The sequence below is a fragment of the Vulpes lagopus genome, chromosome 3, assembly GCF_018345385.1.
Source record: "Vulpes lagopus strain Blue_001 chromosome 3, ASM1834538v1, whole genome shotgun sequence".
Classification (NCBI taxonomy): Eukaryota; Metazoa; Chordata; class Mammalia; order Carnivora; family Canidae; genus Vulpes; species Vulpes lagopus.
In genome coordinates, this window is record NC_054826.1 from 122,437,872 (window position 1) to 122,580,185 (window position 142,314).

Below are 142,314 nucleotides of genomic sequence, written 5' to 3' on the forward strand. Positions count from 1 at the left end.
ATCATTCTTTGGAGCCGTATGCGACACACTGTGTGTCCTGCCACCTGGTAACTGTGCAGGTTTCTCGTGCCCTGGGTCCTTCATCAGGGAAGCAGCGATGGCCACGCCCCCCCCCCCAGGGTGCCTGGGAGGACCGCCTGACTTCTGGGGACACACTTAGAATCACGCTTGGTCCAGGGTAGCACTTGCTGAGTCCTAGCGCGAGCCTCACTAGCAGCGACCTCATTTGGCAGAGGAGGTTCAGAGGGGTGAAGTGACTTGCTGGGGGTCACCCAGCTAGAAAGCAGCTGAGTCAGGTCATTCCCCTGCAGCGCCCTCCCTCCCTGGCAGGGAAGCAGAACAGTAAGTAGAAAACAGAGTCTGCTTCTAACCTTGACGTTTTGATGCCTTCCACCACCCGCCTTAGGTAAGGGGCGCCTGGGGGGCTCGGGTGGTGAAGCGTCTGCCTTCGGCTCAGGTCATGGTCCTGGGGTCCTGGGACCGAGCCCCAAGTCACAGGCTCCCTGTTCCTTGGGGAGCCCACTTCTCCCTCTCCCTGTGCCCCTCATCCCCACTCATGCTTGCTCCCTCTCTCTGTCAAATAAATAAATAAAATCTTTAAACAAAGAAGAAGAAAAAGGAAGGTACGTTAGGAGCTCACAGCAACACTGACCGGTTCAGATTGACTTTCCAAGGCTGGTGGCCGGGCTGGCAGCTAGGCTGGCCGAGACGAAGGTCCTGGAGTGCGAGACAGTGCCTCTCCTCACCCGATCCCAAGGCGGCCACACACATTTGTTTAACTAATATACCATCCTTCATACATACATCTCTGTTTCAAATCCTGGCTTCCAAGCTGTGTGATTTGGGGCAGTTCCCCCAACCTCTCTGAGCTTGTTTCCTCATCTTAGAAACAAGCATACAAGTACATAGCTGGTACGTTTGTCATGAAAATTATAAAGCCCCCACAGAATACTCTGGCACAGAGCAGATGCTCACCAAATGATAACTCCCGTTACTCTATATGATTATTTGAAAAATATGTTTGATGGTAAATCTTGCCTTCGAGATAATTCCTTTATAGACGTGCTGAGTGTCCGGGGTGGGGGAGGAACCTGCAAAACCACATGATCCACACCATGCATTTTACAGGTGAGAAGAGTCAGAGCCACCCACGGTCGCTGACGCAGCGTGGGGGACACCGGTGAGGCAGGAGCCCATGACCCCGCTTCCAGGTCGGGCCGCCACGTCACCTTGACTGTCGTCGCTTCCTGACTGGCCTCCCTGTCCTTCACAGGAGTGCTCAGCGTGTTGGGTGACCCCCTGCTCCGAACCTGCAGCTCCTGCACCAGAGCGTGGGAACGCCAGGCCTCTCGGCAGGGCGCAGAAGGCCTTTGGGGCCGAGTCCTGCCTGTTTCTTCGGTCTGGTCTCTGGCTCTTGTGGTCTCTCTGTGATGACACCATTGAGTGCCCTGCCCTCACCCTGCCTTTGTGCCTCCGGTTAGCTTTGCTCTTGGTCTGCACTGCCTTCCATCCCTCCTCAGAGTCTCTCACAGTTCCCGCTCGACCCTGGAGATGGAACTTCCACTCCGACCTGGGGCCTACCCTTGGTGCCTCCACAGCATCCGGGGTCCGCCTGTACTCCGGTCCCTGTGGGGTGCTGTGACCTCTGCCCCGCCAGAGGATGAACTGAGCCCAGGGACCACGCCTCGTTCACCCCTGGGCCCCTGCCACATGGTAAGTCCTCAACGAGCTCCGGTGAAATTTGTGGCCTCACGGTGCTTCCTGAGCCCGAGGCAGGCTTGTGCAGGCCGACGAATCCCCCAGGACATCCCTCAGAGGTCTGTAATAGGTAGTGAATACGTACTTGCCAGACAATCACTTAAGGAAACGGTTTCCAACCCCAAAGAGGCCACATTCGTGCAGATGTTTCCATTATAAATTTTTTTTTTAATTTAAGAATACCGATTAACACAGGAAACAGATTTAATTCACGGAATTGTGCGTATGGTCATCAGTTACATTGTGACATGTTAATTTCTTTATCATGTATTGGCACTGTCACCAGAATACTGTAAACAAGTTCACTTTGAATGCGTAAGTCGGCGGTACTCCCTAGCTGTGGTTCTCTACCATGAGCTGATGTGTGTGTGTGTGTGTGTGTGTGTGTGTATAGAGATAGGTACAGATATACAGGTATATTAATGTGCACAATTTTGCATGGTTACTGAGTGTCAGTAAAAATTATAAAAAAACACCCATTTATAATAAAAGTGAGGATGTGCTAAGACTTGCTATTACAGGACCTTGTTTTCTGGAAAAGTGACAAGACTCGCTAGAGATAGTTACTGAAGTCTATGGCACGGATGGAGATGGATTCCGTTCCCAGACCGTCGGCCACAGAAGCTCTCCGCGGGCCCCGCCCCAGGTGGCAAGCTGTTGGCTGGGCTCCCCGCCTCACCCACCTCTCCCCCTACAGGCTTGAGCCCCACCGAGAGTTCTTTGCCTTGAAGTTCTTCCAGCTTGACCCCCACCCCCCAAGAGAGGATGCCTCGGGAACTCCTGTTATGCCCTGAGCCAACGAGAGCGTGTTGGTAAATGGCTTAAAAAGTTTCACGAGAAGTAACTTCCCTTGGTAAGAAGTAAGTCTGGAAATGACTTTCCAGGTGAAACGATGTCATTCCTCTACGCTGGCCCCGTGGGAGAGAACAAAATATGTATAGCCCACTCCCTCCACCGAAGAGAGCGGAGTTTCTGGTTGCGGCCGGGCTTGCAAACCTGTCAGACTCTGGGAACCTTTAACCGAGCGTCTGCATCCAGCGCTAGGGTTCTCCAGAGAAAGCATACTTATGCCAATAAATGAATTATGGTTTGGTTTGCATCTGGCTTGTTTGTTGAATAAGGCCTTGGAATCTTGGGATATTGCCTGTGGGATCTGGAACCCCAGTGAAAGGTGGGAGACCGTGGACTGATGTGTCTGTGAACGTGCTGTTCCTGTCTCTGCGACACTCCTCCGCCTCCTCCTTGCCTCGTCTGCTTGGAGAACTCTTGCTCGTTCTACAAAAAAGCCTGCTCAAGTGCTACTGTCTCCCCGAAGCCCCCTGACCCTGACTGGCACTCCGTCTGATTTCCCCGTCTTCCCCCGCGTCTGTTACAGCACTTGCTGCTCGGCTTTGATTGCTGGCTTAAGGGTCTGTCGTCCCCAGTGACACAGGAGTCTCTTGAGAGCAGGGACTATGCTGCGTTTCCCCTTGTACTCCTAGTACTTAGCCCTGGGCCCAGGGTGGAGCAGGGGCTTGATGAAAGTTCCCTGAAGGAGTGAGAGTAAACGGATGGGTATACGAACCAGCGACACCGTGCACAGAGAGGGGGACAGCGCGCCCGGACAGCCTTGCCCAAGACCAGAGTCCTTCTTAACAGCAACGGCTAGCGTGGACTGCGAGATGCACAGCGCACACAGCCCGTGGCTCTGACCGTGCCTGTTAGACGTGCCGGTGCCTTTCATTCTCTACAGAAATAGGTCAATGACCGAGTCTGCTGGAGGGTGGAAGCAGAAAAGAAAGAGAGACAACGAGACAACCACCACCAGCTTGAGGTCTTTGGATGATTAGTTATTAGGAGAGCAAAGTACTGGACTGAAAACCTTGGTATGTCCACCCCTGAGGCGGCCGGCCACGCACCTGGAGATGGAGCGCTTCCTATCGGGCGGGGAGGGCCAGGCTTCCCGAGTCCGCCCACCGAACACCAGACCGTTGCTGTGGGACAACCAGATGCTCTTTTTAGGAGCGTCTGGGGTCACCTCGGTTCCAGGAATGTCTTGCCTCCACAAGAGGCCCCTTAGCCTCAGCACCAGTCCAACTAAGCACGTAGCCCTCATCTGCCTGGTAATCTACGTACCCTTTACGTCGGGAAGACCTCTCACCCGGGGTGGCAAGTACAAGGAGACCACCTTGGACCAACAGGCGATCTTTATTCTACGTGGAGCTCTGGCGCCTGCACGCACAGTGCTTCCCTCGAGAAGAAATCTAGTTCAGAGGCGGATTCCCTGCGATGGAGGAGCTGCGCACAGCTTTGCCATCCTGCGGGGCTGCTCACAGGTGGAGCAGAGGTGGAGGAGAAGTTAGAGACAGAGCCCCCGGGCGTGGGGTCCACAAGTCAGACCCCAGATGCCCGGGGATGCAGGAGGAGGTGGCCCTGCTGCCCCAGGCCCTGGGCTTCCACTCCGGGCGACTGGCTTGTGCTTCCGACCTTTTGGCTCCTGCGTGTCCCTGTGGATGCTCAGGCTGTGCCCTCCACCCTGAGGCCTGGGATGACAGGTCAGAGGGGACAGAGTTTGGGGACAGGAGGGTGGTAAGAAGTGCCGCCGATGGCACCCGGAGATGCTCCGAGGCAAAGCCCCGCCCAGGACAGAATTCACAGTTTAGAGGATCCCCAGCTGCATGGAGCAGAGTGGCCCGTCGTAGGGAGGCCACAGGGCCCCTCCCCACACTGCAAGCTCAAGCCTGCTGTCCTTGCTGTCCTGCCTGCGTGCCATCTGACCTGTCCTTCACTGAACTGTGCATGGGACCTGCTCAGGGCTCCAAGGCTGGGCAGGCAGGGGACAGCACATCTGTCTGCATAGGGTGAGGGGGGCCAGCATCCTCCATCACAGAATATGGCACTTGAGGGGGACCGGAACCCACAGGTCCCAGCCCCCAGTCCCAGGAGCAGCTGTCATTCCCTTGCCTGGCTTCCAAAGAAACCGTGGGGGGTCAAGGCCGGCAGATCCATGGCCACAGGACCCTCACGGCCCCTGCCTAAGACGACGTCCAGGGCTCACGCAAGAATTTCTGGGCTTAGACCAATGTGCATCATTGGCTCTGCAGGGAGGAAAATCAAAACCATCCCCTCCCGCCCGCCCCCACCCCCCCCAAGCCACCACGAACATCCCCTTCCCACGAAGAACCCTTCAGTTTACACATTCGCCTCTGATACTTTAAGTGAAGACATGAATTAGGCAAACTAATCAATTTGACAACAGTTGAGATCAGGGCTTTCTCATTGCGTAGTGGAAATGGCTTCTTTACTTGAAGTCTGCTAAGATGTCGCTGAAAATATTGAGGAACAGGTGTGCGTGGTGATCCCTGAAGACCAGAGTGGGGCGGAATCGAATGGATTTGTCCCCGCAGCCTCCCAACACCACGCCTGAAAGCAGAGGCAGGAGGGGGTCAGCGGGGGGGGGGGGGGGGGGGGGGGCACAGAGCCGCACTCCCTCCACCCGCCTGCCCAGCAGGCTCTCTCTCTCTCCCTCCCGCCTCCCACCTCACATGCCTGTGCTGCTGCCCCCGCTGCTGCCCCCAGCCAGGCCCACTGAGACCCAAGTCCCAAGGCAAAGTCCTCGCCTTCCAGAACCTCGTGGTGGGGTTGGGAAGGAAAGAAGCAAACAGGGAAAGGACAGAAGGGCAGGCAGGCAGGCAGCAGGTGCGGGGGCCGGGCTGTCCCCAGGGGGGCCGGGTCTGCTGATTTGGGGTCCCGCAGCTTCTGCACTGACTGGCTGGGTGCCCTGGTCGAGGCCTCACAGCACCTGCAAAACCCACTTCCTCACTTTAAGGACGAGGCAGGTTAGCCCTGCCCCTCGGGGATCCTGAGATGCAAAGGGCCCGTCTGGGCCTGACCCACCTCGGGCCCTCTGCCCGCACACTCCGACCCCACTGAGCCTCCCCGCGGCTCCCCCCAGCCCAGGGAGGAGCCCAGCCTCTTGGACGGGCTCCACAGGCCACAGTGATGTGCACCCGGCAACCCCTCCTCACCCTCTGTTCTAGAGGCTTCTTGGCCTCCAGGGGCTCTGTCGGGCCTCAGACAACTGCACACGCCTCTGCCTCCTCCTCAAGGAAGCCTCTCCTGATTTCCTGGCTTTGAGCTTGCCCCCCCCGCCCCCCGCCCCGATTCTCCATCCTACCCCGTCCTCCTTGCTGGGACCTGCAGCCAGTGGTTTAGGGACGCTGTCTCCCCTGTCCCCGCCTGCTAGGCCAGAAGCTCCTTGAAGGAAGGGCCCTGATGGTCTAGTTCACTCCCGTCTCAGTTCTCTCCCGTGTTGCTGCAACTCACCGGCTCCGTGAATAGCTACGGAGTGAGTGTGTAAGGACATCCCGGCGGCCTCTTTCCCTTCTTTTGAGAAAGAGCACCCGAACTGTTTTCAGCTCCAGGCACCCCCTGCTGGCCTGTGCCCCAAGGCACCCCGAGCAGCACTGTCACCAGGTGACCTGGGACCCTGGTGAAGCTTGGCTCCCGGTCCTGTTCGCTTACCTTTGTTTCTGGCCATTAGAATGAGTTTATTCCGAATGGTTTCATCGGGAGTGTCGAAGGAGCAGAAGGTGCCTCGTCCTCTCACTCTGCTGATGAACTGGGGGTACCGGGCCTGCAATGGGGGGAAAAGGCGGCGTCAAAGCCTGTCACCTGTGTGGTGCTCCCCCGGGTCTGGCAGGATGGTGGTGGGGTTATGGGCTCTGGCTGGGGACACCTCCAGTCCCGAGTCCCAAATCTGCTCTGCCTCTTTCTCCTGATGCACACTTGGGCCAGTCACGCAAGTGGCCTGTGCCTCAGTTTCCTCTTCTGTAAGCTGAAGCTTCTGTCGTCTCCCAATGGGCCATGGTGGGAATTCAGCGACACAAGATCTCTGTGTCAAGCGCCGGGCCTGGCCCCTGGCAGGGGCTCAGAGGATGTTCGCCATCTTTATCTGCGCTTCCTCTAGAGAAGCTGTGGTTCTGGCAGGAGAGGAAGCTCATCCTCACTCCAGGCTCTGAGACGGGGTGCTGGCTTGAATGGTGCTCCCTCCCCGAGGTCATGCCCACCTGGAACCTGTGAATGTGGCCCTACTTTGAAGTAGAGTCTTTGCTGATGGAATTAGGTTGGGGGGAGGCCACACTGGATAGGAGTGGCCCTAACACCAAGGACTGGTGTCCTTATAGGAGGGAGGTCTGGACAGAGACACGGGCATGCAGAGGCTGGACTGGGTTCCCACAGGCGGAGGCTGCCGAGGATGGTTGGCAACCTCTAGAAGCCGGGCAGGGCGTGGGATGGGTTCTCCCTCTGAGCCTCCAGAATCAGTGCCTATGCTGCTACCTCGGCTTCGGACTCTGGTCTCCAGAACGGCAAGAGAATGAATTCTTGTTTTAAATGACCCAGCTGGTCATTTGCCCAGCAGCCTGAGGAAGTTAGCTTCCCAGCTACGGCCACTGGGTGTGGGAGATCTTGCTCCTTCCCCACTCCAGTGTCCATGCGAAGGCATGACCCAAACTAATCTCAGGGCAGGGGTGCTTGGTGGCTCAGTCGGGGAAGCATCTGATTCTTTTTTTTTTTTTTTTTTGAAGCATCTGATTCTTGATTTGGGCTCAGGTCCTCATCTTGGGGTTGTGGGATCGATTCTCTCTCTGCCCCCCTAAAATAAATAAATCTTAAAAAACAAAAACAAAAACCTCAGGACAGTGAGGGCAGAGCTGAGGGGCAAGTGTCATCTCATTGCAGTCCCTCGGTGGAGAGTGGAGATGATGCCACTTTCTGGTGGTGGTAAGGGCCCATGTGTGTGCCAGGCGCTGTGCTAGGCACTTACAAGCAGGGTCTTGAATCCTTGATCCACCAGCAGAGGAGGGCCCCTTTGGTCTCCACAGGTGGGGAAACTGAGGCTTGGCAGTCACTCCAGCACTTTCTCTGCTCGTTTGGGCACCTGCCTATTGGCTGGGAGGCAGCGCTTCAAATATATTCCCCCCTCCTCTATTTTTAAAGGTTTCAACTATTTATTTGAGAGAGAGAGAGAGAGAGAGAGAGAGAGAATGAAAGAGTAAGCGAGCACAAGCAGGGGGAAGGACAGAGGCAGAGGGAGAAGCAGGCTCCCCGCTGAGCAGGGAGCCCGACCCGGGGCTCCATCCCAGGACCCTGGGATCATGACCTGAGCTGAAGGCAGACACTTCACGGACCGAGCCACCCACAAGTCCCATATTCTTTTTTTAAAAAAATATTTTATTTATTTATTCATAGAGATGCAGAGAGAGAGAGAGAGAGGCAGAGAGAGAAGCAGGCTCCACGCAGAGAGCCCGACGTGGGACTCGATCCAGGGTCTCCAGATCACGCCCTGGGCTGCAGGCGGCGCTAAACTGCTGCGCCACCGGGGCTGCCCAAGTCCCATATTCTTGTTGTCTCTGGGGACATGGTCTCATCTACACACACATGCACACGTGTGCTGAGTGTCCGCTGACCTGATTAATCAGTGCAGGACGTGGAGCTCCCTCCCAACCCCTCCTCATGGCAGGGCCTCAACTATTGTTCCATATCCACAGGCATCCTTTTGTTTCACCCATTTGTCTGGCTCATCGTTTTGGGGTGTTCTGTAACTCCTTCTTGCCTAAAGCTTTGTAGGGTCCTGACAGGGCCCTCTCCCCTTCCATCCCTTTAGATGAGCCTCTGGGGCCCCCCAAAGTGAGCGGCCAGTGTTGGCTCCGGGAGGTTTCCACAGAACCCTCATCTGGGGAGGCAGGGAGGAGGGAGGGAGGAAGGAAGGGCACAACTCTTGCAAAGGCTTTTCCTAGACCCACCTCTACCCAACTCCAGTTAAAATGCAAATCCAGCCCAGGAGGAGAGAAAGAAAAAGAAATTCTACACAGAGCCCACCCACTGCACCTGCTGGAGGGTCTCAGCTGTTCCAAGAGCCACACTTTACCCATTCAGAGTACGCAGTCAGGCGGGACTGGGGTTAAAGCCTGGCCTCCTTGCTGCTCACCTCCCCAGGCCTCCCATTTCTCACCCAGAAAATGAGCATCATTATGTTTTCCTAAGTTCAAATTGTTCTGAGCTAGGGGTGCCTGAAAAAAAAAATGCGGGATGACCTAGTTAAATCTGAATTTCAGATCAACAACTTAGTATAAGTATGTCCCAAATGGTACATGAGATATACTCACGCCAGAAAGAAATTAGTTGCTATTTTCCAAATTTAACTGGTGGTGTTGTATTATGATTTGTTAAATCTGGTATCCCTACCTTGGGATGTTGTGGGGGGAGGGTGTCTGGAGCTCCTGCCACTGCCCCGTGTCTGGAGCCAAGTCCTGTGCCTGCCCCCTGGGCCTCAGACTACTGGAATTTAAATTTAATGGGGGTGGGCTGGCTTTTAACGGAAATAACAATTATCATTAGGTCCTTGATCACATCAGAGAGGTAAACACCGGCAGAGACATGACTTTTTTTTAAAGTAGGCTCGGTGCCCAGCGTGTCCAGCTCACGACCCTGAGATCAAGACCTGAGCTGAGGGCAGCCCCGGTGGCTCAGTGGTTTACGCTGCCTACGGCTCAGGGGGTGGTGCTGGAGACCCGGGATCAAGTCCCACGTCGGGCTCCCTGCATGGAGCCTGCTTCTCCCTCTGCCTCTCTCTCTCTTTCTCCTCTCTGTGTATTCTCAGGAATAAATAAATAAAATCTTTAAAAAAAAAAAAAAACAACCTGAGCTGAGATCAAGGGTCAGATGCTTAACCACCTGAGCCACCCAGGCGCCTGCAGAACTCGGCCTTTGAAGTCCACCAGAATCAGCTTCCAAGCCCATGGGTGCCACAGGGAAGCTGCGTCACTCTGGACAAGCTACTAGCCCTCCATGCCTCAGTTTCCTCTTCTGTAAAATTGGGATAGTAATGGTGGCTCCACTCACTGTATTGGTACTGGACTTAACTCCACCGGCGTACGAGAGCCCCTGTTCCAGTCTGGGCATGCAGCGGGCACTCAATAAATGGAAGCTGTTACCAGCACCAACTGACCCCCGCCTCACCACCACCACCACCACGGCCATCACCCCTTGGTGGTTCCGCTCAGATCCCAGCAGAAGGGCTCTCTGACCAGTGCGCTGGAGAGTCATCTCTCCTCCAGCTCCTGGGCTGGACTGGGCCCCCAACGGCCCCCGCCCCGTCTGGGAGAGTCACATGTGTGTGTGTGCACATGCCTGTGCATACGTGTGTTGGGTGGGGGCAAGTGGCAGGTGGCAGGCAGGGAGCATGAAGTAACAAAGACAAGCGTGCGTAACCGGGAGCTGTGCTGTCCCGCGCGGTGGCCACACGTGGCCTGAAACGCGACAAGTCCAAGGGGAGCTGTGCCAGGGTGTCAGGGTGAAGGATGGGCTGGATGGCGAAGTCTTGGTACACGGAAGGCAACGCAAAATGCCCCCTTCGGTATTTTCTGTGCTGACGGTAGGCTCAAGTCAGGGTGTAATGGGTCAGGAAACTGTCATTACTAACTTTGCCTCCTTCCCTTTTACTGTTTGGTTACTAGAACGTTTAAAATGGCTTCTGGGGCTTCCCATGTCTCCTGTTGACGGCGCTGCTGCGGGGTGGCGTGTAAGAGGAGGGACGAGGCGACACGCTGCGGGGAATGTGAGTGGGGCGATGGATGCTTACACTTGGCATCAAAGGGAACCAGGAACTGGGAGTGGGGGAGGGATGGAGCCCCTAGGAATGGGAGATGGTGGCGGGGGTGGGGGGAGCCGCGGCCGGGGTCGGGGGTACCTGCAGGTCCAGCAGCCCCGTTAGCAGGGCCTTCCCGGCATGGGCTGCGTTATTCAGCAGGTCCTCCCGCTTGATGATGTTGATGACCTCGGCCAGCAGCAGGTTCTTGGACGGGTCCCCGAGCCAGGTGTTAAAGATCCGGTAGGGCTGGAACGGGGCGTCAGAGGGGCTCACACACAGGCAGATCCTGGAGGGCCCCCCGCTTCCCTCAGACACACCCGTCCCTCCTTTAGGAGAGAAACGAGCCCGGCGAGCATCGACCAAGCTCAGGGAGGGCAACACACGGCATCTCCCTGGGTACTTTCCTACAGCTAGGGGCTGCTGCTGGGGAGGCCAAGCTGGCCCATGCCCCGGACAGTCCCTCGGTCCTGGGGAAGCCACGACAGTCAGCCCGTAACTACGGTGACCTCACTTTATACAAAGGAGCCAAGTCTGAGAAGGTACGGGATTTGTCCCAGAAAATATGGTGGTGGAGTCAGGAGAGGCTCGATGGCCACTTTATTCCTCCATGAAGTATGCAGGTGTCAGGGGAGACACCGAAAACACACTTCCCAGCCTCCCCTGCAGACAGGAGTGGCCGCGTGACCAGATCTCAGTCAAAGTGTTAGAAACAGAAATATTGTGGGATTTCTGGGAAGGCTGCTTTCTAAAGACAAGACGGGGGCCACTTTGTCCTTCCCTCCTTTTTTTTTTTCCTTCTGCTTGGAATTGGTATGTGATGGCTGGAGCTCCAGCAGTGATTTTGGATCATGAGGCAACCTTGAGTGTGGAAGGCACAGGCAGGAATGGTGGAGGAAAGGGTCCTGAGCCCCTGATAACTGTGTGCCTGTACGTATGAGCATCCCCGTGGATACCTGGCAGTACAGTGCAGTGGTTTAGAGCGTGGGCTCCATGTTTGAATCCTGGCTTTGTCACTTCATAGGCTATGTGACCTTGGACAACTTACTTAAGCTCTCTGCACCTGATTCCTCATTAGTAAAGTAGGAGAGAAAAATAACACCTACTTGCTTAGATTGCTGGGAGAATTAAAAGTACTGGGCCGGCCACAGAGCACGTGCTCAGTTCACGGCAGCAGCTACCAACACTATGGTATGGGCACGTGGGGAGCAGGGGACTGACGGTGGCTGCAAGGAAATCGCCCTGCACAGAGCTGGGTGAGCATAACCACCGGCTAATTACATGGGTCAGGAGTGGTGTGACCCGGCCGGGGTCCCCTCTGCTCCTGGTCTGGAGGAAGAGCCAGGGGTGGTGAGCCAAGGGAGGGCAGGCGGCTACTCACGGCATTGGGCCTGAACTCCTCCTTGTGGAAGAAGCCCCCGGTCATCATCTTCTTGCTGAAGGTCATCACATCCGCTGGGTCAGCCAAGCCCCAGTGCTCATGGGCCCAGAACTTGCCGGTGCAGCCGCCTCCTGTCTGGACCTCATCCACCAAGAAGGCACAGCCGTGCTGGTCAGGATGGGAGACAAGGGGCACATCAGCACCCACCACCAAGGACCAGCCCTGGACCAGCCTGGGACCCCGCGTCCACCCAGAGGCACACTGCCTTCTGGCCTGTGGACCAAGCCCCCGCTCCTGGGCCTGCAGAGCAGCTCTGCCGCAGTGGGGTCTGAACCTGTCCTCAGACTGCTGAGCTGGGATAGGACCGTCACTTTAGGACGTCCTGAATGGAAGCGTGGCAGCGCTGCATTGGGCTTCAGGCCCCGCAGGGTCTTCTTCCTCCAGCAGAGTGGCCGACGCCTGCCTCCCAGGCTCCAGCTGGCCTGTGGCCAGTTCTGCTCACCACCCCGACTACTACTTGCTGAGAATCTGTGTTTAGAGCAACTCATCTTACTGGTTAGATGTGCCAGTTGCACATGTAAACACGTGGTATTAACCTAGAGTCTGCTCATTTGGTGTCTGTTGAGTGTGGACCACACTGGGCTGCAAGAGGAGATGGGTCTAGAGAGAGACAAGGAGGAGACCGAGGCCTTCCCTTGATGGGGAACGTCCCTGACTAGCTGGCAGGTGGAGGCTGAGTCTGCAGTGAGGTTTTACGGAGAAACTCCCTCCCTTGTTCCTGCCTCCAATGCCGTGAGGCCACCAGGAAGCCTCTGACCTTCTGGACATGGGCAAGGATCCCAGGGCTAACCCTTTGCTCTGAAAAAACCCACTGAAGAGGGCCCATGGCCCCAACAGGCCCTGTGCCCTGTGCACTGACCTTCCTGGAGATGTCTCTCAGCTTCCGGAAGAAGTCGTCGGACGCGTGGTTGTCTCCGCCCTCAGACTGGATGGGCTCCACGATGATCCCGGCCACTGTCTTCTTCTTTTTCCGATATTTCACGATCAGATCCTCCACCTGTGTTCCCAGGGGACAAGTAACAACAGTTGGCGGGAACCCCAGAGCAGCATCTGCGGGTGGGCAGGTGGGTTCCACCCCCTACCCCTGAAGCGATGCTAAACGTGTGTTCGTCACATCCATTCAGAGCCGCTCGTGTGGGTGGGAATGTGCCCGACTTGGGCCTGGTGCTAGCACCTGGGGGAGAAACTCAGGGTGCTGGCCCGGGGGTGGGGGGACTGAATGAGACCACTCAGCACAGGGTCGGGTGTAAAGAAGGGGTGACTGCTGCCACCGCTGTTGCTACAGGGTCATTAGTGTGAGACCATTACTGATAAGAGAGTCCCTTCTGTGCAGATTCTCGGATACGTATTTGTTAAAAAAACTGTGATTTCTAGAAAAACTGCAATGACGTGTAGCTAAATATTTCTATTGGACAGGGCTACAGTGGCCTCCATTGTCTTGTCTCTTTTATTTGCCACAAGTACCCAGCACCCAGCACCTTGCTTCCCACCCAGGATGTGTTAATTATTAACTGAAAAGGATGACAAGTCTAAGAGGCTGACCAGCCTCAAATCAGCCTCTTTTGAGCTCAAATTCCAAACCTGAAGAGTTTCCAGCTTCTTTTCCCCAGTGAAGACTCTGTCCAGTGCCTAACATGGAACCCCAGTATGTGGAACAGATTAAAGGATGGCTGCTGGTTGCGGCGCTGCCCGTCCCCAGTCCCTGGCCTGCCCCTGCTGCAACCCCAAAGCAGCCCCAGCACTTGGGAGAAGGCTGGAAAGCGGTGGGCTCCAGGGTCCTAGGCATCCACTTTTCCTATGGGCTGCGCCACAGCCTCATAAAGTCTGTCTTTTTCTGGAGTCAGCGAAGCCTGCCCCCAAAGAAGCTTAAATGATAAGGTATCAGTACCCGAAACAGGGAGATGGATGCCAGGAGGCAAAATCAAGGTGTCTCATTACTTTTCCTGATGTGGAACGTTTGGGACACAAGGCATTTGTCTCTGCGTCCCCCCCAGAGACTGCCACGAGGGTCCCGGGTGAACTCTGTGCTCCTCCTCCCGGGGGGTAAGGAGACAGGGCGGGAGAATGTGCACGGTCCCAGGTTACCTCTTCCAGGCAGCGGGCTTCTTCTTGCTGGTTCTCTTTCACAAACTCTTCCAGAGGGTATTTCAGCCGTGGGAACGGAGCGATGGGCCAGTCGAAGGAAGGGATGTCGATCTTATGAATAGCTTTGGAGTGTGTGGTCGCTAAACATCCTAGGCCAGCAAAACAGAACGTGGTTGGCTTGGGGACGTAGGAGGAACAGTCTTTGAAAAGGAGATGACGGGCAGTGCAGGCCACGTCTTCCAACACCCAGGGAGGCCTGCTGCCTGCAGTTCTGGTGACACCCCTAAGCTAAAGCAGAACCCGTGGGCCCGTGTGTGCGTGTGCATGTGTGCGTGTGTGCATGCGTGTATGTGCATATGCACGTGCTCTACTTTCTGAATCATCACAGATGAAGCCCAGGCTTTGGAGGCACAGAGCCAGGGTTTAAGTCCTGGCTCTGCCACTGGATGGCCTTGGGATGTTCCTTCTTTGCGGAGTCTTGGTTTCCACGTCTGTGAAGCGGGAATGACAATCCCCAACCCCCCCCCTCTGCAGAGAAAGGCGTGGAGTCAGTGAGATACTACGTGAAAACTGTCAGGGTGGGAGCTACAGCAAGCGTCACTACGGTTGCTGCTGTCACTCGTACCCTAACTGCCACCGGGGGATCACGCCGGGTCCTCCTTACCCATGGTCCTCCCGTGGAACGCGCCCATGAAGGAGAGGATGCTGTACTCGGGGCAGCCGGGGGCCTAGGACCAAAAAACGGTGGTTGTCAGTCACTGCGGTAGGGATGGGGGCTGTACTGTTGGCCCTGCACACCTAGCGGAACACACGTGCATCGGAAGAACTGCGCTCCCTTCTCAGGACCAGGTTACAGACTGAGCCCGCAGGTCTGGCATCCAGCCCACAGGCGTTTTGTTTTGCCCATGAAGTCAAGTAAAAAATTCTTTAATCGAGAGATTTCATATAAGTATCTAAACTTCTGGCTTCTCACACGCTCTGCATCATCTGGGCTCCTCCCGTGGCGAGAGCAGGTGGCCGAGCACAAAGGCTGGGTGAGCAAGCTGCCCCGGGCCCAATGCTGCCTTATGCCCCGATGTCCCCTGCTGGGCTGCGGGGGCTTTGGAGTTTTGAACTCCTCGTGCCAGTGGACTACTCTGGCTTCCACTGCTCCAGGGGGGCTGGGTGCCTCCTGGGACACGGGGCTGGACCAGGCATCTCACCAGAAGTGCTCTGGGCCCTTGGAAGGGGTCTGCAGGGCTGTGGCCTCCTCCTACAGCGGCTGCCCTGGGCTTGGGAGGGACGCAGGAACTCCCTGCCGATGGCACAGCAGCCTTGTTTCCCAACCCCCTAACCTGGCCAGACCTGTTTCCAGTGGCTTCAGGCCGACTCTGGGCTGCAGAAGTAACCCTGGGACCCAGGGTTACTGCTGGGAGGCGCACACAGTGTTTTCTCAGGCTGGCTCATCTCCGGGTCCCTGAGACTTCCAGGAAAGCACCCCCCTGCCTCCACACAAACTCTGGAATACACTCCTGTCATTTTCCTTGTTTGCCCGGATGCAGCCACTAAATGTGAGCAACGGGATCTAAAAACATTGATGGAACAAGATGCCTGTGGGTGTCGGATGAGACTGAGGGTCGGCACAATCCACTGCTTTCAAAGATGGCCAGAAGGAAAAAGAAAACGCTTAAGTTTGTGCAGGTTTGTATGAACACAGAGAAAGGGGTAGATTAGGAAAAAAAAAAAAAATAAGGAAGCATGCAAAGAAACCAAAAACAACCTTACCACCCAGAGCAGCTCACTGTAAAAGTATTAGCAGGATTTCTTCCAGTAATCTCTCGTGTATTTATTTACATGGTTGACAGCACAGTGTCTGTGCGATTTACCTCCACTGTTTTCACTGAATTACAGCACGTGTGTCTCCAGGCCAAGAGAAACCCTTTGTGACTATTTTTGCTGTGGGTATGTGCAGGGGGTCACTGAGTATAGTGGCTCTTGATTTTTTTTTTTTTTCAGCAGACACTTCTGTCTAAATCACTGAATGAGGGAGGACAGGCCTGGTCTGGTTGAAGCTGGCCGGGGAGGTTGGCACCCACCCACCCGGTTCTCCCTGTACCCCCACCGCCAGCCCCCGCCTCCTACACCGGCTTCTTTGGCGCCTCTTTGGACTGCTGGGGTTCCATTTGGAACCCCTACACTCTGTCCCCCATCCCCCGTAACTGGATATACAAGTGGTTCCCAATCTTTCCTAGTTATCACGACTATAAGCGCCAATGGGGAGAATGCCCCTGTACGTGCCTCTGTGCTGACATTTTGGATGATTCTAGAAAATATATTAAAGGCTCCTCAGTCAAATTCAGGCAGCTGTCCTGGGAAACTGATGAGTGCTGGCCAGGAAGGGCCCCACTCAGCCCTGATGCCAGGGGGATGAACCAGGGAGTGGGAATGCTTGGGGATCCCTCGGTAGGGACACAATGTCTGTGCGCCTCCCAGATATCTGTGTGGAAGCCTTCACCCTCACTGTGATGGTGTCTGGAGGAGGGGCCTTTGGGAGGTGGTTAGGGATGGGGGTGGTTCTGGTGGTGGCATCAGGGCGCCTGCACATGAGGCACTTGGGTACATGAGGACACGGTGAGAAGGCACCATCTATGAGCCATGCAGAGAGCCTGTCCCAGGGAACTGAACTGAGCTGGCCCTAGGACTCCAGCCTCCTGAACTGGGAGAAAATACATCTCTGTTGTGGAAGCTGCCCAGCCTGAGCTCCCCGAGAGCCCGGGGTCCATCAGCCAGCACCAGCTGGAGGGGCTGTGGCAGCTGTCCCATGGCCTGGGCGGAAGGGCCCGCCGTGCTTACCTGGTTGATCATGCACGTCTCCAGCTCCTCTTTGGAGAAACCCGTTTGACCCCTTTCCTTGTTCTGACAAAACACAACAGACGAAATCTCAGACTCTCCGGGGGGAGGAGGGGCTTCCACTTTGTATGCAAACCCACGTTCAGTTTGGATTCCTAGCGAGTGCTTTCTCGGGGCTGATCCTATACACTGCCTGGTGCACCTATGCACCAAAGCACGAGAGGGTTCATTGTGCTCACAGCAGAGTAAGTAGAGGAACACACAGGTGCATTATTCTTCCATCGGAACAACTAAGAGCTGCTGAGGTGTGTTATGCCAAGGAAACCAGTGTAATTACACTGGGTAACTCAGCTCCTTGCGCCACCCACCGTGGGATGTTTGGGAAGCCCCATCCAGGCAGTGGCCCTCTCTGGGTTTTAACCATGGTCACTGCTGTTCCGTACTCCGGCCAGGTAGGATGCACAGCTGGACAAGGGGCGAGTGTGCGGCTGGGGGTGGGGAGCCCGTGTGTATGTGTGTGTGTGCGCGCGCACATGCTCATGCCCCAAATCTCACCCGGTACCACATGAAGATCGTCTTAAAGGCATTTTCATTGGAGCAGGAGCCGCAGGACATGGTGATGAGCTGGGACATCCCTTTGGGAGCCACCTGCAGGGAGAGACAGCTGTGGGCTGGCTCTGTTTTGACTTCCACCTGGCCCTTGCTGGCGCTGAACCTCTGCAGAGGTGTACACTGGGCACCGGAGGCTGTGGGGAGCTGGGAGGGATCCAGGAAGGTCCCCGAGAGCAGGACTAGGAGAGCGGACTTGGGCTCTTCCAGGGGGGTGGTGAAAAGCCCAGGAAGGCCCTGAGGCTGGAGGGCAAGGAGGACAAAACCACGAAGAGCAGCCCAGACTGTCCTGCCTGGCACCACAGCCATCCCCTGAAACACCCACATTTTACGGGTGGGAAGTTGAGGTTCAGAATGACCTTAATTGTTGCAACCACGAAAACCGAAATGTTGGGAAGGGTTGAATAACACGCAAAGCTCCGATCAAGCAATAGATATCAATCCCCCCTGGTTCCTTTTTCCTGTGCACAAGGAATCCCTTCTTCTCTTTAAGAGGAAAATTAAAAATGCCCTTCATGAAAGAACCAGCACAAGAGCAAGACTAACACCCCCATCCTCAAAGGAGTGGGTCTGGAGCCTCTCCTCCCTCTGAGAGCACCCCCTCCCAGAGACCGGAAGGGCCTCCCTGCGGGTTCCAGCAGGTTGTCCTCCCACCCGCCCCACCCCTGAACTCACAGAGAGCAAAGACTCCCGCAGCTTCTCCACGAAGTTCTCTGGAGGAAGGATGCCCAGGGCAGGTCTGTTGATGAACGTGCTCTGCAAAAAGGCAGGAGACCCACAGTGACTTCTCAGCCCTGACCTGGCTCCCTGCTGGCCAGAGACCAACCGAGCTATTCACAGCGGGTGTGTTCAGGTGGGCAGACGGTGTTCGCTAGGTGCTGGCAGCGGCTGGCTTCCCTGCACCGTCAGAGAAATCCGCTAGGATCGCTCCAGGTGTAAGAAGTACTGTGATATTTCCTGGTTGCGGTATCGCACTGTAGTTCCGGAAGATGCTACCACCGGGGGAAGCAAAAGTTGCAAAAGTACTATTTTTGCAACTTCCTGTGAATTATGATTAAGTCACAATTTTATGATCATAATTTTGTAATTCTAATTTTATACACTGTAATTATGATCTAAAAAATCCACCATCCTAATGGCTCAAAAACAAAGAGTGGACACTAACACGTGCTGGCGACGGTGCAGAGCACCCACCACCCTCATTCACAGCTGGTGGGAACAAACTGGGAAGCGGCGTGGCGGTTTCTTACAATGTTGAACATGTGCCCTTGCACACGCACGTGTGCGCACACACACGCCCCATCACTCGCCAATTCCACTCCTAGGCATTTACCTAAGTGAAATGAACACACAAGGACGTGATCACCTGTGAATGTTTATGGTGGGTTTTATTTTTATTTGCCCCAAACTGGAAATGACCCGCACGTCCCCGCATTGAGGAAGGATAAGGGAATGGGTATCTGCACACCACAGAATATCCCTCAACAATAAAAGGAACCATCTACTGACACACGTGGGGGAACACAGGGGCAGCTCAGTCACGATGCTGAAAGAGCCTGGAGTCAGAGAGGCACACGCCCCACTGTCCCCTTCTTAGGACATTCTGGAAAAGGCAAGACTAGCAAGAGAGACAGCAGTGCACGGTTGCCAGGGGCTGGCCTGGGTTGGGGGAATGTCTGGGTGCTGAACTGTGCTGTGTCTGGATTTTTAAAAATTGTGGTTAAAAAAACAACAGGTGACATAAAACGTACCCATGTAACCATTTCGAAGGGTACAGTCCAGCGGTGTTAGGTATGTTGTCACGCACCCATCCATCCATCTGCAGAACTTTCTCATCTTACAAAACTAGGACTCTGTCCCCATTAACCACCGACTCCCCATCCCTCCTCCCCCCAGTCCCGCAACCATCACCGATGTTTCTGTCGCTAGGACTCTGACGACGACTCTAGGTCCCTCGTCTAAGTGGACTCATACACTGGCTTTGGACACTGGCTGCTTTCACTGAGCATCATGTCCTCGGAGTTCATCTGTGGTGCAGGGTGGCTCAGGATTCCTTGGTGAGGCTGAATAATATCTCGTCGTATGGGGAGACCACACTGTGCTATCCATTGATGGACACTCGGGGTGCGTCCAGGCCTGGCGTCTGGCACGGTGCTATGAATGTGGGTGCATGAAGGTGCCTGGATTTGGGCAGCGACTACATGACTGTGTGTTTGGTGAAACCCACAGAGTTACAGAGCACAAAGGATGGGTTTTACTACATGTAAATTATACTTTGATCCAAAAAAAAAAAAAAAAAAGGGTGGGGGAAAGGCATTAAGAGGCAGTGTTGGCCCTGGAATTTCCACACCGAGCCGGGCTTAGGAGAGCCATCTGATCAAGATGCAGGCTGCAGCTCTTCAGAAGTGGGATGGGAGGAGCATGAGAGAACCAGTGTTAGAAAAATTACCTGACTCCGTATATATGTCGGTGTCTTATTCTAATTTTGATAGATGTGGGTCCAGAGGAGTATTTCCCTCTGCAAGGGAGTCGACAGTGCAAACCTGATTCCAAATGGGCACTCGCTTCTGATAATTCGAAAACAAGGGGGCATGGTGGCCTCGGAGGTGAACCTGCCTGGCCCTAGCGTCGGTCAGCTCTGCCCTGTGACTTTGAAGCAGGATTGCAGGCAGAGGGAGCCAGCACCTCCAAATTTCAAAAGAAGAGGGAAATGTAGATTTCAATGGGAAGTCACCCCACTATAAAATGCTGGCCAGAATTCTCTGGCCAAGGGACAGTCCCACACTCAGGTAGCTGCATTCTTGAAGAAAACCAGCCCCTCCCTGCCTGATGGCTTCAAAACACAGGCGTGGCCACTAGCTGCCCAGATGACGACAAGTTGGAGGCACATGCCAGGCCAAGGGCCCCAAGGCTTGTGGGGCTGCAGAGATGTGCTTTAAAGTGAGGATAAAGGAGAACATTTAATTCTGGAAAGATGCAGACCCCGTGGGGTGAGTCTGTGGGCTCAGATGGAATAAGGCCAGAGGCCCCCCTCCCCTGGAGATCCTGAGTGCCCCAGGCTGGGGTTGGGAAGGGTCCAGGGAGGCTCTGCACAATGTGTAAACAGCGAGGTTCCCAGGAGTGGATCTGGGTTTTAAAAAGGGATTGTGCTGAATGCATCCTGGACTGGATCCCGGGAGCAGGAAATGGACACTATTGGGGAAAGTGGGGAAATCTGAACGAGGTCTGCACTACACAACGTGCTAATTTCTTAGTTTCGACAAGGTGCTGTGGGGAGAGATTCTTGGCTAGAGATGCACTCGGCAGCGATTATGGGACTTTGCCCATCGAGGACAGGTTCCTGCCAGGTCATTGAAGTCCTACGAAGGGGCTAATCTGGGGAGAGAGGTGTCGGCACCGGCGAACTGGGTGAAAGGCAGGTGGGCACCGGCCCCACCTTGTCTGTGCACCTGAAGCTAGTCTACGGTCGCATCACCTCGTTAAATGCACAGGTAATGACCCAGCCTGGGGGCTGCTCAGGTTTCTCTCTGTCCGATGTAACCAGTGCAGTCATCTTAGGGCAAATCCAGGTAGCGCTCGCTGGACAGGGAGGCCCCAGATGCGCCCTCCTGGTGGCTCTGGAATTGGGCTCGGACGGCTAGAAATCGGGGCGGATTCATACTCTTATTATTTTCTGTTTTGTGACCACCGGGGTGAGTCTAGGGTAAGTGGCTGGGGATGTTAACCCTCCTCACTGTAGAGCTGGGAAGACCAAGGACCAGAGAGGTCAAGCAACCTGCCCCAGGTCAACAGCAGGTTGGGGCAGAATCAAGACTCCGAGCAGGCTCGCTGACTTCAGAGCCACTCCTTTGCCAGGCACGGCAGGCAGCCTCTGCCTGAGAACGTTAATGCAGGATACGAGTCAGCCCAGTGCAACCCAGAGAGACCTTGGCTGGCCTGGAGGGGCCTGGAGGGGCATCTCCTTTTGGCTCCGAGCTGTTAGTGGGGCTCCAAGGAAACCAAGCGCATCGTGAGGTCAGGGTCAAGGCGAACTGCTGTCACAGGCAGTGTGGGGAGCGGCTCACGGAGGGGAGGGCCATGCTGGCTGGTAGCCTGACTGCCTTTCTGGGCCCAGGGAAGATGTGGGGGTGGTGTTCTTGTTCAACAAAGCATGACATTAAGAACAGACGGTATCTGGGACATTGGGTAGCAGAATCAAATGAGGACAGGTTTCTAGAACCCTTGCTGTCAGGCTCAGCAGTCCTAAAGTACAGTGTGAAGAGAATGGGCTTTGGTTTAAGAGGCTGTGCAACCTGGGGCATAGGGTGACCTCTCTGGTCTTCAGAGTCTTTATCTTCCAAAAGGGGGACGTCTCCCTTGCTGCCTGTACGGAGCCAGTGAGACGTCAAAGTGCAAGATGAGGCAGCAGCTCAGTCTAGATGGATAGCAGACAGGCCAGGAGGTGACGGTGGTGGCAGGTATCTGACTGGACCAGGTCAGCAGTCCCAGGTGTCAGGCTGCACTCATCACTCAGCGCAATGACTGTGCACTGATCATTCAGGAACTATGGGCACTGTAACGAGTGGCCCTGGTGACACAAGAAACTGGAACTGGGGCAGGAACCCAGAAATTGGATCCAGGGGCCACTGCTTCATTTTTTGCAGCCACATGAAGTAATTACATTGGAGTTTGAGGGTGATGTGGTTGGGGTACAAAAGGGTTGATTAGCCCCTTCGTAGGACTTCAATGACCTGGCAGGAACCTGTCCTCGATGGGCAAAGTTCCATAATCGCTGCCGAGTGCATCTCTAGCCAAGAATCTGGAAGACCCACCATGTCAGCCAATGGTCCACCAGCCTGGTGCCCCAGGTGTACCCCCCTGAGCTTAGGGCAGCTCCCACTTCTCTGAGACTGTGCCCAGGGGCTCCTTTCACTTGGCCGAACCCAGACTTCTGCAGGAGAACACTGTCAGCACAGGCCCTGACCTCGCCAGCACCCAGAACAGTGCCCAGCACGCAGGAAGTGTTCAATCAATAATCGATGACTGAACAAATGTCAAGAAATGAGGCTGAAGAAGCAGGAGCCAAACCACCAAGGGCTTTGCACCTGAAGTGGGGGAGATGGGGTGCATCCTGGAGGCAGTGGGTAGGAGAAGGAATTCCAGGCAAGGCGCAGCTCGGGGGCGGTGAGCACGGGCCCTCCGGGGTGGGGGTGCTGGTGGAGGGGGGCTGCTGGAGACACACACAAAGCCAGGGCCGGCTGGACAGGGTGAGGGGTGAGAGGCAAGAAGGTGAGGGGACACAAATCCTGGCAGAGAAGGGTGGGGGCAGGGCATCCCCTGGAATCAGAATCCCTGGGCCCCGAAGTCACGTGTTTTCGGGGATGATTCTGCCTCCGGATGCAGCTGACACCGCAAATGTGTGTGACATGTTTGTTGACACAGTTTTTTCAGCACCAACTGCTGAGGCATCTGGGATCTGCACAACGTTTCGAAACAAAGCCAGGCTTTGAATGTAAACATCCCCATGGAGCCTCCCAAATGGGCTCGCCAGGCACCTCTAGGGGACGCCCATTTCTGCTCCATCAGCCCCTGAACTCGGGGGCGGGGGTGGGTGGGGTGGGTGGGGTGTCAAGGGGGTGGGGGGGAGCCAGGCCCAAGCCCCTCCCAGGCAGGGCGGGGACATCCCTCAGGGGAAATGTGGTTCTCTCTGGTCACCTTCAAGTCTGACGGTTAAAAGGGGAGGGACTTCAAAACCGGGAGCCGGGTCCCCAATGCGCCTGCCCCCCACCGTCCGCCTGGCTTAGATTTCTCTTCAGGAGCCCCACTCGCTGTGTCACTCTGAGTAGGATGATGGCCCCGCAGTGACACTTGGTGCAGGCGAGGACAGGGAGGGGGCGCAGTGGGGACGGGCTGGCGGGAGCCGCTGGAGCTGCCGGAGCCACCTGCTAGCGCACACTGCCAGGCCAGCGCCAGGCCAGCAGAGCCCAGCGGCGACGCACGAACGTGGCCACCAAAACCCAGGCTCTCCAACGTTCACCAGTGTCTGCATGGGGAAGCACCCAAAGGCCCACCAGCGGTAGGACGGGCCGGTTCACTGCAGGGATGCACACACGGAGGATGCTCCAATGGCCCGGGCACGGCTGGTCTGCGGCTACACACCGGGATGAATTACACAGACAGACTCAGAGGGAAATAGGCCGGGTGCGACCACTGGCTGCAGGACTCCGCGTACGAGGCGGTAAAGCATGTTAGAGACGCACCTACGCTGTCAGACTTAAGGGGTTGGCAGCCAGGTGCGGGGCATGTTGTGGGGAGCAGGTGCCACTGATTCCTTCTCCCTGGGGGTGAAGCACCCCCCCCCCCCCGCCCCGTGACGGGGAGCGCACAGGCGGCTCTGAGGTCCGTGTCTGGCAGGGGACTTGTAGGCACTACGTTGGCCTCCAGGAAAATGCCCCACCCTCTTCCCATCCCTGACGGGATTGCCTTACATGGCAAAGGGGATTTGGGCAGATGGGATTAAAGGTCCTTGATCAGATCAGATAGGAAGATTACTCTGGATTTTCTGGGTGGGCTGAGTGCAACCACGGTAGCCCTCTGTTAAGAGCAGAAGCAGGAGGAGGGCAGAGAGGACTGGCCCGGCACTGCTGGCGTGGAAACCCCGAGAATGAGTGCCAACAGCCTGAGTGAGCGCAGAAGCAGGTTCTGCCCCAGAGCCTCCAGCTTTGTGAGACCCCAAGCAGAGTGCTCAGCTGAGCCGCCAGACTCAGGCCACGCAGCAGCAGGAAACACGGAGGCACTGAAGTTACGCCACGGCGGAAACAACTAGGAAGAGAATGTCTAGGAAGGCTCCTTATGTAAGTAATAACGAAAGCAGAGCTGAGAGACACCGGGTTATACGGGACGGGTCACCGAGCAGTGCACCTGGGGGGAAGCGCCGCTCAGCGTGTTATACTCAGTGTGCCCCCCAGGGGTGCGCATCTGGGGGCACCTCTACTTGCACTCCCCGCCCACCCCCCCGCCCCCGGGGGACGCGGCAGTGTCTGCAGGCAGGTTTGGTTCTCACAACTGAAGAGGGGACGCTGCTGGCCGCCTCTCCGAGCGTCCCCATGCCCCGAGACTGACATCCGGCCTATGTGGTCCCTACATCTGCACCCTGTCCAGTCCCTGCGGCTCCAGCTCTGGCCACATGTCCTCTTTCTCTCCTTGTCCTCACCATTGCTCTCCCTCCCACTCCCTTCTCCCTGCAGGGGCCCTGGAGGCTCCTCCTTTTCAGTCACTTCCCTGGAACCCTTCCCTGACCCCCGGCCCCCTCAATCCCTGGAAAGCCCTGCTCCTGTGGGTTTTAGTCCCAGCACCTCCTCTCGCTGTGTGACCTTGGGCAAATCCTTGACTTCTCTGTGCCTCCATGTCCTCATCTGTAGGATGGTGATGACAACGGGGCCCTGCCCCATGGACTTATCAACAATTACAGCTGCAAAGTGTTGAACACAGCATTTGGCACACATTTCACTCTCGATAGATGTCAACCTCTGCTGCCACCATCATTGTTTTGCACCAACACAGTACTGTCTGCCTCATTCTGGATGCAGATCCCTGCTCATGTGTGTGGTTAACTGACCGTGGGGCGGGGCTCTGTGGTTTTGCTCACCAAGGCATTCCAAGTCTCTAGTATATGGTATGTGCTCAATAAATATTTGTGGAATGAATGAAGGGCTGCCCAGCGATCCTCTGGATCACCATGAACACTGCATAACCCAGGACTCACCGCGTTTTGAGGCTGTTGAACCAGTTTCAGGAGAGCAGGGTGGCTGTAGCCTGGGGAGAGAGGGCTCGGTTAGAGTTCTGGTTAGAGGGTCCTTGCGCCCCTCCCCTACGGCTTGTCACCCCCTCCCAATCCCTTCATGAGGGGCCTTGTTATCCCTTGCAGACAAGACCCATTCCTGGGGCCCACCCAGACCTCTGGACTCAGGATCAACTCAGGCTGCTGCCAGAGATCTTCCCAAATTCTCTAGTTGATCCTGACGCCCAGGTCTGAGCCGTAGGGGGCTAGACACAGACAAGGCAGTGAATGCAAGGCTGAGGCCCACTTCAGGACCGAGGCGAGTGTGATGAACTGTAGATGCGGCCCTCACCTTCCTCTCCCAGGCCACTGCTGGAGTCGAATCACAACACACATTTGCTCAGGAACCGAACGAATGAATGGTGCAGCCTGTAACCTGTGACCCGCGCGTACCATCCTTCGTACATTCACTGCTTCCCAGAGTCGACTGCATCGACTGTGCAGACTGAGCCTGGGATTGCACGACAAGGCTCAGGATACATCCTTTGACTCAGCAGCTGGCCTTCTGTGCATTCGCCCTACACGCATGTACAGTGACCAGTGCACACACATCTTAACCGTGATGCTCTAGTATCTCCAGGTTTGAAAGCAACCTAACATCTACCAGGGGCCATGAGGAACAGAAAGCCTGCTGCATGGGACTCCTGGGTGGCTCAGCGGTTGAGCGTTTGCCTTGCCTCAGGGAGTGATCCTGGGATCGAGTCCCACATCGGGCTCCCTGCATGGAGCCTGCTTCTCCCTCTGCCTATGTCTCTGCCTCTGTGTGTGTGTGTGTGTGTGTGTGTGTGTGTGTGTCTCATGAATAAATAGATACAATCTTAAAAAAAAAAAAAAGAAAGAAAGAAAGCCCGCTGCACACAACAGATGCTTGGTCAGGGGAGGCATTTATCGTAAAGGAGGAGGGACACTGCACAGCACTGGGGCCAAAGCGTCCTGGGTTCCAGGGCTGTATTTTCAGCTTCTGTTTATCATTCCCAATCCTGGCAATGACTCCACTGGGAAGAGCAGGCCTGTGTGTGTCGGGGGGTGGGCACAGAGGTCAGGGGACCAGATTGGAAGACCCTCCGAGGCAGTGGCCAAGTATTGTGCTCGGTACACAGTAGCTAAGCGAACAAATGAGGTGGAGATCCAGTAACACGGGCAAGAGCCCAGAACTGTCACAAGGGAGACCAGCTGCAGGAGGCAGAGAGGGCAACTCCTGGTCTCCAGGATCACAATTTTTACCATGCATACCTTGTACCTATTTTCTTTAAACCAGTTCATTTTCAGTTTAAATAAACTTTTTTTTTTTTTAAGATTTTGTTTTTTCTTTTAAGTACCCTCTACACCCAATGCGGGGCTTGAACCTACAACCCCAAGATTGAGAGTCACATGATCCACCTACTGAGCCAGCCAGGCAGCCTTAAATGAACTACTTGGAGGGGAGACTCGTATCCCTTTGGTGAGAGGCCTGCCCAGGGCCCCGGGCCTGGGGCCTGCTCCACTCCGCCAGAGGAGCCTAGCAAGTTTAGAGGGGTGATAAGGTCCTGGCACCACCCTGGGGAAACTTTCTCCTCTGCAGCATCAAAGAGTGAATGACTTGATGAGCCTTGTGGTTTCACTCTGCCTGCTTGGAGGAGGGTGGACAGGTGTGTGTGCTGAGGCAGTGACCTGGGGGGCCCAGCAGGTAGAGCTGTGAGCAGCCTCCCTGCCCTCCTGCCCTTCTCAAGGGCATCCTAGGCCCAAGGCTGCAAGGTGCTCATTACTCAAGGAAGGAACAAGCACTCTGGGTTTTTTCCAACTGTATTTTAGCCAGAGGTCTTTCAGCTCTGGTTCTTTATCATGCTGCCTGGGTGTTTATGACTTTTCTGCCTCAGTAGATAAGCCAGTTCCAGGAAAAATCTTATTAAACCACAGATGCAGCTTGTCTTATTGATTTCAGAGGGAGAGATGAGAGCAGAGCTGGTCCCTCTGATCAGGGAAATCCATGCCTGGGCTTTTAATGCTGTGGGACCCCGCATGGCGGGGTGGGGTGCAGCAGGGCGGCCAACTGTGAGGCTGCTATCACAGAAGAAACTCTAGGAGGCAGAGGGCCTTTGGTTCAAATCCTTGGGCTCCCTGGACATGCTGGACAAATGCTGTGACCTTTTGAGACCTGGCCTCCACAGGAAAGCTGGAGATGATGTTAAAAGACCTACTGTGACAGGACGGTTGTAGGGTCTAATGGGATAGTGTGTAGGGTGCCACGCACGTGGCAAGTTCACAGCAGTTACGTTAGGAGAAATCATCTTAAAGACTCAAGATAGGGGAGAGAAGATGACCAGAGGAGAACTTTCAGAACTCCCCATGCTTTCTCAACTTCTGCTGGCCTGATCTCCCGCATCCCCCCCCCGTATTTGGCATCTGGATGGGGATGAAGACTAAGGGAGGCCCACAGGGGCTGGGGATGGGAGGACACAGAGGGAAGAGAATGGCCTGCAGCCCATGGCTGTTACAGGGTAGAGCTAGGATTTGACCCTGAGAACTCCAGAACTGGCCCTTCCACACCAATCCGGAATGCGGAGAAGGTTGTATAAATCACAGAACCCAAAATGCCTTTGGAGACCATAGTGTATCTGAATGATGAGCTTCCCAAAAGGAATGAGTCACCTTACTGTCTAATTGCATCTTAATGGGAAATAAATGGAGACTGGCATCATGCATCGAGGGACAGGCTTCACCCAACGAGATGCTCAGCCCACACACCACTGAGCGCAGCAGCTACCTGTGTGTCTGAGTCAGCCTTATCCATCCCATCTTCTGCCCTGCCCTCCTCCAGCAGCAAGTCATGCTCTGTATGGCCCAGAGGTCAGCCTGGTGGGACAGACGTTGCTGGTGCCCCCCACTGCTCACCTTGACTGGGCAGGCCACCCCCTTCCCAACTGCCTGTGTGGGGACCAGTAACAGCTCCATCCGCCTCTTTCTCTGGAAAACTGCCCTTGGTGAATGGAAGCCACTTTGCCCGAGAGATGAGCCATGTCCTTCCTGCTGGCAGCTGGAATGCACTGGAGTACAAAAAGGCCAGCCTCTTTGATACAGTCAGGGACCAACTCTGGGGTGCAGTTCATGCTCCAGAGCTCCCTGTGTGTCAGGCTATGGCTAGTCTCTGGCTGAGACCTCATCCTTCTTAGCCTTTCCTTCTTCCTTTCTGTCTCCTGAGACTGTGCCCTTAATAAGCTACTTGTACAGAACCCATGCCTCAGGCTCTTCTACAAGACCTAACCTAAGACAGTTGACATTAAAGGCTAGGGCCCCACACACCTGGGCTCACGTCCTAGCCATGCTTCCTCTGCAAGCCACGTCACCTCTCTGAGTTTTGCTTATCTGTCTACAAAATGGAGGTATTAATACATATTCACCCTGTGGGGTTTCAAGGAAGAGTAAATGAGAGAAGAGAAGCCACGTAAAGTCCCTATACTAGACCCTCTACCAATTACTTGCTCCATTTCTCTGCCCTTGAGGGAAGTGTCTGGCGGCACACAGGGATGTGCATGCTGGAAGGAACATGTAAAGTCTGGGCAGTCACGGCTAACAGAGAGGAGATACATATGAGGATGGATTTCTCAGCTCTTACCTATGGGGACAGAGGAGATCTGGGAGTAAAGGTCCAACATCCGGTTCCCATCCACGTCAACCAGGTAATTGCCTCGGCTCTCTTCATAATTGCAGAAAAAGTGCACAGCCTCTGCGTTCTTGGAGAAAGCAGAGGCTGATTCAGGGTTGCTGCAATCCCCTAGATTCTCCATCTTTCAGGATGAAGCTTGAACTGGTGAAGTAAACCATGTCCTGTCTATTCAACGGTCTCACAGAGGGTATCTGTGGGTGCTTACATGAATGGTTTGCTTTATGATAGTTTACTAAGCTGTAAGTTTGTATTTTATATATCACAAACAAAATAAATCTGAAGAAGATTCTGGTGTTAAGATAATGGTAAGCCTTGGAGCAACCATGAATAAACCAATTATGAAAGAAATGAAATCAGCACATTAGAAGATATCCACTTACTGCAAAAAAAAAAAAAAAAAAGTAAGAGAAACAAAAATATATGAGACATACAGAGAACAAACAGTAAAATGGAAGATATGAATATATCAATAATAACAAAACTGTCAGACTGGATAAAAAGATGCAACTATATGCTGTCTACACAAGGTGTACTCTCAGTTCAAGAATACAAATAAGTTGAAAGTAAAAGAATGGAAAATGATACATGATTCTTACAGCAATCCTAAGAAAGCTGAAATGGTTTATATTAATCAGACGAAATCAACTGTAAAACAAACAAAAATGTTTCTAGAGGTGAAGTCCACTAAAAAGATGTAACAATTATAAACATGTAAGCACCTGAAAACAGAGCCCCAAAATACAGGAAGCTAAAATGGGCAGAACTGAAGAAAAATATAATTATAAGAGAATAGCTAGAAGCTTTAATAGCTGGCTTTCAATAGTGGATAGAACAACAGTCAAAAGATTAACTAGGAAATAAGACTTAACACTTTAAACCAATAGATCCCACACACTTATGGAACACTCTACCCAACAGTGGTTCTCCTCAAGTGCATGTGAGACATTTTCCAGGATAGACCAAATAAAAGCCTCAGTAAATTTAAAAGGACTGAAATCACACAAAATATATTTTCCAACCACAATAGAATGAAATTGGAAATCAGTAAGAGAAAGAAATTTGGGAAGTTCACCAAAATGTGAAAAGTAAACAACACACAAATAACAAATGAGTTGAAAAAGAAATCACAAGGGAAATTAGGAGAAAAAAGGCTTAGAACAAAATCAGTTGTATTTCTTTTTCTTTTATTTTTTTAAGAGCCAGCACAGCCTAAGTGTTTGTGTCCCTAAGTTAAGTTATAATAGAGAAGCAGTGGAGAGAATGCTAGCTCATCCTCACTTACCTGAATTATATTCAGCTGTTTCATTAACTCCTGCAGGCAAGAAGAGCAAAAAGCATTATAGCAAGGACACACTCTTGCCAAAGAAGGTTCAAGTCTTTCATGTCTTTCCAAGTGTTGGGGCTTCTCCCCAGCCTTAGGCCAATAACCTCATAGGTAATTAGTCATAGGTAATTTAATAATATTACAATTATTAAAAAATTGCTTAATATAAATAGTTGGCAGGAAACTATTCCTGCCAGCTACATTACCACTGTAAACAGAAATGTAGAAACTTGGAAGGATAGCAATAAAATAAAATAAAACATTAAAAATATTTAAGCTAAAGGTGTTTATCTAGTACTCATAAAAGCATAGGTTCCCCCTCCCTTAAAAAAATTTTTTTTAAAGAGTTTTAATTTATTTATTCATGAGAGACACAGAAGGAGAGAGAGGCAGAGACACAGGCAGAGGGAGAAGCAGGCTCCATGCAGGGAGCCCAATGTGGGACTCGATCCCAGGTCTCCAGGATCATACCCTGGGCTAAAGGAGGTGCTAAACCGCTGAGCCACCAGGGCTCCCCCCCCTCTTTTTTTTAAAAGTAGGCTTCACACCCAGTGTGGAGCCCAATATGGGGCTTGAACTCACAGCCCTGAGATCAAGACCTGACTGAGCTGAGCTCAGGAGTCATATGCTTAATGGACTGAGTCACCCAGGCACCCTGGTTCCCTTTTCATTTGGGGAAAAAAGGCTTTAATGTCCTGTTATAAAAAATAAAATTAACTGAAAATATAAACTTGCACATCAAAGAACCACTTGTAATTATAGTCTAAACACTCCAAAAACCACATGAACAAGTCTATACAGAAACTGGGAATTATGTATTGGGAATTGGGAACTAGTTGCTTTACTACTATATAGACTCAATCTCTAAAAATAATTCAACATAAAATCAACTTTAGCAATTGGTGTCGTAAAATCATGTTTCCACATAAAAATAGAAATTAATGGGGATCCCTGGGTGGCTCAGTGGTTTAGCACCTGCCTTTGGCCCAGGGCCTGATCCTGGAGTCCTGGAATTGAGTCCAGCATCAAGCTGCCTGCATGGAGCCTGCTTCTCCCTCTGCCTGCGTCTCTGCCCCTCTTTCTCTCTCCCTCTCTCTGTGTCTTTCATTAATAAATAAATAAAATCTTAAAAAAATAGAAATTAATATTAATGACAAGACTATAAAACGATCATTCCAGGTATTTTCACCACAATGAAATTAAAATGCACCTCTCCTTCACAGAAATATGCATGAAAAATATCCCTTCTTTTGTTAGTAAAATGCTATCAAAATAACTACAATCACTTGCATTAATACATGAGATTTCCAGATTTATATAAACTAATTGCAATGACACAAGGGGTATCTTCTGACAGTTAAAAAAGAAAAAAAGACATTGTGGATAAAATCTGCAAATTGGCCAAGAAAAAAGCCAATTTGTATTAAAAAGGTTTACATTGTTGTTTTTTTTTGGTGCAAACATTAGAAATAGTATAGCGCATCACAAAACAGAATCAAGGTTAGTCAGCCTTCTGAAATGTGTTATATGCAGTTTTTGTAGCATCTCTGAGAGGTGCCAACCTTCCTCAGGGATCCAGAGCTACCCAATGTGTCTCATATGCTGTGTCCTGTCACCTTGCACACCTCTCCACATACTGTTCCCCTCACCTGCAACAGAATGATGCGCTCCTTTAGTGAGTTCTTCCTTTTTATCCTTCAAGGTCAAGATCAAGGGCCTTTGCTCTCCCTGTCCTGTGCCATCTGTCATGCCATGTTCTTCCATCTTGGTCAGATGTCCTGCCCCAGCCCTTCACTCTAGACTCCGAGCAAGCCATCTGACTTGCTTTGGCTAACAGAATGAGGTAGGAGTTATGGTGGACCAATGTGGAGCCTAGACCTCAGGAAACCCATTATGTGCTCTCGTCTGCCATCGCCATGAGGACGAGCCCAGCCCAGCTTGCTGGAGGATGAGAGACCCAAGACAAGCTTAGCTTAGACCAACCAGTGGCCAGTCATCCCCCAGGCATGTAGATGGGCCCAACGGAGCTGCCCTGCTAGCTCCCAGTTAACCCCAGATGCATAGGCAATCTGAACACAACTGAGGTTTTGTGATTGTTTGTTACACAGCATTACTGTGACAACAGGTAACTGCTACATCTCCTCTGAGAAGGCCTCTTTGACTTCTTGTGGCAGAACGGCCTCATTTAATGTCCTGGATCTCTAGTGGCAGGCTCTCTAAAAGCAGCTAAGAATGCAGGTCCCTATGCTTCACTGTGTTCTTACCTCCTGGACCCCTTTCACTTTGTTCTTATGAACACCACTCAAGTGTGCTCAACTCACCCGGGATTTAGGCCCTGGGACTTCTGTCTTCATCAGGGGCCCGTCATAGTCAAATTCAACATCAACTTTGGCTGCGGCCTGACTGATGTGTCTGGAGCCTGTAATAAACAAAGATGATGAGAATCCCTGGTAACAGTAGCTGTAATGAGAATTCTGCCCTAACAGGTACCCGATGTCTCCAGTGGAGACAGTTCCAGGGCCTCAACCCCATCCTAGTCAGACCATCCATGAACACAGACTCTGGCCAGACCTGGGCACCACAAAAACACTACAGATTCAAAAAACATGGGAAAGCCCAGTGCTAGCAAAGTTGTAGGCAAATAGGCATGCTCATGTCCTGCTGATGTATCAGCTAATGACACCTTTCTATTCCTTTTAACTAAGCAGTCTCATTTTAGGATTAATCTTAAGAAAATAATGGGATCAGTATGCAAAACTGTAGGTTAAAGCTATTTATAATAATACTGCCTTTCAACAAGAAAACAACTTAAATGTTCAACAGTGGAGAACAGCTAAACACGATATGACATATTCCACCATTTCATGGACATGGAAATTTTTATTCTATTTTTTATTTTTTTGAGAGAGCATGAGCAGGGAGGGGCAGAGGGAGAGGGAGAGAGAATTTTATGCAGGCTCCATACCCAGCACAGAGTGCGATGTGGGGCTCGATCTCACAACCCTGAGATCACGACCTGAGTTGGAATCAAGAGTCAGACACTTAACCGACAGAGCTACTCAGGTGCCCCTGGAAATTCTGAATTTTTATGGACGTGGGAAGATGGCCATGGTATTACCATGTGAAAGCGCAGATTATAAAAATTATCCAGATGTTGTCAAAATTTAACTTATACTCAGATATATATCCCAATATATACATAAGCCAGAGTTTCTCAGCCCTTAGCACGAATGGCATTTTGGGCCAGATAACTGTCGTGGTGGCCGTCCCGGCACTGAAGGATGGTGAGCTGCATCCCTGGCTCCACCCACCAGATGCTGGTAGCACGGCCCCTCGAGTTATGTCCCTAGTTGTGAGATTCAAAAATCACCGAGGAAGGAATAATCAAATGTCTAAATTCAGGTGGTTCCCCACTTATAGATTTTTTTTGCTGTTGTTTAAACAAAAGTTTGGGGCACAAGTCATTGGCTTGCACATTACTTTTGTACAGTAATAAATGCATGGGGGGGGGGGCTGTTCCCAGGCTTGACCCACAAAGGCTTCTGAGCTCAGCACATGGCTAAGATAAAGGGCAGCCTCGGTCCCACATCTTGAGCCCTGGTTGAAAGAGGGCTGTGGTGAACCCAAGGTCAGTGTGGGGTGACTGACCCTGGGCACACATGTGGTGGCTGGGAAATGTTCGCTCCTCTTACTTGGGTTGCATCAAACTAGGAAATCACTAGACACTTTGTGTAAGTCATCTACACCATCTCATTTCTCTTTATGCAACCCTGAGAGGCACATTGTTGCTTCTGTTTTATAGGAGAGAAAACCAAAACTCAGAGAAGCAAAGAATGTGCTAGGCCCTGTCCCTCCTTCCCTCTCTCGGACACACACACACACACACACACACACAGCTTGCCAAAGTATACAAAACCATATTAGAAAACGCAAATTCATTCTTAATTTTCCATAATTGCTTTGGATATCAAAGAGGGCTTCTGAATTAATTATGCAACAAGCTGTAGCCCTTTGAACATAAAGCCCAGTTAAAATCTAGTGGTACTCTTATTTTAAAGCATGAAGCAGCCGGCGTTTATTGTCTTCTGTTTGATCTTAAAATGAAAAGGGAATCCCTACAGAGTCTGTTCTGTTAGCAGAGAGTAAAAGGTCGTGGAACATATTGATGACTTCTTTCTTACTGGTCCAAACTGATTCCAGCTAGACCTGTATGAAACAGGGACACATGTTTGTATAAAAAACAGTTCTGGACTGATGTGGATCCGCTTTGTTTTCAGTAAAGAGGAAAAGTGAAAAATTCAAAACTGGAAGCTGTCCTCCAGTGAGGACACGCAGGTCCTCTCTTTCTTTCTCCAGAAAGTGTCTTGACACCGTGTGGCAGCAGCCAGATTTCCTGGGATCTGAAAAGTGGAGATGCCGGCACTGGAAGCAGCCCCAGTGGGAGTTGCAGCTGAAAGGGTCTTGAGAGGAACGACAGGAGTGAGTGGGGCTGTGTGGAGCTATGGGTATGAGGACGTCGAGGCTGCGAGCAGACAGGGTGGGAGGGGCAGGGGGGAGAGATGGAGAACCCGTCCCCAGGGATCAGGGATGGATGGGGCACGAGACAGGGAAGCCCAGGGCCAGGTGGCAGGCAGACAGGTCTGTTTTGGTTCCTGCCATGTGCCAAGTCTTCGTGGGTGAGGATGGAAGAGGGCCAAGGCCTCCGGGCAGAGATCCTGAAAACCATAGCCTGGTAAGTTGGCGGGCAGCTGTGCTATCGAACACGGGAAGATGGGGCAGTCGACACAGATTCAGCCCCCACTGTGTGCTAGGCAGGCCCTCCCCGGCGAGCTCCCTTCCACTGTTTTCATTTATCCACAACCCTCAGGAGAGATGGTTCTCGGGTTATAGATGAGGAGCAGAGAGGTTAAGCAACTTTCCCAAAGCCTCACAGCTAGTTAGCCGCAGAGCCAGGTTTTGAGCCCATGTCTAATACTTTTCCTTTTCCTACTCTATCTCAATTTTGACTTTTTGTAGGGGAAAATAACCAAATACCAATACAACAAATATTCTCGTAAGCATTTAAAGTAGGCTCCATGTCCAACGTCGGGCTTGAACTCACGATCCTGAGATCAAAAGCGGTGTGCTCTACAGACTGAGCCAGCCAGGCACCGCCGATCTCTTATGATGATATGTAATGTTATAAACCACAAGAGAAAGTAATAAGATTTAAATGGTCAATGGGATGGCTTACAAGTTACATGAGCAGAGATGTCCATTCATGGGGTATTTATAGTGAGCATGCCTGGCAACGTCTCACTTAAGCCTCACAACCCCCTTAGATGTTATGATTATTCCCATGTTGCAGAAGAAGACACCGAAGCTCAGAGAGGTCAAATAGTTTGCCCAAGGTCACACAGCTGGTAAACGGCTAAGCTGCAAGGCTGTCCCTCAGACCTCTCCTTTCCCAGATACTATCTCTCATCTCATCTAGTGCTGGGCTCTGAGATGAAACATTTGCAGCAAAATAACCCACTTCCTTCAAAGACAAATTCCTAGAGGCACAAAGAAAGTGTGAATTAATACTGAACCATCCAGCATTTTCGGTCATGAGCAGAGCAGCACTGTCAGGACGCAGGCGTGTGTCCTCACCCCCGAGACCCCGCACGGTGGGGTCCAGCCCAGCCCTCCGGGTCTGATGACAATGCCTGCTGCCCGCTGGGGCCTCGCCAATCCAGAGTCAATGTTTAACTCCAAACTATAAAAACAGCCATCAAATGTTTTTAATGTTCTCTTAATCTTGATAGTGAGAGTCATAAATGAGTGCCAGTTTTCCCAAACAGCAAGGGCTCTGTATGTGAACCTGGCCGAAGTCAAGGTCAAGTTCAACTGGAGTTGTTTGCTCTGCTTTTCTTTTCTTTTTAAAAAAATCTTATCTCTTCTCCCCAATTGTCCACCCTACTTATTATTATTATATATATTTTTAAGATTTTAAAAATTTATTTATTCATGAGAGGCACAGAGAAAGAGAGAGAGGCAGAGACATAGGCAGAGAGAAGCAGGCTCCATGCAGGGAACCCGATGCAGGACTCGATCCCTGAACTCCAGGATCATGCCCTGAGCTGAAGGCGGGTGCTCAACCACAGAGCCACACAGGCATCCCTTTATTATTATTTTTTAACCGATGAAGATCTATATCTTTGATAAACATCTGGAGCCTACCAGTAGCATAATTATTACATTCTACGCTGTCCCAGAGAAGCATTGTTCCCTAAAATCTGACAAAGCCTCCAGTAAGCACTTCAAGTGTAACCTTCTTCCCATAGACGTGCCCAGACTTCTGCTGCTGGCACACTCGGCTGCAAGCCACTTCCTCCTTCCCTTGCTTCTGTGCAGAAGGGAAAACTGGAGCCTCTGTGTGGGGCTGATGTGAAGTTAGTTCAATTTAAGGACCTCCCAAGATGAGAGGCAAAAAACTTGAATCAGTTTTGCTCTTATTCTCCGCACGTCGTTCTGGGTGTCCTGCAGCGTCCTGTTTGGATTCCCTCCTCGCAGTGAGAAGAGCACTGCACTTCTTGCAGCTACATTTCAGGGTCTGAAAGTTTGGGCTCGTGCAGTCAGCGAGCAGATGTTGTTCTGAACAAGCTACAAAGGCCAAACGTCAGAGAGCAACCGTGCCACGAGAGCGGTAAGTCTGCGTCGGATGTAGCCTGGTGGCCTGAATCCTGTCATGATGTCAGCCAGTATGAGTCTTACTCCTGTGGATGGTCACACACATAACCACATCTCTGTGTCCTCCAAACACCTCCCATCAACTGTGCGACTGTACCCCACAGACACGGACAAATTTCTCCAGGCAAGCAGCCACCATCACTTCTGCTAGGACGTTTGCACAGGGTATTCCCGTTGTGACTTTCACAGATCCATGCAAGGTCACCAGTACGAATGCTGTGGGCATGGGCTGAGTGGTCTGGGCAGGAGCCCCTGAACACGAGGCCATATATCACCTTCGTGCAAAGAACGGTTTGCTGGGGTCCTCTGACGCATCTAGTGGTACACGCACGAGACCCAACAACGGCCTGCTTTGGGGCCCCTTCCTAAGCTGTGGCGAGACGGCTGACGGCCCGGGGGCCACGGCATTCAAAGATCTCGAGGTCTGGTTTGTTGTTTATGTTGAAGGTGACCACAGGGCGTCCGCCAGACCCGCACAGAGGACTGGCCATCTAGTGTGGCCCTTCCAGCTGTGGCTGCTCCACACACCCTCACGTCGTGGCGCTGTAGCAGCAGACGGTGAGGCCGCTGTGGCCAGTGTGAAGGGCAAAGACTCCCCAGAGGCTTCAGGATCCAGGGGGCAGCTCACTCAGGGGTATGGCCCTCACAGACACCACGCACTTGCGACTCACCAGACAGAAGCTCGGACACTTTCCTCTGCTGAACGGGCAAGTTCTCAACCATCTGCATTGCATTCTTCACTGAGGCTGGGTGCCCCTCAGAGCTCCTTCGGGGGGCAACCCCCATCATCTCCGGGCTCTGAGGATACTTGTAAAGAGTTATTTGATCCCCTCATGGAGGAGATCACAGAGTTTGTGCCATACCTACAGGGACACCACCTTTACAGCGAGGGCCAGTCTCACTAGTAGAGCTAACTTCATCACAACCACAATGACGCGTTTCTAATGAGTTCTCTCTGTGGAGTCTCAAGTATCCTTTCTAGAATGACTATCTGGATTCTCTTGTCCAGAGTCAGAGGAATCAATGGCCACTGCCTGAAACTGAGCATTAGGAATTTCTAGGACTTCTCATCCCTGACACTTGTTTGGGGCTAGTTCTGTTGCCTTCCCAGGGTTGCCACTTTGGTTGACCTTCCTGTTTTTACGTCCCTTGCAGGGCTAGTGGTAGACACATCCTGCCCAGTGTCACTGTTTTCAGGAAGTGGGCAGCCCCCAGAGCCTTCTTCCTGAGTTTCTTTCCGAGCTGATGTCGGAGTGGACTCTGCCCATGTGCAGGCCGGCCAGCTGGAGAGTGGGCCTCCTTCTCCAAGGGTGCTTCTGATGCAAACCACAACCTTGGAAGACCCACTGTTGTCTTTGGGTGGCTCTTCACCTTTTTTAAATCTATGTTTGGTGGAGGGAGGGGTTGATTATGAAGAGGGGCGTCTCCTCTGTTCCTGGTGTTTCCTTGGTCCACGGAGAACTTCAGTTCTTGGCCAGGCTCCTGGAAATCTTCCGTGAGCCCTGAGAAGGGTGATGTTGCGGGGATGGCTGGATAAACTGGACCACTGGCACTCTTCTCCCTGTTAGCTTGCAGTAATTCCTCGGACACATTGCAAGTCACAGCCTCGTGACACAGCATTCACATTCTCATCTTGTTCAGGAGATGTGGGTTCTCCTTTAACCTGAACTGAGGCGTTGGGAACAGGAACACTGTGGCAGACTGGGAAAGCAGGAGAAGTGGCTACTTGGACAGGGACTCTTGTGGATGATGGGGACCCAGGGGTCGATCCATCCCCAGTGGCTCTTCGTTTCTTTCTGGTTCCCTGGTAGTCATTTTGCTGAGCCCTGAAGGCACAGCTACTATCTGTGTCTGCATCTGCCAAACTGGAGACCGCAGGAGCTGAGGATGAACTTGGTGATAGAGGGTCTCCTGCATTACTTGCCTGAGCGTCCTGCTTCTCTGAAGGGGCAGGGGACTCTTTGGGCTGGTCAGGTCTTTTGCCAAATGCATCAAAGGTATGGGATGGTCAGAGGGAATTGTGCACTATGTTGCCTCTGAGTTGCAAAGTTCCAGCTCTTTCTCCTGTTCTCAGGGAGATAGCATGCCACCTATTTTTTTTTTTTTTTGATAACATGGTCATTGAGAAAAATATCAATAATTTCACCACCCAGAGATAACTGCTTTGCTGTCTAGTCTCCCAGTCTCTGCACTCCATTTGCCAGTACACGATCATCAGTATTTGGGGGGATGGGGCGTGAAACAAGGCCATGTCTCAGCCATAAGCCACTGTGTCTAACAGTTTCCAAGTGATCTGACAGGTGGAGACACCACACAAACACCTAAACACAGTGGGTGTGGTGGGGGGCTGAAGCACCCTCCTGCTCTCCCTCATTCTGGGGAAGCAGGTGCCGTGTGGTGAGCTGTTCTGTGGAGATGTCCACGTGGCACCAAATCCAGCCAGAAACACGGCAGTGAGGTTGGACATGGATCCCCCAGCTCCCAGGTGAGCTTTCTGATGAGACCACAGCCCTGGCTAACAGCTTAGCTGCACCCTCATGAAAGACCTGGAACCAGAGCATCTGGCTAAGCTGCCCCCCAGATTCTTAATCCATAGGAACTGTGAGATAATAGATGCACATTACTTTAACCTGCTAAATTTGGGGCTGTCATAAGGCAATAAATAACTAATACAGTGGTTAACGCTGCAAGTTTTGGGGCCAGCCTGGCTCTCAACTCAAAGCCTAGTTCAGCCACTTGTTAATACTGAAGCTCCGGGAAGTTATATGATTTCTCTGAGTCTCCCTTTCCTCTCCCAGGGGACTAAATGGATTAAAGGTTAGCTATCATTTAAAAAGTATTTCCTTATTGCTCCTTGCCCATCAGCAGTGTATGAGTCCACATGTACCTGTATCTTTGCCAACACTATGGTTTAGTATTAAAAGACTCATATCTATCTACCTACCCATCCATCTATGACTAGTTATCTTTAATTGACAAGCTAAAAGAAAAGAAAAAAAATCTCACAGTATGGTTCTCTATATCTGGTACAAGTGTGCCAAAAAAGATTCAGCTCTGGCCAAGAAAATGCAGAGCTGATACCTCTGATTTAATCATTTCTGTCTCCTTTTTTCATTGTGTCTCCCTATCAATTCTTGTAAAATGGGAGTAAGGCCACTTCCCACCTAGCATAAGCATAAACGAAGTGCTTTTACATGAACTGTTCCTTCTGATAGAAGACATATGAAAGGAGGGAGGACACTGGGACCATCCCCACTTTCCTGATGAGAAATGGAGGCTCAGGGTCCTGCCCACTGGTCAGGCTCACTTGATGGAATGGGGCCCAGTTGTAGGAGTCTTGACCTACTGCTCTTTCCTGGCTGTTTCCCTGGGGAGGCCCAGATGGCCTTGAGAGTGACCAGCAAAAGGGAAGCCACCAGGCTGGTGTCTCACAGGCCACTCTTTCTTGTATCCTTGGCACTTGGCACAGTGCTCGGCACCCAGTAGGTATTCAACAGTACCCGCTAGGGACAATTCTCTCTTCTGCTTGGAGCACATCAAACCTGCGACATTTGAGTCAGATTTCAGTTTACTTTTAACATAATAATGGGTAAGTGTTAATGTGCTTCTCTTATAACTGAATAAGACAAAATTAAAACCCAAAACCTAATGCCTGGAGGCTATTAAGGTCAAGAACACGGGGAGGCAGAAACCTTCACAGACCATAGGAGACCACATGACAAGTAAGTGCGCTCTGGGAACTTGGGCGGGATTCTGGGATCCAAAGAGGCATCAAGGGAAAAGCTGGTAAAATCCAGAAGTCTAGAGGTTGGTTAATAGTAATGTATGAGGTCAGCCTCTTGGTTCTGACAAGGGCAGCCTGGTGATGCAGCATGGTAACTGTGGGGGACACTGGGGCACATGGGATCTCTCTGTACTATCTTGGTAATTTCTCTGTACTTGTAAGATCAACCAAAATTAAAAGATTTATTTTAAAACCAAACCTAGGGCAGCCCAGGTGGCTCAGCAGTTTAGTGCCACTTTCAGCCCAGGGTGTGATCCTAGAGAACCAGGATCGAGTCCCATGTCTAGCTCCCTGCATGGAGCCTGCTTCTCCCTCTGCCTATGTCTCTGCCTCTCTCTCTGTGTGTCTTTCATGAATAAATAAAAAAAATTAATAAAAAATTAAAACCAAACCTAATATAATACTCGTGTGTGTGTGTGTGTGAGACAGAGAGAGAGAGAGAGAGAGCGAGAACACACCTGCTTTTTATCCCACCTGGGACATAAACACCAGCATTCAACACGCCAACCAAGGCCATGGCCAGCTCTTAGTCTTCAGAAGGTAGATGAGACCAGCAAGAAAGGGACACCACGATGACAAAGCATGGGGCTCTGAGAGAATGGGACAGGCTGGGGGTGGGGTGTAGGGTTCCTCTAAGGGGCTTGCTGCTAGCCCCTCTCCCCCCAAAGCCCCAAGGAAACACAAGGAGGAGAGATCATAACCCAGTGTTTGCAGCCAGACTGACTTGCATTCAATTGGTCATGTGATTGGCTTCTCTGAGGCTCAGCTTCCTCACCTGTAAAACGGGATTCATGCGTGCCTTCCTCATGGGGCTACTGGGAGGGGTCTCATGAGAGCCTGCAAGCTGATGAGGCTGGCCTGGCTAAGCTGCCTGAACTCAGTGAGAAGAGATGTGGCAGAAGGGTGGGCGAGCCAGCTGGGTGTGTGGGGTGGAGGTGAGGGCGAGGGTGGTGGGGGCGGTGGGGGCGGCTGCCTCCTATCCAGTGCCCTTGAAGCACACCTAGCCTTTAGGTCAATCACGAGGATGCTTACAGCCTTCTTGCTTCTTGGCAGCAAGCTCAGCTATATGTTTTCCCCAACAGTCCCTATGAGGACAACCTGGACCCTCCGGCTGCTGGGGCCACCACTCAAGTCAGCAGCGTGGCTCCAGGCCCGATCAGCTTCCTGCTCGCTACAGAGCTGTTCATTCAGGCCAGGAGCTCATGGCGGGGATGGGAGATGGGGGTGGTGGTGATGGGGACAGTTTTAGTGTGCATGAGGGGAAGACAGCCCCCGAGGCACTGGCTGGCCAGTCCCTTTACCCCAACAGCTGTCTCAGCCCGTCCATCCCCAGTCTGGATTGTGTTTCCCATCAGGACCGGTTCTTGCCAAGACCCCCCACGGCTTACTGGGCACGAGCAGGCGGTAGTTGTGCTGGAAGGTGCAGGGCAGCCGCCGGCGGAGCAACATGAAGGCCATGGTCCTCTCCTGCAGGAACAGAGGCCTCCCTCACACGCTTCCACCCTGAAAGAAACCAGAAACGCACAGTCAGGCCAGCCACCAGCACCTTCCTGCCACCAAGCATCCCACTCCCTGCCACACCCCATGTAGTGGAGAAAGTTCTTCTGACATCCCGTCCTTTGCTTTCATACTGAACATACACTTGAAAAATCAAAGGCCAGGGGGACCTGGCTGGGTGTCAGAGGAGCATGTGACTGTTGCTGTCTGGGTCATGAATTCAAGACCCACGTTAATTCTAGTGGTTCTTTAAATAAAGAGCAAAGCCTGTTCACAGGTGTTTTCATTTGGCCTTGACCACACCATGGGCAGCATCCTTATACACATTTTCTAGGTGGAAAACCAGAGAAAGGGGACAGAGATCCCCCTGTAGTGAGCTGACAAGCTCAGGGCGTCATCCATCCAGGACAAGCAGGCCCAGTCTGCAAGATGGGAGGGCTCAGATGGAGGAAGATTCGGAGCAGATGTAGTGGCCACACGACATGGGAGGCTGGGCCCCCCTGCCCTGTCCCCACACAGAACACTGGTCCCCAGGGCTGTCTGGGAATCTCGGGACCCAGTGCAGTATCGGGGAGTGCATGTCTCTAGTGTGACCAGCCTTCTCGAGTTTGCTAGAGATGGAGGGGCTTCCCCTGGATGTGGGACCCTGCTCTGAAACCCAGGGAGCGAGGGTTCTGAGCTCCCATGCCCCCCGTGTTGAACCGCCCCAGACCCCTCCGAAGTCCTGCCCTCCCTGGCTAGACCTGCTAGTCACCCTTTGCTTTGTGGGCCTGGATCAACCCCTCCCCACCTGGTTTGTTTTCCTTTACACTCCCCCCTACCCCATCCCCAGGCCACCATTCAAGTGTGTTCTCCCTGCATCTTTTGGTTTGTGGGTCTTCTTGTTAAACCCCTGCTTTGGTATCTGGAGTGTGTATTTTCAGGTGTATCGTGCTGGATCTCAGAACAGCGATGGAGCCATTCACTTCTCACGACTCAGGGAGCTTGTTTCCCAAGTCCTCTCTGCATGCCGCATGCTGGGCTAAGCTCTTTGCATAGGACACTGCTGATATTCGTCTTTATTATGAGTGCTCACAACAAGGCTTTGTGGTCCCCTATTTACAGATAGGGACACTGAGGCACAGAGAGGTTAATGGTGGGTCTGAAAACAGGTCTGACCCCAGAGTCACTGAGTCCTCACACTTCACACATGTCCCTCCATTCACTCTGCAACAAAGCACGGACGAAGTGCCAACTTGAGGTGGTGGTGGGCTTAGCAGCAGGGTGAGGACACAGGGTAGGGGTGCGGTCTGGGACCAAGCTCAGGACGATGCGCAGGCAGTGCTCCTGACCCAGTACCCCCAGAGCTAATGGGACGTGGGACAATATTAGAAGCAAGGACTGAACAAAGGAGGCGGTGTTGGCACTGGCTGGAGACTCACTCATTCCATGAATATTCACAGCTCACCTACTACACGCCCCTCTACCCTTCCGGTGGGCACTGGGCACAGGGATCGGTCAGGGGCAGTGCTTGCCCTCCAAGCACAACCATGTCCTGAGCACCTAGCTGTGCTGCAGACACCACCCTGTTTCATCCGCAGAGCCCCAGGGGATGAGTGGCTCTGTCAGTGTCAACTCTTCACAGATGAGACAACTGAGGTGCTTCCTGGGAAGTGGGTGCAGGAGGTAACTTTGGGGTGTCTGTTCAGCACACCGTGCCTCCCTGCTCTCAGAAACGTCCCCCTTCTGTCTACAGGGGTGCATACCTGGCAGCCGTGTCTGTGCTGTGTGCCCCACTGGCCGCAGCCTGGACGGGGATAGGCCAGAGCCCTGGGAGTTGTGGGGTCCACCCCCTGCTTCATCTTTTTTTTTTTTTAAGATTTTATCTATTTATTTGGGAGGGGGTAGCAAGAGAGAGCACAAGTGGGAGGGAGGAGCCGGCCCCCCACTGAGCAGGGAGTCTGATGTGGGGCTCCATCCCAGGACCCTGGGGTCACGGACCGACCGACTGGAGCCAAAGGCAGACGCTTAACCCTGAGCCACCAGGGCGCCCCCTCTACCCCATGAGAGGAGCCAGCATGCAAACCGGGTGTTTCAGAACAATGTGCAGCCGAGAAGCAGCTGCAGGAGAGGACGTAGAGGGTCCTGGATGCAGAGGCTCCCTGGGTCCACCTCAAGCCTGCAGCCCTGCCTGGCCCGTGCGCACCGTGCATTGCTGGGCCTGCTGGGGCCAAGCTGAGTCCCCCTATCCCTGGGGGGAGCTGGTGCGGTGGGGGGAGGGCCAGGAGTGTCAGGCTCATAGCTGTCCCTCCAAATGAAAGGAAACATCAGGACTGTGGGAGAAGTGTTCCCATCCTCCGGGTCCAGAAGAGAGCTCCCCCCACCGTCTTTTCCTCCTCCCAACCTTTTTTTTTTTTTTTTTTTAAAGCTTGCTTGAGTATCTGGATTTCTTTTGCTTATAGAGTCCGGCTCACAGCATGGTTAGAGACTCAGACCGAGCTCCACATTTTGGGGTGCCCTGGGAGTGCCTGCCTGTGGCTCTCCTCTTCAGCACTGCAGGTGGACCTGAGCCGGCAGGGTGGCTAAGGATGAAGTCTTTCCCAGTGGCGGCCGATCTGGGATGCGGTCCAGGTGGAAGTGACTGTCATGTCAGGGCGCTGGGTATGATTCTGGAGGGCACTTTATCCCCCTCAATGTGCCGAACCATCCAGCAGGGAGGGTGTCCCCCGTTTTGGAGATGAGACCATGGAATTTCGGAAGGGTTATGATTTGGCCTTGGTTACAGGAATGCCTGGGACTGTCCGACCCCAAAGCCCTTGCTTTTGCTCATTACAACATTAATTAATTCAGCGAATAACAAAACACCTCGCCGCAGTAAGATCCTGGGGCTTGATGAATACAAATGGTCTCGTTCAGAGAGGAGATTTTGTTGCTTTTCACCAGAGAAAATGTTATTGGGGAGAGCATGGGTCTGGAACGTGTGACCATAAATTAACTGATAAACCATACTCTTTCCTTGATAACTCAATGGATTTTTTTTTTTAAATCTATTCCAGCAGCATATCCAGCTCAAAGCAAGCCTGTTAATTTAGCAGCACAGTGACTATGCAGAACAAGCGGCTGCTGTCTCTCATTTAAAGCCATTTGTCTCAAACGGGAGCACTTAAGACTCCACACAATTTAATTTCCATTAAACATGTGTTTGAAAATGCGAGAATCTCTGAGAACGCTCATATTAACATTTGAATGCTCTGCAAAAGTGAGAGTCGCACCTGCACACTTTCAATTACAAAATGTCACAATGGGAAATATATGGTGGTGACATTTCAGTGGCCTGCAGTTGAAATTGACCTTATAACAAAACCTGATCTCTATCAGACATGAATTCTCGGCACAATACGTTTCCAACAATCAGAAGAACTGATGTCATGCGCTCGCTTTCTCTAGCTCGCTAATTCAATCAACAAAAATTAATTAGGTGCCTGTTACAGGCAAGGCACTGCATCATGTAAGTATTGAGATGGGTAAAACACTCCTCTCTTCCTGAGGCTCATAATTTAGTGGCAGAGGAAGGAGGGGGAGACCATGGGAGAATTTAATGTACTAGGCTGCTTTCCCCTTCATGTCAATAAATCCTTAAAATAACCTGGTGAGATGCGTACATAAAAATTTTCCAGTTCACTGTCAACAAGTAATTCTGTACATGGTGGGATGAGATCATGACTTTTGCTGGTACAAAAAGGTGCAAGTGGGAACGCAGGGAGGCAGATTCGTTCTGGTGGGGGTTATGATGCCAGTGCGGAGTCACCGCGTTGTACCTTCAAAGGTGAGATTTTCAGAAGCCACGGAGGAGAGAGGAGGTCGAGGCTTGAGCCAGCGCTCAGGGGTGATGAGACGTGGAATGGGTAGGAGTCGGGTGCACAGGGAGGGTGTCTGGGACATCACTGAGGAGTGGAAGGGAAGGTGAGGCCCAGGGTTGGCTGGAGACCCTCTGTGTGTGTGGGGGGGGGAGCCCAGCGCTCCGGTCTCATTCAGAAGGGTCCTGGTCAGCCAGGACAGGACAAGGGGAGGGGTGCACAGAACAAGCCACAGTCAGTGAGATGCTGGGGTCACTGTGAACTGAAGAGGGGGGTTCCTGAGGCATGTCGGGGGGCACCTAGTGGGGTGAAGGTTGAGAGAGAGGAAGGAGCCAGAGACCACCTTCTAAATCCCCAGCCTGTAAGACTTCCAGGTTCCTGGAAAGTTAAACACAGGTTACCACATGGCCCAGCAATTCCACTCCTTTTTTTTTTTTTTTTTTTTTTTAAGTAGTCTCCATGCCCAGTGTGGAGCCCAGTGCAGGGCTTGAACTTATACCTGTGAGATCAAGACCTGAGCTGAGACCAAGAGTCAGACGCTCAACTGACTGAGCCACCTGGGCACCCCTAGCAATTCCCTTCCTATGTGTACACCACCAAAGAATAGAAAATAGGAGCTCAAACAGATGCATGCCCACGCACAGTAGTATCAGCGCCATTCACAATGCCAAGGGTGGAAGCCACCCGAGTGGCCATCAGCAGCCAGTTGGGGTTTGTCCACACCATGGAGCCCTTCCACACCAAAATAAGGAATGATGTGCTGACAGATGCTACAAAGTGGATGAACCTCAAAAACAGGATGCTTAGTGCAAGAATCCAGACACAAAGGGCCACACGCTGATGATTCCATCTGTATGGGATGTCTAGAACAGGTACATGCTAAGAGATGGAAAGCAGGTTAGTGGCTCCCAGAACTGGGGGGAGGGGACAGTGGCGAGGACTGTCTAGTGGGTACGGGGTTTCTGATGTGGATAATGAGAAAGTTCTGGAGCTGGTGGTGATGTCTGCCTCACTGTGAATGTGCCAAAAGGCTCTGAGGTGTTCACTTACAACGGTTAATGGGTTAATCCTGTTACGTGAATTTGACCATGATAAAAAATAAAAGGAAACGCGAGAATTATGGGAGACGACATCCCCTTTTACAGACGGGAGACGACAAGACAAGGGTGTGGAGTAAGGACACGCTGAGGTCACGCAGGCCTGCCTTTAAGTTCCTGCCTACTACAGCTTGCCGTTGACCCTGCTTGCTCGGGTCATTTGCCAAGCAGATATCGCCGCACCCCGTGATATGCCCGGCGCTGTGTGTAGGTGCTGGTGATGAATGGTGACCCAGGCCGAGAAGAAACAGAGCTGTGATAGATGAGTGATGTCTGTCGTGTGCGCTGTGACAGGCACTCCACACACGTGTGCTGTGCCCGGAGCCTGGGCTCCAGCTATAAAGCTCTACTGTCTTATGTAACTGACAGAGCAAAACTTTCGAAAGCACTCTGAGCTTCAGTGTCTTCATTTAGGGGATGCGGGGGAGCGGTGCCTCTCTTACTGGTGGTGCTGTGGATTGGGCACAAGTAACGTGTACAGCCTGAGGGATCGTAGGCGCGTCAGGCACTTGAGTTTCCTCTGTCTCTGGTTTGTCCCTCCCTTTTGTATTCTCCGCCCAATGATGCAGTGCTTGGTTCTAGAGCTCGGTGGTCTGAGGTCCGTGGAGGTTTCTGGGGTCACAGAGGAAAGGGGCCCAAGAAAAGGCAGACTCTCCCTGGGGACTGGCTCTGGGGCCTCTCAGATGCAAGGAGGTCCCAAGGGAAGGCTCCCTTTCGTCCAACGGTGACGGCAGGGAGCTTGGTGCCCAAGGGTCCTGCTAGGGGCCACGGCTGCATCGTCTCACCTGCACCCTTGGTGCTTTCTTGGCTTCCTCGCTTGTTTGCTTTCCATCAGTTTCTACTTGGTCCTCAACCTCTTTAAGGATAATTCATCTCACATCACTTTCCTGCCTGAAACACTCCAATCACACTTAGAAAAATGCAAACCCCAAGAGAGACGGGATCAGGCTTTTCTCATTCTCCACGGGACCCAGACCTCAGCGCCGTTCCCAGGTCAATTTATGCAGTGAGTGAACTCAACACATGTCTGAGCTGTGAAACGGAGACAGCAACAACTGCCTTTTAAGAAGACCTGGGCAGCCTGGGTGGCTCAGTGGTTTAGTGCCGCCTTTAGCCCAGGGCATGATCCTGGAGACCCAGAATCAAGTCCTATATCGGGCTCCCTGCATTGAGCATGCTTCTTCCTCTGCCTGTGTCTCTACCTCTCTCTCTCTCTCTCTCTGTTTCTCACGAATAAATAAATAAAATCTTAAAAAAAAAAAAAAGATGACCCATTGGAGGACTCATATGAAGATTAGTGAGCAGGTCTGAGATTTGCATTGAAACAACAACTTAACAATAATATTCCCCTCTGCCCAAGTCTGAAGTCGTTGTGTACTGTCCACCACAGCCCTTCCTTGGGTCAGGAAGACACGTGCTTCTCTTGGCTCAGTTTCCCCACATGTTGGATCACATAGTCTCCATGCTCCTGAGGACCACCTGGCAGGCATGCCCAAAGCCCCACTGCATTGCTCCTGACCCCCTGCTCCTGCCCCAGAGGCAGTGTGAGCATCTGAGCATCTATGTCCCTGCTCTGCCCACCCCCCCACGCCCTATGCGATCTGAACATCTAGAGATAGAGATCAGCTAGGTGTCAAAGGCAGGAGAGCATCACACATGATCAGAACTGAAAGGGAAATTTAAATTAACCCATAAACTGGAGAGAATAGGAACCACTCAAGTGCATGGCGAGCAATGGTGATTTTTGTTTGAGGCATGCAGGGCACCTGCAAGAAATGCTGTTTCTTACCTTGTGTCTCAGTCAGAACAAGTTGCAAACCCTGGTCTAACCAGTGAGCCCTCCAGGCCCACCCACCTCTCCCTGTCCCCCTTTCTTTAATTAAAATGCCAATTAGCTCTCTCTGCTTCCTCTTATCTGTCTCATACATTTGGAGGGTGGGATGGGATGAGGAGAGGCCAGGGTAGTGTTTAAATCAATGGGGTAAGGGGAATTCAGGGAAAGGGCAAAAAGAAAAAAAGAAAAAAAATGTTCTGGAGAAAGAATAAAATACATCAACAGCTCACTTACTATATGCAATGTACCTTCTATTTGTAATTTCAGCCAAGTGCAGGATGGCAGGCTCAGGGTACCTGAGCTCAAAGCCAGTGGTTCTTACCCTCGGCTGCCCATGAGAATCTCCAGGAGCATAACAACAATGATGGGCTTCACCCAGCACTAGACCACAGTCTCACGAGTGTGACATGGGCACTGGTGAAGCTCCCAAGGGAGGCTGAAAATTACTGCCCTAAGAGGTGGATGGTGCACCTTGCACTTGACCTGGGTCTGCGTGGTCCCCACATCCCTGGAAATGGAGGGCTTCTGACTTTAGGAGTTAAACGTCTCAAAAATCCAGGAAGAAAGAAGCCCGTGGTGGCTGTCTGGAGAAGTAGTGTGCAGGGTGCTGAATGTGAAACCAGGCTCCTCTGCTGGCTGTGTGACCTTTGGCGTGTTAAGCAACCTCTCTGTGCCCCATTTTCCCCATCTGTAAAACGGGGATAATACCACTTGAACCTAACTCATAGGCTAGCAGAGTGTGAACTGAACTGAGACGTGAGACGTGGGTCCTTGCTGTATCCTCAGCCCCAGGGCAGTGCCTAGCTGTAAACACTCCCGGAATAAATAGCAACCGCTCCATAAATGTCCTGAAGATGGTGTCTGACTCACCTTTCTGCTACGCTGCCTAGCAGGCCCGGCGAACACGAACTCTCTGCCTGCATCATTGGCTAGAAATGGACCCCAGGCCTCTTTGGGGCCCCAAAAGATGCTCTGTCTCTCATTCTCCTATCTTCTCTCGGGGCCGAGACAACAGCGCTGGCCGAGGCATGAGACGTTCCTTTCCTGTCTGCAGCCCCGGCTGTCTGTCGGCTTTTCTGCAGACTCAATGGGACACAATGACACACACAGCCAAGTGCGCCTCTGTTGTCAAGGCCAAGGGTCGCCATGGCAACCAACAAAGTGGGAGCCCTGGGCCTGTGCAGATGGCTAACAGGGCCCCATTCATGGGGCTGTAATGGATGGCGCTGGGACAGAAGGCTTTATCTCAGAGCTGGCTTCCCTCCTCCCTTGCCAGTGCCCACAGCCTCCCCTGGCTGTCTCCGCATGGGCCCCAGCCGTCCCTCCCCACAAGCATGGTGTCCTGTGCCCTGCCTCTTGCGGCATCATACAATCATCGGTGACTCGTACAAGAGGAGGGCGATACTATTCTTGGGCAGGGGCAAGTGTCGGCTCCTACCAAAGGCAGAGGTGCAGTTGAGAAAGTCACGCAAGCCAGAAATGGAGTCCAGATGTGCCATATACGAGCTTGATGACTCTGGACTGGTTGTGCAACTCACTAGGGCCTCAGGTTCCCCATCTGTGAAATGGGAAGAATGGAAGCTACCCAGAGGTCCTGAGGCACTCGGTCTGGTCAGGGCCCCCCTGAAGGAGGCACACAGGACATAGAAGACACAGCACACTATTTCCTCAGTTTCCAAAGAACCCTCTGCCTGGCAGGGAAGGTGCTCCATGGCCTGAAGTGCTGGGAAGGGCGGTTTGCTCCCTGCTACGAGCCTGACCTTCCAGGTTCCACGACAGAGAAGCTGGTCTGTCCCAACCTCTTCCATCCTCATGCTTCTGTCTCGGAGCTCACCCACCTGCCCTGCCCACCAGCTTCCATCGGGAAGAATGAGGCGAACTTAAATCACAAGCGGGGGAGGCTGAGTGCTTTGAAGCTGGAAGGCAGGTGGCCCCCAGCCTGTGAATAGGGTCAAGGGGAAAGAGAACAGACAAGGCGTCAAATCCAAGCCCTCCAAGAGGGAAAGACAGAGAGCCTTTGTTCTGGGGGTAGCAAGTATTTGGAAAGAAGCATCTGCAAACAGTTAAGTCAGTTTTGTATTTCTCGCCCTACAAGGAGGAAGGATGGAAGGAACAGAATCTGTTTGGAAAGGACGCTTGTGCCAACGGGGAAGAAGCTACCCCAGGTCAAAGCCGCAGAAGGGAGTTCTGGCCTTTAAAATCTGTTCAGTTCCACAAGTGCATATGGAGCACCGAAGCAGGGCCCCCAAGATGCCACGCTGAATGAGGACATGTCCCACTTTGTTCTCAGGGAACTTGTGTTCCCGTGGGAAAGCCAACAGCAGCAAACAAATAAGGTCGGGCGATTGGAGGAGATACATTTCCTATTCAGGGAAAATATTTCATTTTAAGGACTCCAGGACCTGCCAAGGGTACAAATACCACAGCTGATAACAAAAGGAGTCAATTTCTTCCCTCCAAGGTCTGCAGGGCCAGTGACTTGGAAATACTGTTGCTCACTTGAGTTATGAGGCATACCTGTGTTCCTACCGACCCTTGGAAAAGTCTTCCCTTTTCAGTAATTTAAAGGATTGTTCACTTCCGTGTGCACCCAGGAATCTGCTACAATTCAATGGACGGATGCCTGCTGTGTCAAGGCTCAACACACTGCCTGTTCTCTTGAAAGGTAAATGGTGCTTTTCTCATTTTCTCTGGTGGGAGAGGGGCTCAGAGGGGTTTTGCCACTTGTGCAAGGTCACACAGCTGAAGACAACAGAGCTGGGCTAGACCCAGGGCTGGGTCAGCTTGAAGGCCGAGGCCTGGCCCCATTCCCAGGGTGGCGGCTTCAGTCCTTACCTAGAAATCTCATCAGACAACTCAGGTCGATGAATCCTTTTTTTTTTTTTTTTTTTTTTACAAGAACAAAGAATTTCAAACCAACAGTTATCAGTGTCTGCAGTCTTCCCAAATATTCTCATCTTTTGGGGCAGCCCTGGTGGCTCAGCGGTTTAGCACTGCCTACAGCCCAGGGCCTGATCCTGGAGACCCAGGATTGAATCCTATGTCAGGCTCCCTGCATGGAGCCTGCTTCTCCCTCTGCCTGTGTCTCTGCCTCTCTCTCTCCTCTCTGTGTATTCTCATGAATAAATAAATAAAATCTTAAAGAAAAAAAAAGATTCTCATCTTTTGGCCACATGTTCATCAGTGGGGACCTACAATTGCCCTCACTGACAATTCCAACCTCAGGCCACACTTGGACTTTCCCCTGTGCTCCAACACTCGTCCCTGCTGTCCCTTCCAGGGTGCAGAAGCCCCAGTTCTATGAGGAACCCAATGGAATGGAAGGTCTTTTCGGTGGAAGAACTGCCATCTTTAGAGTCCTTAGTATTTAGGACAGCTCTAGGTAATGGAGAAGTAGTGCGGAGTATTTGAAACTTTAATCTGTGAAAAAGAGTTTGTCCACCCTTTCTCGTTTCCTAATTTTTCTGGCTAACCCTTAAACTATTCCAGTCACACACAGGCCCGCTCATCCCGTGCTTTTGGTGCAACCACAGTGGCTGTCAATCACATCACCCTGGCCAAACAGGCAGGCCTTTCGGATGGCCCTTGTGTGTCGACTTCAGGAGTCCTCAGGCCCAGCCCTACCTCCCCATCTGGTAGCTTGTTTTTCTGAGACAGAAAATGTAATCTGTTCATTTAGGGAGTGCTCGGAGTCTTCCCACGGGATGCCAGAGGGCAGATGGCGGGAGCTGTGAACCACATAGCTGACAGTGCCTTGTTTAGCTTATTTAGCAAAAGGAGTGGAGCACCTGGAGGACAAAGTATGGCACCAAAGAGAGAGCAAAGATATAAGCCTGGGGAAGAAGGGTTATCAACTTTTGAGGCCAGACAAGCGTCACTTTTGTCCAAAAACAAACACAACTGTGTTCCCTATATTTTGTCCACATAGAGACAAACATCCGGAGTGAAGAAAATTGTGATGGAATTCATCCTGGTTTGGCACCCTCCGTGGTAGGGAAACCCGCCCAGGTGTCCAAATATTTCCTTCCTTCCTTTTGAGAGAAATGCTCCTGTTTTATGACTTTTTTTTTTTTTTTTAAGACTTATTTGTTTGAGAAAGAGAGAGAGAGAGAAATCATGAGAGTTGGGAGAGGGACAGAGGGAGAGAGAGAATCTCAAGCAGACCTGAGCTGAGTGCACAGCACAGAGCCTGATGCGGTACTCGATCTCATGACCCTGAGGTCACGACCTGAGCTGAAATCAAGAGTCGTTGGGCGCTCCATCCACAGGAACCACCCAGAAACCCCTGTTTTATGACTTTTTGATACCTTTAGGGGAAAACAAACTTGCTAAGTAAAAAAAATGCAAATCCCTACAATGCTACTCCTTGAGTGAGATGTACAAAAACCCCGGTCATCCTCCAGGGGAAATGAGAAGTGTTGGGGAAACAGGTTGAAGGCTTGAATGAAACCATTTTACTGACTTACATAACACGGCTTCCCAGACGCTCTCTTACTTGAATACTCCCTGGTCCCCACTACCCCCGGAGTAAAGCCCAGCTGCTTGGCTGGGTGCACAGGTGCTCCTCCCTGCCCCGTGACACTGACTTGCTCACATTCTGCTCTTCCCTACCTCCAGGTCATCTATCACCCAGGTACTAATGTCTGTTGAAGTGTCCTTCCTGTATCCCCACCCTGCCTCTGCCTCCTGTTTATATTTCCTTTACCCTTGTGTAATTTTTCATAGTGCACCTCTGGCCCCCTGTACCAGGAAGCCTTCCTGATTCACCAATTCAGGGTTACATGCCACTCATCTGCATCTCTCCAGCAACCTAAGTTTATTTTTTAATGAAGACTTTCAAATACTCAGGGTCAGTCTGGCTGTAGCCACCGCCTTGTTTCAACAAGTGCTAATGTTTGCCATGTGTATGTCATCTATAAACTGATATTGCATATTCTTTTCTGGTTCACCTATAATGTCGACAGACAGAGACCATCTCTGTCTCTTCCTTTAGCCAGGGAAATTAAGACAGCAGTGTCTCTGCATTCTGTTCCAGTGGAAGGAGCAGACCATAAATAAGATGATTCCATATTGTGATGGGGGATCATCAGTGTCGCTTGCTAGTAGGTGACTGATTTCGGCTCAGCCGCCCCAGCACCTAGCACCACATCACACGGAGAAGCCTCACCAAACATGCTGCACTCCATGGAGTGGTATACTCCGACTGTGGGGTCCCACTGAGACAGCCTGTGTCCGGTGGTCACCATGGCAAGGGGACAGGCAGGGGGACCAAGATGACTGGGGATCCATCCACCTGCTCAGAACTGAGGACACCCCCCCGCCCCCAGTTGGCTCTCAGGCAGCTTTTCAAGCCTGTCAACACCTGGCCCACAACACCAAGAGCCACGAGAGAATTTACAAACACTCCCTGTCTCCGTTCTTTCTTGGTCACCCTGAGGAGTGATACCATCAAGGTGGGGAAAGAAACACAAAACAAATAAACCAAATGTGAGAGGCTGGTGCCAGCCCTCTGCTGTGGATTCCGGAAGGTCAGGGAACTTGTGTGTTTAAGGGACAGGGGCCTGTCTTGTGCCACACAGCTTGTACGCCACAGAGCCAGGCTTCAAACCCAGGTCTGTGAGACTTTGTAGCCAGTGCTGTTCTGCTTCCCTGCACAGAGAAGTTAAATACAGGGCCCAGGTTCACCGGACAAAGAAGGGGTGGTCTGGGATTTTAATTCTTGAGTTATTTCTTCTGATTCCACGTCCAGGGTTCTTTCTGCCCACCATTCTGTCTTGCAAATATATTTAGGCCACTCGACAAACTCTTTGGGTCTAAAAATCAGTATGTTGGGGCATTTCCGGAAGAAAGCAAAGAGTTAAAAAAGGCTGGCCAGCAGCGATGACCTCACTAGAGAGAGGTGCCTGGTGGATTTTGGCGGGGAGACGTGGGTCTAAGCTGGAGCACCAGGGCTGGAGTTTGGTTTAAAAAAAAAAGCCCTTGGGGGGCGATCCTTGGGTAGCTCAGTGGTTTAGCGCCTGCCTTCAGCCCAGGGCATTATCCTGGAGACCCGGGATCGAGTCCCACATCGGACTCCCTGCATGGAGCCTGCTTCTCCCTCTGCCTGTGTCTCTGCCTCTCTCTCTCTCTGTGTGTCTCTCATGAATAAATAAATAAAATCTAAAAAAAAAAAAAGCCCTTGGAAGTTGATCCACTGGGCTCTCATTTGCTGGCCTGGTTTGGTTTCAGGTCATGATGGACTAGTAGGTAATCTGGTTGAAGGCAACGCTGTCCAACAGAAATATAATGCGAGCCTCAAATGTGACCTACCTAAGTCGTTTTACACTTTCTAGTGACCATGCTAAAAAAGCTAAAACAGGGGCACCTGGCTGGCTCAGTCGGTAGAGCATGCCACTTGGGTTTGGGCCCCACATTGGGTATAGAGATTACTTAAAAATAAAAATTTTTAAAAATAAAAATAAAAACGGGTCAAATTAATATATCTTATTTAATTCGATGTATCTAAAAATCATCTCAATATGTAATCAATATGATTATTACTAAGATATTTTATATTCCTTTTTTTTCCTGTATGATGTCTTTAAAATCCAGTATAAATTTTATACCCACAACACATCTCTATTTGGATTAGCCTCACCTCAGGGTGCTTGACTGTCACACGTGGGGAGCGGCCGCTGTGCTGGATGCTGCAGGCTGACGGACTGTGTTGGGGTTGGAATGGAGCAATGTACGGGCCTGGTTGGGCCTCTCTGAGCTGTGATGAGGTGACAGGGAGTTTAGTCTAAGAGCTGCTCCCAATGGCTGTGCAGAGGGAACTGGCTGGGTGATTGTGGGACCCAGTGCAAAAATGAATATTCGAAGTCCCTTGTCAAGAATGATTAAGAATTTGAAGACAGTGACAGTAGAGTACTAAACCAAGTGTGAATGGGGTTCCATGAGCACGGGCCCTGTGTGACCATATGGGTCACAAGCCAGGGAAGCTGGTCCTGGGTGCAGATGAGAAAGACCTTTCACTTGCATCCAATCACAGGGTGCCCGGAAAATGCTAACAAGAGTAACCAGGAGCTCCTGGGTGGCTCAGTTGGTTAAGCATCTGCCTTTGGCTCAGGTCATGATCTCAGGATCCTGGGATGGAGCCCCTCATTGGGTTCCCCACTCAGCCAGAAACCTGCTTCTCCTGCTTCTCCCTCTCCCTCTGCCCTGATGCCCTGCTCATGCTCTCTCTCACTCTCTCAAATAAATAAAATCTTAAAAAAAAAAAAAAGAGTAACCAGCAACAGCAACTACATTTACCAATCGCCTACTTTGGGCCCCATGCTAAGCTCTTTACATATGATATAGCACTTTCAATTTTCCAAACAATCCCCTAAAGTAGTTACTATTATCGTTCTGTTAACCAACCAAACAAACAAAAAACAAAACAGAACAAGAGCATTCCATGTGCTCTCAGCACAAGTGATCTGAGACACAAGTATTTCAAGCTCAGGTGATTTGTCACTGACACAATGCTATTATCTAACAGCCCACGTTCAAGTTCGCCCACTTGAACCTGAAATGTCCTTTGTGTTCCAGGCGCCACTGCAGGACGGCTCTCTGCGTCTGCTCACATGGCTCTTGGTCTCCTTTAACCGGGAACCATGTCTCAGCCGTTATGCCTTTTATGACATGGATTTTTTAAGCGTCCAGGCCAGTTGCTCTGTATGTATTTCATCCTCATTGATATTTTTCTTAAAGTCCTTGTGAAACAAACTACAGCTCATGGGCACGTGGAGAAAGGTCTGCAGGGTACGTGATGCTGGAGGTACAAGGTATTTGGGGGCAGCTCTACTTGAGTGGAAGTTAAAGATTTCCTGGAGGCAAGGACGGAGGAGGTGATGAGGGCTTTGGCAGATGGACCGAGGAGATGAGGCCATGGCAGATGGAGGCCACAATAGTGCTGACCTCAAGGAGGTTCAAGTGGTAGCAGTCCTCTGAGGGTGAGGGTGTGGCACCAGGTGACTGGGGTCTGTCCCTCCCTGGCCTGCAGCCTTCCTGAGGCTGTGTCCACCTCCAGACCCATCCTCTCCCCGAGATGTTAGCATTCACTCTGAGCAGCCGGCTGCTAAGTCCCCCCGGGATTCAGGGTCAGGCAGAGCATGAAGGAGTCCCTTCCCAGGGTGGCGCAGCTGCCAGCTCTCACAGACTAACTACAAAACGGCAAGTCATCTGGATTGCCATGTCCTGCCCTGCAAGTGAAATTTTGCTTTCTAAACCTGCTTCCTTCTCGCCGCCCCTTGGGGCACGGGCTGCCGCAGTGAGAAAAACTCACAATGAACTTCTAATTGACCACAGAAGTGTGAGATGTGAGGGGAGTTGCCATCAAAGGTCTCTCCTACCTGCTCGTGGTGCATGGTACAGGCCATCCTGGCTGTCAGGCAAGAGGGTCTCCCTGCAAACTCCGCTCTCCTGGCGGGTGAAGCAGAATACCCCTGCTGGCGATCCCCTGAGCCTCCCATTCCCGAGTTTCAAAGACAAGGTGCATGTGTGTGTGCTGTTTTAGCCCTCAGGATGGAAAGGATCTATTTTAGCTCTTGAGCAAAAAGAGCTTTTCAAGGTGACCCTTACTTCATTTCCTGGGGACAGAAGGCGGATGCACGTAGAAGTGCTTTTGCAAGGCGGCTGGCAAAAGTGACTTGCTTATCTGTCATTTTAATACCACTTTTTGTTAATTTTGTTCCCACTTTAAAGGGGTTCATCCTGGAATCCCTGGGTGGCGCAGTGGTTTGGCGCTTGCCTTTGGCCCAGGGCGCGATCCTGGAGACCCGGGATCGAATCTCACATCAGGCTCCCGGTGCATGGAGCCTGCTTCTCCCTCTGCCTGTGTCTCTGCCTCTCTCTCTCTCTCTCTGTGTGACTATCATAAATAAATAAAAATTAAAAAAAAAATAAAGGGGTTCATCCCACTGTGTTCCTTCCACCGAGCATCCTTGAAAAATCTGTCATGTACAGTTGTGTGTCCTTTAGACCAAAAGCCATACACAGGCACACTTACACACATGACCATGGGTACACACATGTGCACACACACTCGCATACCCAGCACCACAGATAAGAGCAACTGACACACATTGACACATACCTCCACATACCAGTAGATATGCACAAATGCATATCTCACATGCACACACACACGCACACACACACACATGCGCGCGTGCGCACGCATGCACACACGTCTGCACTCACAGTGCCGGGTAGTCAGGGTCCTGCAGCAAGCCCAGCTCCCGCCTGCTTAAAACGCCTCCTCTATGCCATTCTGCAGAGTCCCAGGGATGAGAAAGGCTGGGTTCATCCTAAGAGGTGCCTCCAGGTACCAGCTCCCCCTCAGGAGGATGCTCCGGACTTCCAGGCAGTCCCTGAAACATGGGCTCAGGTACCAGGGGGAGGAAAGGAGCCTCAGAAGCAAAGCAAATTTGGGCCAAGGATGCTCTCAGCTGGTTCCCAGCAAATGCTAGAGGCAGGGGGATGGAGAGGGGGTGAAGGAGGAGGGAGGGAAGAGAGTGAGAGGCTGAGAGGTGGCTTCACAAAGAGGTTTCAGGCAGAAACAGAAAGGAAAAGATCCACACAGAAACAAAGACAGACAGAGACTGAAAAAAAAAAAAAAGAGATAAACACACAGAGAAAAATAGAACATGGATTTTTAAAAAAGATGTTTTAAGTACAGCTCAGTTTAAACCGGAAGGATGAGGCACCTGACCCAGGACCTTCTAAACAGGCTCTCTGCCCATCCACCCCGCCTTCTTCCAGGAGCCTCTTCCTAGATTGTTCTCTCATAGGCTCCGGACCCCTGGAGTATGAAGCAGTGATCCACGGCTTTGGATTTCTAAATGATCCCCCCCAGCCCTCCTATGGGGGCGATGCAGCAGATCCCGCCTACAGCATGGCCCCAGACCTGAGGGGGCTCTGAGGGGCACCAAGTCATCTCCAAGACCCCTGGGGGCCAGAGGGGTGGCTCTGGCTCTGACAATCCACCTAACCCCCCACTCTCCACGGAAGGTTTGGGGCATCAATTACTCTAGCCCCCCAGTATAGCCAAGCTAGGGTCAATGCCTGTCCACAAGGGGTCCAGGAGAGGAAGTGGGAATGGTTGCAGAGTGGGAATGGGGAGGGCAGAGAGAGGGAGACACAGAGCTTTTGGTCATGTGCTGCTCATCAGTTGCCATGACGACAGCAAGGGGGTGGGGGCACCCAGACTGGAGGCTGCAAGAGACATGTTGGTTCTAAATCACCGTGACAGTACTTCAGTTGAGCTATTACGCTGTTGCTGTGGCAACCAATGGGATCAAATCACAGAGGAAATCTATAATTATTACAAGCCAGATACCAACGAACTTGGCGCAGTAATCAGCTCATTAGGGCAATTCAACATTAACTCCAGGAGGGAGGAACGCCGACCCCCAGCCCCCAACTCCGGGAAGAATAAGACCAAAGAGACTGTGAGGCAGATCTGTTGATGCCACAGATGGGAACCCAGAAAGCTCTCTTGGCCAAATGAGGAATATATATTAAGTGAAACCACACGAAATTGCCAACATTTGACCACTGAAAATCATTTTCCATGAATTTACTGTGGAAATTTCCAACATAAAGATAAGTTGAATTTGACAGTGAATACCTGTATGCCGCCTCCACCCCCAGCTTCTGATGATGCCATGGTACCACGCTCGCTTTATCACATATCTACCCTGCTATCCATCCATTAATCCTCTACTTCTGATGCATTTTAAAGTAAATTGCAGATGGTATGATGTACCTTTCCCCCCTCACATACTTTAGCCTGCATCAGGTTAAGTATTTTGTCATTTGTGAACAATAAAGACAGCAATTTCATATGGTTTAGTCCAAACAGAATAAAATCTAGATTTCTGTCTGTCATTGCCTCTGCCCATCTATCCTTCCATCCATCTACCCACCCACTCATCCATCTTTTCTTCTATCCACTCACTCACCTGTTGGTCCATCTACCCATCCACTCACCTACCTGTTTGTCCATACATCTATCCATCTACCCATCTACCCCTCACTCATGCATCTACCCACCCACCTGTCTGCCTGTCCATTTATCCATCTATCCATCTACTGTCTATCCATCCACCGTTTGTCCATCCATCTATCCGTCTACCCATCCATCTGTCTGTCTATCTATCCACTCACCTACCCACCTGTCTGTCCATCCATCCACCCACCCACTCACTCATCCATCCATGCACTCCAAGAAGATCTCATGCACACTCATGATTTCCACAGAAGATTTACCATCCCCAAATCTTCCTCCCTGGGCCTGCAGACGCCACCAACAGGATGTCCTGCATATTGAGCTCGTAGGTTCTCAGCTAAAACCATTGTTTACCTTTACACACTTGTTCCCTTTTCTATGTTCAGCATCTCAGTGAACAGATCCAATTTGTTCAAGTCAGAAACCTGAGACCCATGCTTGGTTCTTCCGTCCCATTACCTTCATTCAGCACCACTGTAGGTCTAGCCTCCACCCTCCCCTCTTTTGCTCTTGTCCTGGTTCAGTACCCAGTTTCCTAGTTGGACAGTTGCCCCAGCCTCCCAGCTGCCACCTCACCCTCCCTCTGCTTTTTCCACATGGACTTCCCAACGTGAACTATCTGGCCATGTTGATGGTGTGGGGGAACTGCACCTCATACCTTGTTGGTGGGGCTACCCATTTATACGCATACTTTGGACAGCACTTAATCAAATCCACAAACTTTTAAATGCCCTAACCACTTTTTCTAAGCATCATTCTACTTGAAGGAATTTGCCTCATTGGTATATATGGAGAGCAACCTAAATGTCCATCACTGGGAACTGGCTAAATAAATTTTGGTGCATCCATAACACAGAATAACATTCATCCGATAAAAAAGAATGAGGTAGCGCTTTATGTGCTGATGAGAGGAAGTGTCTAACATATTAATTTAAAGCACATTGCAATGCAGCATGTCTGCTGTGCCCCAGAAGCTTGTACACTTGGGTACCCAGTTGGTTTGAGACATAAGGGGATGCCAGTGTGTCCAGGGCGCATGGCTTTGGGAGCTTCCCCTTCTCCACCACAAGCAACAACACTACTCTCCACCAGGCTGAGGAGCAAGAGGCCCAGGGGTGCCTTTCCTGCCTTTCAAGTCACCTCCATAATGCACAGCACCCCACCGGCTCTACCGGGTGAGGTCACTCTGCAGACTGCTGGACTGTATTAGGTGCTGGTCTTCTTTTTGGTTCAGGGGATGCCTGGGGATGCTGTCTAACTGGAGGGGAAACGACACTGAAACTTGTCCCTGGAAAACTTTGCAAGTTTCCGGAAAGCACAAGGTTGACAGGAGAACATCTGGCTTCTGCTTCCTGCTCAGACCCTAAAGGGCCCCTGTGCCTCTGTTCCTTCAGCTCCACGAGGAGCTATTGCTCCTGGGGTCGTTCTGAAGGTCAAATGTGGCAACGGGGGTGAAAACAGCATGCCACGGTTGGCTTGCTGTACCACTAAGTAGTTATGAAGGTATCCTCAGTATCTACTCTGCCCCCTTGGGATGCTAAACACACCCTGCACCTGTAACAAAGGCTATAACCTCTGTTTGTGTCTGAGCACCTGTCCTGGGCCAAGGGTGCAGCTCAGCACTTCATATACACGGTTTCACTCAAGCCTCAAAACTTGTTTGTGGTAGGGATTTTTGCTTCCACTTTGCAGATGAGAAAGGCGAGGCACACGGAGGTTAGGGGACTTCCCTAGTAGCATACAGAGCATGGTACTACCCTGATTAGCCCATAAATATTTCTTCCTTCTTTTTGAGAGAGAGTGAGAGAGAAAGAGCATAAGCAGGAGGAGGGAGATAAGGAGAGGAAAAAGCAGATTCCCCGTTGAGCAGGGAACCCAACAGACATGGGACTCGATCCCAGGACCTGAGATCATGACCTGAGCCAAAGGCAGATGCTTAACCGACTAAGCCACCCAGGTGCCCCAAGCCCCTAAATCCTTCTGTAAAGTCTATGCTTTTCCCATTTCTTAATCATTCCTGCTTCTTAAATCATGCCTTTAGATCAGTGCTGTCAAAAAGACATAGAAATGCGAGTCACAGACGGAATTTAAAATTTTCTAGTGGCCATATTACAGAAGAAAAAAAAAGAGGAACAGATGATATTAATGCTAGTTGTATGTTCTATTCAAGTTGATATATTCCCAAATCATCATTTCAGCAGATAATCAATATGAAAACTAATCAATGAGATTTTACTATTTTTGATCGTACATCTTTGAAATCTAGTGTGTGTGTTATGCCTACAGCACCTGGCAGTGCAGACCAGTTACACTTCAGAGGCTCAGGAGCCACACGTGGTGGCTTCCTGGAGAATGCAGCTTGTGCAACCAAACCTCATCACTTGTTGAGCACCTACTATATGCCTTGCCCTGTTCTAATTATTTCATATATATCGACAGCACTTATTCTCACGACTCTGGGAAGCAGGTGCTCTTATGAGCTAGAGGAGAAACATGAAGCTCAGGTAGTTTAGGTAACATGTCCAAGGTCATAGAACTAATTACCTGCCTAAGGGGCTGCAGTTTGAACTGAAGTTCATCTAGAAACCTGGCCCCAAATGTAGCCACCAATGATGCCAAATATCTTATTACAACACGCCAGTCACGTGGGTCTGTAAAAATTAAACTCCTTAGAGGAGGATTTGACTCATGGCACTTAATTTTAAACAATCTGATTAATCAATACATAAGATCATTTAAGCATTAAGCAACTTACTCTGAACTTTGTACCAGCCTGGGACCTTAAGAATCGATAATAAAGCAGACATTGGATTCCCCCACCAGTCTTGATGGGATGTGAGTTAGAGGGACCTGTCTAGTCCAGCATCTACACTCCGAGCAGCTCCCTGTTAGACACAGTGGTGGCTTCCCATTCCTTCATGAGATCACATGTGGGAGAGCCAGCTGGTTCTCGCTTGCTCCTCCCATTCAGGCCAGATCTGACCTGATCTGTGACATGCAAGAATTGGCTGTGTCTCGTTGGGGATGGGGATGGTGGTGCTCACCTTGTGACTCATTCTGGGGTGATTCTAGCCAAAGCCTGAGAGATACATGCTCTGGTGCTGCCAGCATCCCCGACTCCTGGCTGGGATGCACCAGAGCTCAGTCCAGCCAGCTTTTTGGTTCCAGGGTGTGGCTGCAGAAATGCAGTCTTCGCTCTTGCCTCTCACAAACTGGCTTAGAAGCCAACTGCTCTTTAGTGCTGACTTCTTGAACATGACCAGAATTACCTGGTCATCAGCTGGAGGATGAAACCAGAGAAAGGAGCCTAAAAGGGAACTCTGATCTGTGTCTGAAATAGGACTCGTCTCCACTACCTCCTTTAGACCACCATGGTCATCTACTGCTGGGACAGTCACCTTCCCGCTCCCTCGCCTTCAGCTGGTCACTTCTCAGCTCAATTTTGGTTCCCAGGCTTTCATGAGGCCTTTGAGATGCTGCCCAAGCAACTACTGCCTCCGATTACTGGAAAGTAAAAAGCTCTCTGGCCTCAGGGCCTTTGCATGGGCTATTCTTGCTGCCTGGACTGCTTCCCTCACTCCTGCTTGGCCAACTTCCATGCACACCTCAGATTTCAAACATCCTACATTATCTCCTCAGAGAAGCTTTTTTCTTTTCTTTCTTTTTTTTTTTTTTAAGATTTTATTTATTTATTCATGAGACACACACACACACACACACACACACACACACATACACACACACAGGCAGAGGGAGGAGCAGGCTCCATGCAGGGAGCCCGATGTGGGACTCTAGGTTTCTAGGATCACACCCTGGGCGGAAGGCAGGAGCTAAACTGCTGAGCCACCCAGGGATCCCAAGAAGCTTTTTTCTTAACCGCATAGAAGTAAAAGTATCCACTGTAATTTCTTAGAGTAGTATTGTTTCTTCCCATTCACCACCGTTTGCACATGTATATTCATTTGTGTATCACCTGAAAGTGTCCCTTTCATACCATTCGCCATTTGCCATTCCCCAGAAATGCAGTGCATCCCCAGCAGATGGCACAGTGCCTGGCACACATGACAGGCATGCTCAGTGTCTGCTGAATGAATTCTTACTATTCTCATCTTACAGATAAGAGATCTGAGGGATTGGAAGTAAAGAAACTTGACCAAAGGACACTCCTGTTTTTAAAAAACGTTATTGATATCCTACTATGTGCAAAGTCCTAACCCAAAGGGTCTGGAGGCTCTACCAAGAAATGTGGGCAAAGGCTAGTATGCAGAAATAGCATCCTTCACTATGGGCATCCTTCGCTATGGAACTACGCAGCCTGCCTCCTCTCTTAACTGCTTTGTGAAATCAAGGGTGTGTGTTAGGTGTGGAGCCAATTTCCTCTCTTTGAAATGATCCCCGGGAGGAAAAACCAACAGACCAACCAAAAGTTATGTTAATGCCTCTCTGATCTCAGGTCTGAGTGTCAGAACATCACCCCTGCCTCTCCAAACACATCCTGCTGGAGAGTCCCTGGGTGCAGCCTTTTTGGAAAATACAGCCACAAGGAATCAAGAGATACTAAATATTTTAAACCCAAATAATTCCACCTCCAGAAATTTAGCTAATGCAAGTAATCCTAAACAGAGGAACAGGTCTGTACTCAGAGATGGTCACAGCAGTGTAATTTACGAGAGCGGACAACTGAAAATAATGTAAGCAACCAGCAGTAGGGGATCGCCCCCCAAAAAAGCTGTGATACGATAGCTTATTTATTTACTGAAACTGCAGAAAAACGCAGGGAAACGATTTTCGAAGCAACGTAACGAGAGAAAGAACTGGGAAATTTTACATGCAGTCTGGCTATAATTTTGTCAAGGCAGAAAATAAAACCATAAGCCAGTACATGGGGAAGCAAGGCTCAAAAGAAAGAAATGCATTTCCTGTTCAACACTTTTATCTTTCATCTGTGGGGTGACAGTCTACTTTTCTGCATTTTCTGAATCATCGTTGTGACGTGTATTATTAGCTTATTCCAATGTTTGGAGGAAAGACGCACCTTTGGCTTTCTCAAATAATATACAGAAAGAAGGCAGAGGAGGGGTAAGTGCAACCTCAGTTCATGGCAGCCGAGTGCGTCTAGACATTTAATTATAGGAAAACAACTAATGAATAATTTGACATGGCATTAACACAGAGCCCAGAGGCACTTCAAAATCGATCCACATTCGGTATGGTTTCAGAAGGTGTGGAAAGAGGAGACGGGCTTCCAAATGGGCTCTAAAAAGGAGATTACTTTCTGGCACGGAACCAGGTCAAACTGGATTCCAATCCCCAGGTGGAAATGCTTACAAGGTTTAAGTGGGTCAATGCCAGCAGGAGTTCAGTCAACTCGAAAACAGGACACGAAACGGGGCTGCTTGGCTCACCCCGGCCCGTGGGGGAACGGGAAGCTCGGGCTTCAGCTCGGTGTTGGCAGGCCTGGGGTTCACAGAAGGTCCCCGAAGAGGATTCAGACTCTAGGCTCAGGGTCTCCAAATGCCGGCCAGCTGCCTGATTTTGCAAATAGATACTTCTGGAACACTCGATCATTTGCGGTGGCCGTGGCTGCCTTGAAGGGTGAGGCTGGCAGAGCGGAGAAGCGGGGACCGAACCCGCAGGGCACTTGCCAGCTGGCCCTTCGTGGACAGTTTGCCCACCTTCCGTCCAGGCGCTGCGGCCCAGAAGCTGCAGATCTGTCCCGTGTTCCCCACAACAAACCGATGGTCCGCATCGGCCCCTTCCACATGGAGTTGGGTTTTCCGAGAGGGCAGGAGCACCCTGCCGCTTCCCGCAGCAGTGCCTCGTTTTTCTGCCAACGTGTCGCCAGCGCCGGAGGGGCGTGCTTCTCCAGACGCGGCACCTGCAGTCCGCCTCGCTTTGCTGTGTTTGCCAGTATTCATAAGACTCTTTCCCTCCAAATGATCTCTCATTTTAACAAATACATTTAGGTGATTTCACATCGCTGTTCTGTCTGGAAAGCAGTATCGCTTGCCACAAATAGCAGGTTCCCATAGAAATGACACAATGGCAACAGAGGTGCTCAACTCAGGTGCCTGTACGAGGCTCCGGGCCACCCCATCCCTCCGGGGGCCCCCCTCCGGCACCCCATCTAACCCATCGGAAATCTGCTGGCTTTGCCTTGGAAATCAATCCAGAATCTGTCTGGTCATCCCACCTCCACCACAGCCGCTCATGCCCAAACTCCCAGGACACCCCTCACGGCCTCCTACCCAGAAGCCAGATCTAGAAGGCCGGCGTGTGGTCCACTTCCACGACAGAGAGGAGGCAGACAAATTCACAGAGGTGGAAAGTAGATTTAAGATTACTGGTTGCTGGAGCTACTGCTGACTGGTTGCAGAGTTTCTGTTTGAGGATATGAGAAGGCTTTGGCACCAGACAGCGGTAAAGGTTGCACAGCACTGTGTGTGTGTAATTCACGCCACTGAATTGTACACTGAAAAATGTCAAATTTTGTGATATATATTTAACCACAATTTGAGAACCTTAACAATGTCATGTACCCAAAACCTGCTGAATTGTATGCTTTGAAGGGGGTGAAGTGGGGATGGCTGGGTGGCTCAGTGGTTGAGTGCCTGCCTTCAGCTCAGGGCGTGATCCTGGGGTCCTGGGATCGAGTCCCACATGGGGCTCCCTGCATGGAGCCTGCTTCTCCCTCTGCCTGTATCTCTGTCTCTCTCTCTGTCTCTCATGAATAAATAAATAAAATCTTTAGAATAAAAAGAATAAAATCAATTACAGCATTAAAAAAAATAAAGGTGGTGAAGTATATGGTATGTAAATCATATCGTGATGGAGCTGTAAAAACAGAACAACATGGTGGAAGGGACGTGGTGCCAGGCCAGGCATGACCTCTATCTGCCTCCATGGAAGAAGGGACTACCTGGGACACATTTGGGCCAGGAGAAGCCCAAGTCCCAGGAGAGGTCCTGGAGGCTGACACCCACATAGAGGGAGAGGTCAGGAGCATTGCAGTGCAGGCTGGGGGGTAAAGAAGCCATCCTGGACGTCCAGCCCCATTGATGATTCCAGCTCCAGCTGCACCCAGCCCAGCACTGGATGAGACACCCCAAGCCAGAAGTGTCCAGCCGAGGCCAGCCAGGCCGCAGGGGTGGGGGACATAATGATGCAGCGCTGTCTGAAGCCACTGAGTTTCAGAGGCTCAAGCTGTGGGAGCCATCTGGTAGAGGGAGAGCCCTCCAGGGGCCACTTGCCATAGGAAGGAAAATACACCAGTTCTGCACCAAATATTGGCTCTTCTGGTCGCTACTGTTAGCTCTGGCAGGTCACTGAGAGCCAGCCTCCTTAAAACAAGGGGCTATACCTGTTTTATCAGGCAGGTCTAAGGAGAGACCTACAGCCAGGGATGTAGCCCCGCTTTGTCCACTGCTCTGGCCAACCCTGCTGGCCTGCCTGACTGCCTCCCCCACCCAGCTCTTCTCTCTCAGCAGGTTATGATGGGGCCTGGCTTTAGGGGCCACGGGCTCAGCTGCTCTGTCCTCCCTCTGGCAGCAGGAATACTCAGGCACCTGAGCCGGAGGCCTCGTGCCTTTGCGGGGAGCATGGCCCTGCTGACACCTTGACTTTGGAGTCTGGCCTCCGGCACCGTGAGAGAATAAACTCCTGCTGTTCAAGGCACCTTGTCTATGGTACTCTGTTGTCTCAAGTTTGGCAAATGTGTGCATTATCTCAACGAGTGTTTCTACCCAGTCATGTGTCACAGGCCCCGTTCTCATCACCTCTAGTCTACAAACGGTTGTGTCCTCCACTTTAACATGTGCACATGAGGGAAGGAGAGGCCCAGCTCGCAGATGTACCACTCGGGCCTGGGTCTGAACCCAGGCACTGACTGCCCCCGTCGTGGCCTGATGTCACTCCACACAATTCCAGGACATCTTCTCTTTCTGTCCCCACTCAAATCCAAGCTACCACAACTGCAAGCAGCCTCCTAAATGGTCTCCTGCTTCCACTGTGGCCCCCACGTAATCCACTTTCCGGGGCAGCCTGAAGGACGAAGCTCAATGTCTCCCAAACCTGTGCCAATACACCTGATGTGCCCCCATCTCTGAATAGCCAGTGCCTTCTTCAGCTCGGCTAACAGCTTCCCCTCCCTGAGGGAGGTGACTGCCCACCTGCGAACGTTATTGTTGTCATGGCCTGTCACTGTTTTCTCATTTGTTTATTGACTTCCTGCCCAGGATTCAGGATTGTCTTCCTGCCCTGGAATGCCAGCGCCTCATCTCTTTGGCTCTCCTCTGTTTCATAGTGGGTGCACAACATAAATTATGTGTTGAATGTTGCTATGTCCTTGGGTTGTGGACACGTCTGTGAATGGGGTGGCAGGATGACTTTGTACAAGGGAAACCTAAGATCAACAAATGATCATTCAATCTGGGCAGCTTCCCTCTGGGGAAGTAGGCGGTCTTGGGTTAGCTCAGACAGGCCTGTCTTACATCTGCCTTGCAGGGCACCCAGCTGCCGGGAACACTCCCACACCTCTCCTGCAGTGGTCCCATCAGCCGTTCAGCATCTGCAGACAAGAAGGGCTGGCTCGGACTCCAGGAACACAGTCAGATGGCTGATCCCCCAAATTCTGGAGAGCTCACAGGCCGAAGGCAACCTTCTAATCTGGGATTCCCCCTGCAAGGTCACACTGGCCCTGTGTGTGTCCAGAGGCCTGCTGAGTCCTGGGCAAAGTGGAATCCCTGAATGACAGAGGTAAGAAGGTCTAGAGGCTATGGGCATGAGCTGTGTGCTGAGATGCAGGTTTGAGCTCCAGTCATGCCTGTACTGTGGTTGTAGTCTTGGATAAATTACAAAACGAGAGAGAAATAACCAAAATGGGCAGATCTCAGGTTCACAACCAAGAAAGCTTCTTGCATTGGAATGAGTTCCTGCAGGGGCTGGACATCCCTTCCAGGATGCAGGAGAGGGGCTTCAAGCATCGGGAGGGGCTTGGTTAGGCTGGATCAGCACAGAGGTCCCTCCCAGGCCCAGATTCTGAGACTCTGTGCCTGTGTGCCTGCCCACTCTCCTGGGGCCACGGCTCTGCTCCGAGGAACGGCAGGTAACTGATGTCCGGGGGCAAACTGCTGCACTTGGTTATCACCAGTAGCTGCTTGTGCCTGTGCTCACCGTGAGTGCTCTTCGTTCGAGACTTAGTGGTGCTCTGTTGCAGGCAAGACTCGTTCCCATTCACTGCCAGGGAAACTGAGGCTCAGAGTAGTTCAGGTCAAACTCACTCCCACCCTTGCAGCAAGTAAGTGGTAGCTGGGATTTGAACCCATCAGCCTGGCTGCCTGGCTTTTCCACAATCACGAGCACGGAGCTATGGGGTGATTCTAAAAAGATGGAGGAGCGCAATCTCTACCGTCCTTTGGGTCCTGCAGGAAATGAAAACTCCGGCAAGGCACCTGCCTCTTATCACAGCCAGTGTGAACCAAACATCTGCTTCTCATTCGGTCTTTAAGCAGAAATCTCTGAGGAGTGCCCCCCTTTCTCCCACAATGCCAGATCAAGTGGGGGGGAGACGTCTTGTACACTCAGCAACTTTCCCCTAAAACCACGTGGCACTGACGTGCCACTCTGATTTCCAAAGGACGTTCCCCAGCAGAGCTAGAGGAGACTGGGAATAAAGAGCTCTGGTCACGAGCACGGATGCCAGGGGCACCAGTACCAGTGGCTCGGGCTTAAGCCTGGTATCCCTGGCCGAGCAGTGCGGGCAGCATGTGGCTTGCTGGGCCTTGTGTCCCCGTGAAGTACATTGGAACAGGAAGCACAGCCTGGGAGTGAAGAAGGGAGCGCAGAGCTATGTCCCCAAACCAGAACTCCAGTGTTAGGATGTGATGGCCCGCCACGTTTCCCTTTTCCTTCTCTGCCTGGATGCTTCTGCCTGGGTGTGGTGCATGGCCATATTTCTAAGTTACTCTGGGGGTGACTCGGCCTTCAGAGGCACCTGTCACAGCCAATTCCAATGCACCATCCCACCCAAACACGAGACCCTCTTTCAGCAAAGTGGTGGCGGCGACTGGGAATCTCAAATTTAAAACTTTGAAAGCCGGATAATCAGATCTTGTCCAACCCTCCCACTTAAAAGAGTGAAAAAACAAGGCTTGAAGAAGATGAGCAATTTGACGCCTTATCAGAGGTTCTAGGTGGCAAGGAACAGGGCTCCATTTCCAGAGGGTCAGCCATGTGTCTCAACAACCAAAATCTCACAACAAATTCTGTGAGGCGGGTCCTATCATCACGCCCATTCTCCAGGTCAACAAATAGGCTCAGAGTCACGTCACTTCCCAACACCCACTGAGTCACCCTGGGTCCTAGAGTCTAAAACCGCATCAGTATGCAGATATGGTCACCTGGGACGAAGTGCAGTGAAAAAAGCAAATTGATTTGATGTAAAGACATGATGGCAAGGGTAATGCTGGTTTCCACCGAGCAATTAACTCCGTGTCAGGCACTCTTCTGAGCGTCCCCCTGTATTACCTCACTTAATCCCCTCAACGATGACCAGGGTAGATACAATGGTTACCCCCATCTTACAGTTGAGGCACTAAGAAGTTAACTGATGAGCCTGAGGTTTTACTGCTGAGCGGGGATTCAGACCCATGGACAAGGATTTAGGTGGTACTCGGGGAGCACATGGGCTGCTTGCAGGGATTTATTAGACATCACCTTCAAGGCTCTCATGGCTGAGAGGTCACATTGCCTTTGTCTTTCCCCCTGGGGCACGTTTTAGGGGACAGCCACACCATGCCTTCAGAGGGCAGTGTCCTCCATCTCTGAGCCCAGGTAGCCGGACCTCAGGTAACCAGGCACCCACAGGGTGGCCCTACCTCACCATCCACAGCCTCTACCTCTGAAGACCCCAGCCCAAGTGCTGAGCCACCCTGGGATACTGTTACTTTCCTTGTTTTAGCTGGCACCCTTGTGAGGACAGAAATCGTTGTTGTTTGGAAACATAGAACGTGCATGTGCGCAGAACCGAAGAATTCTGAATATGATGGGTGGACGGCATCCATGCCGAGTTTCTGGTTGTGACTACACATTAGCAAGATGTTACTAGTGGGGGAAACTGAGTGAAGGGTATACAGAATCTCCCTGTATTTCTTATAATGTGTGAATATACAAGGATCTCAAAACAATGAGCTTACTGGTAAAAGGCAAGATGAAACCAAAGAAATCCCTCCAAGCATATTTGGGACCTGAATGTACACGAAACCCTGTCAAGAACTTCTCTGAAAAAGTTCATCCAAAGAACGTATTCATGTATTATTCAACAAACACTGGCCATGTGTTTATTTTATGCCAGTTCCTGGGGTGATGCTGGGGATATGGAGAGGACCTAGAAAGCCTGTGTCCTTATGGGATTCACAGCTGAATGCTAGAGAAATATGACAGAGAGTGGTAAGCTTCTGTGACAAGGAAGGCCCTGAGAAGGACCTCCCTGAAGAGAGGCAGTCACCCTGGTCTGGGGCAGCAAGAGGACTTTCCTCCATGAATGATGGGGGGCCTGCCACAAAAAAAGGCTGTGTCTCTGGGTCAGACTGTCCTTGAACTCTCAATCACTTAAGATGGAAATTTCAAAATTTGCAACCATATCATATAATCTTGGGCGAGTTACTTATGCCCTCTGTGCCTGCTTCCTTGTTAGTAAGATGATGAGAACAGGACCTACCTTGGGGGTTAAATAAGAATAACTGTAAAGCACTTGCAACAGAGGCTAGTCAGAGGGTTTCTTGTGCCCTTTTGTTCCCTGTGAAAAGCAGAGGCGAGCCTCCGCATCACCCACATAGCTAGTCCTCACGGCGAGGGCGGTGGGCTTCGTGTGCGTACATCCCTGAGCCCTGCAGCTGGCTCTGCTGGTTCACGCCAGGGGCAGGATGCACAGGGGGTCCCTGCAGCCCCCAGCTGAGCCCTGGCCGGACTTTCCTGGCAACTCCGGCACCTGGAAAGGGAACATGCCTCATTTCATAACCTTCTCCAGGTTAATGATAACCAGTCCCAGCAAAATTCAGTTACCGTCTACTATCTCCTACAACATACCTTTGGCTCCTTCAAAGGTCTAAACCAAGTGAATCTCTCCCTATCTGTACTGAGGAAAGTGTTCATCTGGTTGTGCAAGGCAGTGGAATCCCTATGCGAAGGGCAAGGGGAGGTTTGCACGTCTGCTCATCCCCTCGAGATAAACCTGTGGACAGTTCCCCTGAGCAAACGTGACCTTTGGCATGCCATGCTGAGCAGCATGGCCTGAGTTTATGAACATTCCTCATTCTCAGAAGAAGGGCAAGAATGTGACATGGCAGGTGCCCCGGGTTTCAGGTCCCCAGGGACCTGAAAAATCCCCAGGGATTTTTCTCAACTTCCTCAACAACCCAGGGGGATATGTGCACTATTGGAAGCTGCCTGGAATGCAGGATCTGGAATGTTGAGTTTTAAAATCCATGCTGAGCTCAACATCACGGGTTTGGCTGCTCCCTCCTTACTGATGTTATCAAAAGCATTTTACTGCCTCCAACCCAGAGCTCCCATCCTAGCGGGAGAACACCCAAAAACCCTGCAAGAACCCATCACCAGGGACAAGGTGCTAGAGAGAGATGTGCTCCCCAGTGGAAATGTGCTCTAATAATTCTAGAGAGGGTATGGAAAAGGCGTGCTTTTCAAGCGGGGTCTCTCGGGCTTGGCACTATGGGTTTTGTGTATCAGGTCATTCTTTGTCGTGTGTGGTGGAGGCTGCTGGATGGTTAGCAACATCCCTGGCTTTTCTACTCACTGGGTGCCAATATTGCCACCCACCCCCCACGCTGTGACAACCCAAAATACCTCCAGACCGTGACAAATGGCCTCTAGCGTGGGAGGAGGGCAGGGCACATCTGCCCCAGTAGAAATCTCCTATTCTTGAGGAACAATGGCAGGTCATCCCCCCAACCAAAGAGATATGAGGGAACCCACAGAGCAGTTCTGGTGGAGCAGTTCAAATTCTAGCTCTTGCTCTTGGCTTCTGGGGAGTTTGGTGCAAGTTTGGTCATGGCTCTTCTTCAACAAGATGGGTCTGAAATCACATCACAGGGTAGTGAGGGGGTTCCTGAGAGGGTACTTGTGGCACCCAGCACACGCACTGACTGCCAAGCACAGAACAGATGCTCAGCACACAGACTGTGCGCTCATTGAGGGAGCACGGTCCTGACAGAGGTAGGGACTCACAGAAATCTATATTCTGCTTGGTTTCTACCCCCTGACATATGCCACCAGAGAGGGGAAAGCCAATCCTTATTTCCAAACTGCACCATCTCTCCGAGCTCTGAAACCTTCCCGGAGGTCCTGGCTTCTTCGTTCTCTCAACAAATTCCTTGCCTTGAAAACTCACAAGGAACACAACAGATGCCCAGATTCATGAAAACAACATCAATCTTGTCAGCTCTGTCTGGATCTCCTGTCTCCAAACAGGGACGGACCCATTTAATAAGATTTTGAGCTCTGGTGTATAGAGAGCTCCTCCCCACTTCCCAATTCTATAAAACCCCAGCAGACATACACCTTGATTAAAACCTTCTCAGTTACTCTGCTTGGCGCAGAAAGAACCCAAACCCCAAACTACAACAGCAGTGCCAGGAGCAGGAGCAGGGCGGGGTGTGGGGGGGATGTGTCTCAGGCCTAGATACTCATCAGCTCAGGGCATGGATCTGGGGACATTTTAGAATTCTGACTCAGAACAGGGCTGTGGTGATGCTCACCAGTCTGACCCACTCCGTTCTTTAAAAAGAAAAAAGTACCATTCAAGTTTAGAAATTAAATTTGTAGAGAGCCAGCAACTGTCACATTTGTCCCTTGTAAGCTATGTGGTCTTAGACAAGTGACTTAAGCTCCCCAAGCTTCTGTTTTCTCATCCATGGAATGAGGATACCTGTGCCTCCCTGGGGTGATGAGCAAGGATGGTGATGAAGAGTGAGAGGAACAGTTCCAGCCTGCGGCACGGTGTCTGGCACCAGGCCCATCCCAGCGGAGTCCAGCAGGCAAGACATGGTTGCCAGGCTGGGGGCAGAAGGGCTCCAGACCTGACACAGTGCCGGGTAGACGCTGCTGCTGGCAGCACCCGGGCAGACCTGTGTGGAGGAGCTGTCCCTTCCACAGCTGGCAAAACCCAACTGCTCAGCTCCAGATGCTGCAGGATGATGTTAAATGAACACAGGTATCACTCCAGAGGTTGGTGCACATTTTCTCCTGCAAAGAAGCAACCCTAGGTGTGCTGAAAGGGCTCTTGGGACTGCTCTTAATCTGGAAGATTCAAGGGGACTCTTGTTATTTGCTCAGGATAATGGTTCTTGGTACAAAAACCAGACCTTGAACATGGTTCAAAGGCCTGGAGGTCTGGCCCCACTCACCGTTCTAATTCCCACATATACTCCCTTCCTCTCCCTCTGGGTCTGCCCCTTGGATCTCGTTTCTGCCTTATGTAGGCTTCTGCCTCAGAGCCCTTGCAGATGCTGTTCCCACTACCCCAAATGCTTTTCCCTTGCTTATAATTCCTTAGTTTCTTTTTTTTTAAAAAATAATTTGATGTTCACATTTTTTTAAAGATTTATTTATTTATTTATTTATTTATTTATTTATTTATTTATTTATGATGGACATAGAGAAAGAGAGGCAGAGACACAGGAGGAGGGAGAAGCAGGCTCCATGCCGGGAGCCTGACGTGGGACTCGATCCCGGGACTCCAGGATCGCGCCCTGGGCCAAAGGCAGGAGCTAATCCTCTGAGCCACCCAGGGATTCCCAATTCCTTAGTTTCTATTCAACACATGGCGCATCTCTTCTAGGAGGGCTTCCCTGACCCTGTCCCACCAGATCAGATCCTCCTCTTCACACACTCTTAAACCCACAAGGCCTCTGCCTTTTGTGTCACCATCACATTGACATGGCATCTCTGTTTCTATAGTTATTTGGTTCATGTCTGGCTGCTTAAAGACTGCAAAACTCTTTAAGCTGTGTTTATACTAAAAATCGTATTATACTGTCTGGCACCACATTGGGACCTCAATACATTTTTGTTAGATTTTAAGAAGCGTTGACTGGTAAGTCTCTTCGTTTAGTTTTATTTATTTATTTATTTATTTATTTATTTATTTATTTATTTATTTATTTGAGAGAGAGAGAGAGCACAAGCATGGGGAGGGGCAGGCAGAGAGGGAGAAGCAGACTCCTCTCTGAGCAGAGAGCCCGATGTGGGACTTGATCCCAGGACTGTGGGATCATGACCTGAGCTGAAGGCAGAAACTTAACTGACTGAGCCACCGGGTGCCCCTGGTAAGTCTCTTCAGAAGGCAATTTGGCCCTGTTCTATCATACTCTAAGGCTACTGTGGTTAAGACAACACGGTGTGGGGGCGAAGACAAACACTTAACAAGGCAACAGAACAGAGGACAGAAGAACAGACCTTTGACAAAGTGGCGGTGATACTGGGTCAGTTAGAGTATCCCTATGGAAAGAAAAACTTGTCATGATCCTCCCTAACGCCGCACATAAAAATCATCCCCGGGCGTAGTAGACATAGATCTGAAAGGTAAAATGTGAAAGCTTTTAGGAGATAAGAGGGGGCATTATGAATGACCTCGGGTTACTAAAATAGGACACAAAAAGCACTGACCATAAAAGAAAAATGAATAATGTGAGCTATACAAAAATTAAAAAATTCCAGTCACCACTGAAAATGAAAATTGCACCACAGGGTAGAAGATATTTGCAAAACATATGACTGCCAAAGGGATCACTATCAAGCATGACAAAGACTCCTACAAAGCAGAAAGAAAAACAAAAACAAAAACAGACAATTCAAAAGAAAAATGGACAAGAGATCCAAATAGGCACTTCATTAAAGAGCAAATGCAAATGGCCGAGAAACACATAGAAGGGATGATCAAAATCAGTGAGTAGGTAGGGAAATCTTAAAAACCAGTACACACTCACCAGAATGGCTAAAAGTACAAAACACAATAGCAAGTCAAGGTATTGGAGCTGGATGGGATATGGAGCAAGTGAAGTCTCATGATGGCTGGTGGAGTCTGAATTGGGCAGCCACTTTGTGCTCATGGCAGCACTATGTGTAACAGTTTGGTCTGGACTGTGTTGTTTCCTCCTTCATACATCGAAGCCTCAACCCTCAGTGTGATGGTATCTGGAGACGGGGCCTCTGGGAAATAGGTTTAGATGAGGTTGTGAGGGTGGAGCTCTCATGGTAGGATAAGTATTCTTATAAGAAGAAGAGATGTCGGAGCGCTGTCTCTGCCATGTGAGGACATCGCAGGAAGGGGATCATGTGCAAGCCAGGATGACAGCCCTTGTCAAAACTGGATCGTGCTGGCATCCTGACCTCAGACCTTCAGCTTCTGGAACTGTGGGAAATGCAGTTCTATTATTCAAGACCCCCCAGTCTCTGGTATTTTGTTTTGGCGGCTTGGGCAGACTAAAACAGACCCCTCACACTGCACACAATGCATGTGTCCACCAGCAGTGGGGTAGATGAAGAAATGATGGCCCATGCACACACCGACTACTGGCCAACAATGAAAATGAATAGACAAAGCCACAGGGCACAGCATGTATAAAATCCCAGTGGTCACAGCAACGCAGAAGAAGCTAGACACAACCCAACACAATGGAAAAAAAACAGGCAAAACTAACGTGTCATGAATGGACACATCCTTAGGTGGAACACGTGCAAGAGCACAATGCAAGAGCAAGGATGGGCTCTGGGAAAGACTGGAAGGGGTTCCATGGGTGTGGAATCGCAATTAAGAAGGGCATGAGGAGCCTGCTGTTTCCGGCTCCCAGTGGACGATCTACTTGCTGACTTGGTTGCAGTTATAGGACCGCTGGCTTCGTGAAAAAAAGACTGAGCTGTTCTTTCGCATTTTGTGTTTGTTTCCCTACGTATGCTATATTTAATAAGAAAAGGGTTTATGGAAAGGATTTGAAAAAAAAAAAACCCTACACATAACAGCTTTTGATGTAGCAATACCACTTCTAGGAATTTATCCTACAGGAATATTTGCACGTGTGTGAAATGGCCATGTGCACTGCGGCCTCCTCTGGGATGGCCAGATACTGGCAGCAAGCTGGAGCCTGTGGACGGGGGCTGGTTGGGTAAGTAAGTAAGTAAGTGCCCTACACCACGGAATACTCTGCAGCCATGAAACGGGGTAAGAAGAAGTCTCTATGATATATTAAGGATAAAAAACAAAGCGTGAGGGGCACTGGGGTGGCTCAGTCGGTTGAGTGTCCAACTCTTGATCTTAGCTCAGGTCATGATCTCAGGGTCCTGGGATCCAGCCTGGAGTTGGGCTCCGTGTTCAGCGGGGAGTCTGCTTGAGATTCTCTCTCTCCCCCTCCATCCTTCCCCCTCTAAAACAAAAAAACAACGTGCAAAACAGTGACCCTTCTTAAAATATGGAGCTGTCTCTAGGGAGAGAGGAAGAGGCCCAGGAGATGCAGATAAGGGAGGGAAATTTACTTTTCCTTCGTAGGCTGAGGTTGCACTGGCTGAGCATTTTACCAGGCATTACTTTGCCTATTCAGAAAATAAATCACCACTCAAAAACAAAGCATGTACATATAGGCCAGGCGGATAAAGGCACGGGAAGGGGAGGAGCGGGATTCTGACTCTCTGGCCCTTGGAGGTCACGTGTTTGAGGACAGGCATTGGAGCCAGGCAGGTTCCAGATCAAGTCCAGATTCTGGTCCTACCTCTGACCTTGATCAAGGGATTTAAAAAATTCTCTGGTTCTGCCTTCATCCACAAAAGAAGACCTTCCCATCTGGGTACTGAGAGAATTAAGAGATCATCCAAACAGAGCCATGGCGTCTGGCAGGTAGAAAACATTCAACCACGTTCGCCTTGACCATCCTACCCAGTAACCACCAATATGTTTAAGACGCGCTAGCATGGTTGCCATTTTACAGATGAGGAAACTGAGGTCCAGAAGTCACCATCTGCAGGGCCTTCAGCAAGCTGCAACACGGCTGCTTTCCAAACCTGTGACTTTTCCCTTGACCCCATAGGAGCATCCAGGAAACAGACCCCAGCCCACATTCACAGGGGACCCTCAAGGGTCGGGGGGATGCACATGACTGAAAGGGATCAATGGCTGCAAATGGTCCAAGTTGTTTGTGGGCAGTGGCTACTGAAGGAAGCACTTTGGACTTTCCTCTGCCTATCGCTGTTCTTGCTTGGCATTTGACTTTTTAATTCTGCTTTCTCATTTGCCACAGCAGCTGGTCAAGGGATAAGATATTATTATTCCTGTTGGCTGATTGAGAAGTAAACGGAGGTCAGACGGGGTGGGGACGATGCCCACCAACGGCATCCGTGGGGCTCAGGGTTACACCGGGGTTTCTCTGTGAACATGCTGCTGTTACTCTGAGAGCCCGGGCGAGTCTGCTATCCTCTCTGCACCTGCATTCCCCCTCTGCAACCTGACCAGTCTTTCCTCCGGGGGTGTTGTGAGCATTGACCTGAGCAAATATACATAAATCTCCCAGGATAGCCTTCGCACCCACTGAGTTCTCAGCAAATACGAGCAGCCACTATTACGGGTTGTTGTCATGAGGGTAGGTCCTCTGAGATGTTTCCTCTCCTCCCTCTGGCTTGTCGTTACTCTGACAGCCTAGCTCTGAATCCCTCCTGGACCCTGTCCCCGGGTCAGAACGCCTGTGTCCTTGTGTGTGCCCATCTCCCGTGAGATGGGCTTTCAGGCCCTGGGAGGACTGTACACTTCAGGCTGGGGCAGGTTGCCAGGCTCGCAAACCCACATGCAGGCAGTAATTTGCACAAGTGCTCCTTGGTGTGCTCATTTCCAGCCTGTCCCCAGAAGGGCGCTCAGCCTGCAAAGCCAGCAGAGAGCTATTTACAGCTCTGGGCAAGGAGAGGGGAAGCAGGCTCTGTTCCCACAGAGGAACAGCCCTCCTGAGGTGGCTTGCTCTTTTGGCTGCTTGTAAGAGGCTATATGGCCAACCTTGTCCCCAGAGGAGTTCTGAGGTCCTAAAAGCTTTTGCTGAAAGGCCAGCGATCTGCCCCAGGGGTTGTCTGGTTCCTTCAGGGAACTCGTGCTCAAAGGTAGATGGGGGAAAGTGTCCCTAGGCTCCCACCAGGAGAGCTGCCAATGGCTTCTAAAGATCCAGCTGGAGGAGGGCATACAGTAGGCCTGTCAAAACCATGGACAGCTCTAGCCACTCCACTACCACTCTAGGTAGGAGATGGACAAGCTGTGGGGGAGGGCTTGGATAGGGGGAGACATCTGGTTCACTGGCCCATTTTTTTAAATAAAGTTTTATTAGAACACACACCTGCCCATTCATTACATTGTCTCTAGCTGCCATCCTGGTACAGCTGAATAGTGATTGTTAACTGTACGGTCCCCAAAGTCTCAAGTATTTACTATCTGCCCCTTTACAGAAGAAATTTGCCAAGCCTTACTCTAGGTGATATCCCTGTCATCCCACCTTTTATCAGGCTTCTCTGACCCACCTATAGTTGCTCTCCACCCAGCTTCCAGAAGGATCTTTCTCCAGTGCTAATCAAATCAGGGTATCTGCTTGCTTAAAAACCCTTCCGTGGTTCCCTACTTGTCTCTGTGTCAAGTCTGCTCACTCTCATGGGCCACCTGGATGTCCATGATCTGGTTCTCCTGCAGCTGCTCCTGTCTTCACTCACTGACCCTGTGCTCCACCAGAGGTCTCCCTCCCCCAATCCCTGAACAGTAGTTGTACAGGGGGAAAAACTGTGTCAATTTTTCAATGGAATATTATGCATTATCTGCATACAATACAAACTTTCGGGTTATGTGATTCTAGTCCTGTTCGCTATCTTTGAGCTCTTTTTTCCAGTCCTTTGTAAATTGTAGGAAACTGATAAGACAAGCAAATTCAGTCTTGTCCAATCATTTCCCCCCTCCATTTACAATTCATTTCAGCATTCATTTCCTCCATACATAATTGTACTTTAGTTGACTTTGCCTTCAAACTGGTTCTAACATCTGTCCAGTTCCCTCATTGAGTGAACTTAATACAATCTTTTTTTTAAAAAAAGATTTTATTTATTTGACACAGAGAGCAAGAGAGCACAAGTAGGGGGAGTGATGGGCAGGTGATGGAGAAGCAGGCTTCCCTTGGAGCAAGGAGCCCAATAATGGAGCTTGATCCCAGGACCCTGGGATCATGACCTGAGCTGAAGGCAGACACTTAACTGACTGAGCTACCCAGGTGCCCCAGCATAATACAGTCTTAAACAAGTGTCTGTTTTTGTGTCTGCATAGAAGTCATGATTTTACCTTTATCTCTGAAGATTTTCTTTTAACAGTTTTCTGTGAGGTCTCTGAGCTTCTGTTCATGTTCTCTTTGTCAAGAACATTTTTCCTGCCTTTTCCTCCCACAATTTCTTCCCCAGCATCCCTAGGGTTTCTCTGAGTTCCAACCTCTATGTACCCCCAACCTCCCCAGGACGCATCTCGCTGAACAGCAGTTGTTCTGGTCTGTCTCCCCACAGCTAGCCTAGAAGATCCTCTGGTGTAGCAGTTGGGTCTCTATCTCTGCCTTATCCATACACATACTCCCCTAGTACTCTACGGGACACATGGAAACTGTGCAACAAGCAGACACATTAACGAATGAACAAATGTCAGGCAATTAGACTGCTTACCTAGACAGAAGCCACTAAGGATGAGACCATATACAAGTGCCAATGTCTGGCATCTGCTGAATACCTAATAAATACTTGTTGAATAAATGAAAGCATACCACTCACCTTCTGGTTCTTGGCTTACTTTTAAGTAATCTCCCATTTTTCTACTCTGGAAGAACAAACCCAGCAGGTTCAGAATGCCCCCTTCCCACGCCATGCTTTCCTGTGTCACCACCACAACACTTCAACCCCTCTGGGTCCTGCTCCCCTTGAGAGAATGAATGGCAATCTCCACTTTGCATCATGGTCATTTTGCGACCTTGAGCAAGGCACTGCCCCACTGAGCCTCTGTTTTCCCATGGGTCAAGCCCTCAGTTTAGACATTCCAAGAGACAAATTGCGTAAGGCAAAAATCAGAATGACCAATAATGCCCAGATGATGTTCCAGCCCAGACACCATTTACACTGTAACAAATCCTGCCAATGTAACTCAGTGGCAAAGCTAAGCCGGGGGTCTAGCTGAGTTGTGAGGGTGATAGACATGTGCTAAGACAAGGTTTCTAAACTTGAATGTGACCATGAGTCTTAAGTCCCACCCCTCCTCCCCACCCTATCCCCGCCAACCTGGGATATTGTTAAAATAAAGATTTGCATTCTGTAGGCCAGTGTAGATAGGCCTACAGTCTGGATTTCTTTCTTTCTTTCTTCTTTCTTTCTTTCTTTCTTTTCTTTCTTTCTTCTTTCTTTCTTTCTCTCTCTCTCTCTTTCTTTCTCCTTCCTTCCTTCCTTCTTTTCTTTTCTTTTCTTTTTTCTTTTGATTTCTTTATTTTAGAGGGAGGGGAAGGGGCAGAGGGAGAGAGAGTATCTCAAGCAGACTCCCTGCTGTGTATGGAGCTGACTTGGGGCTCCATCCCATGACCCCGAGGTCATGACCTGAGCCAAAACCAAGAGTCAGTTGCCTAATCGACTGAGCCACCCAGGTGCCCCCAACAGTCTGTATTTCTCCAGATGCTGAGATGTGTATCCAGATGCTGAGATGCTGCTGGGCGCTGTACCACATTTCCAGAAGCAAGGTGCTAGGACACAATGGGTCCCAGCTTTGAAGGAATTCTCAATGTGGCTAAGGGACAGATTTCCAGCATGCTGCCAATAGTCCAAGGCAATAAATGTGAGGACCTAAATGGCAGGTGTTGGTAGTTAAGCCCATAGACCTCTGAGAAACGATGGGTTGGCAAGGTGGGGGATTCTGGTTTCCATGTTCTCAAAGAACATGGAAACCAGGTTGGGAGCATTCTGCTAGGCCAGTGACTCTACTGAATCATAAAGTCTCATGGTGGGGCCCACCAATCTGTGTGTTAACAAGCCCTCTAGGGGCCTCTTATGGTCATGCATGACAGCTGCTGTGCTAGGTGGAGAAAAAGGGTAGAAAGTTCTACTTTTAAGAACAGTGTTTTGTTTTTCCATAGTAGAATTTCAGGCATATGTCTGGGCTTTATAAATTGGATTCATCTATTCATCCATTCATTAACACATTCATCCATCAACTCATCCAACCAACAAAATGGTTGTGTCCATCCATCCAACAAGTATGTCCTGAATGTCCACTGTGAACTCTCTTAGGCACAAGAAATATGACTGAAATTGCAGATATACACATCTGTCTTAGCCTCTAAATAGTGATTCTCAACTAGACAGTTTGTTGCTATGGGACATTTGGCAATGTCTGGAGACATTTTAGGTTGTCCCAACATGGGGGGGGGGTATGCTACTGGCATTTAGTGGGGTAGGGGCCAGGGATCATGCTAAACATCCTATCATACACAGGATAGCCCCTCAAAGTTAATAGTGGAGGTTGAGAAATATGTAGTAGAATATGGAGAAATATGAAATAGTGTAGGTTGAGAAATATTATATTTGTCCTAGACTGTGAGCCCCTTGTAGGCAGTAACTGTGTTGTAGTCATCTTAATATCCCAAGGTCACAGGACTGCCTGACCCATAGAAGCTGAGCAAATGTTTACATGTAGGAGGAAATGGCAACACAAATATATATTTATGTAAATAAAGAGCTCTTAAAACTCAATCATAAGGGGAGCCTGGGTGGCTCAGTCAGTTAAGCATCTGACTCTTGATTTTGGCCCTGGGCATGTCCTCAGGTTGTGGGATCGAGTCCCACAAAGGGCTCTGCACTGAAGGCAGAGTCTGCTTGAGATTCTCTCCTTCTCCCTCTGCCCCCACCTGCATGCTCTAAATAAATAAATAAATAAATAAATAAATAAATAAATAAATAAAATATACTTTAGAAAAACCTCAACCACAAAAAGACAACCCAACTAAAAAATGAGCAAGGGACTTTATTTTTTATTATTATTATTATTTTTTATGATAGCCACAGAGAGAGAGAGAGAGGCAGAGGCATAGGCAGAGGGGGAAGCAAGCTCCATACACCGGGAGCCCGATGTGGGACTCGATCCCGGGTCTCCAGGATCACGCCCTGGGCCAAAGGCAGGCGCCAAACCGCTGCGCCACCCAGGGATCCCCAAGCAAGGGACTTTAAATAGACGTTTCTCCAAAGAAAATATACAAACAGCCAAAAAACATACGAGAAGATCCTCAACATCCTTAGTCACTAGAGAACTGCAAATCAAAACCACAACGAGATACCACTTCACACCTGCTGGAATGGCGGTAATAGTAATAAGAATGATAAGTGGGAAATAACAAATGTTGGTAGAGAAGTGGAAAAATTGGAACCCTTGCACGTTGCTAGTGGGAATGTAAAATGGTGTCATTTGGCAGTTCTACAAAAGGTTAAAGAATTACCAGATGACTGATCCTATGATCAAGTGGTTCACTCCTGGGTATATAGCCAAAAGAACTAAAACCAAAATTGTCTTTAAACCAAAACTTGTACATATATGTTCATAGCAGCAGAGAAGACCAGGTGTTGGAACACAGTTTTGGTTGATCCTCTAAGGATAACCCAAGAAGGGGGTCCTACTACTGCCCCTCTTCCCACTACTTTCCTTTTTTTTTTTTTCCATTATTATCCTGTCTTCCAAGGTGGGGAAATGAGATGCTGAGAGGTATAGTGGTCACGGTGTGAAGCCATCATGCTGGTAGGAGCCCAATTCAGCTGTCATCACTTTGACCCCAGAGCCCACTGGAATTCTAAGGAGCTCTCCAACGCCAGGGCAGAAGTTCAGCCTGGGGTGGGGAAGCCTCAGATTCATGTCTCGAGGCTCCCGAACTCTCAGCAAGTGCAGAGGCCTGAGTTTCAGCCACTGGAATTGCTAGCGTGAGCACTTCCCCAGTGTGTGGTCCTCAGGCCTCACTTGTGCCCAGCACGCTGACACTGGGGACAGTGACAGGGCTCCTCCTGTGGGCTGGAGTCCCTCAGCCATACCTCTTGGCAGAGTGACCTGGAGCAAGTCTGTCAACCTCGTGTGCTGTGCTTTGCTCAATTTTAATGCATGGGAAGCTGGTTAGAGGATTCTTTTCTTTTTCTTCCCCCATGAATACATTCTTATATATATATAAGCCGCTTTCATGCCCCTTGCTTGCCTGACTAATCATTCTCATATGCATTCACATATATTTTTTTATACTATAGATATTAATTCTGCAACTTTATTGTTTTCACTAAATATCTTGGAGAACTTTCCAGGTGAGGAATGTACATTCCCCTCATTTTTCTACAGTGACCACTCATTTCCCTGTGTGAACACACGGTAATGTAGCCCCTCCCTCTGTTGATGTTGCAAAGTCCTGCAGCAGACATTCCTGTGTTCGCTGGCCTGCACGCATGAGTGCGGACTGCTATAGGAGAGTCCTAGAAGTGGGAGGGTAGTTGGAATTCTAGAAGAGACTCACAGATGACCTTCTGAAGAAGGCTCCGGAACCAGGTTATTTTTGAAACTGTTGCTGGCATGACTGTTTCCTTGACCTCTAGCAGGGAAGGGGGTTATCCCTTTAGGCAAGCCATGTAACTCTGTGAGTCTTAGTCTGCTCAGCTGTAAAATGGGGAGGCCCAGAGCAATGCACACGGAGGTGCTCTGGTGGTGGCCAAGTCCTGTTTGATGTGAAGGACGGAGATTGTGGTTAAGGCTGAGAGGCTCAGCGGCTGGACATCCCCTACCCCCATCATGCAGAAGGCAGAACAAGGAGCTGGAGGAAGGGGAAGGATGCTGTGTTGTCAAGACACATCAAGGATGTGTGTTAGGCCAGCAGTTCTCAGTGGGGGGTGTGTGTGTATGTGATTCTCCCCCCCCCCCAAATGTCTGCCAGTGCTTGGAGACAGTTTAGTTGGCATAGCTGGAGAGGCTTGTACTGGCATCTAGCAGGGAGAGGGGGAAGAATGTAGCTAAACACCCTCAGGGCACAAGACAGCCCTCGAGACAGAGAATTATTCTGACGCCAGGGTCAATACTACTGAGAATAAGACGGCCCATTCTGCAGCTCTCAACTGATGCCCACCCCTCAACAAATCTCATTCAAAGATGAGGGAGGAGGACCTTCGAGAGGGAGTAACCTGCCCAAGGATCCCCAGCCAGCAGGAGGCAGGAGTCAACTCAAGGCTCCATCTGACTTTATGGTCTGCGGTCCTAAAAGCACAAAGGTTTTATGACTTTGCACTTGAAATCAGAATCATTGCTTCTACCCGTTTGTAGGAGAAGCTAGGCACTTTATGAAGATTAACTCCTTTTATGGGATGAGGTTAATAATCTCCTCAAGAGCACACACCGAGTTGAAGATTTGGGCTCTAGACCCAGATAAGAGGGCTCCAGGGACCGATCTCTTAACCCTTATGCACTCCACTTCCCCCTCATGCTCTGAACTTTCACCTCAGCTCCTTGGACTTGGTTCCCTGTTCTAAATTGGAGCATGACAGCCAACCGTTCAGCTGGAGGCAGGGGGGAGCCCCCTCCTCAAGACCCAGCCATCTGCAGGGACCCGGTCACTGCTGCCCAGCTGGGTGGTTCTGGAGAGCCTGCTGCTGGTTTCAGCTCTGGTCCCATTCAGTGCCTCAGGAACAGAAATCATACCCTGAGCAGGGACAGGAGGGAAGGGGCCTGTCCAAAGTTCCTGGAACAAACCCAGATATCCAACTGAGGCTCCTGCAGTGGTCTCAGGCACCAGTATATTGCAACCCATCTTGTTTTTCATCCTGGGTCAATTTGGTTTTTGGCAAGCATCAGTTTGGTGGTGGGCTCAGTAAAAAGCTCCCATGGGGTGAGTGGTTAAGTGCAGACCCCCAGGAATGGATTCTTCAAGGTGGCCTGTGTGGGGTGGGGGTGAGGGTAGGGTCCCCTCAGTGCCAGCTCTGCCCCTTCCTGGCTGCGTGGCATTCTCAGAGCCTCTGCACCTCCTCTGACAAGTGGAGAGGTCAGTACCGTCAGTCCCAGTTGTAAACGTGAGGACTGGAGCTTCCGTTCCAGACGCCAGCACCCCACAATCCCTGGAGAGACTGTGACCAGCTTTGCCACCCACTGGGCTAGATGACCTTGAGCAAGTGTCTTCCCCTTTTTGTGCTCAACTGTTAAATGAAGGGGCAGGATCTTTAATCTAGAAGCCCTTTGAGGTTTGGAGACACCAGACTTACCCTCTCCCCGGGGCTGACCTCTTTGGGCATCCCGGACACACATTTCTCCATACCCCATGTCCCGAGTACAGCTCTAAAGAGCAAGGCAAAGCTCCTTGTCTTTCTCTTTCCTGTCCTCCAGCCTCGCCGGTTTCTGACCACCCCCCTCAAGTCACCAACATCCTGACCCTTAGCCCAGCAAAGCCAGCAGTACCTCCAGCCCGATGGATGGTTCCTGCAGCATCTACCTCCTCTGGCCAAGTGCCCAGGGATTCCACTGAGCAGTGCCCACTGGAGCTAAGGGGAAGGGGGCAGCCCCAGGGAGCAAGCTGGACCCTCTCTGCGTTCTGACACTCTCTTCTCCAGAGGAGAACATCTTGAACACCAGCCCTTTGTGTGGGGAGTGGGGGTGAGGGTGGGGTCCCCAGTGGTCCTGCTGCCTCAGAGGTCATCTTGCTGTCAGAGTTCAGAGGGTACTAGAAGGGTCCTTAGGCCCAGGATCCTGGCTTTAAGGGCTTCATTCTTAAACCTCCTGTGGTCTCATCTCTGGCCAGGGTGGGAGAGGGAAGGTGGGATGGGATTAGGTGGGGCAGTGAGGTGTGGGAGTATAGGCGGGGAAGGATGAGATTAGGGAGAGGCCAGCAGAGTGGGTGTAGGGTGTTAGTGAGAGGCTGTTGGCTTGAATGGGTTAGAGACATGGAGTGAGGTGGGCTACTTGGTCCAGATGGGCGGCCAGGCCAGGCCCTTGTCCTATTGCTGAGTATGAAAGCCCCTGACCTTACATCTGTTGGAGGAAGAGGGTACCTCCCCAAAATGCTTTAAGGTGGTGGTGTCTGAGGCAACCATACCTCTGTAAGGGGTGGAAGGGGGTCTTGGGCGGGGTGGGGGAGGGAGTCATTCATATCTGAAGGCAAATCCCAGAGTCCAGTTGCGAGGTGAGGTATGCAGGGAGATCCCTACTGGGTTTGAGGGTGACTTGCCGAGTCTCTGCCTTGAGATTTTCCTGTCGTAAGGACGGGCGTACCTCCCAGGACACCTGGGGGCTTTCATTTTCCATGGGAGGGAGGATACTGCTTTCTACGAGCTGAGAAGACCCTCATCATGGCGAAGCAGGGTGGGAGAAGAGACCCAAACTTAGTTTCTGAGGGAGGCGGAAGGCGCATCTCCGAAGGGATGGGGGGGCTGAATCCGTGTGGAGGCTGGACTCCTCTCTGGGAGGGCGCATTCCAGTCCAGGGGTAAACGGGGAGAGCTGGGGCCAGGAGGAAAAGCCCATTTTTGGTGGGAAAGGACGCTGTTTTGCTCTCTGGGAGGTGAGAGAGCCTCTCGTTTTGGGAAGAGAGGGCCCGATTCTGGGGGAAGACGCCCCGGTTCTGCTCCCTGGGGGCACGGCCGCAGGACTGCATCCCGCGTGGACGGCCCGCCCCACGCGCCCCGGCGCCGGGCCCTTACCTGCAGGCCGGGGCTCCGATCCGCGGGCGATGCGCGGGCTCCGGTCCGCCGGCTGCGACCCGCGGCTCCTGCGCTCCGAGCTCCGGCGCGTCCAGCCTCTGCCCCGCTTCCCCCAGCGACTCGCGGGGCTTCCTGGCTCCCCGAGCCTCGCCGGCCAATCGGCGCGGCCGGCCCCGGCCCTCGCTCGCGCCGCAGCCAATGAGCGCGCCCGCCACGGGCCACCGCCCCCGGGGGGAGGGGAGGGGAGGGGGAGGGCAGGGCGGGGGCAGAGTCCGGCCTCCGGGGGCGGAGGAGCCGGGGGCCGGGAGGAGGGAGCGCGAGGGCCGGGAGCGGGGGTTGGGGCGGCGGAGCGGGCCGAGGACCCCCGTGAGGCGGGAGGGGAGCCCGTCTGAGCGGGGGCGGAGGGCGCGTCTCTAAAAGGTTGGTTTCACCTAGACCTTAATCACCTCCTGCCCCCTTTCCCGGGTCCCGGGGGCTCCGGGTGCGCGTAGCTGCCCCACGTGCGCCCCGCGCCCTGGCTCTGGAACCCTAGATCCGGAGTCAGAGTCCCTGTAAGATGATGCCCTGCCCCTCTCCGCCCCCGGGGTGGGCGTTCACGGCTCTCGCCCTCAGCCCTCCCAGCTGCCATTCATTTAACACCGCCTGGCCCACCAGCTCTGCAAGAGAAATAGCTTGTGCACGCTGGAGGCAACGCAAAGAGCACTGGACTAGGAGTCCATGGTTCTGTGTGCATCATCTACGGCGGGTCACCCCACCTACCGATCCTCACTTTCCTTAACAGCAAATAAAGACAATAGTCATAGTACCTCCTTCGTGGGGTAAGTGAGATTGTAGGTGTGATGGAGGTGATTTTATAAAACTTAAAATGTGGTGTGAAAGCTAGTCAATACTAAAGGGTGAATGTGTGATAGCCTAGTAGCTTTCTAAAGGTATTTGGAAAGAGGACACCTTCACTCAGTGGTAGTCAGAGATGCAGAAACTGCCCATCAGAATATGAGATCACCCAGAGCTCACAATGAATGTAAATTCCAGACCCTCAAAGGCCACGAAGAACCCAGCTTGCTTTTCCTTATTCATCTTGATCAGTAATTATTTCTTTAGTCTGCTGCTATCTTGCAGAAACCTGATACCCTCCTTGCTGCTTTCCAGGAATCCAGGCTGCCCTATCTCTGTTTGGGCAAGGACTGTGGTGCTAGAAATTAAGGAATTCAGACAAATAATGAACAAGCAAAATAAGCAAAAATTTAAAAATAGTAAAAAAAAAAAAAAAAAAAAAAAAAAAAAAACCCTTACCTGCCCTCTAGTGTGACCTATGACCACAGGGACCAAAAGGAAACAATAATCATTCAAAGGAACAGATAGAAAAAGTGATTGATCCAAGATTCTGCTGAAATTAAGAGAGCTTTCCCAATCTTTGTGGTATGTTTATCCTGCCATCTTGCTTGCAGAGCTTTATGAAGCCTGGATTATAAATCTAGTAATTTTGGTCTAAGTCATACAGAGAAATGCTCTTTACTGCCTCAAACCCACCCAAAGACATGAAATGGTCAATAAATATAGGAGGGAATAAAGTTTGTCAAAGAAAGGCATGTTAAAGAGATGGAAAGAGTTCATCTACCAAAATTGCCTAATTTTTATAATCATAACTACAATTATTTGTGGGGGCTTCATGGACGTGGACAATTTCATGAATTGCTGAGAGGAGTACAAATGATCAAAGCCTTCCTGGAGAGAAACTGGGTATTCCTATTAAAAACATTTTCCAGAACAATGAATGGTGCAAAGGTTTAGTGATTAAGTTGGTTTAGTGTCATTTTGTTTATTGTATCAAAGAACTGGAAACAAATGTACAACCACAGAGACTCTAAAGGGACATCTGTTGCATGAACAGAATGCCTCTAGTAAAACATAAGTATTGAGTATTGAATGGTATGAAAATGTCATCTCAAAATATTAAGTGAACAAAGATATTCACCAAAAAAGTTTATTTGGTATCGTTCTGTATTTGTTAAATCTATGTAGATAGACCTAGATAGATCAGTGCTGTCCAACAGAACCTTGTCTGATGGCAGAAATGTTCTGTGTCTGTGCCATCCAATATGGTAGCCACTAGCCATACCTAGGCATTGAAGACTGCACGTGTGCTAGTCAACTGAGAAACTGAAACTTAAATTTTATCTGAGTTTTGTTTCAGGTCAAATAGTCATATATAGCTAGGGGCTATCACTTTGAAGGCACCAATACAGATAGATAGTGAGAGAGAGAGACAGACAGATTTAAAAAAAAAAAATGCTCACTAGTATAGTTAGAGCTGTATATTAAAATTATAGATGATTCTAGTTTTACTTTATTTATATATCACCAAGTTCTGATTATTCTATAACAAATATATATTGCTCCTATATTAAGCAAAAAAAATATTTAAAATGAAAAACAAAAAAGCAAAAGCTTAACCACATGCAGCCTACCATGTGTTTTATATGTCCTGCAAGCTATGGTAGAAAGTGGGTTTTATATTTTAAATGGTAGGAAAAAATAAAAATAAGTGATATTTTCTTTCACATGAAAATAACAATGAAATTCAAATTTCACTGTGCATAAATAAAGTTTTATTAGCACACAGGGATATCACCCCCTCACTTGTGCATTGTCTATGGCTGTCTTTGTGCTATAATGGCAGAGCTGAGTAGTTGTGGCAGAGACCACACAGCTTGCAAAGGCAAAAATATATACCACAAGGCCCCTTTTAGAAAAAGTTTCCCAAGGCCTGGTCCAAGACCATCAGGGGGAACAAACATGCACAGCACCCACTGGGAGTTAGGCCCTGGTACTGGGCATTCAAGAGTATCTACATTGCTTCTGGTTAAGGAGGGGTGAGAGACGGATATTAGCAGTCAGGTGCTTTGCAAGCTGATTCTCAAGTAGCTTCATTGTGACACTTGTGAAGAAAACTGTCAGCATGCTGGCAAGGCCTTTCTCACATTAGCTCCCCTTGCATTTTCCACAGTCCCAGTTCTCCTACGGGGCTGCTTGGGCCTGCAGGTGTCTTGCAGGGGATGCTGACAATGTTTTCCAGGGGCTGGCTTTGGCCCAGGATGGAGCTCCTTCCAGAAAAGCATTTCTGAGAAGGGAAATGAGGGCAATAGAATGTGAAGCTCTCAGGGTGCCAGCAGTCTGAGCAGGAAAGGCCCTTAGAGATGGGCCACCCATTGTACAGAGGAGGCAACAGAGGCCCAGAGATGGGGATGAGCTTGCCCAGAACCAGACTAGAATGTGTGCGCCTTATTTCTTAGGTCCATGCTTTCCATACTCCCAGCTCACAAAATAGTACATGGATACCATGGAGGGCTTTTGGGACTGGCTGGGGACTTGGTAGTGAATTGGATCCAATGATGACATTGGATGAGTCATTTATTCCCTCTCAGTCTGTATTCTCATTTTTGAACTGAACAATTAAAGTGTCCAGCACAACATCCACATGTAAAAGAATGAAGTTGGGCCCTTACCTCACACTGTACACAAAAATTAACTCATAATCAATCAAAGACCTATATATATATATATATAAGACCTAAAACCATAAAACTCTCAGAAGGAAACACAGAGATCTGTAAATCTTCATGACTTAGGATTTGGCAATGGCTTCTTAAATAGGACACCAAAGCATAAAAAAAAGAAAAAAGAAAAAAAACGGATAAATTGGAATTAATCAAACCAAAAGCTTTTGTGCATCAAAGGACATCATCAAGAGAATGAGAAGACAATCCATAGAATGGGAGAAAACATTTGCAGATCACATATCAGAAAAGAGTCTAGGATCCAGAATATATAAAGAACTCTTACAACTGAACAACCAAAAGACAGACAACCCAATTCAAAAATGAGCAAAGGACTTGAATGGATATTTCTGTAAGGAAGACATACAGATGGCCAAACAGCACATAAAAAGATGCTCATCATCATCGGTCATTAGGAACATGCCTATCAAAACCACCCCGAGATACCACCTCACACTCTCTGGCATGGTGGTAATACCAAAATGGAAAATAGTGAGTATTGGCAAGGATGTGGAGAAATTGGAACCCTCACACACTGCCAGTGGGAACATACAAATCAGCCACTGTGGAAAAGTCTGGCGGTTCCTCAAAAAGTTAAACATAAGTCACCATATGACCCAGCAATGCTACTCCTAGGTAGATATCCAAAAAAGTTGAAACCAGCTGTTTAAACAAAAACTTGTATATGAATGTTCATAGCTGCACTACTTACAGTGGCCCAGAAGTGGAAACAAGCCAAGTGTCCACCAGCTGATGAATGGACAGAGAAATTGAGGAAGGTCTGGATGGTGGAGTATTATTCAGTCATACAAGGGAACGGAGTACTGGTGCATGACATGTAGACGAACCCTGAAAACAAAAGACCATATGCTGTATGGATCCAGGATGAAATGTCCAGTATAGGTAAATCCAGAGACAGAAAGTGGATTAGTGGCTGGGGGTGGAAGAAAGGGAGGAATGGTAGTAGAAATGGGGTTTCCATTTGGGTTGATGACAGTGTTCTGGAACTAGACAGAGGTGATGGCTGCACAACACGGTGAATGTACTTAACACCACTGAACTGTTCACTGTAAAGTGGCAAATGCTGGGGTGCCTGAGTGGCTCAGTCGGTTGAGCATCCGACTTGATTTCAGCTTGGGTCATGATCTCCGGGTTGTGGGATTGAGCCCCTGTTGGGCTCTGCGCTCAGTGGGGAGTTTGTTTATCTCTTCTCTCTTTCTCTCTTTTCCTCTGCCCGTCCCCCCCTGCTCACTCTCACTCTCAAATAAATAAATAAACCTTTAAAAAATAATGAATTGGTAAATGCTGTGTTACGTGTATTTTACTAGAACAAGAAAAATGTATCTAGCAGAGTAGGTCACCGTTTGGGGCAAATGACAGGAGTTCAGCTCGGCGCCTGGTGGATGTGCACACATTGGCAGCTGTTGTTATTACCAGCTTCCCCAAGTGACCCGCCCAATTGTGTGAGGTTGCCCAGAGCTTTCTCATTCACTCATTCAGTAATTTGTCTGTTCATTCAGTCAGCCAGTCAACAAAGACACAGTTAGCATCTACTCTGTGCCAGGTGCTGAGCTGTACTAGGGTTGGGGATTTGAGGTCCCTCCTCCATGGGGCTTCCATCTTCCATAGGCCTGAGAGAGAGGATAAGAAAGGCAAACATGAACTAACGAAATGAATTTCTGACAATAAGTGCTTTGGGGGGAATGAAAAGTAGGATAATGTGCCCAGAGTCGGAGCAAGTACAACAGCCATGATGACCAGGGGGTCGCCTGGAAGGATGTGACATCTGCATGGAGGCCAGAATGCTCACAGAGAGGCAGAGTGGATTTCCCATGCTTTTGTCCCTTGTGCTGGGCTCTTCGAAGACCCAAGGGCTGCCTCTGGCTCTCCTTACCTGCACGACCCCCGTAAGGTGAATGTGCCATCCCCAGCTACTACCTCTGATATGTCACGGATGTGTCACAGCTTTGTTCCACTTCCACTGTCATTGTGATGACTGGGTCCCTCAGAGCTGCCAGCCCCCAAGAAACACAATAGTGTAGTTCTCCTTCTAGCTCGGGACATACTGAAAGTACAGGGGAACTGTGTCGTCGCCCAGCGCCATTCTCATGCCTGGGGGGCTTCCCAGGTGCAGTAAATGCATGGGCAACCCTCCACAACAGTTATCCTGCTCAAAATGTCGCTAGTGCTGAGGTGAAGAAGCCTCTTGTTAAATAACACGTATGTAGTTTCAACAATACGGAAGGAGCTTAATATGTTCTAGGTCCTTTCCTCCTGGGGCTGGAGATGCAGTTGTATTCACCCCAATTCTTCTTGCCCATACATGTGAAGGCACTGCAGATGGAGGCATGTGGCTCCCTGACTCATCTCCACTGCTGGGGAACACAGCTAAGCATTTATGTCTTATCTGAGATCTCTGAGGACTTTGTTGGCATGTCTGAGACCTATGGCATTTCTGAGATCTCTGAGGACAGTACTTGGCATGCAGCAGGTGCTCTATGAATACCGATCCATATCATTGTGTGAAAAGGACAGTGTCAAGCAGGATGCTGAGGGAGAGTGCTGACTCCTCTCATCTCTCCCTGGGGGAGCTCTTGGCCTCCAGGAGCTGTCCATCAACTCCCTGCTGAAATCTCATCAAACAGATCAAACTCTTCCCCCAGGGCCAGCAAATCCCGAAGTTCTTACTCCACTCTCCCCATCTCCTCCTTACAGACAACAGAAGACAAAAACCAGGACACAGAGCGGTAGAGCAGTTGTATCCTTAAACTCTGGAGATCTAGCTGTGACAATGAGGAATTCTAGACGATGAGGATGACGATAATAATGCCTGCATGACTCGGTTCGCTTGCGTGTCAAATGGGAGAACCACCTGCAGAGCATGTGGCAGACTGGATGGCTTGCAGGAGGTCCTCCACAAATACTGGCGATTATCATGACCATTCTCAAAATCATCACTCGTATTTTGGGTTCCTCCAGAAACAGACCCTGAGACAAGATCCTGAGGGTTTTATCTGGGAAGGGACCCAGGAGACACCAATAGGAGTAGGGTAGTGAGCCAGGATGGGAAAGGTAGGCAATAATGTGATCACAGCGGTTGACCAGGGTGGCATCCTGCTGGGAGTGCTGGGAATTGGCCCAGGGTGTCAACTCCCCAGCACTTCCAGCTTGTCCCTTTTGAGCTGGACAGGCAGAGATGGCCATAGAGAGCCCACATCAGGCTGAGTCTCAGGCAGTGACAGACTGAAGGCAAGTGAGTGTGCAAAGACATAGAGAGTGCTGGGCAGAGCATTGGCAGTGGCTGGGCCCCCCACCCTCTCTACCATCAATGGCTAAGGTATTTTTCTTACTTTTTTTTTTCCCTATCAAATGACTTTAGAGCAGTTTTAGGTTCATGGCAAAATTGAGGTAGAGAGATTTCCCATGCACCCCTGTCCCCATACATGCATGGCCTCCCCCACCAGACGGGGACGTTTGTTAGGACTTATGAACCTGCATGGACACACCAATGCCCAAAGTCCAGAGTTTCCATCAGGGTTCACTCCTGTGCATTCGCAGGTTTGGGCAGCTGTGTCATGCCGTGTATCTGTCATTACAGCGTCCCACAGGCTAACACCCTCTGTGCTCTGCCTGCCAGTGCTCTCTCTCCTTCGCCCCCGGAATCCACTGTCTTTTTACTGCCTCCATAGTTCTGCCTTTTCCAAGAATGTCACATAATTGGAATCATACAGTAGGTAGCTTTTTCAGATTGGCTTTTTCATTAAGCGATATGCATTTAAGTCTCCTCTGTGGCTTGTCACGGCTTGGTAGCTCTTTTTTTTTTTTTAAGCACGGAATAATAATATTCCATGGATGGACCACAGTTTGTTTATCCCTTCATCTAAAGAAGGACATTTCGCTGGCTTCCAAGTTTTGGCAATTATTTTTTTTTAATTTATTTATGATAGTCACACACACACACACACACACACACACACACACACACAGAGAGAGAAAGAGAGAGAGGCAGAGACACAGGCAGAGGGAGAAGCAGGCTCCATGCACCGGGAGCCCGACGTGGGACTCGATCCCGGGTCTCCAGGATCGCGCCCTGGGCCAAAGGCAGGCGCCAAACCGCTGCGCCACCCAGGGATTCCCAGTTTTGGCAATTAAGAATAGAGTTGCTATGGGGCTCCTGGCTGGCTCAGTCGGTAGAGCATATGACTCTTGATCTTGGGGTTGTGAGTTCAAGCCACACATCAGGCATAGAGATTACTTAAATAAAATCTTTATTTAAAGATATATTTATTCATTCATTCATTTCTGAATGAATGAATGAATGAATGAATGAATGACACGAGAGAGGAGCAGAAACACAGGCAGAGGGAGAAGCAGGCTTCCCGCGGGGAACCTGTTGTGGGACTTGACCTCGGGACTATGGGATCACGACCTGAGCCAAAGTCAGATGCTCAACTGCTGAGCCACCCAGGCGTCCCTAAAAATAAAATCTTAAAAAAAAAAGAAAAAGAATAGAGCTGCTATAAACATCTGTGTGCAGGGTTTTGCATGGACGCCAGCTTTCAACTTCCTTGGGTCAATACCAAGGAGTGTCATTGGTTGGTCATATGGCAGGAGTATGGGTAGTCCTGTAAGAAACCACCAGACTGTTCCAAAGTGGCTGTACCATTTTGTGTTCCCACCAGCAAAGAATGAGAGATCTTGTTGCTCTACATTCAGAACTGGGTGCTGTCAGTGTTCCAGACTTTTTTGGATTTCTTCCTCCTTCTGTCCCATCCTCATCTTTGGTCACTGCTGAGGTTTTAAAATGCCATTCTCTAGGCTCCCATAGTCTGTGCTCACCATTTCCATAGCACTTATGAGTTCATAAATTCCGTCATTCCATCACAAATTCACTAGCTGATTCCAGTCCTCATTTGCTCATGTGTGTACCTGCCCATTTATTCTCCCACTCTCACCAAAACTGCTGACCAGCTACTTACTGTGTGTCAGGCAGGCTGTTAAAGGATCTCTTTCAGGGCCATCTCCTCTGGCCAGTAAGCTCCACAGGGACAAGCCCTTGGCCTGACTCATCACCCCACGCCAGGTGCCAGGCATAGTGCCCAGCACAGAGCAGGGCTCAGTATAGGTTTAACTGAACTGACAACATATTAGAGGAAATGGCCTCCTTTACTTTTCTTTCTTTCCAAACTGAACGCCCCAGAAAGATCTGGACTTGGTGGGAACTAGACAGTTGCTTGACTGATATTTAAAAGACCTTTCCCATGGAAAAAGGTCTTCCTGAAAATGAATCCCAGGCTCCCTGGGAGTTGGCGGGCGTGAAGGGCGTGCAAATGCTCCTTCTCCTGCTGAATCCAGAGGCAATAGATGGAAGAGCTTTGCCAGAAGGTACCAGACCTCACACTGGCTCCAGGGAGCAGCTCCTGAGCTGGATTCACCAGGGTTCCAGCCCCAGACCTACCACTGCTCTGTAGCTGTGTGACTTTGGGCCTGTCACGGACACCCTGACCTAAGTTCTTTAAAGGCGGCTGGCAGCTTCTTCTTGCTGGTTTGCTCGGAGGACTGAATGTGACAGCTTGTGCACATAGCTTGGGAAATCAATCCTGGCTCCACGGAAGGCCCCCTGATGGGGACCACTGCATCAAAGCTGCGTTCCTCGAAATACCCTGTACTCGCCTCTGTAACCCCAGGGAGACCACAGCCCTCCCCCCACGCCACTTCCCTACTTGTCGCCGAGACCTGACATCTGCTGTGCTGGCCTGGCTGCCTTGGCCTGTCCCCAAGTCTGTGATACAGCACAGTAAGCTGAGCTGGTGGCATCGTGTGAGCAAGTAAGGCCCCTGGGGTCTGGAGGGCTTACAGGCTACACCGGAAAACACCCAGCCATCAGTTGAACGCCCGCCCGCGAACCTCCAGCAAGCCTGTTGGGGGCCCCTCGTCCCTCTGACTCCTGGTTTCCTTGCCCACAGACCGAGGGCAGCCCAACGGGGAGCTTGACCATTGGGTTTCAGCCTGACTTTCTGAGCACCTCCCCTGACTGGTTGCCACAACTGGGAGGAGAGAGATGCTCCTGGCAATGAGTGGAAGCCAGGGAAGGTGCTAAACTTCTACAGTGCATGGGACGGCCCCACAACAAGGATTATTTGGCCCCAAATGTCAACAGTGCTGAGGTTGAGAAACCCGCTCTAGTGCGGCTCTTGCAGTTTGACGAGTGAAACCCAGAAAGGCCCAAATCACCGAATATTTTAGCCCATTTCAATCTCTCTGAGCCTCTGCGTCTCCATCTGTAAAGTGGGGGTTAGAATGGTAGCAGGGCTGTGGAGGGGCTCAAGGGGGAGAGCCCATAAAGCGTCCTGCTCAGGGCTGTCCAAACAGCCGGCAGATTAGGAGTGGGAGGACCCCGTCCCCACCTCTGGAGTCTGGTTCTGACTCTTCCCCCAGGGGCCATCCTCCGCCTGGAACATCCAGGTGTGCGTTGTCGTGGAAACCTTTCAGGGACGGCAAGAGCCTGACTGATTTTTTTTTCCCTCTCCTCAAAATAACCCATGCTGTCAGTCAAGTAACACTCAGGCCCAGTGGTGAGGCGAGGGAGATTGTTTGGCCATCATTAACCGCTGAGCAAGGCGCCGCTTGGAGAGCTTCCGCCCCTGCCACCGGCAGTTAATAGCAATGCCACAGCGAGTAATTAATAGTCACGATGATGACCGTTACAGTGATGGCGGCCTTGCCCTACCCTGGCAGCCCTCCCCAGATGGCGACGGAGATGGCCACGGCCACCGTGCCCTGCGCCGGCCCTCCCCGGCCAGTTTATGTGCCAGGTGCTTCACGTGCTCACCAAGAACGTCCTTGAGAGTGAGGTCGGTATTGAGTCCGTTTTACAGATGAGGGTGCCGAGGCTCACAGGCGTGAGTGCTGGGGCTGGTCTGAGCCCAGTTCGGACGCCATGTGCCATGCTCTACCCGCTGAGGGCCACCGCCTCTCAGGAGCCTCCAGCGGAAGTGGGCGTCGGGAGAAGGCTCAGTTCCTTCGAACTGTGGCCCCGGCATCTAGACTGTCAGCTCCAGGCTCTTTCTTGGTGAGTTCTGAAGCGGGAGACACTACCACCCGCCCGCCCGTCTCTGAGCGCCGCCCGCCGGATCCAGACGCCCCTGGTGGCAGAAGAGCTCCTACCTGGCTCCGATGTCTGTGCTTCGTAGAGCCTGGGTGGAATTCCTGGCGCACCCGCGCCTTCCACTTCCCCCAGGACAAAGGCCCAGCACAGCCTCCAATCCACATCACTCCTCTGGCCCTCAGCAAACAGTCCCTGTTCTGGGCAGGAGGCGATAGAAAAATGCTGGCCACAGAATCCGACAGACCTGGGTGTAGACCGCACCCCCATTACCTCTAGTCCCGGCCTCACACAGCCTACGTATGCTTCCTAAGCCTCAGCCCTCCGGGCAGCTCTCAGAGCCAGCATACTACTGTGCAGCACGCAGCAGGCTACGTAGGGTGCCTCGAGAGTCCCTGGGGACCCACGCTTTGGAGCAGCTGCCAGCGACTAAGGGACTGGGGAATGCCCTGGATTCCGTGGGGCAGCTCCCGCGGTCAGTTCATGAGGCTGGTGCGCCACCTCGTGGCCAGGGTCCTCCACAGTGAAGAGCCCATGAGGCTGGCCTCCTCAAGCCTCGCAAACTTGCAACCTCAGGGAGGAAAAAATGACCTTCAGGCTGCCCGGGCACGTGAAGCCAAGAACAGTCTCCGCACCTGTCTTCACCACTGGCTGGCCCAGAGCAAGGAGCCCTGGAAGCTCCGGGATTCTGTTCATTCACTCACTCATCCTCTCATTCTCTCAGACCCTGGGCTCCTTCTCAGACTGGGCTCCTCTCTCAGCCTGCCCCTCGCCCCCCCACAACCCGGTCCCTGCCCCTCATCCACGCTCACCTACCCCTCATACATGCTCGCCTAGCCCCTCTTGGTCCTAGCCCTCATAGACCCTCATGGACCCTCACCTAGCCCCTCACGGACGCCAACTGAGCCCCTCACAGACGGTCGCTTGACCCTCACAGACACTTGCCTGGCCCCTCATGGTCCCTCGCCTGGCCCCTCACAGATGCTAGCCTGGTCCCTCACGGTCCCTCGCCTGGCCCCTCACAGATGCCCACCTGGCCCCTCACGGATGCTCACATAACCCCTCAGGGATGCTTGCCTGGCCCCTCAGGGACGTTCACCTGGCCCCTCAAGGACACTCACCTGCCCCTCACGGACGCTCACCTGGCCACTACAGTCCCTCACCTGGCCCCTCATGGGCCCTCACGTAGCTCCTCACAGATGCTCACCTGTCCCCTCACGGTCCCTCGCCTGGCCCCTCAAAGACGCTCAGCTGCCCCTCACGGACACTCGCCTGGCCCCTCATGGAGGCTCACCTGGCTCCTCACGGACGCTCACGTAGCCCCTCATGGATGCTCATGTAGCCCCTCATGGACACTCACCTGGCCCCTGACGGACGCTCACGTAGCCCCTCATAGACACTCGCCTGGCCCCTCAGGGATGCTCGCTTGGTCCCTCAGGGATGCTCACATGGCCCCTTACGGACGGACGTTCGTCTGGCTCCTTCCCAGTCCCTTGCCTGACTCCTCACGGCGCTCAAATAGCCCCTCACGGATGCTCGCCTGGCTCCTCATAGACGCTCACCTGGCCCCTCACGGAGGTTCACGTAGCCCCTAACGGATGCTCGCCTGGCCCCTTTCAGTCCCTCACCTGGCCCCTCACAGATGCTTGCCTGGCCCCTCACAGTCCCTCGCCTGGCCCCGCACAGTCCGTCACCTGGCCCCTCACAGATGCTCGCCTGGCCCCCACTGACGCTGGCCTGGCCCTTCAGCACCCTCACATAGCCCCTCACAGATGCTCGCCTGGCCCCTCACATTGCTGGCCTGGACCCTCAGGATCCTCACGTAGCCCCTCAGGGACACTCACATGGCCCCTTATGGACACTCATCTGGCCCTTTCCCAGTCCCTTGCCAAGCCCCTCACGGACACTCTCCTGGGCCCTCACGGTCCCTCTCATAGTCCCTCAAGGACACTCACGTAGCCCCTCAAGGACGCTCACCTGGCCCCTCACGGATGCTCACCTGGCCCCTCACAGTCCCTTGCCTGGCTCCTCATGGACGCTCACCTGGCCCCTCAGGGTTCCTCACCTGGCCCCTCGGGACCCTCACGTAGCCCCTCACGGATGCTCGCCTGGGCCCTCATGGACACTCCTTTGGCCCCTCACAGACACTCACCAGGCCACTCACAGTCTCTCGCTTGGCCCCTGACAGACACAGGCCTGGCCCCTCAGCACCCGCACGTAGCCCCTCATGGACTCTCACCTGGCCCCTCACGGATGCTCACCTGGCCCCTCAGAGTCCCTCGCCTGGCCCCTCACTGATGCTCGCCTGGCCCCTCACCGACACTGGCCTGGACCGGCCCCTCAGCACCCTCACATAGCCCCTCACAGACGCTTGCCTGGCCCCTGACGGACACTGGCCTCACCCCTTAGGCCCCTCACGTAGCCCCTCATGGACGCTTACATCGTCCCTCACGCAGGCTCACCTGGCCCCTCACGGACGCTCATGTAGCCCTTCACTGACACTTGCCTGACCCCTCATGGACGCTCACCTGGCCCCTGATGGACGCTGGCCTGGCTCCTCAGGACCCTCACGTAGCCCTCATGGACAATCACCTGGCCCCTCATGGATGCTCGCCTGGCCCCTCACAGTCCCCTGCCTGGCCCCTCACAGTCTCTTGCCTCCCCTCACGGACGCTCACCTGGCCCCTCACAGACGCTCATATAGCCCCTTATGGACGCTTGCCTGACCCCTCACAGATGCTGGCCTGGCCCCTCAGGACCCTCACGTAGCCCCTCACAGGCACTCACCTGGCCCCTCACGGATGCTCACCTGGCTCCTCACAGTCCCTCGCCTGGGCCCTCACAGTCCCTTGTCTGGCCCCTCACAGACGCTGGCCTGGCCCCTCAGGACCCTCATGTAGCCCCTCATGGGCACTCACATGGTCCCTCATGGAGACTCTCTGAGCCCTTCATGGATGCTCATGTCACCCCTCAGGACACTCATATAGCCCCTCAAGGATGCTCACCTGGCCCCTCAGAGTACCTCACCTGTCCCCTCAGAGTCCCTCACCTGTCCCCTCAGAGCCCCTCTTCTGGCCCCTCACAGACACTCGCCTGGCCCCTCATGGTCCCTTGCTTGGCCCCTCACAGATGCTCGAGTGGCTGCTCACGGTCTCTCGCTAGGCCCTTCAGGGTCCCTCACGTAGCCCCTCACGTAGCCCCTCACGGACGCTCGCCTGGCCCCTCAGGACCCTCACCTGGCCCCTCACAGACGCTCACATGGTCCCTCATGGAGGCTTGCCGATCGCTTCACGGACGCTCACATAGCCCATCAAGGACGCTAGCCTGGCCCCTCACAGATGCTCACAAAGCCCCTCACGGTCCCTCGCCTGGCCCCTCACGATCCCTCACGTAGCCCCTCACAGATACTCACCTGGCCCCTCATGGACGCTCACGTGGCCCCTCACGGACACTCACCTGGCCCCTCACAGTCCCTTGCCTCCCCCTCACGGACTCTCTCCTGGCCACGCACGGCTGCTCACATAGCCCCTCATGGACACTCGCCTGGCCCCTCACAGACGCTCACGTAGCCCCTCAAGGATGCTTCCCTGGCCCCTCCTGGAGGCTCATTTGTCCCCTCACGGACGCTCACGTAGCCCCTCATGAATGCTCACGTAGCCCCTCACGGACGCTCATTAGCTCCTCACGGACGCACACCTGGCCCCTCACGGACGCTCGCCTGGCCCCTCATGAACGCTCACACAGCCTTTCACAGATGCTCATCTGGCCCCTCACAGTCCCGCACATGACCCATCAAGGTCCCTCATGTAGTCCCTCACAGACACTTGCCTGGCCCCTGACAGACACTCGCCTGGTGCCTCATGGATGCCCACCTGGTCCCTCACAGACACTCACGTAGCCCCTCACAAATACTCGCCTGGCCACTGCCAGTCCCTCACCTGGCCCCTCACGGACACTCACCTGCCCCTCACGGATGCTTACTGCCACCTCACGGATGCTCATCTGGCTCCTCACGGTCCCTCACCTGGCCTCTCAGGACGCTCACGTAGCCCCTCACGGATGCTCGCTGCGCTCCTCACAGTCCTTTACCTGGTCCCTTGCCTGGTCCCTCATGAACGCTTGCCTGGCCCCTCAAGGACGCTGGCCTGGCCCCTCAGGACCCTCACATAGCCCCTCAGGGATGCTCACATGGTCCCTCACAATCCCTCGCCTGGCCCCTCATGGACACTGACCTGGCCCCTCAGGGACACTTGCCTGGCCCCTCAGAGTCCCTCGCCTGGCCCCTCATGGATGCTCGCCTAGCCGCTCACTGACGCTGGCCTGGCCCCTCAGGACCTTCACATAGCCCCTCATGGATGCTCACCTGGCCCCTCACGGATGCTTGCCTGGCCCCTCACGGACACTGGCCTCACCCCTCAGGACCCTCACCTGGCCCCTCATGGATACTGGCCTGGCCCCTCAGGACCCTCACGTAGCCCCTCATGGGCACTCACATGGTCCCTCACGGAGGCTCACCGGGCCCCTCACGGACACTCATGTCACCCCTCAGGACACTCATATAGTCCCTCAAGGACGCTCACCTGGCCCCTCAGGGACCCTCACAAAACTGTTCATGGACGCTTGCCTGCACCTCAGAGTCCCTCGCCTGGCCCCTCACAGTCCCTCTTCTGGCCCCTCACAGACACTCGCCTGGCCCCTCATGGTCCCTTGACTGGTCCCTAAGATACTTGAGTGGCCGCTCAAGGTCTCTCACCTGGCTCCTCATGGTCCCTCACGTAGCCCCTCATGGACACTCGCCTGGCCTCTCACAATCCCTCGCTTGTCCCCTCACGGATGCTGGCCTGGCCCCTCAGGACCCTCACATAGCCCCTCACAGATGCTCGCCTGGCCCCTCACGGACGTTCATGTAGCCCCTCATGAATGCTCGCCTGGCCCCTCACGGATGCTCATGTAGCCCCTCTCAGACGCTCACCTGGCCCTTCACGGTCCCTCGCCTGGCCGCTCACAGATGCTCGCCTGGCCCCTCACGGACCCTCACCTGGCCTTTTCGGATGCTCACCTAGTGCTAGATGGCTTTACCTTTCTTCATTGCCCTCATCAACCCCGTCAAGGTTGTAAGGCTCAAACCACTAAAATGTACTTTTTAAAAAATCGGTAGCACAGGTCGGTCTCGTGCAATTCACAAACGAGGGACGAAGCCGATGACCTTGAGATGTCAGATGACATCGACGATGCAGGGTGACACCTCGAGAAGCAGGGATGTTTACCATACGCAGGAAAAACCAAAGATGAAATCGCCATAGAAGACCCAAATTTGGTTAACATCTCTCAGGCCAAAACTACCGTTCCCCTTGGGGTTTTCCTCCTACTGGTCAGAAAGAAAGTCACCAGTCACATGGTTTGAGTTTTCCAGAACTGCCAGATGCTTGCACCCTGCCCAGTGGGCTCCACAAACACGCTCTGCCACGGCTGCAGTGAGCAGTCAGCCCCGGGCCATACTGCTGGTTTTCGGATCATTGTTCTGGACACGACCTGATGCACGCTATGTGTTTATGCTTTTTGCCTGTTGCCTCATCTAGTTTTGGACCCCATGAGGGCACGGATGTGAGATGTCTCGCTCCCTGCTGCCTCCCAGGCACCCAGTCAGCATCCGGCAGATGGAGAAGGGCAGACAAGTATTTGCGGAATGATGGGTTGTGTCAGGCCTGGGTTTGAATGACGCCAGTCCTGTCCCCACAGAGCTCACCATCTGTGAGTGAGGCATGCAGGGAAACAGACCTATCACACCAAGTTTTAAAAGGTCATATCAGGGATCCCTGGGTGGCTCAGCGGTTCAGCGCCTGCCTTTGGCCCAGGGCATGATCCTGGAGTCCTGGGATCGAGTCCCATGTCAGGATCCCAGCATAGAGCCTGCTTTTCCCTCTGCCTGTGTCTCTGCCTCTCTCTCTCTCTCTGTGTGTGTGTGTCTCTCATGAATAAATAAACAAAATCTTAAAAAAAAAATAAAAGGTCATATCATCGAAGGCTCAGTGGCTGTGGACACCTGGGAAAGGCTTTCTGGAAGAAGACGCAGGCGCCCAAGTCACCTGGGGCCCCTCCCCTTCCACCCTTTCTATTCATCCCTTCAGTGAGGCAATCACAGGACTGAATGCCAGTCTGGGCTGACAAGAATGAGGGTCTGTGTGGGGACAGAGATCGGGGCTGTCCCCAAGAGTCCAGGGCACTTTTTACTATGCAAGCCCACGGTCTGCGGTGACAACCCTGCCCACTACCCTCTAGAGCAGCTGGGCCCCTCGGGGTGCATCAGAGGGCTTCGGTGCACAGAACTGTCAGGTTGATGGTACCAGCCTGCTGGGAGCCAGGCTGCGACACCACCTAACAGTCCACGGATTTCCAAGCCCAGCATTCCTGGGCAGAATCACTAATCCGTGTCGGCTGAGCAGACCCTTGCTGATACCTGCTTCGGGAGGTACCTGCTTGCTGCCCTGAGCTGCCACGTGAGAAGCAGCACAATCTGGAAGGTCTCCCTGGTTTGAGCCGGGATCCAGGGTTGAAACTCCCACTCCTTCCAATGTCTGTGGCACCACTATTTGCTGGGCAGGTGCACTGGCCGAGTGGCAGAGGTGGGTTCCAACCGGCAGTCCCTCCTGAGACGCAGGAGGCTGCAACCTAACTAAGGAGAAAGTACATTCTTAGCTTTCTAGGAGCATACAGGGCAGGAAACCAGCACGCACAGGGGCGTCATCCCCTTGGGAGGACAAAGCACACGGTTTTTTCACCCTGCACCCAAGGTAGGGGCATGTATGGCTGTTGCGGCTGAGAGTGGGTCAAGGTGTGGGTCACCTTGATGCACAGACAGGGAGCTGGGTCTCCTACCCATGTTGTAGGTCAGAGTCACGTAAGGCCAAGGTCTGCTCACCAGCTTAGAGTTCTCAGAGTCCAGGCCACCCGGCACACGACGGTCTCACTGCAGACGGGCAGGCACCGTGGCCCACTTTTATCTTCACTTTATAAAGAACTTGGTCTCTGAGGTCACTTCCCCAGGAAACATGTCTCTTCCTGTCGGCAGCCCACGGGGTGTCTTGTTGGACTTGGGGTCCGCGGTGTGGATGATGGCCTGACTATTCCGAGGGCCTTTTAGGTGTCCAAAGTGATGTAATGCAGAGCCCAAACTTAAGGCAGGCCTGTTCCACATGACTTTTCACATTTGCTCTTTGCCCAGCTACTGCTGGAGGATATGGGAACAAAGATTTCTCTAGAAGGTGGTGATGTTAGGCCACAGTGTACAAGCTGAAGATGCTCTTGAACCAAAAAGTTGTATTAGGACAATACCCGCACTCTATTGAAAACTCCCCTGGTACATCTCACGTGGATTATCTAGTAATCACGTTCACAATCACTCTCAGGACAAAAGCCTAACTGCTTCACAGATGAGGAAAGCAGAGGCTCAGAGAGGCTAGGCCACTTGCCCCAGGTTGTTTGGCAGGTCTGGGGAAGAGCCAGGATCAGAATCCGGGTCTGCCCAGCCCAAGTTTCTGCTCTTAACCAGGAATGACACGGCCCAGCTGCGTGCCTCACGGTGATTGCTGGACCAGTCGTGCCAGTAAGTCCTGGTGGCTAGTCAAGTTCCAGCATGAAGCCCCACCCAGAGGGACCCGAGTCAGAATCTGCATTTTGGCAAAACCCCACGTGACTTGTGTGCACAGTAATTCGAGAAGTGATGGAGGCCACATTATCACTGTTTGCTGGTTTTATTAAATCTTTCCTGCACAGGCTTGAACAACCAAGTTCCCTCCTTGGGCCATATATTCTCCGAAAAGGTTGCACTGTATAAAAAAATAATAAAATAAGTGCAGTGGTTTATCAAGGCTAATTCCCTAGCAGAATATCCCGATGGTTTGAGGATTCTGAAATACTGCTGCCAAACGAGCACTTCTAGAGGCTCAAGCAAAGTCATAAAACACAGCAAGAAGGGTGCATTTCGACTCCGAGAAGTGAAAACCTGACAATGCTTTGAATTATAGTGGATCAAGATTAATTCTGGGCCCCACTTAGAGGACGCTTTCAGGCCAAGAGCTTTAGACATGAAAGCATTCACCCTAATGTGCCAGGTGAAAGGCGCGATGACTCTATTGCTTAGTGCCAATTACATTTATGGGCTTGTCCCCGGGAGTGCCAGGAAAATGTCAGCTAGTGCTGACACACCGCCAGCTGGGGGCTCGGCCTCGTGGGGCTCTGTTTGGAGGACTCGTTATTAATATATCCCATTATGATCTGCAACTCTGTCCAATTAGGGGAAGTCTATCGGGGATGGTTTTGTGTAGGAACCTCAGAAAATGGGAAAAGCTCAAAAGCTAGCTTCCCGAACCACTCACTGTGCACAAATCACTGGGGTCTTGTCAAAGAGCAGATTCCGAGTCAGGCTGGGGCTGGGGTGGCTGCTGCTGCTGGTGGGCCGGGAAACACTGTGGGAAAGGGGAGAGTGTGGGCTCTGAGCCCGACTCTGCCACTTGGTGGCTGTGCGATGTCCGGCAGGTGGCCCGACTGCCCTGAACTTCAGGTTTCTTGTGTGTAAGGTGGGGTTAACTTCTGCTTTCTAGGGTCTTTGGAAGATTTAGAGATGATGTGTGTGACTCTTCTTTCCACTCCTAGAGGGGAGGGTGAGACTCATTCTCTTGGGTCACCTTCTCTGCACGTTCAGCTGAGACCAGTTTTTCCTTCCTAAAGAAGCTTATGTTCTTCCTAATAGGATTCCTCAACCTCGGCACTCCTGCATGGGGCGCTGGCTGTGCATTACAGGATGCTTAAGCAGCAAGCATCCCTGGCCAGCAGCACCCATCGCCCTTTCCAAACACTGCCAAATGCCCCTGAAGGCAGCAGTGTCTGTGATGGAGCAGTCTCCCCAACACCAGCTCCTACCCATTGCTCATTCAACAGTAGGTGTTGAGTACCCACTTTGGGCTACACCGTATGGCAGGAATGTACTGATGTCTAAGACAGACAAGGCTCTGACCCATGGAGATGTTTTCCTTTTAGAGCAGTAGTCTTCAAACTGTGAAATGGGTGTAACCAGGTTGATATCCTAGCTGTTGGGAAGATGGAGGGAATTAATCTGGTGTCTGGATGGAGCTGGAGAGCGCAGGGAGCAGGGGTGGGCCAGGACCTTGGAGGAGGGCCAAGGAAGGAGGGTGGGACCAGAGCTGGGAAGGAGGAGGAGGGAGAGATGGTGGGAAAGGGTGTAAAGCGATGGGGAGGGGTCGAGGTGGGAGGGGCACAGAGAAAAAGATAAAAAGTCAGACAGAGATATGCACATGTGGTGAAGCAGGAAAGGGGCCCAAGGGGAGGAGGGGAAGCTTGGGCTCTGGGAGGGAAGGCTGTGAGGCAGATCGCGGCTCCACCCCGGGTCAGCCACACGGGACCAGGAAGAGCTGCTCTTGTGTGTGTGTTTTTAAAGATGTTATTTATTTATTCATGAGCAAGAGAGAGAGAGAGAGAGAGAGAGAGAGAGAGAGAGGCAGAGACACAGGCAGAGGGAGAAGCAGGCTCCATGCAGGGAGCCTGATGTGGGACTCGATCCTGGGATTCCAGGATCACACCCTGGGCCAAAGGCTGGTGCTAAACCACTGAGCCACCCAGGGATCCCCTCCTGTGTCTGTTCTAAGCTCACCCCGGTTTTGGTTATGAGCTAAAACAGAAAAGAAAAGCCTCTTTGCTGGCTCCTGCCACCTCCTCTGAACGGGCCCTCACTCGAGGGATGGGGACGGGGCACACACAGCCGTGGAAGGCAGTGAGGCTCCTGTATTGCATCCTGTGTAGTGTTCCTACTGTAACTGTGGCAACGATGTTAAACAGGTCTGCAAGCAGATAATCGAGGGAGCACTAGATGCTACTGGCCTGGCCCTGGATCCCCTGCCCGCCAGGGAGCTTGAAGTAATCGACTCTAGTGGAATCAAGCTGAGAACACCTGCCGGACACGGTCTCCGTTCTTGAGGTATCTTGGAACATGCAGCACAGAAAACATGCAACTAACTGGACTGGAATTCCAGCCGAGAGCAAGAACATGCTCTGGCTGCTGTTGGGAGGTAGCAACTGACTCCAGAAGACAGTCCTGGGGCATATACACTACATTTGCCCCATTTCTAAAATGATACGACCTCAAACACATTACTTTGTGAGCTTTCAATTTTATTAGAAACGTATTCTGAGAACAGTCGAGAAGTCATGCCTGTGGATGCGATGATGGGTCACATTACCGGTTCCACAAAGATCTTCCAGAGTTCCTGCAGCAAACAGAGAAAGCAGATTCCCGAGGTTTGCGAAGGAGACCTCACTATGTCAGAGGGAAGTAATTAGCAAAGGAGAAGAGTCAAACCACACGTGAACCATGGGCAGCATGCAAGCTCACGCAGGAGTGGGGAGCTGCTTCTGATTGCTGCTCTAGGCCGTTCTTTCTGCCTCACTCTGGGAGAGAAGCTGGATTTATGGGAGTTAAAGCTGGCATCAACCCAAGATGCATCAAGAATGGACCAGATAAATAAAAAAATTAAAAAAAAAAATGTTAAAAAAAATGGATCCCTGGGTGGCGCAGCGGTTTAGCGCCTGCCTTTGGCCCAGGGCGCGATCCTGGAGACCCGGGATCGAATCCCACATCAGGCTCCCAGTGCATGGAGCCTGCTTCTCCCTCTGCCTATGTCTCTGCCTCTCTCTCTCCCTCTCTCTGTGACTATCATAAATAAATAAAAAAATTAAAAAAAAAAATGTTAAAAAAAAAAAAGAATGGACCAGAAGAATGGCAGCGAATCACAATTTTTCCATTTGGGGAGATCTTAGGTGTCACTTCCTGTGACTTCTGCGTTTTATAAGGAGCTGATTTTCCTGGCCATGTGCTGCTCCTCTCGACACGGCAGGTGGAGGAGGTACAAAAACACACCAAGTTCTTAGTGGAAACCTGAGTCCTCGCTGGCAGGAGTAGACTGTTTGCCATCTACAGGGAGGCAGTCCAGGGGCGGCATAGCCATGAACAGAAGGTTGCTCCTCATGCATGGCAACCACACAAATTCAGTGCTGTGCTTGTTTGGGGAACATGACGGGGAACGTGAGAGGGACAGCCCTTGGCCACACCAGCCCTCCCCTCTCCTCAGATCTAGGACTGGTTTCCATAGACCCAGGGAAGGGGTGGTCACAGCTGAGAGGCAAAGGGAACAGGAGCCAGGCATTCCAGACCTTGGGACTTGCAGCTCCTGGTAATTATAAGGGATTTTCTTTCTTTCTTTTTTTTTTTTATATTTTTTAGTGACTTTTTAAAAAGAGATTTATTTATTTATTTATTCACGATAGACAGAGAGAGAGAGAGAGAGAGAGAGAGAGAGGCAGAGACACAGGAGGAGGGAGAAGCAGGCTCCATGCCGGGAGTCCCACGTCTGGGCCAAAGGCAGGTGCTAAACCGCTGAGCCACCTAGGGATCCCCCTATAAGGGATTTTCAAGGGTAATTTTGATTTATCAGATTTTCCCCATGAGCTGGGTTTAAAAATTCTAATAGGAAGTGACGTGGCTGTAAGATTAAGCCCCAGCTCTGCTGTTGCCTGGCAGGGTGACTTCCCGTTGTCTGGCATCCACTGAGGCAGGGGAGGGAGGAGCTTGGCCTGGGACCTGGCCCGAGGACCATTACTAGGATGATTACTCTGAGGCCTAGTTTGATGGCCCCCTGTGCCCAGTCAGAAGGGCCACTGGTCACCTGACAAGCCTGCCCAGTCTGCAAGGCCAGGGTACCTCCCACAGTGGAGATGTGGCCTCTAGCACTGTAGCTTCTGCATCAAGAACCCCACCAAGTGCCCCTCATCCTGACTTCCTGGGTCACCAACCACCTCCTGGGCTCAGCCCTGCTTCCTCTGGGGCCTGAATCGCTCAGAGAGATAGAATGTGCTGTGAAGTCCAAGGTGACAACTGCAGGCCCACCTGCAGACATGGTGACCCCTAAGGTGGAAGACCCCTAAGTGGGGAGACCCCACCACAGCCTTTGGCTGCCAGCTGATCCTCTGCCCGACAGCACCAGGGTGTGGGGCCCACATCTGGAGGACCCTGGGGTCAGCAGTGTCATGCACAGCCACAGTGGCCCGTGTGTAGAGGGGGCCGCACCTACCAGCTGCTGGATGCGCTCATACATGAGGCGCTGTGGGAAGGAGGCCTCCACCGGCTCCACCACAAAGCGCAGCTGGCCATCTGCAAGCCTCTCCAGGCGCTGCAACCACGAGCGGAAGTGGTCATAGGCTTCGCACGTGACGTCCAGGTGTCTGAGTGTGAAGTTCAGCCTGCAAACAAGCAGCCGACACACATGCCTTGCCCTCCTGCTGCCTCCCTGACCTCACTGCCCTCCAGTGGGTTTGCACGGAGCAGCTGTGTACTGAGTACTAGGTGCACTTCCTTCTTGAATCTAGAAAGCCTGGGAGGGGACACAGTAGGCGCTTCCATTTTACAGACACAGACACCAAGGCTCAGAAAGGCAAAGTCGGGTGCTGCAGATACCACTGCCTGAAAGACAGGCCCTGCCCTGAGCTACAAAGCAGAGCAGGAGGTGGATGCAGAGCACTGCCTGCTGGCCTCCCCAGCTTCCTCTGGCACAGAATCTGCACAGAGGGTGCCCACAACCATGCAGACGATGAATGAACAAAGGGCAGGGCCTGAGAGCAGCAGTGGAGAAGGGTGCTGGGAGGTGGTGGGTGGGGTCCTTCGGGACCGGTCCTCCCAGCCTGGCCACATGGCCACTTCTACACCCGAACCTGCAACATGGTTTGACCTGAAATTCAAATTCTTTGCCTCTTCCCTTTTTCTTTCCAAGGTCTCTCACTACAAGAGATTTCCAACAGTGTGATGAACTGTCCCAGCATCAACCACTGCCAGCTCCGGGCCGCTGTGGCCCCACACGTCCAGACCCGATTATTAAAAAGCTAACGCCAGCCATTATGGTGTTTCCTCTAGAAGTACAGCCACATGCATCCCGAAAAGATAAGCCCTTTTCTGCTTCTGTTTCACTTAAAACAAATTCAAGGATAATTCTTTAACATTCCAATATCCAGTCAGGGCCCAACATTTCCTGATTTCTCGAGGCTTCCCTTTGTCTATAAAATCAGCATCCAAGTGAGGTCCGTGTGCTGCCCTTGGTCACCTGTGCCTTGAAGAAGCTGCTTGACATTACCGGGATGAATAACATTGTGATGACCACACCAGGACGGTGCACACACAGACATGAGTGCTTCCAATGGGGTGGATTTCGAGATGCTGGATGCTGGGTGAGTATCGTCGGTTTCATAACTTTTTTTTTTTTTTTAAGATTTTAAGTAATCTCTATACCCAATGTGGGGCTGAACTCACAACCCCAAGATCAGGAGTGACATGCTCTACTGCCTGAGCCAGCCAAGTGCCCCAGTTTTATGGCTTTTGTTACTTATTCCAAAGTGCCTTCAGAAAAGCTGTGCCCTAGCATAAGAACTGGAGAAAACGGTGTAGCACTATGTCTACCACAAAACTGACACTCCCTCAATGGGAGCCCTAATGCTTCAGGATGTTCAAGTGCACGTGTCCCGGGGGAGCTCTGTCTGCATCAGAAGAAGACAGACAGGCCTGGGGCCCTGAGGATACAGGCAGCGTCCAGATGGGACATTCAGAGAGGCCCTCGACAGTGCCGTGGCCAAGTGTCCTGGCTCTGGGCGCTCATCCACTCACAGAGCAGCTGTGCCAGGTTCCCTGCTGCCCCTTAGCCCTCCTCTCTCCACCAGTGAGGGTGGGACGGCAGCACCCAGGCACAGGGCTGGCCGGCAGGTGGCGGGAGGCCATGTGTGAGGGGCGGCACGGAGGGCACATGGCACATGCTCAGTGAGTGACAGGACGACGCTGATGGAACACACCCAGGAGGGGGAGTTTGGCTCTTGGGGGTGCGGAGCTCACCTCTTCTCCACAGACAGAATGGCTGTGCAGGCGTTTTTCAGTTTGTGAGCGAGGCGGGAGAGTGTTTTAAACAGAGCGTCGGTGAGGTCATCGTCATAAAACACTGTGGAGAAAAGAACGGGCACGAGGGGAAAATGTAACCATTAGGGGCATGTGTCCTTCGGAGGACCCCCAGGCCCTGCACTGGGTCTCCAGGAACATGCAGCGACAGCCACGCTCAGACTGGAAAGCTCTCGGGCTGAAAACTGCAAGTGGGTTGCAGGGGCCACCTGGGAGACTGGAGAGGGCTCAGGGGAGGGCTCAGTGTGCTGATGCCCCACCATACTGGCGCTGCTGTAACCAGGAGGTCCTACCTTCAGCCGCGAGCAGGATGGTGGTGTGGCTGTACAGGTCGGAGACGTCCTCCTGAGACCAGCTGAAGGGGACCTCCGGGTCTGTGAAAGAAGAAAGGCCATTTTAGGCACGTTCCTTTCTCTGCAGGCCAGCCCTGAGGCTGAATAAAGAAGCTCCAGGAGAGGAAACAGAGCTGGGGGTAGCTTGGAATGGTGGGCATTGCCAGGTAGGTCTGAATCTTAGCGCCCCAGCCTCAAGCCACAGCTGCCTACGTGGGACCAGGGATCTGCCTCTGCCGCTGAGGGGCAGGCACTGCTGCCCCCACAAACTTGGTGTGTGGCCCTGAGAAAGGTGCTTCACCTCTCTGGGTTTCATTCTGCACCGGAATGGGTGTAGTAACGCTGCCCTCAAGGACTGCTGGGGAGTCAGAGGGCCTACGGGGCTAAGTGCGTGGCAGATGACGGATAGTCAATGAGCCATGATTTTTTCTCGCCTGCCATCTGACAGGAAAAGAAGTTTTTATACAAGGAGTGAGCATGCAGGTCCTAAACAGTGAGTGAACATGCAGGTCCTAAACAGTGAGCGAGCATGCAGGTCCAAAACAGTGAATAATAAATTCAGAAAACTCTCCCCCTCAATCGGCCCTGAAGCCACATGGAGGACTCCTTGCCATGGACAGAAGACACAGCGCTGTGTTGGGAGGCTGCCTCCCAGGCCTGGGCAGGTGTTTAACCCAGAGTGTCAGGCCTCACCTGTAACTCAGGGACTACTGGGCCTACAGTACAGGGACACTGTGAGTCTGAGTGACACAGTACGTGGAGGCTGCCAGCAGCTGTCACCCATCAGCCAAGAGAGTGGAGTGGCTGTGTACTGAGGGACCGCGGCACCAGCCAGGACCCTCTGCTCAGCCCAGGACACAGGGCTGACGGCCTCAAGGTATGACAGGGGGACAGGGAGGTACGCACCTGTGCACAGGTTGTCTTGGAGCCAGTCCAGTTCTTTGACCTTAACTACACTGCCTGCAAAAGCAAAAACAAGCAGAACTCAAAACAGGGAAAAGGGTGACGCTTCCCATTCTGTGCCAAAATCCCTCCACCTCTCCACCAACGTCCTCTCTACATCCCTCCTTTCCTTCAGCATTTCTGAGTGCCAGGTATCAGGTCTGGCACAGAACACAGGGAGTACAGAGGTTTCTGGGGTGTGTCCCTGTCTCTGGGGCCCAGCAGCAGCTGGTCAGCACGCACCAAGGCAGTGTGGTCAGGGTGTGGTTGAGGGGACGTGTCAGGGGCACAGGAGACAGGAGCTCTGTTGTCAGACTGGGGTGTCAGGGGAGGCTTCCAAGAGCGGCTGAGTCCTGTGTGCTCCTCCCCTCCAGCTCTTGTTGACAGGCATTCAGCAAATGTGACAGGGCGTCACACACACAGACCCCTGCTCCATGGAGCGTGTGGCCTAGTGGGCTGCCAGATACGTATCAACCAGTTACACAAACGTCAAAATGCAATGGTTCAAGATGAAATGAGGCTCTGGTAGAGACCCGTGACCTAGTCTGGAGGTCTGGAGGTCTGGGCGGGATGAGGAAGCAACAGGAGGCCTTGCAGCCCTCAGACAGGCTGGAGTGGCAGGAACAAAGGGGTCCTGTGAGGCAGAGGTGATAGATGGCAGGGCCAGGCCCCCACAGGCTATGGGACTGGCAGAGGAGTTCGGAGTCCACTCAGACTGCAACTGGAGACCTCTGAAGGGTCTGAAGCCCGTGGGCTGGAGTGACCTGAGCTGAGTGGGAAGGTGTCCCCCAAGCTGCTTGGAGATGCTCTGGACAGAAGTCCGGTGAGGAGCGGCTGCTGGCATCTATCACATCAACTCATTTCTGCGAGTGGTGCAGAAATCCAACAATCAGGAAGATGGGGGGTGGGGGAATGGTCTGGGCAGAGGGAAGAGCACGTGAAACGAGTGCTCGGATCACTGGACACAGGGCTGGACAATAAGGCTGTCAAGAGAAAAGGAAAAGCAGGCAGGGGTCAGACTAGGAGATTTGGGAGCCAGAGGGAGAGTTTGGACTGCACCCCTGAAGATTTTCTGTGGGGAGTAGAGGGTCTGGCTCACATTTTCAAAAGGTCACTATAGATGCTACAGGGACGATAGCCTGGCTGGATCAGACAAGGAGCTGAGAGATCGGGCGGGGGCCGCTGTGCTGTCTGGGAGGGAGAGCTGAAGCGGGATGCAATAGTGGGCATGGGGAGGAGGGGATGGCTCGAGGACAGAGTCATCGGATACAAAGCTCTGTGTAGCCAGGACCGTGCTCCCTCCATTCATGGGGGTGTCAGGGCAGTGGGCACACCCCAGCTCTCAGTGTCCCACCTGCCAAACACAGACCCCTCTCACCCAGGCAGAAGGGCCGCTGGGCCTCACCTGCAGCAGCAGTCAGGTGGCCATTGAGGGCAATGTTTCGCTGGCACATGGCCAAGAGATCTGCGCCGACATCTGAAATAACAGAAGGGCACGCCATGAAACACCAGCCATCACCACACTCGTCTCCAGGTTCGACAGCCTGACGGCAGAAGGGTGCAAAATGGAAAGTTAAGTTTCTCCATGTGCTGACAGCCAAAATTAAGTATGTTCACCTTAAGGCCCTTTCTAAGGATCTTTCCCTTAAGAGATGATGGTGCTGGTGGGGACGGACTCTGTGCAGTCCAGAGGGAAGTGGTGAGAGCTCCAGTTCTGAGTGTGTGTCAATCAGGTGTGGTGTCTGGATGTGATTCATGGAGATACACAGCAGGTTCCTGCAGGCTGGGGACATGTTCTTGGGAGCATGATTCGCTGTCTCAGCCATCTGTGTCTCCTGAGCCACTGCTGCTCTGATGAGCTGGTGCTTCCCTTCATTTCAGCAGAGCCGAGACTCTGTATACTGCATCCCTGATAAAGTGCGGGGTCTGGGCATTTTACCAAAATCTGATTTTCACTTAGGAGAATGTATGTGTGGCAGGTACAGAACGTTGTGTAAGTGACATCTGGCTGGCCTACTATAGCTGTGGATGCCCCGACCCCGTCCTGCCACCCCCTGAGGACTCTCCATTCCAGGGAACCTGTAGAGCCTGACTGGGGGCGGGGAGTTCCCTGCTCACCAAAGGGACACACCTATTCCTTTCCCAGGGCCACTGGGGAAAGAATATTGGTGGTGTGTGCCTGACAGTAGCTTGTAAGTCTTTATGGGAGTTTTTGTCCAAACAGATCTTCTGTGGGATTCTAACACATAAAACATACAAGAGAGGAGCACCTCTGGCCAAGTGGCAGTGGGAGACCAGAGCCCTGGAGCTGCCCCCAAATTATCCCTTTGCTGGCCCCTCCCTATGCTTCATGGAAAACAGTCTGAACCACGGGGGCCCTGCCCACCCATAGTGTGAGCAGCTGTGTGTATGACCTGGGGCCAGCCACCTGACCTTACTCTTACTTAGTCTGCTCATCTGGACAATGGATGGGGACAGGTGCCCTGGCTACTGCCCGGGGTCACTGTGAAGTTATGAGTGGGCACTGAAGCACGTGCAAGGCTTTGCTAACAATAATGTGCCATCTAGATCCAAGCTCCCTTCTTTGTGCCAGGAAACCTCCCTCTCAAAGATAAGACAATTTGATTCTGTGCTGCTGCTGGGCACCAGGCACAGGGTAAAGCTCTTGGGTGTTGCATGATAACATGACTCTGGGAAGTACTTGTTGACAATTTATGTGAACCTTGACATGAAGTGGAACCGGGGGCCTGCCCTGTACACTCCTGGCCAGTGGCTAATGCGGAGTATCTGGAAAGTGTGCCGGCATCATAGGTGATCCCTAGCTTCCCTTTCCTGTCTCAGAAGCAAAAGACGTGTGCCATGGGGATGGGAACTAGGAATCAAGGAAGTGCAAACCAGAGCAGCAGATGTCCCCTTTCTGCCTAGCAGACACTGAAGCTTTAAAGTGCAGGGACACTTACCTGATGAGATCCTACCCTCTTACGAACTGGTACACTCCTTGGGAAAAAGCTGAAAAAGCGCATGGGCCAGTGGGGTGTAGTTGGGAGCACTGTGTCCGCATCAAATTGCTGGTTTCATCAGTGAACTATGGTACATGAGATGCCATCACTGAGGGGAGGAGAAGAGGGGTCTATGGCACTTTCTGTACCATTTTAGCAGTTTCTATGTGTGCCTAGTACTGTTTCAAAATAAAAAACTGAGAAAGAAATCACTTGGCAATATGTATCAAAAGCTTAAAAAGGGTCACACCTGCTTCACACCTAGTCTGAGGATCATCGCACAATGGTGCACCTGACAATGTTGCAAAAAGAAAAACAAAAACTCCAAAGCACATGGGAACAACCAAAAATGCCCAAACACAGGAAAATGGTTAAACATAGAGATGAGATAGTACCTGGTCATTAAAAGTCATACTTATAAAAAATTTCTGATGACTCTGAAAAACGCTCTCAAAGAAATGTTTTTCCACGTTTTTGGCAACATACAGCAATGAATACACAATCTGATTTCAGCTACTATTTGGGAGTATACACACTCAAAGAAAAAGAGGAAAAATGATTAAAAACCGTACACAAACAGTGAAAGTAATGGTTCTAAAGTTCCTGGGGGACAGCGACTCTGTTATTCACTCCTGGATCTCTTGCATCTAGGACTGTGTTTGGCATAGAGTGGGCGCTGAATAAATTGCATACTGCTGAACAAATCTGGGGATTGTAAAAGTATGAGTCAATTTGATTTCCCATCCTACAAGTTTCCACTAAGAGCAGGCACAATTTCTTGGGGCGCCTGGGTGTCTCAGTTAAGCGACTGCCTTCAGCTTAGGTCATGATTGTGGGGTCCTGAGATCAAGTCCCACATTGGGCTCCCAGCTCAGCGGGAGCCTGCTTCTCCCTCTCCTCACCCACTCATGCTCTCTCTCACTCTTTCTCTCTCAAATAAATAAAATCTTAAAAAAAAAAAAAAAGTAGGCACGATGTCTATAACTGGGAAGAAAATGTAAGCCTGTTTTCAAGCCTATAAGAGGAGTATTCATCCTGGTTTTCTGAGCCACCCGTGCTTTCACGGGGTGTGAGAGGTGGTGTCAGCAGGACAGCGATGTCTCCTTCCGTGTAAGTGCTCCTGCACCTGCGGGCGCGCTGGGCCATCCTGCTGTTATTGAGAAAACAACACAGGAGAGAACCAGCGGAATGGGATGGCAAAATCAACCACACCCAAGGCCCAATTTCCAGCTGGTCCGCCTCACTTTCTGACACAGTCAGGACACGCCCTGTGAAGGGACTGCTCCCCTTAGCCTGGGATGGCAGCCTACCTGTACAGTAAACGGTACGTGCCACGGTGGCCGCGATGATGCTGGCCAGCCCCGTGCCCGCCCCAAGCTCCAGCACGGTGCGTCCTTGGAAGAGGTCCCGTTGGAACAAGATGTAGTCTGCCAGGAGCAGGGCACCCCGCCACACCTGGGGGCGAGATGGACAAGGAATGACAGCCGACGTGAGGCTCTGAGGAGACCCTTTGGGGCCACAGGAAGTGGATAGGACCTACCCACCTGCTTGCCAACATCTTCCAGGGGGGTGGCCATGGTGTGCTCTGGACAGGATGGAAACCAAAAGAGAAAGGGCCACCATGAAAATGGGGACAGATAGGACACAAGATAGACGAGGTACATGGCCATCTGCAAACATGGCCTGATGAGCGCTGGCCTTGGGCGTTCTGTAGGGAGGCAGGAACACGGGCCATGCAACAGTCGGGAGAGTACAGTGGGTGAGCAGCACTCCCAGGCCAGGCACGGAGGCTCGCCTGGATAACAGGGAAGCTCTGCCCCACAGCCCGAAGACCAGGGTCACTGCACGTCCTGGCCCAATCCAGCCAAACACACACACCCCGCCCTCCACCCTACTATGTCCCGTGACTGGGCACTATAGTCCCAGCGTATTTGTGCTGTCTGGGTCGGCTCTATGTTGACAAGACTCACAGTGCATTCCAAGTATTTCTTCTGCTTAGAACCACACCAGATGTTAGCAAAGTAAGCTGGAATTTATGTCCTTTCTTAGGTGAACTATGGTAAGAAGCATTCTCAAGCACAAAACATATTAAGACAAAATCTGATGGTGGTGTGGGGGGCAGGGGAGAGAACAGAAATATGAGACCAAACAGAAAAAGGAACGTGGCAAACATCCTTGCTGTTAAATAAGAATTAGCCCTGGTATTTTTAAGCAAGATGGCGATGGCTATCAAATTAAAACATGCCCAACATGCGCACGGTGGGGTAGCTTCGTGTCCTTGTCAGAGTTGCCCAGATCAGACCACGTGCTTGTGACAAATAGGAGAAGGGGTCGAGGGCAGAGGAGAACTGCAGGGTCAGAAGGAGCACGGGTGGTGCTGTGCACACTCTGTCTGTGAGGGTCTGCCCTACGAGGAGAGGGGGGCAGCCTGCATGCCCTTGTTTTTGGACCCCTGAGCTCTCAAATACCAGCATCTCACAGAGTCCTGTTTAAAGCTGAGTGGGGGGCAGCCCCCGTGGTGCAGCGGTTTGGTGCCGCCTGCAGCCTGGGGTATGATCCTGGAGACCCGGGATGGAGTCCCACATTGGGCTCCCTGCATGGAACCTGCTTCTCCCTCTCCCTCTGCCTGTGTCTCTGCCTCTCTCTCTGTGTCTATGAATAAATAAATAAAATCTTTAAAAATAAAGCTGAGTGGGGTCCAGAACAGAAGGAAACCTGTCTGTCTGGTGCTCAACGGAAGCAGTAGCTATCTGTCCCCAGGTTAGAGGGGAGAAACCCGCCATGTGTAGTCTTCCTGGGCACCTGGGCCCCTGCTCTGCAGGCTTCTCCATGATAAATCTGACCCAAGATTTCTGCCCTGCATGGAGACTTAAAATCTGATCCTTAAATAGAAGATGACTGAGGCATTGTCCACCAGCATCTTGGCTGGACTGGATATTGGTGGCTGGGAAGAGGTCACTTTTAGTACAATATACTCCCTTCAGGATTTCTGGTTCCTTTTTTTTTTTTTTTTTTAATTTTTTTTTATTATTTATTTATGATAGTCATACAGAGAGAGAGAGAGGCAGAGACATAGGCAGAGGGAGAAGCAGGCTCCATGCACCGGAAGCCCGATGTGAGATTCGATCCCGGGTCTCCAGGATCGCGCCCTGGGCCAAAGGCAGGCGCCAAACCGCTGCGCCACCCAGGGATCCCGGATTTCTGGTTCCTAAAGCCCAACACGTACCTGTCTACCTGGTTTGAAAGTGGAATAAAAACATGTCCACCAACAACAGAGTTTACTCACTAAACACTTAGTGGAGAGATGTCCCCCAGCCAGGCCTGGGGCCAGGCAGGCTGTACCTGATGGGTCACAGCAGCCCTGTGAAATAGCTACCACCGCTTCGACTTACAAATGAAGATACTGAAGCTGAGGCATTTGTAGAAGTTATAGGGAAAGCACTTTTTCTCTGAGTTGAGCACCAAGCCAAATGCTCTGTGAATAACCTGTCATTTAATCCTCAAAACCACCAGTGAAGCAGGCTTGAGTATTACCTCACAGGTGAGGAAATGAGGCTGACGGAGGTGGTGCAGGTGGCCTGTGGGCAGAGCTGGGAAGTGGCAGGTGTAGAGTGGGACCTGAAAGGGTGTCCAGGGAGCACTGGGGGTGGGGAGGACCTGCCTGTCGTGGTGAAGGCTCCTGCAGCAGAGAGCAGGCAGTGAAGAGGCTTCCCCAGGGTCCTTGCTTCTCCAGCCCTGCTCCAGACCCTCAGTGTCGGCTGCCCCGGCCTGCCCCTTCCCCAGTCTCTGCACCCCACCATGCCGCATCCCCTGGATGAGCCTCCTCCCAGCCTCAGGTTATACCTGTGAGAGACCAGGCTTAGCAAACTGGGTGAGGAAGATTGTTTAAGAGTCTGGTCTGTACCCTGCTCCCATCAGGATAGGGTCTTTGGACCTGCAGGGACCCCACTCTCTCTCAGCCAGTATCTTGTCTCCTCACTTAGAGCAGACCCCAGGGACTAAAGCTGACAGCAGATCACACTGACTGAATAGCTACTATGTGCCGGGCACTGTGCTAAAGCTCTATGGGAGCCATCTCTTTGTTCTTTATAACTGGAAGTAGTTATACCTATTTTATAGACAAGGAAACTGAGTCCTGAGTGATTAAGGGACTTACCCAATTCACTGAGTCAAGGGAAGAGGCATAGGACTCAGAATCTGAGTTCCGGCCCTGCCTCTTTCTCTTCTGTTTGGGTCTCAGTTTCTTTCTTTTCTCCAGGAAATGATCATAATTTATTTTGAACCTTGGATCTATGGATTCCTAGAAGGTCCATGGAAAACCTTTATAGGGTTTTTGACAATTCTCTCAAATGATCTGGAAAAAAACATCTTCCTCCCCTCTGGGTTTTGTTTTCTTACAGCAGACTCCATGCCTAACATGGGGCTTGAACCCACCCAAGACCTGAGCTGAGATCCAGGGTCAGACACTCAATCGGCTGAGCCACCCAGGCGCCCCTCCCCTCTGGGTGTTTTTTAATCGGCTCCTTAGATGGGTCCATAACCTGCAAACAATGGCCTGGTCTGTGGGGTCAGAGGAAAACGGTTGGTCAGATGTCTGACCAACAGACATCTGCTTGGGGTCGGCTCTGTACCAGGCCTGGTACAGGCACATACTGGGCGTTATTTACCGAATGATGGCCAGAGGGCAGTATTCTGTACCCCAGTTTATGGGTGCAAACACAGGACAGGCTCTGTGGGTCAAAGGTCACCTGGCTCCTGAGGGGTGGAGTGGGTCGAAGGACAGCTCTGCAGGGCGCCAGAGTCCAAGATCTGGTCCCTCACATCACACCTTCCAGCGGGGATGGTACAACCGGGGTTATCCCTGGAGCTTGAGCATTTAATTGCCCCTCGGCTCCCTCAGGCCGGGCAGGAGTGACAGCATGCTGAAGGAAGGGCCTCAGCACGAGGTCTGTGATATGGACAGGCCAGGAACCTGGCCATACCCTGGCCCTCTGCTGTGGGACTTTGTTCTTAGCCTGCAGGAAGGTCAGGAAGGTAAATTCCCAGGACGCCGAACACACACACACACCAGAGGCCAAGCCCTCGGTATAGAATACCCAAGTCTGCCATTCCCTGCTCAGCGAAGCTAATCAAGTGAAGGCTGAGAGTGAAAAGAGTCATCATGCCCCCTCCACCTCCCCGCCCCAGGACAGAACGTTCCAATGGTCTGATCACGTGACATACAAACATAGGCTGCGGTGTCAGGCAAACCCGGGTGCAAATCGCCACTCTGCCACTGACTGGCTGCGTGACCTGGGGCATGTTCCTCAACCTCTCTGAGCTGCAGCTCCTGCCTCTGAAATGGGGACGCTCATCCCTGGAAAGGCCGTGAGGAAGAGAGGTAATCCATGAAAGACACAGAGTAGGGTTCTGGAGTGAGTTCCGCACCAACCCCAATGGAATGGCCTAGAACACAGCCTGCCTATACTTACTTACCTATTCTGATGATATCGTGGGGGCTGCTCTCTTGTGCTTCGTCTGCCAGGGGGTCATCTTCCTCCTGCGTTAGAATCGTGGGATGTACCTTGTCTCTTGGAAGCCCTGCTGGTTCGGGGTCTGTAGCAGCCCGGGGTCTCCTCTTGACGTCCAAATCCCCGTCCTCGTCCAGCTGAGCTCCCACACCCTCCTGGCCAGTGTCAATCCTGCAGCCACTCCCCAGAGGGGTCTTGGCACTGCCTGACCCATGTGGGGGCGTGTCCTCGGCGGGAACCGTGCCATGACTGCCGCCCTCTGCCCCTGAGTCTGTCTGAGAGTCTCGGTTCCACAGAAGCTTGAACTGGGACAGGAAAACTGAAAGGCAAGACGAACACGATATCTCCGGGCTGTCTCCTCCCTGCAGAAAATCCGGATCTCCACCGGGACAGAGTTCTAAAGGCCAGGCATAGTAATGCCCACAGAAAAAGCCCGTTTGACTCAGCCGAGAAGCTGGGGCCACTCACCGAGAGCAGCTAGCATTTGACAAGCATCTATAGAGAAAGTGCTCGGCCTCCATCACCCTAACCCTTCCTGCGCTATGAAGACAGTGGTGCCAGCTCCACCCTATGAACGTGGACACAGAGGCTTGGGGGGATGAAAGGAGCTGACGAGGCCACACGGCTTCTGACACGGCCAAGGTAAGACATAGACCCAGCCCAGAGGACAGGACAAGGACACCATGCCGCCTCCCCCATCTGTGGCTGGAAAGTTACTGGGACAAGTATGTGTTCCAGACAGGTGGGCTGGAGGTGGGGGTGCAAGGGATCGAGGCGATAGACCTGGGCTGCAGTCCCCCTCTCCCCTGGCTATCTGACCCAGGCTGGGCTATGATCCATCCATGAATCTCAGGCTCCTGAATTCAGGGCCCAGACTGGGACATGAGGAAAAGAGGAGTATTAATCACATCACAACAAGTGGAAACAGGGTGTCAAAGCTGGGGAGGGTGGCCGGGGGGGGGGGCCTGTGTGAGGAGACATGTGGAGTCAGGGCTGGAAGGGAAGAAGTGCATGCAGTGTGTGAGGAACAGAACAGAGCACAGAAAAGCAAGTGTGAACACACTGGGTCAGCCTGGGCTCACAGGCCAGGGTGAAGAGTCCAATTTTATTCTAATAGCAAGAGGGAGACACCGGAGGGTCTCAATCAGGGTGCTGATGTGAGTCACATTTCTAAAAGATCCCCTTGGATGCTGGGGAGATGAGTAGGGGTAAGGTGTGCAGAGCAGAGCCAGGGAGCCCTGGTGGGAGGAGCTGGAGGCATCCAGCCAAGTGACAGAGGGGCCTGAATTGGGGTGGGGCAAGAGGAGCCCAAACTGGGCAACAGGCTCCCCAAGGGCAGGGCTTGGCTTGTTCCCTTCTCACTCCGAGCAGGTCCTGCCCACCACTGCCACCCACTTCCCTGCACCCTGCACAGAGTAGGTGCTCAGGAAAGCACAGGTGTTTACTCAATCCAACAAGAGTAGCCGCTGAACAATGTAAACTTGCTAATCTTTTCCCCCCAAAGAAGAGTATGAGAAAGTAGAAAACAAAACAGATCCACAGGGTGCTGGGCCCCTCTACACACTTGCAGGACCTTACCAGGCTGCCCCATGCCATTCAGCCGCACCATGAGGTGCCTGTGGTTTGGGGTGTAGAGGTGGACATCTGAGAGCACAGTGTCACTTCTGAACGTGACCTCGTCCATGGCTGGGGTAGGGGCCAGCTACCATGGCCGGGCTCCACGTTAATCATGGGACAGCAGCACCTGGAAGGCAAGATCAAGTCCTCAGGACAGCAGGTCCCAAAGGGGAGCAGTGTAAATACTCCCCAACCCGGTAGTAAATAACTTTCTCTGGGGGAAGATGCTTCCCTTTTCTGATTCTCTCAATTATTCCTAAAGGAGAAAGTCTCGGAGGCTTTGCAAGGGAAAATAATCCACCTAGAATTGTGTTATTCTGTTTACAGTGTGTTCAGTTTCACAGGAGTCTTTTATTTATGGTAAAGGATCCAAATTTCCATTTATACTGATAAAGTTTTCCTTCACTTTTAATTTTTTCCTACTTTTTGCATTTGACAATTTTCAAAGAGACAAGAAAGTTGAGGGCATAACATAATAAACTGTTATATAAACACTGCTTAGATCCAGTGGTCATCAACACCTTGTCATATGGAGTCAATTGATCTGTCTACCTGGGTTTTTGCTCCCTTGAACCAAAAGGAAATTCTAGACACCACATTTTATCTCTAAATTTCTCTACAGTTTCTCTCTCACTTTTTAAATATTTTGTTTATTTATTTGAGAGACACAGAGAGAATGAGAGAGAGAGCATGAGTGGGGTGAGGGGCAGAGAGAGAAGCAGACTCCTACCGAGCAGGGAGCCCGATGCAGGACTCCATCCTGGAACTCCCAGATCATGACCTGAGCCGGAGGCAGACGCTAAACCGACTGAGCCCAGGTGCCCCATACTGTCTTTCTCTTAAGACATGCTGTCATATAACCACAAGATCAGTAGCAGATCTAAGATAACCTAAGATTTCTTTGTACCATTTAAAACCCCAACCCGGTCCATAGCCAACTTTCTCCATTTCTCATGCTTTTATAGCTGGCTTTTCCTAAAACAGTATTCAATCACAATTTGCGCTTTGCATTTAGTTATTTCTCCTTTAGGTTTTTTTTTTTTTTTTTTAATTCTAGAAGTTGACTTCAACTGCCCAAATACCCTTGTTACTCTAAAGTATTCTTTTTTTTTTTTTAAATAAGATTTTACTTATTTATTTGACGGGGGGGGGGGAGAGTGAGCGAGCACAAGCAGGGGGAGCAGCAGAGGGAGAAGGAGAAGTAGACTCCATGCCAAGCAGGGAGCCTGACATGGAGCTTGATCCCGGGACCCTGGAACCATGACCCAAGCTGAACGCAGACACCCAACCGACTTAGCCACCCAGGTGCCCCTAAAGTATTCTTTTTAAATTAGAAAGAGAGTGAGCCACCGAGCAGAGATTCGAAGATAAAGCAGCCAAGGGAATCACTGTACCGGTGAGGTACAGATGTGAGAGATTATGCAGGTGACACAGCCAACAACGGCTGCGGAAACTACCTCTGAGGCAAAGGGGTCAAAACAGGAAGGCTCCCTTTGCAACCAAACGTCTGCCTCACTGCACGGCAGCGACACGCAGCCATGGGCTGGGATGCTGGCGGAGTGGGTGTAAACCCGTCTCTGAATCGTCGCCATGTGACCTGGGGGACATCACTTCACCTCTCTGGACCTGTTTCTTCACCTCTAGGCTATATTCTCACCTTGCAGGGTGCCCAGGGCATAAAGAACTGAGCAGTCTGTGGCCCCACAGCAGTTGTTAACTCCTTGTCTTGGGCTGGTTTCAGGCGCGTTTGGCCCAAACCTGCTGCTAACCCCTGACCCTTTCTACAGGAGCTCTTCCTACCTGGGTAGGTGCATGCACAAGCCGTGTGTCCTAGGCATGGCACGAAACCTCTGGGGCCTGTATTTCTTCAATTGGAAAGTGGGATTACGATAACCTGGGCTGTCCTCACAGTCTGAGTGCACCTAATTAGAGTTCCTACCTTTAAGGATGTGCCATGGGGAAGCCAAAGGTGTCCCCCGACAAAAAATTTTTGTGGAAATTTTTTGTGCTGATCCCTTGTTAAATCAGCCTCCATATTGGCTTTCTCACTTGACACCAGAAGCTGGCACAAAGTAAGTGGGTTGAGAAGTGCTGCTGTGAATCTAGTAAAATGATGTAGGATTTCACAGCGCCAGTGAAAGTGATGGAGGAGAAATGCTCCTTCCTCAGGCAAAAGCCCTCAACCAATGTGGTCTGGAACAGTTAGGCTGGATCCAAAGACAGGAATAAATGTCTTAAGGTAGATGTGGCTCTCCCAGGGCTGAAAGATATCCTGAAGACTTCCACATACAGTTTTGGAAGAAGAAGAAGAAAAAAAAGATCCTCTGTGACGACGCTCTGAAAGTGAAACACAACCAAAGGACACTTGCTGTTCCTTGCTATAGTGCAATTTCGTTGGAAAAATCACATCCTACGAAGGAGCATAATATTATAATTCGACACTAACTCTTCTTAAACATAGACAAAAAAAAAAATCAAACTCAAATTCTTCATTTCTGGTTGAATTTTTAGTTTTAAAACTCAAACTACCCGGGCTTCCCGGAAATGTACCTTACGACTGAGAACCAGGAAGTGGGATCCCTTTAGAGGGCTTCTCCTAGGACCAGTTATCTGGGAATAGTAGTGTCTTGTACCTACCTGCCCCCCCCCGCCCCCCGCCTGTGTGAAGATTAAATGAGACCATCGGTTTTAGGGTTCAGGACAGAGTTAAACCGCCAACAAGTAACGACACTAAGTGTCAATCGTTGCAGCAATAGTAATTACTAGGGATGCCTGGGTGGCTTAGGGGTTGGGCTCCTGCCTTTGGCCCAGGGCACGATCCTGGAGTCCCGGGATCGAGTCCCACATCTGGCTCCCTGCGTGGAGCCTGCATCTCCCTCTGCTTGTGTCTCTGCCTTTCTCTGTGTCTCTCATGAATAAACAAAAATTAAAAAAAAAAAGTAATTACTATTGGAGAGTGTGCTGGAGGATGGAAAAAGGCAAGAGCCAGTGTTTCTACTTAGGAACAGCTGACTCAGAGTCTCTGGGAATGCTACAGTTGGATGGCTTCAGTCCGGGCGCCTCCCTGGAGAGGGGGGGAATGGACACCCAGCCTGCAGATGGGCCTCCCTGGGGCTGAGGCTCATCCCGCAGCAGCTCGCCTCTCCAAGGGTGTCGGGGGCCAGGCTCATCCTTTTTCCCCTCGGGCCCCCCAGTCAGGGTCTCCTATTTGTGGATTAGAAGACCTCCCGGCCTCCCAGGCTTTCCCTTTGCCAGGTGTCAGTCAACTCAAGCATTCACCAACGGGGCCCTGAGCGCACTTCTGCGACGGGCTAACGCGGGGCGGGGCTAACACGGGGCGGGGCTAAGGCGGGGCAGGTGCTGCCGCGGGGCGGGGCTGACGCGGGACGGGGGGGGGGGGGCTAAGGCGGGGCAGGTGCTAGAGCGGCGCAGGTGCTACCGCGGGAACGGGGTGACGCGGCCCAGGTGCTGCCGCGGGGCGGGGCTAAGGCGGGGCAGGTGCAGACGCGGGGGGGGGCTGACACTGCGCAGGTGCTAGAGCGGGGCGGGGGCTAAGGCAGGGCAGGTGCTGCCGCGGGGCGGGGCTGCCGCGGGGCGGGGCTAAGGCGGGGCGGGTGCAGACGCGGTGGGGGCTGACACTGCGCAGGTGCTAGAGCGGGGCGGGGGCTAAGGCAGGGCAGGTGCTGCCGCGGGGCGGGGCTAAGGCGGGGAGGAGCTGCCGCGGGGCAGGTACTGCCGCGGGGCGGGGCTGCCGCGGGGAACGGGCTGACGCGGGGCGGGGGCTAACACGGGGCAGGTACTGCCGCGGGGCGGGGCTAAGGCGGGGCGGGTGCTGCCGCGGGGCGGGGCTAAGGCGGGGCGGGTGCTGCCGCGGGGCGGGAGCTAACGCCCGGCAGGTGCTGCTGCGGGGCGGGGCTAAGGCGGGGCAGGTGCTGCCGCGGGGCGGGGCTGCCGCGGGGAACGGGCTGCGGCCGGGCAGGTGCGAGGGGAGGTCGGGGCGCCGGAGGGACGGCGGCCCGGGGCGCGGGAGCCCTGCGCAGACTCGGCGCCCGGAGTCGGGGGCTGCAGGGACCCCTTCCCGTCTCGCCGCCTCCCTCAGTGCCGCCCACAGGGCAGTCCCTCTCCGGCCTCGCCCTCCCGTCTTGGTCCGCGACCCGGGGGCGGCCTGGACCCCCCGACGGAAACCTGCAAGGCGGCGCGGCCCCGTCTCCCACCGGCCCGGGTCGGCAGGGGACAGCGAGGCCGAGTGGGGGCTGGCGTCAGGGCCAGGCCGCGGCCAGGAGGCTCCCTCCACCGTCCCCATCCCGCTGCCTGTCCCGGGAGCTTACCCGCCGCGGGCTGCAGGAGGGAGTCCAGCCGAGGCCTCTCCCCGCCGGGCTCAGGCGGCGGCCATTGTAGGCGGTCTGCGCAGGCGCGGCCACACCCCCTCCGCCGCGGCCACGCCCCCGCCGCCGCCGCGCCGTGGCCACGCCCACCTGCCGGAGCCGCGCGGGGGGCGGGGCCGGGTACCCTCCGTTGACCTGCAGCCCTGGGACCTGGGTCCCTAGTACTTTGTGCCTTTCGCTATTCACAAGGCCTGGCACAGACTGACCTGCATGTCGGGCCACGAGGATCCTACTGTAGACTATGGGGCAGGGGCTAGGCCACTTTGGGGTCACCTCTTCCAGGAAGCCTTCCTGGATTCCCCCTCCTCCAGCTCTCTCCATCAGAGCACCTGTGACTCTGGTTGTCAAGACCTGTTTACCCGTCTCCCCCACTAGGTTTTGAATGCGTTGGGGAGAGAAAAAGCTGCTGGTTCACATGTGCAACCCATGCTGGGCTTCTCTGATTCGGAAAGGGGAAACACAATAGTGCTGGGAAAGCAGTTAGCATCATCCTTGGCATGCTGCGAGCACCCAGGAAATGGCAACTGTACTTGCACGTGATTTATTTTGGGGGGAGGAGAAGCTTTAATTTTTATTTTTTTAAAATTTATACTTAGACGTGATTTATTTTGGGGGGGAGAAGCTTTAATTTTTATTTTTTAAAAATTTATTTTTATTTTCTTGTCATGGTAAGTGTACTCTCTCATCCTCCTCCTCCCCCCACCTCCCCTCTGGTAGCCATCGGTTTGTTATCTATCGTTAACAGTCTGTTTCTGGGGTTGTCTCTCTCTGCTTTTCCTTCACTTGTGTGTTTTGTTTCTGAAATGCTGCCCATGAGTGAGATCATAGGGTATTTATCTTTCTCTGACTTAATTTCACTCGGCATCACACTCTGTAGCTCCATCCGTGTCATTGCAAATGGCAAGATTTCATTCTTTTCTCTGGCTGCGTGATATTCCACTTTGTGTCTGTGCCACATCTCTACCCATTCATCAGTCGATGGACCCTTGGGCTGCTTCCGGATCTTGGCTGTTGCAAATAATGCTGCTAGAAGCAGGTGTGTGTGTGTGTGTGTGTGTGTGTGTGTGTGTATCCCTTTGAAGGAGTATTCTTGTATTCCTTGGGTAAATACCCAGGAGTGCTCTTGCTGGATGATAGGGGAGTTCTGTTTAATTTTTTGAGGACCCTCTGCACTGTTTTCCACAGTGGCTGCACCAGTTTGTGTTCCCACCAGCCATGCACGAGGGTCCCTTTTTCTCCATGTCCTCGCCAACACCTGTTGGTTTTTGTATTGTTGATTTTATCCATTTTTTAAAAAAGATTTTATTTATTTTTGAGAGACACAGAGAGAGAGAGAGAGAGAGAGAGGCAGAGACACAGGCAGAGGGAGAAGCAGGCTCCATGCAGGGAGCCCGACAGGTTCAATCCCGGGTCTCCAGGATCATGCCCTGGGCCGAAGGTGGCGCTAAACTGCTGAGCCACCCGGGCTGCCCGATTTTATCCATTCTGACAGGTGTGAGGTGATATCTCATTGTGGTTTTGATTTGCGTGTCCCTGATGCCAAGTCATCACCCCGAGCATCTTGTCGTGTGTCTGTTGGCCATCTGTATGTCCTCTTTGGAAAAATGTCTGTTCGTGTCCTCTGCCCATTTTTTTGACTTGGATTATTTGGTTTTTGGGTGCTGAGTTTTACAAGTTCGTTATCTATTTTGGATCCTAACCCCTTCTCAGCTATATCATTTGCAAATATGTTCTTCCATTCTGTAGGCTGCCTTTTAGATTTGTTGATTGTTCCATTTGCTGTGTAGAAGCTTTTTGTTTTGATCAAGTCCCACTAGTTTCTTTTTGCTTTTGCTTCCCTTGCAGAAATAAGTGAGACACATCTAGAAAGAAGTTGCTAGGGCGGATGTTGAAGTTAACTGCCTGCGTTCTCTTCCAGGATTTTTATGATTTCAGGTCTCACACTTAGGTCTTTAATCCATTCTGAATTTATTTTTGCGTGAGGTGTAAGAAAGTGGTCCAGTTTCATTCTTTTTGCACGTGGCTGACCAGTTTTCTTACCAGAACTGTGGGAGAATAAATTCTTGTCAACAGCCCTGGGTGAATCTCTTCTTCATCCTTCCAGGCCCTGGGAATGTGAGCCATGAAACTGTATTAATGTCCTACGGCTGCTGTAACAAGTTACCACAAATGGGATGGCTTAAGTCAACACGAGTTTATTCTCCCACAGTCCTGGAGGCCAGAAGTTCGAAATCAAGTGTCACCGGCCCTGTACTCTCCAGAGACTCTGTATTAGTCGGTTCAAGCTGCCATAACAGAACACCATGGACATCGTGGCTTAAACAGCAGACCTTTACTTCCTCACAGTTTAGGGGGCTGGGAATTCCACGCCGGAGGTGCCAGCGTGGTCGGGTTCTGGTGAGAGCTCTCCCCTTGGGTTGCAGGCAGCTGCCTTCTCTGCGTTGTCACCTGGCTTCTGCTTCGTGTGTACAAGGAGAGAGGGAGCAGGTTCCCTGGTGCCCCTTCTTACAAGGATGCTAATTCTCCGCAGTCAGGCTCCAACCTTAGGACCTCATTGAACCTTACCTACTTCCTTAGAGGCTCGGTCTTCAAATATGTCCTCACTGGGGGGTCGGGGCCTCAACATATGAATTTGTGGGGACACAAACATTGGTTCCACACTACCTCCAGAGGCAAGGAGGAAGCTTCTGGTGGCTCTCAGCAGTCCTTGGCTTATGGATGCATTATTCCAATTTCTGCCTCTGTGTATGTATGTGTTTAAATTGCCTTTTCAGGGCGCCTGGGTGGCTCAGCCTGCTAAGCCTCTGGGCTCAGGTCATGATCTCAGGGTCCTGGGATCAAGCCCCACATCAGGCCCCTGCTCAGTGGGAAGCCTGCTTCTCCCTTTCCCTCCATCCCCTTCTCTCTCTCTCAAATAAGTAAATAAATAAAATATTTTAAAGAAATAAATAAATTGCCTTTTTGTGAGGGTACCGGTTACTGTATTAGGGTTCACTTTATTACATCTGCAAAAACCCTATCTCCAAATAAGGTTGTGTTCAGGTACAGGGTTAGAACTGAAACATATCTTTTGCGGAGACACCGTTCAGCCCACAATAGAAAGCATCTTGGAAGGGATGCTCCGGACCCAGCTCTTCAGCCCCCTGCTTTGTGAGTACTGCCCCCCCTTCTGCACCCAGCCTCTTGGTCCTCCCAGCTGAGGCTCCCAGACAACCTAGAACAGAAGCTAGCCACGGTGCCCTGCCTGAATTCCTGACCCACAGAATCCATGAACATAACAAAAGAGTTACTGTTTATGCCACTTTGTCCTGAGGTCCTGAGGTCCTTTGCTACTGGAGAGGAGCCTATCAGAATAAAGGGGGAGGAGAGCCAGCCCTTCTTTGCAGAGCTCTGCAGGTGTTGGGAGAGGTCTCTCCCTATTCCACCACTCAGTTATTTACAAGCCACTCTGCTGTCCCCTTCGTGTTCAGTTCCTCCATCCACACGACCACCCCTGAGGCTCAGAGAGGCCCAGTGCCTTCCTGGGAGTCACCCAGCTTCTGCGTGGCGGAGCTGGCAGGCCGTCTCCCAGATGTCCGAGCTGGCCTGCTGGATGACGCCTCCGTGAAAGGCCCTTTCCTGCATGCCTCCTCCCTCCAGTGGCTCTCCCAAGGCTTGGCGACCCCAGGGTTACAGTGCTAGCTCACACTCGCCGGCGTGTACATTACCCCCGCCGCCTGGGCTAATGACAAATCATGTATGCGACAGAGGACGGCGGACGCACTGCCAGATGTGTGATGAGAAGCCAGCCTGCAGGAAATTGCCGTCAGGTGATTATGACTGGCTGGGGCATCCAGAGCAGCCCCCTTGCCAAAGGTGCTGTGTTTACCGAATGCTTCATGTGTTTTCTCAGTCAGCGCTGGAAGATTATGTCCTCCGAGGGAGAGCTCTTCCCCTAGGCGATTATAACTCTGCCCCCTGGCTTCCGCCCGCTTCTAACAACACCTGCTGCAAATGCGCAGCGATCATCGCCTGGCTCTCTGGTTCCGGGTTCTGGGCCCGGAGGCACCAAGCTGACCTGCCTGCTCGCCAGCGCTGGGTTTGAATCCTCAGTGGGGCCGCTGGCCAGTCCTTTCCACTTGGAATCTCGGGGAACGTTCCACATGCTAGGTGGTCGGGCACGTTAGTACTTCCCTAGAACTTAACATTCGAATTTCTCCAGAATTGAAATCATACCTATCTTGAAGTGTTGTTTTGAGAATGAATAAAAGAAATAGAACATGAGGAAGGTGCCAGGCATGACTCTTCTGCCCCCTTGGGGTGATCTAATAGCATCCGTTGCATTTTGAAGAATCCCTGAATTTCACTAATTTTACCAAGTCACGTTGTTAGATTAAAAAAAAAAAAAGCACATTGCAGGACCATACAAAGTGTATAAATATCAGTTATATAAGAAAAAATGCTCACCAACTATTACATGGTTTTGTTTTTCTAGGACGCACACAGCTGATGTAAATGCTCAGAGGTCTGGAAAGATGTCTTCAGATTGATGTAGCGGTTTGTTCTTGGGTGAAGATAGGATGGGGGCAGGTTCGGGAGGATTTCTAGCCTTGGAATTCCAGCCTCCAGAACTTTGGGAAGGAAATCTCCATGGCTTATGAACCACTCTGTCTTTGGCGTGCTGTTACAGCAGCCCCAATGAGCGGGTGTACGGATCTGTGGATTTAGTGTATTCACGGGGCCGTCCCGCTGTCACCAGCATCTCATCCCAGAATGTGTTCATCACCCCAGAAATAAACTGTGAAACCATGAGCATTCACTCCTAGTTGCCCTCTTCCCTGGCAGCCCCTAATCTGCTTTCTGGCTATGGGTTTGCCTGTTTGGGGTATTTCATAGAAATGGAATCTTACAATAGGTACTCTTTTGTGTCTGGCTTCTTTAACCGAGCATATTTTCAAAGTTAATCCGTGTTGTAGCTTGGCTCACTGCTTCATTCCTCTTTAACGGCAAAATAACATTTCATTAGACGGATAGACCACATTTTGTTTGTGCCTTCGCTGGTCGATAGGCATTTGGTTGTTTCTACTTCTTGGCCATTATGAATAAAGGCGCTATGAATACGCATGTAAAGTTTTTATATGGACATAAATTTTCCTTTCTCTTGGCTGCATACTGAGGAGTGGAGCTGCTGGCTCCAATGGTAATGCTATATTTAACTTTTTGAGGGACAGCCAGCCCGTTTTCCAAAGTGGCTGCACCATTTTACATTCCCTCCAGCTGAGTGCAAAGGCTCCAGGTCCCTGGAGTTTAATCTTGTTGGGGAATTCTTGGAACCTAGGTAAAACATGGGCTTCTGAGTTACTACACCCGAGAGGTGAGAGCACCAGGGAATTTGTACACCAAATCCTACAGTCATTTCTTTTTTTATTTCTTTTAAGGTTTTATTTATTTATTCATGAGAGACACACAGAGAGAGAGAGAGAAGCAGAAACACAGGCAGAAGGAGAAGCAGGCTTCCTGCGGGGGGCCCGATGTGGGACTCCATCCCAGGACCCCAGGATCATGTCCTGAGCCAAAGGCAGATGCTCAAACATTGAGCCACCCAGGGATCCCAAAACCCTACAGTCATTGACTGGGGCTGCTAATTCCTTCGCTTTTCTGGTCAGCTATGTGTGTGAACAGAGTGACTCCAGAGAAAATGTCCTGGGGCCGCCTGTCCAAAGTCAGGCCCCACAAGCACAGAAATGGTGCAGACGAGGGGCTATGGTAGATGAGGGGCTATGGTAATGAATCCATATCGCCTACTACTGTCGTTCTTGCAAACTGTTTGAGGATCACCTAGCCAATCTTCACCTCCTTCATTGGAGGTGACCCGCCGCGGTGTTAAAATCATACCATTTCCAGTGTGTAGCGGGCTGAATGGTAGCCTCCAAAAACTCCTGTCCACCTAGAACCTCCAAATGTGACCTTATTTGGAAATAGGGTCTTCGTAGATGTAACTAGGTAAGGATTTTTGAGATGAAATCACCCACCATCCTGGGAGTGTCCTTATGGAAAGAGGAAAGCACGTGGAGAGAAGGAGGCCCTGTGAAGATGGAGGCAGAGATTGGAGGGATGTGGCTACAAGCCGGGGATCCCAGAAGGCGGGAGAGAGCGCAGAGCATTCTCTGCGTCAGAGCCTCTTGCAGGAACCAGCCCTGTGGACACCTTGACTGCAGACTTCGGGTGGTCAGAAGTGCAAGAGAATCCATTCCTGTTGCTGAAGCCTCGCTGTTGGTGATGATCCATTAGCAGACTAGCAGGAGAGTCCCAAACTGGCTCGGGCCTCTAGGCTCCGCTCCCGCCGCGGCTCAGGGTGCCAGTGCCCAGCCCGGTCTCTGTGGGCTCCATGGGCTTCCTCAGGGCTGGGCCCAAAGCTAAAGTGCCCTGCTCAGAGAGCTCTCCCGGCCCACTCTGTGCTGCCCCTACCACCTGCCTGGGCCGGGGTGGTGGGGCGGGGGGGGAGGCAGGGGCTCTCCTCACACCCCTGTTTTATGTTCTGCATAGGCTTGTTGCTCTCTGGAATGCTCTGTTACTTATTTTTTTACTTGTTCGTCATCTGTCTCTTGCACTAGGATGTAAGCTGCATGAGAGCAGGGCCTTCCCCGTCCTGGTCGTCCTTATAATGCTGAGCACCTGCAGTTGCAGAATGAGCGAGAGCCTGGAGAACCTGGGAACGTGGCTGGAGTCATCAGTAACCCCGACTTCAGAGAGGCTGGCCGTGGACCCTCTACCCACTCCCTGTGTGTGTTGAGCAGGAAAGGTTTTACTGATCCACTTAGACCTGGATCAAAACGTTCTCTTCAGAGATGAGCTTACAGAGTCGCCCTGTTCTCTCCTGTGTCTGGGGAGTAATGGATATTTTCAGTCGTCACAAGCCTGCTGTTTTTCTTTTTCCCACTAGGTTATTCGGGATCCAGGATGTTGGTGACGGACACGGAGCAGCCACATGTCTTCCCGGCTGGGCTCCCTCCCTCCTCCAGTTATGGTCCTGCCCAACCAAGGCATCCCAGTGCTGCAGGGTGGCACTTATTGTAGGGTCCTGGGGTAATCGCCGGGGGCCCCAATGGTGGTGTACATCATCTCTGAGCACCGAGAGCGGCAAGAGAATGCCAGGGGCAGGGAGGGGGGCTAATGTGCCATCTCCCCAGAGAAGGGCCCCCACTTCTCAACAGCCTCTTGGGTCTGTCATCTGATTTCTAATTCATTTTATTTAAAATACGTCTGTTTCCTTGGAGCTGGGCATAGGCTGATCTTCTCGAGCTGTAAGGGGAAGTGACTCTGGAACACAAAGCCAAGTCCTGGTTGGTAATCCCAGAGGAATGGAAGGCAGGCCAGGCATCCTGCATAGTGCATCACTCTTGGTCATCGTAGCAGCGGTCCGAGGACAGAAGGCTTGCTATCCCTATCTTACAGATGAGGCCGGAGAGGTAAGGTCACAGGCCCAACACATTTCCCTCCTCGCCTCTCCTTCGTTTCTGACAACATTTAAAAAAAATGAATAAACTTTATTTTTTTTAATTTTTAAAAAATATTTTATTTATTTATTCACGAGAGACACAGAGGGAAGGCAGAGACATAGGCAGAGGCCCCACAGGGAGCCTGCTGTGGGACTCGATCCCGGAATTCCAGCATCACGTCCCAAGCCAAAGGCAGATGCCCAACCACTGAGCCACCCGGGCATCTCAAACTTTATTTTGTTAGAGCAGGTTTAGGTTCCAGCAAAACTGAGGGGAATTATAGAGACTTCTCATATGCTCCTAGGCCCCTCCTGCGACATGCGTGGGGCCTCCCCCACTCTCAACACCCTCTGCAGAGGGGCGCATTTGTTACAACTGAGGACCACACATGGGGACACGTCATCATCACCCCAAATCCATAGGTCACCTTGTTCTTCACTCGTGGTGGTGGTGTGCATCCTGTGGGTTTGGACACATGCATAATGACATGTGTCCATCATCATAGTCATACGCAGTGTGCTCACTGTCCCGAAATCCTCTGCACTCTGCTCATATATCCCTCCCTCCACTCTAGCCCCTGGCAGCCACTGATTTCTTTACCATCTCCATAGTTTTGCCCTTTCCAGAAGGTCATATATAGTTGGAATCCTATGGCATGCCATCTGTTTGGATTGGCTTCCTTCACTTAGGGATATGCATTTAAGCTTCCTCCATGTCTGGTCATGGTTTGAGAACTCATCCCTTTTTAGAGACAGATCACATCCCATTGTGTGGATGGACCAGAGCTTAGTTATCCACCCATCTACCCAGCACATCTTGGTTCCTTCCAAGTTGTGGCAATTAAGGACGAAGCTGCTCCAGACAGGTTTTTGTATGACTATTAAGTTTTCAACTCACTTAAGAGAATACCAAGGGGCACGATTGTTGGATCACCTGGTGAGAGTATGTTTAGTTCTATGAGACACCGCCAAACTGTGTGGCTGTGCCATCTTGCATTCCCACCAGCAACAGATGAGGCTTCCTTTTTGCTCCACATCCTCACCAGCATTTGGCGTTGTCAGCTTTTGGATTCTGGCCGTTCTAACAGGTGCGTAAGGGTACCTCGTTGTTGTTTTCATCTGCAACCCCATAAGGACGGTCTTAATCCATTACGAAATACAACATTGCTGTGATATACCCACCCGACATACGTGTAAAGTAGAATAGTTATAAAGCCAACACTCGTGTTACTACCGGGTGAAAATCTATGCATTACCAGAACCCCCAGAAGACTGTTTCTTGCTCTCTCCCTCCCTTAAAATAATCACCGTCTTCCCTTCAAGGGTAACTTAGGTGCTCAGTTACTAGTTTGACCTGTGCATGCACACCCTCAGTATAGTGTAGTTTTGCCTTCTTGAACTTAAAACACACTCATACGAAACTGTCTATTCTTTTGCGTTTGAGTATTGTTGCCCAGTGCTCCAAGGTTAGTCTGTGCCATGTGTGGGGCAGGGCACTCATTTTCACTGCAGCATGATATTTCATGGAAAGAGCATATCGCTATGGACACCTGGGTGGCTCAGCGGTTGAGCATCTGCCTTAGGCTCAGGTTGTGATCCTGGGGTCTTGGGATTGAATTCCGCATCGGGCTCCCCATAGGGAGTCTGCTTCTCCCTCTACCTTTGTTTCTGCCTCTGTCTCTGTGTCTCTCATGAGTAAATAAATAAAACCTTTAAAATATATATACTGCTATTTATTTATTCACACTACGGTGATGGACATTGGGGTGATTCCATCTCAGCAACTTTACATCTGCTCTTTCAGTTGTATTCGGCTGTGTCGGCCCCACGTGGAGCAAAAAAGATGCCATGAATTTGTTCAAACAGCCTCAACTTCACTTTGACAAGTAGAGGGATGCACCTAGCCGGTGAAATTCTAAACTCTGTCCAGCCCTGTCTAGGAGGAAGTGCATTTAAATCTCTCCCTGTGCCACCAGAGTACTTTTTCATTACGTCATTCATACACCAAAACTAACTGCAGAGATGCTCCCAGCTTGAGCTGTAGTTAGCTGTTTCCTTGTGGCACTTTGAAATCTCCTGCGCAGGTGGGCAGTCATCCAGGAAGATGATAGCCTGATGGATGACCATTGCTTGTCACACGGGGACGCTTTCTTGTTTGTTTGTGAGACACCATCATTCCTCTGGGGGTCATAGCTGTATTGAGTAGGAACCTCCAACAATGCCTGTGATTTGAAATGCTGAATTTGGTGGAGATAGAAGAGGCTGGAGGCTGGAGGCTGGAGAAAAGCAGGGTCAGGAGGGACCTTGGGCAGCATCAGGGAGGCAGGGGCTGGAAGTCCAGGCTCTGGACTGGAGCTGACCTGGGGTTGAGATCCCCCCGTCCAGGAGACTGTGGGCAACCTCGCTGAGCTCTGGCTTCTTTCTGGATGACCGAGGGCAGGATTATTCAATGCTTTCTCCCTTGCAATGCTGCCCCCTATGTCAGCACCACCCTTGGGGATGGAAATGGGGACTGTTATTCTAGGGTCCCAATGCAGGCTGTTCGGCCTTTGTGGTCTATCTTCTTTCCCTCTCTCCAATTTGCGTTTTTCTCTGTTTTATCCGAAGATATTTCGTGAGCCTTCACATCTTACAAATACACTTTGATCATATGGTTCGCCATCAGCTCCTTTTATCTTGGGAACGCTTCACACACCAATTCTGGTCACCACTGAGCAGCCAGGGGCTCGTGGAGAGTCTGCATCTTCCAGAATGTGCCTCGAGAGCCTTCCTGGGGGTTTAGTTGCCTTGCCTGGGGAACTGCCCACCCCGCTCCCACCACCCAGTGCAGAACATGGCACCCAAGCCCAGGCACCCGCCCCGTGCTTACATACTCCAGGCCCCCTGATGGGGAAAGTTCAAGGCTGGCCCTGTTTTGCAGGTCAGAGATGCCAAGTCACTTGCTTGCAGTCACTCAGCTCCCAGAGGACTGGCCTGCGGGGAGTCTGGCTGCAAATTGTTTCAGAAATTTGAAGCTGTGTTAGGTCAGGCTCTCTCGAAAGCAGACCCAGAGATGAGAATTCACATGCATGTGATTGAACCTGCAGAGAGAGAGAGAGAGAGAGAAAGAGAGAGAGAGAGAGAGGCAGAACAGGGCCGGCATGGGAGGGCTCAAGGGGAATCCAGCCTCTGTGGTTGAGTGGAGGAGTTTCCTGGGAGCTGTTGCAAGAAAGGACCTCAGACTAGGTGGCTTATACGGCAGAAATTCCTTCCCTCACTGTCCTGGGGGCCTCTGAAGTCTGCCGGAAGGATCTGCTCCCTGCCTCTCTCCCAGCTTCGGTGGTGACTGGTTGCCCTGGGTGCTTCCTGGCAGGTGTGTGTCCCTCCAGTCTCTGCTCCTGTCTTCATGTGGAATTTGCCTCCATGTCTGTGTCCCCTCATCTTCTTTCTTTTTAAAGATTTGGTTTATTTGACACAGAGAGAGCACAAGCAGGGGGAGGCGCAGAGGGAGAGGGAGAAGCAGGCTCCCTGGTGAGCAGAGAGCCTGATGCGGGGTTCCATCTCAGGACCCTGAGATCATGACCTGAGCCAAAGGCAGATGCTTGACCCACTGAGTCACCCAGGAGCCCCAAGGAGAAAAAAATTTAAATATATAAGGAATTAGGACAGAGCCTATCACAGGTTTTGTGTGTGTCCTCCTTAAAAAATATATATACCGCAGTCCTAACTGTAGGACCTCCAAGTGTAACTTGGTTTGGAGATGGGGAGTCTTCACAGAGATAATCAAAGTAAAATGAGGTCATGAGAGTAGGCCCTAATCCAATATGACTAGTGTCCTCAGAAAAAGGGGAGATTTGGAGAAAGAGATAGACATGCACACAGAAAGAACACCAAATAGAGGATGGCAGAGATTGGGATGATGTAGCAGAAACCAAGGGATGCCAAAGGTTGCCAGCAAACCACCAGAAGGTGGGAGAGGCATGAACAGATCCCTCCCAGCCTCCGAAGGAACCCACCCTGCCAACACCTTGATTTCAGACCCCCAGGCTCGAGACTGTGGGAGAAGAAATTTCTGTTGTTTAAGCCACTCAATTTGTGGCACTTTGTTACAGCAGCCCTAGTAAGCCAACACAGTGCCTGGGACATAGTAGGTACTCAGCAGATGGGGGCTTTTGTTATTATTTGCTTGAGTTGCCTGAGTATCCCATAGAGATGGCAGGTGGGGGAAGAGCAGTGTTGTGACTTTGTGGTAGTTTTAAAATATGTCCATAAATTCTTTGATGTGCCTCCCTTCCTGCCTCGCATGTAGATTCGTGACTTACTTATAACGAATAGAAAGCAGCAGATGTGTGGCTTCCAAGACTGTGTCATGAAGGCATCGCAGGCTCCTGCTTGCTCTGTCTGGGATCACTTGCTCCAGGAAGCTGGCTGCCATGTCGTGCAGATGCTCAACCATGGAGAGGTCATGTGGCAGGAACTGAGCCTTCCTGGCAGCAATCAGAAACTTGCTAGCCATGTGACCAAGCCATCTTGGCAGCAAGACTCTCCAGCCCCAGTCCAGCCATCAGATGACTACAACCTCAACTGGCATCCTGGCTGCAGCTTTGTGACAGGTCCAGAGCCAGAACCCCTGAGGCCTCCCTTGAATTCCCAACTCACAGGAGATAACAAATGCTTATTGTATTAACTTGTGCTGTCAACTTCTGGGGTAGTTTGTTGTGCAGCTAATGCAGGAGACAAGTGGCAGATGACCAAGAAGCAGGCAGGTGGGCAAATGCCAGGTGCTGGAGAAATGCTTGTGATTGAATGAATGATGCACATCTCTGGCATTGGGCTGGACCACAACCCTCCTCTTGGTTCCAAACGTCATTGTCACAGTTCAGGCCACCTTGTTGCTCACCTGTATTTCTGCAGTAACTGCCCACCTTGCATTTCTGACTCCAGACTCAATCACTCTAAAGTCCAATCGTCCAATCCCTTCTCTGCTATCTCCCATGACCGCCCGACCCTATGCAGCTTGGCATCAGTTTGGATGGCCTGGTTAGAAGCCCCTGGAACCAGCAATGGCTGATTGATGCTAAAAGGTGTGACAATGCGTGTGGGGAATCTCATAGCAAATGGAAGGACACGCTGGAGAAGCCAGGCCTTGAAAGGGACAGGGGCTGGAGAGGCTCAGAAAATTTAAGACAGAAGCAAAGGGATCTTCTGCGAGGCATCATCTTATAAGTGAGTAAACCCAATGCCCCCAAGCATTTTCCTTCATTGTGTTCTGTGTTCCTGAGGCAAATTCCAGAAACGGGAGCATCTGAATGGTCTAGCTTGCTGTGAGGGGGTGGGACACCTTGACTGACAGCCCCACTAGGACTGTGCAGTGGAAAGCATGGTGCTCTTGTGTAGAAGGGGGAAGGGGTGCTGGGCAGCCTGAAACCCCAGATGCCCACAGACAGTCCTCCTTCCTGGTGGCCAGCCACACCAGGCTGCTGGCTGTTTCACCAGGACCATGCTCTCCTTCTAGACATTTGCACTGAAATGCCCTTCCTTGTGACTTTCCCATTGATGAGCTCCTACAGGCTTCCCATCTTTTGGAGTCTCCCCGCTTCCCTTGCCAGGCTGAATTAAGGGAACTCTGTGCTCCTGCAGCAGGGTCTGTGCTTGCTTCCATCCGCTTCTGGAGGTGGCTCTTCATTCTTCCTCCTGCCTCTCCAGTTTCTAACCAGCCCCTAACCAGCTGCTGGCCCATGTGCCAGCTCAATATATATCGACTTTATGTACGACTTTGGTTATTATTCCTGTTCTCTGGGATTTTAGCCATAGGCGAAGAGGCACAGCTTGTGCAAAAACAAAATTTTCGATTTCTTCTTTCCCGGGTAGGGAAATGTGTTGCTGACAGAGCAGCACTGAGCTCCGGGGGAGAAGGAAACAGCAAGACAGCTGTCAGGGCGGGTGGATGGGAGGGAGATCCAGGGAGGGTGGGCTGCTCGGAAGGGCTGCAGGCAAATGGGGCAGGTTGCATGCGGTCAGGGATGAGCAGGCTTCCACAGGCGCAGGGCAGGGGTGGGGGGAGGCTGGAATGCCAGTGGGGACAGGGGTGTACAGGCGCTGAGGGACCTGGAGGGGGATCACTGGAACCAACAACCATCCTAGTGCAGCCAGTGCGATGTGGCCACAAAAGCCAGAGCTTTGGAGTCTTGGATTCAAGTCCTGACCTTTGCTAATGAGCCACGTGACTTTGGGCAAGTTATTTTGCCACCTGGTATATATAATTGTTGCTCTATAACACAGATTCTTCTCTTTAATCCCTGAAGAGTTCATGTAGAACCAGCCAGCAAAAATCCAGTGGGGCTGTCTGCTTTGAGAAGTAAAATTTTATTGAAACACAGCTAGGTCCACTCATTTGCAACTGTTTACAGCTGCTTTCATGCTACAGTGGCAGAGTGGAACAGTTGTGATGAGGTCATACGGCCAGGAATGCCTCAAATATTTACTTTTCTGGCCCCTTGAGTAGACATTGGTTGAGTCTTCATGTATATATAAGATAGATGCTTATACGAAACCTCAGCTGTCTTTAGATTTTCACTGAAGACTAGGGTTCCATAGCTAACCTCAAATGCTAAAGGCATCAGGCCGGTCAGGCCAATACGTGGTTTGCTTACACAAACGTTTCTGCAGGTGAATATGCTCTCATCCGTTTTTTTTTTTTTTTTTAAAGATTTTATTTATTTATTTGTGATAGACAGA

At 51.6% G+C, this 142,314-nt stretch overlaps 2 protein-coding genes and 1 pseudogene across 2 annotated transcripts; all 3 read right to left on the reverse strand.

The window, feature by feature from the left end:
• Positions 1–1,905: 1,905 nt before the first annotated feature.
• ABAT (4-aminobutyrate aminotransferase) lies at positions 1,906–87,816 on the reverse strand. The gene is made up of 16 exons (XM_041748911.1): positions 87,672–87,816; positions 42,021–42,135; positions 32,459–32,556; positions 30,096–30,125; positions 28,763–28,880; positions 25,096–25,145; positions 18,027–18,107; positions 17,298–17,390; positions 16,746–16,808; positions 14,578–14,641; positions 13,914–14,062; positions 12,688–12,825; positions 11,769–11,936; positions 10,490–10,636; positions 6,262–6,373; positions 1,906–5,160 (listed from the first exon to the last, which is right to left on the reverse strand). Exons 2-16 carry the CDS (start codon positions 42,088–42,090, stop codon positions 5,039–5,041), a joined length of 1,503 nt encoding a protein of 500 aa, XP_041604845.1. The 5' UTR covers positions 42,091–42,135; positions 87,672–87,816; the 3' UTR covers positions 1,906–5,038.
• LOC121487328 lies at positions 36,257–40,878 on the reverse strand (annotated as a pseudogene).
• A 20,685-nt stretch (positions 87,817–108,501) lies between the features above and the next one.
• Positions 108,502–128,156, reverse strand: METTL22 (methyltransferase 22, Kin17 lysine). The gene is made up of 11 exons (XM_041750286.1): positions 128,064–128,156; positions 123,697–123,862; positions 122,084–122,437; positions 118,153–118,193; positions 117,919–118,063; positions 115,015–115,086; positions 113,574–113,627; positions 112,629–112,709; positions 112,276–112,378; positions 110,474–110,642; positions 108,502–108,613 (listed from the first exon to the last, which is right to left on the reverse strand). The coding sequence occupies exons 2-11, from the start codon at positions 123,800–123,802 to the stop codon at positions 108,578–108,580; spliced, it is 1,161 nt and encodes a 386-aa protein (XP_041606220.1). The 5' UTR covers positions 123,803–123,862; positions 128,064–128,156; the 3' UTR covers positions 108,502–108,577.
• Between the last annotated feature and the right edge of the window lie 14,158 nt (positions 128,157–142,314).

Excerpts from the sequence above, each read along its gene's own strand:
- ABAT (XM_041748911.1), bottom strand. The coding sequence starts at position 42,090 with ATGGCCTTCATGTTGCTCCGCCGGCGGCTGCCCTGCACCTTCCAGCAC. Across the intron at positions 30,126-32,458 it reads TCCCAGGGCCTAAATCCCGG|GAGTTAATGAAACAGCTGAA; the intron begins GTGAGTTGAGCA and ends TCTTGCCTGCAG. Across the intron at positions 25,146-28,762 it reads GATCTCCTCTGTCCCCATAG|GCTACAGCCACCCTGCTCTC; the intron begins GTAAGAGCTGAG and ends CTCTCTCCCCAG.
- METTL22 (XM_041750286.1), bottom strand. The coding sequence starts at position 123,802 with ATGGACGAGGTCACGTTCAGAAGTGACACTGTGCTCTCAGATGTCCAC. Across the intron at positions 118,194-122,083 it reads CCACGATATCATCAGAATAG|AGCACACCATGGCCACCCCC; the intron begins GTAAGTAAGTAT and ends CATCCTGTCCAG. Across the intron at positions 115,087-117,918 it reads ACGTACCGTTTACTGTACAG|ATGTCGGCGCAGATCTCTTG; the intron begins GTAGGCTGCCAT and ends CTGTTATTTCAG.